Source organism: Streptopelia decaocto, assembly GCF_964273445.1.
Source record: "Streptopelia decaocto genome assembly, chromosome: 1".
NCBI classification, from domain to species: Eukaryota; Metazoa; Chordata; class Aves; order Columbiformes; family Columbidae; genus Streptopelia; species Streptopelia decaocto.
In genome coordinates, this window is record NC_138663.1 from 56122496 (window position 1) to 56246099 (window position 123604).

At 38.6% G+C, this 123604-nt stretch overlaps 1 protein-coding gene across 1 annotated transcript; it reads right to left on the reverse strand.

Annotated features, from left to right (window-relative positions):
- Positions 1-10842: 10842 nt before the first annotated feature.
- LGR5 (leucine rich repeat containing G protein-coupled receptor 5) lies at positions 10843-99544 on the reverse strand (the record flags this gene model as incomplete). Its single annotated transcript, XM_082072199.1, has 18 exons — positions 10843-11933; positions 13719-13802; positions 14804-14949; positions 19228-19353; positions 21150-21221; positions 22384-22455; positions 22668-22733; positions 25381-25452; positions 25596-25664; positions 25772-25843; positions 26650-26721; positions 29871-29939; positions 32460-32531; positions 35312-35527; positions 46410-46481; positions 48078-48149; positions 62414-62485; positions 99342-99544. The coding sequence occupies 18 exons, from the start codon at positions 99542-99544 to the stop codon at positions 10843-10845; spliced, it is 2718 nt and encodes a 905-aa protein (XP_081928325.1).
- Between the last annotated feature and the right edge of the window lie 24060 nt (positions 99545-123604).

Below are 123604 nucleotides of genomic sequence, written 5' to 3' on the forward strand. Positions count from 1 at the left end.
TATCGCATGGCAATGGCAAGACAAAGTAAGAAATCAAGGTTTCCCATCAGATGTCTGGGAATAGTCTCTTAGGAAGTGTCTTCCTTTGTCTGTCATCTGTTGTACGAACTCTGCTGCTGGTTGTATTACACCCTCCACCCCCTTGGGACAAGCTTTTCCTGTAACGCTTTCTCATGCCTCCCTTGCAAACAAACCCAGGTCACATTCCTGTTACCTTATTAAAAGATCTATGACATAGTTATCAAAAATCTTTCTCAGATTAATAAAAACCTATTAGTTTTTAAAAGGTGATGGCTTAATTTTAAGTCTAAGTCCTTCTTCAGAATCTTTTAATGGCTGGTTAACATCACATTGGCAGTCTAAACTTCTGAGCCAATAAAATGTGAAACTTTTAAATTTTTTCCTTATGACAGAGGTATTTGGGGTAGAAAATCTGAATGACACGAAAGGAGAAATTTGCCAGGGAGCTCTAAGGGGGAAATGGAGCTGAACAATCTTTTTCTAATTATCCTAATAGAGTGCCATTATCAGAAATGCTCTGTGCTCCATTGGGAAAGAAAGTTATGTTAATAGGAAACAAAGATATTTGATCCTTCGTAGATCAAAGCTCTTTTATGATGCTTCTGTCATTGTGAAAGGCTCTTGGTGTAAGAATGGTACTTAGTGGACAATGGCTCTATTGTTCGTCACTTATTTACCTTCTAAAAAAAAAAAAAAAAAAAATCAGACCTAGTGTATCATTTATGAGGTCCCAGATTTGATGAGAAGTGCTTCACTCTACCATAAAGCAATGGTTTTTAGGACTATGCTGTAGTTCTCTGCCTACAAATGTGAGAAGTTCTATTGTGTGAAAAGAACTATTTGGTATGGAAATAAAAACATTCTGAAATCCACTGAAGTGCAGAAGCTTCTTGCAAAGCCTCTGAATTCCAAGCTGGGAAGGCCTGTGGGCTTTCTTACCCATTTTTTCCCTTTCTCTTCATGCTTACTTGCATTCAGACACAGTTTAGCTCTGGGAGCTTCCAAGCAGCCTTTTTCCTTTTGTATTTATGCAGCGCTTAGAGCAGTGGGATGCTGGTCCACGACCAAAGTGCTCTCCTAACACAGATAATAATGAAAGTAGAGAGAGATCGATACTGAGAACAGTTCACCTGTGGCTCATGAAATAGATTTCTCACTACTGTAAAGCCCTCTGAGGAGAGAAAAATTGCTTAAAGACCTGGAAAGGCCTGTGTTCACCAGCAGTGTTGTGTGAAGAATAGTGTCAAGAGTACGGTAAAAGGAGAATGTTTGTTCAAGGGAGGGCCTAACAGTTCTTGTGGGCAGAAAAGCAGTATTGAAGGACAGAACTAAATAATTAACACTGGTCATTTACTTTGACCTGTATTTCAGTTCTGTACAAACTAGTGTCACTGATTCCTATTTAAGTGGAGTGAATAGAAGAAAAAAAAGTATTTGAATTTAGACTAGTTTTTCAGTTCACAAAACTTAACACTTGATGAAGCCAATAGAACACAATGATTTATTGTTTTTTGTTTCCTACTGACCTGTGTATAAAGGTGTTTTGTTTTGTTTTTCGTGGTACTGCTTTGTTTCTGCGTATCATTATCCTCTTTCTTTGACTGATGCTCCACAAACAGTCTCATAGTGTGGATAAACACACGTCTTTATTTAAGACTAGAGATCTTTCTTTCCCCTTTTGCAATTGCAATAACGGGCACTGTACCGCCCTCCCCTGTGCCCAGCACATGGGTGCACACACAGTTTACCCACTGCCATTTTCGTTTTTCTTTGCTGCTTTTTGGAATGAGGCACTTGGTGACTATAAGATTTTAAAAATACTTTTGCTCCAGTTTCTTCAAAGGTTATCTTTCCTTGTGTTCCTTCAAAATTCCACTCATCTGTGCAATCTCTCTGTGTTTGCTGTCTTAGAGATGGGCGATTTACGTTAAGTGCTCTGCTCGCAGTACTTTAAGCCTGGAGCAAGGAGGGCTAATGGAGGCTGCATCCAGTCCCAGAGGTGGCAATTCCTGCGGCAAAAGTTTTGGCACCAGTCACCGCACAGACAAAAGCCTCCAACACGAGGGCTCGGACTGGGGAGCCGGGAAATGTTCTATGAAGAATTCTATACCAAAATAATATTTGTCTGACCTGTAGTCTCCATTTCCCTAAGGTAATTTGTACAACCTTTCTGGCCCATGGTGATATTAGAGTTTCCAGTCTGTCCTGACTTTGCCTCCTTGCCCAACTACTATGGTGAAATTGTATTTTTCTCTCACAAAACACATTGAATCTTTTTCTTTGTGATACTGAATGCATGCCAAACTCTGCGGTTGGTGTTCTTAGCTTTGATTCCATCCTGTGTCCTTACTCCGAAGCAAGAATGTCACAGTCCCTTAGATAGATATCCTTTCCCAATGTCTCAGGGCTTGGTGTCTCTAGCTTCCCATGCCCTCTAGAATAGGATACGTTCCTCTGCCTTGAGAAGCCCACTTGGGTGACCAGGTTGAACAGTACTGAGTATCCAGAGGAGCAGATGCTTTGTGTCCATGTTAGACTTTCAAGCTGTTTGAACACTAGCAAATGTGGCAACTGCCTACAAAAGATGTGGTGAATGGAGTTAAACCCTGTTAGCTGCCAGACACAGTGGTGTTCCCCAGGGCTCAGTATTGGGGCCGGTTCTGTTTCATAACTTTATTGATGATCAAATGCACCCTCAGTAAGTTTGCAGACAACACCAAGTTGGGTGGGAGTGTTGATCTGCTGGAGGGTGGGAAGGCTCTACAGATGGATCTGGACTGGCTGGATCAGTGGGCTGAGGCCAGTTGTATGAGGTTCAACAAGGCCAAGTGCTGGGTCCTGCACTTGGGTCACAACAACCCCAGGCAGCGCTACAGGCTCAGGGAAGAGTGGCTGGAAAACTGACTGGAGGAAAAGGATCTGGGGCTGTTGATTGACAGCAGCTGAACATGAGCCAGCAGTGTGCCCAGGTGGCCAAAAAGGCCAACAGCATCCTGGCTTGTATCAGGAATAGTGTGACCAACAGCACTAGGGAAATTATTGTGCCACAGTACTCAGCACTGGTGAGGCCCCACCTTGAATCCTGTGTTCAGTTTTGGGCCCCTCGCTACAAGAAAGACATTGAGGTGCTGGAGAGAGTTCAGAAAAGGGCAATGAAGCTGGTGAGGGGTCTGGAGCACAAGTCTGATGAGGAGCAGCTGAGGGAACTGGGGCTGTTTAGCCTGGAGAAAAGGAGGCTGAGGGGAGACCTTATGCTGTCTACAACTACCTGAAACGAGGTTGTAGCATGGAGGGGATTGGTCTCTTCTCCCAAGTAGCAAGTGATAGGACAAGAGGAAATGGCCTCAAGCTGTGCCAGGAGAGGTTTAGATTGGATATTAGGAAAAATTTCTTCATGGAAAGGGTTGTCGTGCATTGGAACAGGCTGCCCAGGGAAGTGGTTGAGTCACCATTCCTGGAGATGTTTAAAAGATGCACAGATGAGGTTCTTAGGGACATGGTTTAGTGGTGGACTTGGTAGTGCTAGGTTAATGGTTGGACTCAACGATCTTAAAGTTCTTTTGAACAAAACAGTTTTATGACCCTGTGATTCTATGTCATCACCAAACAAAAGAGCAAATGTAGAACTGTGACTACCCTAGTGGCAAGCAAAGGCCAGTTTCCTTGAGGAATAGTCAGCTCAGATAAATCTGTGTATGAAATTTGTACACAGTTACACTTCAGTATTGAAGAATATGCTGAAACCTCACAAACTCCAGGATATTGCCAGTTGTTCAAACCTCCAAAAAAAAACCTCAAACCAAAACAACTCCCAGGAAAATCCAACAAGATGGAAGACTGTCTGTGTACTGGGACAAGTATATATCAAATAAAGCAAAACTCCCCATACTTTGCATTCATAATAGGGCACTCGACTAAGTCAGGGAACTATTTCCCTGCTTCATGAATTAAGATGCTGATGGCTGCCTCTTCCACTTGGCTGGTTTGCCATGGTTTAGACACCTTCTCATCAATCATCCGTTCTATGTACCTCCCTGGAACAATAATCCTGGCTCCTCTTTCATTTGCTGGCTGATGACGATGTTCAGGGAGAGAAATGCTGAGGCATTTGTTAACATTGCAGACTCGAGACTGATTTCAAATCCTCAAATTTATTCCCTGGCTACACAAAACTTCCTGGAGTTCATTTTCATAGTTAACCAGAAAAGGGGGCCAGGAGGATTTCACAGAAGGCTGTGGTACTTCCTACAGGAGAAGAAACCTCTGTTTCTGGTAGAACAATCTCCCCAATCACTTTTTTTTTTCTTAGAAGGCCAGAAGAGCTCCTTCCTCCAGGAAAAGGTCAGTTCATAAACTGGAAATACTGATAATAACTACAGTGACATCTATAGATAGCCCTGAGAAGCTCTTGTTATGCATGGAACCAAATTAATAACTGCAGACACCTGTCAAAACAGTGATTAGGTATCAAGAATCACACCAGATGCAAAAGGAGATGCTTGAAACTTCCTTCACAGATTAGTTTTGGAGTCCTGAGACTTTCAAGGCCAGTTGGAGAAGACTCTTGGTACATGCATGTGTAGTACTTAGTGGAAGTATTTAGATTCACAGATGGACAGTTTTTTCCCTAGTCGATGAAGCATATTTTTTGCTTGACAAGTGGAAAATGTTGCCACCTGTGAAAAGATTAAATAGGGATTTTTGAGTGGACTCTTTGTCTGTGACTGAGTTTTTCAGAAATCCTGGCTGTGGGCCAGCTCTCAAGAGGAATATTCTTAATGTTTGTTTTTTCCTATGACTGAGATTGGATCCTTAGATAATTTTGACAATGCCACAACAAATTGTTTTATGGAGGGAACATACTCAAATTTCCTATGTCTCCAGAGACACTGGAGCACAAGTCTGTGATTCTCATTATGTGAACAAGATGTTTTGATGTTGATACTGTCTTTTTGTTCCAGTAAGCTTGCAAGCATTAGGTATAACACATGGAATTCCTTCTACTTCATTTATTAGCACAGGTAAATTTGCATTTTTCTTTAAAATTTCTAATCTCACATGTCTGTGACTCTCTTCCAGCAAAGACAGACAAAGAGTTGAATCAAATTCCTAGGCTTAGATAACATACAACAATACCCACATTATTAACAATAACATTGTTGCAGAATGACAGATTTGTCCCTTGGTTGGCATGTTATTCAAAGAGAACATGAGGTGCTTATTGTGGTTGGTGGAGATGTTGGTCCATCCTTTGCTGGTGGAAGCCGTACAGGTCTACTGGAGTTCGAGAGCTATGTTCTCCTCCAGCACCTGAGGATCTGCACAACTCCTGTCCCTCATGGATCTGGAAAGGATTTTCTAACACTGCTGTGATCCTAGTTCTGATCTTTTATGGTTAGCTTTCCTGTATTCATGTTCTTACTCTTCCATCTCCACTTGTTCTTCCTTCAAGAAAGCATGGGAAGACATTAGTTTGCCACAAACATTTTTAATTATTTGAGCCTTTCTTAAGTGGCTGAGTAATGAGGTTTTTCAGCAAGACCTTAACTTTCATATAGCAACTTAAGCTGATGACAGAGAAATGTCTGATAATGAGATTATTTGTTTCATTTTTTCATACAGCAGTCAGAGGAAATAAGTGGTGCCTGATACTGTAAAGTTGAAATTCCTATTATAGATGATAGGACATAGTTTGATATTTTGTGTGGCAGCATCTTTCTTGCTGTCTAGTATATGTAGGCCACTAAGGCAGAAAGCAAACATGGAGCAGGAGCAACATCAAGGACTGTGCAAGTTGTTGGTCTCAATTCGAGATCAAGTATGACCACCAGATTACCCAGGGATGTTCTCCCCCATTTTGGGAACGAGGTCTGAAGCCGCATGCCCCGCTGGTGCAGCATTTCTCCTGCAGTGTCATTCTCTGTAATTCTCTGCTGGTGTCTGCTCAGGTTTGGCCTTTATCCTCATCCATTTTTATTACAGGTCATCCGTTTTCCTTATGGCTTTCACTTGCATCTCTGACAAGATTTTTTTCCTTGGCCATTCAGGTATCTGCAGCTTCCCTGAGGACCAAGTTCCCAGATAAAACTCAGTGATGTATCTGCTGTGCCAGAGCAGCAAGTGGGTGGCGTGCTCTGTCTGCTCTACCTAAATAACCCATTGCACGAGCCTGCAGGAAACTCTCCTTCAGTTGTTATTGCAGACAACGCTATGCATCAGTGGCATGAGTGCTTTAAGGGAGAAGTCACCTGTACTTATGTGTGATAGCACATTGCCTGGAACACTGATGTTGTGACCACAGGCACTACTGCTCACTATTTGGTACAAAAATAAAAATTTCCTTCCACGTACCAAGGTGTATAACCTTGATGCCTCTTTTTTTTTCCCTTTCTGCACTAAGGCTTTCACTAACCAGCCTGTCCTTCCTTCCTTTGCAGTTATTCTCTTTCCCTTCCATGTTCAAGCCACAGTATCCCCCTCCTCAAATAACACAATTTCATTCTTCTCCCTTATGGCTCCCAGCTCTAATATTACATATGCTGTCTGGTGCAAATAAACACATGTGAAAGCATCTTCACTGCTTCTTTACTCAACATTTCAATTTCCTCAGCCATCATACTGCTTCTATCCTTTTGTATCCACTCTGAGCTCTTCATCTTTCACAAAACTCCACCGCCCTTCTTAATATCTCATCAAACTCTGCCCCTGTTTGCTTTTTGTCTCTTGAAGCCCTCTCTGCTCCCTGGCTTATGCACTTCCCTGTGCTATCTATGCCATGCTTTGTTTTTTTTTTTCTTCCTAAACGTAATTAATGTCTTTCTAATCCCCATTCACTGCTGGTTCTGTCCCACCTGAATAAGATTAGTCTGAAACTAAAATTATTACTTCTCCACTGGCCCCATGGAGAAATGACCCCATCTGCTCTAGCCCCCTTATCTACGGTGAGAACCTGCACACCCCCTGCTAAAATCAATTTGCATCTAGGACATTTTTTAAAAAAATATTTTAAATTTGTTATTTACTATATGGAGTGAATTCCTGACAAAATGATTGCTTTCTCAGAGTTTTTACTTCATTGGTATTTTACCCCTTTCTTTCAGGTTCTTTCAGAAATGACCTACAATCACAATCTCTGAGAAACCAAACACATGCAACTGTACTGTGCTGCAGTCGTTCCTAAAGGGATTGCATCCCCTGTCTTGCTTTTCCTCAAAGCCCAGATGATGACATGACTGTGCTCATGCTGCCCGTCTTCTATTTAACTGAGCTGTAACTTCCCGTGCAGACTGAACAACCTGGTTCTTGCCAAGTCCCATGTTCTGGGCAACACCTTTCATTTGCCCTCAGCATCTGCATCCTCTGCATTTCACATGTGATGGTGCTATTGCCTCTCTGCTGTACATCAGATGAGCTTTGCCAGCTGTTTGGTAATCCCCTGACCCGCTCTGCCAGCCACATAAGGGACTGGAGAGAAAATAAGGAAGCACGTGGGAGAATTTGCTGTCTCACCAGAAGCAGCAGCCTAGCGCAGCAGAACCTCATCTCTCATGTGGTCCAGTGTGCTCTGCAGCTTGCTGGCAACTCACCCACATCCATTGCTTGACCTGCCGCTTGCCCTTGTCACACGGTTGGAGGTGCCAGTCTCACACGTGGCAAGTGTGAGAAGTTGTCACCGGGATACAGACAGCGAGCAGAATCTGTTCGTAAGGGTCTGCGAGCGAAGTTTTGGTAAAAGACAGTCTGTCTTCAGATGAAACACTATTCTTCATTTTATTTTTTCTCCCTGGGCACCTAATGAGAGCACACAACCTGTAATTTGTACTTGGCCAAGAGTTTCGGACATCTGGGGAGGTTAGTGTAAGTATTACAACAGCTTGGGAAGGATTAATTGAGGATGCACGCTATTTTGTGAGGTGTTAGGTCCTGATTAAATGCTCTTCACTGTGTAGTCACATTTTATTACAACTTAAGTATGTTTGGAACACTGATAGAAAAGAAAGCATGTAACCTATTTACAATCACTACACATTTACATTATATTATTTACAGATAATGAATTTAGTAATATATATGAGCAGAAAATATAGCAAATATCAATATGAAACTGTACAGGCCTTAATCTCATGTCCTTTACTGTGGTTGCATTTCACTGTAATAATAAATACAGTTCTATATTTACACATTTTACTTTAAAAATCTATTAAATGAATTTTAACAATTTCAAGTTTAAAATATCTGATCAAAATATTTCAAACATGCTTATAAAAATAAGACACAAGCCCTTAGGACTTTCTGCAAGCTAAAAAAGTTCTGATAAAAGAAGCTTTCTTTAACTAGTCTTTACATTTATAACATTATTTTGCTTCTCAAATCACTTTACAAACTTCTTAAATATAGCGAGCTGAAAGGAATTTCACTGACATTAAGCAGTGCAGCACAGATGGACCCCAGTTAAATTAAAGCTAAGTAAACATGGTAATAGGTATTGTGCAATGGCTGACTGATCCTCTGTTTAATCCAAAGTGGTTTCAGGCATCGTTCTCCAGCTGTATGCTGCACTGCTTCAAAAGCCACAAGAGATAAAGGATTAAGATAAGTACTCAGATGACTTTATCATACATAATTTCGGCATTGGTTGATTTTTTTTCCTGAAGGAAGAACGTGCCAGCCAAAGTCAACTGATGGCATCTGTAACTGCAAAACTAAAAATATGCCAGTGCGAATGGACAAGAAAATCAAGGCATATCTATTGTTGGCAACAAATTCTTCATTGTGAAAATCTGTCCCTTGAGTTCCAGGAAGTTTTATATACAGTAACAGATGAACAACAGAGATCATCTGTAACTGATTACCTTAATTACTGGGCTAGCCTAACCTTGGTAATGTTAAAAAATTAGTCTCATTCACCTGGAGGTTGAGTGGCCATTAACTGAGCAGTGTGTCCTGGGCTATTAAATGTTACTCCTCAGGGAGTTATTTTAACAATAACAAAAAGTACATTTCTGCACTTTTGTGTCTTAAATGATCAGCTCACTTGAACAAAAGGTGCCAGCTCCAAGAGGAGAATACTGGCATATCCTGTGATGGTTTGGCCAAGGTAAGAGACTCATTCTAGGCAAGTGAAGGTGGCTCTGTTGTCTGAGATATTTTGACAGTAGACTTGGCAAAGGCCTGAAGTCTTTCCTCTCTAACTGGGATGCTTCAGTTGTGTAAACATACCCGCCTTGATTCAGCAAGCTATTAACAGATTTAAAGACAGAGAGGAACTTCTGTGTTAATCTTTTCCTAAACTAAATGAATTCCATGAATTCCAATAGCTGCTCCAATACCTTTTTTGGCAATATACCCAATTTGAATGTAGAGATTCTTGGTGACAGAGAGCTCCACAAGCTGATGACCCTCACTGCCAACAATTTGCACCTTTATTTCTATGCTGCATATCCCTAATGTCAACTTCCAGTTGATCTTACCAGATTCCTCTTCTCTTGACTGAGTAGTTGTCTGCTCTCAAAATTCTGTTTCCCAGAAGTAGCTACTTAAAAACTGTGATCAAATTACTTCTTTCTTAAGCTGTTTTAAATTTATGATACTCATATCATTTTCAATTTCACAATGTTCTTTACAGCATACGAATGCAAGAACTGCTTGAAATATCCCAGTAGTGCTTGCATCAGTGCTAAGAACACAGATCATACAGCCTCTTCACTCTTACTTGATATTGCCTTGGCTGAGGATATTGGCTATCCAATATTGGCTATCATTAGCCAAAAGGACACAGTGACCTCTAAATCTTTAACTGACTTGTGACCATGAACTAGAAACACTTTTTTTTTTCACAGGATAGATACTATGCCATAAGCAGGACTACAGGTTTTGTTCCTAGACAAATTACCTTAATGTTTCTACGTGAGTGCCTTTGGTGTCCTTTAATTGCTCTCGGCATGCCAGTCTTTTTGTATTGATGACTTTCTATGTAGCGTTTTCCACCCTCAAATTCTATGAGTCATGTGCCACTTTCATCAGCAGCAATTCTGGGAGTAATTTCACTGGCATGGTAGCAATTTAGGACCAAACTGTCCAGAACCTCACTAGAAAAATACCCATGTGACAATGGCTTGCCACTTACATTTACACTTTAAGCACTTAACAGCATCTTGATTAACCTCTTTCACACCATGTTAATTTTGTAGGTTTAGCTGACAATTTAAAATGCTTTGTCAAGTCAGATGACTTCCAAAAACCAAGCCCAGTGCCAGTTAATCTATTAAATCAGCTTTATCGAACATGAAACTTCATCGAAGTCTACTTGGTGAAACCTTTAGGACTTGAACAAGACTACTCTTCCACTGAGATACCTTGCTGAATGAGGGCCATGCACAGATTCATATGAAAACAACCATGGCACTGAAAAACTATTATTAAAACCAAATTACAATAAACAGGAAGAAAAACCCCAACCCCTGAAAACAAACTGTATCAGGTGATGCTTTGAAAAAAAAAAAGCTTACCAATGTAATGTACTTTTTTGCTCTTGACTAACTGATGCCCTTTCTGAGTAGTGCTACTTTAAAAGAGAATAGCTGATACAGTTGCACAAACTGCAGCAGCTTTCAGTTTCTCTCTTCATCTCAGCGTTTCAGAAGCAGGCTGAGAAGGCTCAAGTATTGGATTTTCAGCCTGCTGCAAGTTTTGTCATTGTCTGTTTTCTGATGTGTGTAACAAGAATTCAGAGGCACTCTCTAGCTTGTGTGCACACACACGTACTTACTTTCGGCATTAAAAATTTTGTAAACACAGATATTTCCTGTACTGCCACCGAAACTAGCGACATGGAACAAATGGAACTGATGACAGATTGCAGCTCTCTGTCATTTGGTAAGATGATGGCATTAGTGAATTGCTGGTAGGCATATCATATGATATGCTGGCACTTGTGAAGGTTACCAATGCTTGTGTCGAGTCACAAGATTGTTTTTCTATGTCTTCTGAATTCACAGAGATCAGACTAGTGTGTTTTGATCTCCTCCACAACAAAGTTTGCTTTCGCAGACTTCCCAAGTCCTCCTTAAAGTGTGGATTGAAAAGGATATAAAGGAGTGGGTTTAGACATGCAGGCAGCGGGACAATCACTAGCAGTATTGATTTAATGACTTCTGGGCTGATAAAAGTGAGGTTTAGTAAGGACGAAAAAGATAAGAAGGCCACAGGGCAATAAAGAATGCAATTAGTAAAAAGTAGCAAGGCTATATGTTTGACCATAGAGCAATCCCAAATGTTGTCTAGTTCTCCCTTCTCTAAACTACAGTAGAGCTTAGTATAAGCAATAGTCATTACTAGAAAACAAAGGGAGTTCAGCAATACCAGTGCTACCATGTAGCCCACAGCAGTGGGTTCTCCAAATGGTAGTGGTAAACAAAGGGGAGAAACCCCATATTCACTCCCAGTGAGGAGCGGTATCACCGCAATGATTACTGCCAACATAAAGCAAAAGAAAATGGCAATTTTTACACCAGCAATGGAGGATTTTGTTTCAAACTTTGTAGCGTGCTTTACAGAGAACGCACGTTCAAGCGCGGCTAGGGTAAGGAGGAAAATGGAAGCCTCTGAAGCAAAAATGGAGAGAAGGCCAGTTATTTGGCAACCAATTCCACTTTCCCACTGTGCTCCATACTGAGCAAAGCTACCGAAAGTTGATGCATCTACACTAGCCAGTACTCCACTGGCCAGACCCATTAAGGCGTTTACAACAGCTATTAAACCGATCAAAAGTTTTATGGAGGACATATACAATGGAGGTCTGAAAACTGTAGCAGACACCAGTGCATTGCAAATGAAGGTCAGACACACTATGGTCCACACGCCAATTCTGATCAGCCAGCTACCAAATAGATGGTCACATGGTTTGAAGGGACCTGAAACGAGAAAACAAAAAGGGCAAGGGAAACCCATGTAAACTAAAAAATAGTTTTGTGTTTTCTAAGACATTAAATTTCACGCTTCTTGCAGGTTCTTAGCACAGCCAAGCAGTGAATTTCAAACCAAAGGGAAGGCTGGAAATTTGCTTTTCCTTTGAAGCCAAGACCTTGACAACGTGCTGCTAAATGCATATTGCATTACTGGTGAACAGGAGTCCTTCAAGTTTCCTTCAACTTGAACAGTCTAAGGGTCTGTTTTTGTGCCCAGCAGTTAAAGTGCAATGTGAATGTCAAGCCTATAGTTTCAAGAAATACTGTGATGTTTGTCAGTGAGTGAAAAAAAAAAACTGGAAAAGATACTTCTTACTAAACTAGGACAGGTTGCTAATGAGTCCTGGTGAAGTGTGATGTAATGGGTAAGGACAGATGCACTTTGGCTGCCTTATAACCTGTCATTACACAGACGAAGAAAATTGAGGCTGTCTTTCCATTTGGAAGTGCTGCCTTTTTGGAGGCACTTCTGATGACCTGTGGCTGAAGTCAGGTCATTACGAGTGAAGCTGCTGTGTATTTCCATAGAACTGAGGTGCATATCCTGTGTGGCTGAGGGCCAGCTATGCTTTCTCAAAGCAAGTCCTCCACAGTGGCCTGTGCTTCTCCATGAAGACATAAACGCTGCAGCTAAAATGTGCTCCACACGACTACAGCTGTTGCCATCAAGTAGGCATAAGCATTTACAGTGTCAGTTTGCAAGTTTTTCTAAGATACCATTTGAAAGATCAACATAGAAGTTAAATTTTCTCTTGGGTCTGATGATAACTTATCTTGAAGATAGCAATGTTTTTGTGAACTCAGTAGTTATATTTAGGCCATAGGAGAATATGTGATGGTCAAACGGTTCTAAATTATTTGGCTTTCTGCCTTTTCTATTCCCCTTTACGTAACTTTAAAAAAATTATTATTATTTGGTGTTACAGACAAGAATCTTGGCTTGTAATATATACTAAAGTCCTGGTTGTCACTTGGGGTTTTTTGTTCGTGTTTCACAATGAAAGAATTGCTAGAGAAAATGTTTCCTGAATCAAGCAAGCAAAACTTATGATCATGGCTGTTAAAGCCAGAAGCATCCTTCCAAAGACGCGTTTCTCTCCTTGCCTTAAGGGAAACTTTCACACAAATCACTGGCCTGTAGGTTTGCATTTCTATCAATGTATTTCTTTTTCCTTTCTGCCACATTGCGAAGCTGGGATGCACTATTCTGTAACGAAAATGCAAGTGCTGGGGGTCCTTTTGTGACCGACCGTGTACATGGATACAGTAGTGTTTGGTATTTCTTAGACATTGAACTAAACTGCGTGTTGTTCAAGAAGTTCAAGCACAAGAAAACTCAGTGAAGTTCAGAAGAATTACTTTATCTTTGCAAATGACTGAGCGAGCAAAGTTTCTGCTGCCTTTTGTCATCTATGTCTTGGTAGAACAGAGTCTTTGCTCTCTCATTCCCTTGATAAGGGGATCAGCTCCTGTGAAAAGGGTCCCAGAGTGAGGATCTGATTGAGGACTGGGTAAAACTTTTGTTACATTCATATATTAATTTAGTGGCTGAATAGTTTTCTGGACGTCAATGCAAAATTTTACATTATTGTGCAATGCATTTGTATTAATCTCATCAAACTGTTGCAAAACATCACATTACTGTCCTAGTATGAGATTCAGAGTTTGTTCTTCACCTAGAATATCTAGTAATACTGTGCTTGGATTCCTATCTGTCTGGCTGTTTCATACCTGGAGAAGGTGAGCATTGCACTGAATGATGAGCTTTCAAATCTTCTTCAAAGTCAAGAAAAAAATCTTCAAAGTCACGCTCATCTGTGGGGGAAAAAACACCCAGATTTGATACTACAGTTTTCAGAAAAACTTCTTTTAGTACAAATTGCAAAGGTGTCCATGGTATTTAAGGCCTGGTCTTGTCCTTTTGCCTGCCAAACTGTGAGCAGAAGCAGACATATGCCTGCTTGGTTTTGAATTACTGTACTCAGTATTATTTAAAAAGTTGGCACCATCACTTCTCTGAAGATAATAACTTACAGGTACATTCTCTATTACCTAATTTGCAGTGACAACTGCCTAGGAAGCAGTATAAACCATGAATTCTGCTGTTGTGACAGACTACTAAGAATTAACCTAAGTTTTTCCCTGTTTCTTGTGTCGTTGCTCTACCACATATTCTTGGCTCTGTTTTTGCTGGGGCTGGCCCTGAGATTTACTGGTTTGCAAAAGCGGAGATAGAACAAAAAGCAGGAGGATGGTACAACACGTATGGGTGCACCTATGTAACAAGTAACAGGTCAAGTAAAAGACCTTTTGCCAAAGGGGAAGAAAAATACAGTAGTTTTCTGTCCTGGGGATTAGTTTCACTGTCTGGTACCCAGGATGTGCTGGGAAAAAATATTGGCAGCTATGGCAAAGTAGCTACATAAGCTCTGTGATTCATCCTGAAGCACATGAGCAGCAGGAGAGCCAAGGATGTGTTGCTCCTTCCAAGGCTGGCAAGAAACTAGATCTTTGCTGGCCTGCTCCTGTATGGGATTACATACCAGCACCACTTCCTGGTCTCTCACGTAAAGGGAAGATTTCACTTCCCACATTATTATAGTTATTATTTGGACAGAAAGATGAGCGAGTGAGATTTTTGAAAGGCAGACCTGAAAAAATGAGTTTGCTAAGCACAGGAATGCTTGAAGAACATATTATCGGGCAAGAGAGAGGGAGAGGCTGCCTCTGTGACTGTAAAAAAGTGTTGGATTTCTTTAACATCACAGGCTGCTCACAGCCTTCAGGTCGATTTAAAAGCCAAAGATGACGATTACCTTGGATTTGTAACAACCCAGCATCCTTCCTGTGAAAATCGTCAATGCTGCTATTCTCGTCTTTGTTCCATTGGCTGGAGATTTTGTAGTGGCTCTCACAAGCTCCAAAGGCACAGCACTGATAGGCATAAGGCATTTCCATAACCCTGTAAAGAAGCATGACATGAGACTGGTTTAGCACCAGAGTTACTAGACTGTACTGCTAGCAAAAAGCAACTTGTTTAAATAACCATGACCGAAAGCAAAAATACCTATGGGTAAAAATCAGTCATGATAAGACAAAATGAGGACTCAAATAAAATTCTATATCAGAAATGCAGGTGATTTCTAGGCCAATTTTAGTAAAGGCACAATGAAGTTTTCTTGTGCATTTTCATGGGAGATATGAAAGTGGGAGATATGTGCCTTGCTCTTGAGTGGATATTACTCTTAAGATCTGTATTTCTATTTTATGATTTTGAATGTTTTTACACTGTAACACAATGGTTTCTCTATGTTACTTTCTTAATGGTTTATTTTAAAAAATCAGATCCAAAGATCACAACTGCATCTATCTGCCTAACAGGCAAATCCAAAACCTCGCTTCCCAGATGGAATTTCTCCACTTGGGGGAGAATGAGATCTTTTGAAATTCAAACTTTATTCACCTCTTTCTACATCCAACTCTTTTCACAGAAAGATGGTGAAAGGAGATTGTCTTTTGTGCACAGATCAAGAAAGGAGTGTTCTAAACCACAAGGTGAATGAATTAGAAAGGCACCTTGTGTAAAAACAGATGTCACTGAGGAAAAGGTTTTACTTTATTAATGGTCTTAGAAATGAGCATGGTCATTGGAAGACACTGGATGTTCATTCCAAACTCTTTTAACCTTATTGGTGTTCCTATCACAAAACTGAGTATAGGTCAGTGAGTTTCAATGGTCTGGGGGATTTCTTTTGTCAGAAAATTGCTCATTTCCAGTATGCTTTGAATTTAATTCCCCTGGGGATGTGCAAATTCTGGGGTAGCATGGAAGAACTTTATATATTCAAGTCTGTACTCTACTTCTTCTACTCCTTACATTTAGTTAGAGATATTTAATTTGCACAGTTTGCCAATAGTACATAGTGAAACCTAACAACTCACCTTAATTCCAAAAGCCTAATAAACCAAAAAATTAAAGACATGTTTAGAAGTTATTCTGACTTAACTTAAAAGGAATAAAATAGAACTAGATCCTCCTATAAGATTACTTTCAACAGGTTATTCATGTAAATTAACATAATGAGCATTCCAAGCAACCTCTAACCCCCTGGGAAATCTGCAATAAATCAGTCTGAATCAGGCCCAGTGCCAATAGGACTTAAACTTGTGCATCAGCCAAAAAGCTTGGTACAAAGGGGAAGAAATAGAGCCCTAAGCTCTAAGGTGATTTTTACATTACTTCATTTTGGGGAATTTAGATTCTATATACTTACATTTCTGCTGGGAATTAGCAATAACAATCTGTACCCTTGTATCCAATACAAAAAGCTACATAAGGTATTTTCAAGGTGCTCCAATAAAAATTCAAGATAACTAAGACCTAACTATCAAGCAACCTAATGCCAGCAGCTTTAAATATTTAATTTCTAACTCATTTGTGTGCATGACATCTTTTAAAATAAGGAGATTATCTCAATTAAGCATTTTTGAGCACATTTCCCAGAAGCCCTTCTTAAATAAGCTATTATTAAACCCATAGATTTCTATACTAACCCATAGCCAGTTGCCCGGGCTAAAAACAATACCAATCCCCAATTAGAAATTCCCCTTTTTCTGACAAAATCCCCACAAACAACAACAACAAATTATCAAAAGAAACACTGACAGTTTTGAGAGGTGATCACTGTGTCTTGTGGCTTTATACCTTTTGGAAGGCATTGATACAGCTGTGGAAATGAACAGCTAGTGGATATTTTAGGCTCAAGGGACTAACAGAAGTGTATTCTCTGGTTATTGAAACAGCTCTATGTGCTTAATAATGACAGATTTCCACATGCTGTTGGGCTTCTACCAGCCTGCTTGCCTGTCATACACTGGAAATGTGGACCTCTCACATTGTACTGGTCGGCTGTTTTGATGAAGTAGAAAAACACCCCTGCTCCCCCTCCCCCCAGTTTTAAATTATCTCCAGTTAAAGAGCAAAACTCCCATTTCTTATTCTCCCTGTAGGTCTTTCTAGCACCCTCTGTTAAACCTGAACATATTTGTTTTCCCCTGGGTTTCTAGGATATACATATAGGCCTCAAAATGGCAAACGCTTCTGAATCTGTGTGTAAAGCGTAATTGCACAGAATGACTGGGACCCAGAACACAGAGGACAAAAAAAGAAGCAGCTCTCGGCCATACAGTGCTGGAAGCAGTCCTTTTTATGGCTGGTGCTTATTTGATGTGGGTGATTAGATTTGGACTTCGTAAAATTAAACTCTTTTAGAAATATTGACTAAATTTATTTTTATATACTGCTTATCTTACTGATGATATCTGTATCCTCGATAATTTTTTTCCTGCAGCAAGGCATGCCTCTTTTTTCTGCTTTTAGCTTAAGCAGCAGAGAACACAAGGTCGTTTTCTGCCTCGCAAAGGTGTGGGGCTGATGGTGACTGGGAAGGCACAGTGACGATGGATGGAGCGAATGATGGAGTTGTTTAGAGTGCTGAATAAAAGCACCAGATAAAGATGGAAGGAGGTGCTGGCAGCCTGACTTCACTTCCTCAGAGCTTGCCATAGCGGGCTGGGCCCGGCTCTGTTGAGAGTTCTCGTGCCATTGCTGAAGGTGGGGCAGAGGATGCTGAGATCTTTGGTGTGTCTGTGTATTGAACAGCAATCACAGAATCACAGAATGTTAGGGATTGGAAGGGACCTCAAAAGATCATCTAGTCCAATCCCCTCACCGGAGCAGGAACACCTAGATGAGGTTACACAGGAAGGCGTCCAGGCAATGACCCATTTAGATGAGCAGGAAGCTTTTACATAGGAATTTGCCTTTAATGTTGCAACCAGTGTCTAGTTCCAACAATTACAAAGGGTGAAATTTCATTTTGTTTTACATCTCCTTTCAAGCTTGGTCCCTCATTCATTGTCTGTGCAATGATCCTGTGTGAAGTCCTGACCTCATTTTGATTTATGGTGAAAGTCCACAGACTGCAGGTCAGGATTTTACCTCATTCTCTACTGACTAGATATAATTTGTTCTTACAGATGTTAATCAACTATAGATATATTAGTCATACTTTTTATGCTCTTTTTAAAGACTTAAGCTACTATCTGACACACCTTTGTTAAATACTTATCCAGAATAAATACACTGCAGTTGCATTTGAGAAATGTACGTAATTTTACTGGGGGAAAATCATATAGAGTATAATTTCAATAAAAGAATTTAAAAATCATAGATGTACATAATTCAATTGAATACTGGATTATTGTAAGACTATTGCAGTACCTCTTGTGCCTCTAGGCCATGGTATATGCATTGGAATATATTTGCTAAGTTGAAAAAAATCAATTTTATTGTGTTTACATTCCCTTAAAGAATCTTCAGGTATTTTAGAATTGTCACGTGCCTCACCATGTGCGCAAAGTCAGTGAGAGAAGAAGAACTGTGGCAGAAGCTCAGCCTCAACCATTCATGATTTCTTACGGCACTTGTTTCTGGACCTCTGAGACCCATCTCAAGGTCTCCGATTTTATTATATCGAACCTTTTACAGTAAAACATGGAAAAATATTTGTTGCACTTGGCATCCTCTAATTGAAATATAAAAATCAAGGGAGAGTTAGGGGACACTCCCAAATATGCTGAAGTCAGAGGCAAAGCTTTCTTTAATATGATTTCTCTGTGGTCATCTAGTGACTGGCAAAGCTGCAAATGATCTCTAGAGAACATTTCCTTCCTGAGCATCCAGTAGAAAATGACTAGCATCAGAATGTTTTAGTAATAACGGCAAAGTATTATCCGAATCTTAATCAAAAGACTACAGAAAAAAAACATGTTCAAACAAAAGAGGTCAAATATTCTGGAACTTCAGGAGTGTATTCTTCCCTTGGTATTTGCTCTGCTCTCATTAAACATAATGAAAGGTCTGTAAGCACAGTCCAGCATAAGGACATATCACTAAGCTGCTAGCAATATTGTTTTAACAGCTTTTGAAACATATCACCAGGAAGCAGATGTGGCTTGTATTAAGCAAGTACTGGGGTTAATATTTCAAAACCCTTCATAGTTTCTTCAGTTAAAAGTGAGCATAATAAAAGAAGTCTATCATTTTTATCATATTTGCTTTAGTTTTAACAGCACAGATCAAAGACTCACAATACGAAGTAACATGCATTACACACTGACACACCTTCCATTGCACATGAACACGAATGTGGCTTATTAGTTTTAATGATATACTCACTTGAGTTCTGGAAAATTTTCAGACGATATCAAACTTTGTAGGGCACGATTTCCTGTTAATTTTAAATGAGTTAAACCATGTAGCCCCATCACAGGAAAAGAGGACAAAAGGTTGGATGACACATCCCTGCATAACAGCAAATAAAAATCAGCTTATGGGTTTTCATTTTTTTTTTCTTCAGCCCTAGAAGTGTCATGTTGGAAAAACAGGTTAGACTTTCCTAACTCAATCAACAATTACAGCATTAAAAAGAGGCCCCAGTCAGCAGAGCAAAGTTGCAGCACCACTCGGGAGTACGCACCTATGTGTCTAGCAGAAAGCTAACAGTAGCATCTAGACAAATTTTCACTCCAAATATTCATAATGCCAGTTTTGAGACTAGCAAATGAATTTAAAATTTGCTCATTAGATTGTTTGAATTAAAGAGAGCCAGTACCCGCACAGCTTCCCAGAGTTTAAAAGGTTCAGTGGGATGCTAGAGGGCACGGCTGCCCTGAAAGCTGCAGAGGGAGTAGGTCAGGGATACGGGGAAGATGTGTGTTTCAGGTTAGGACAGGTCTATGCTGGAGCAGATGGAGGTGACAGTTCTAAGCCGAGGTTTGTCTGAAGAGCTCAGGGAAGACAGTGCAGATGAACATGGATACGTAACTTGGGGAAAGCAAACCAGGTAAATGAAAAAGTGACAGCGGATGAAGGAGATATGATAAAGCAATCAAAGAGAGGGAAGTCCAGAAGTATTCTGTTCTCTATTTCTCCCTCTCCCATCTATTCTATGAGCCTTTTCAGTCCTCTTCACAATTATCTATGCTGCATTACTTAAGAAGGCCAACAGTCAAGGAGGAAGAAGTAGAGTGTGATGCTGCTGAAGTGCTTTTATGCCCTAGGCTGAACAGCAAAGTTTCTGTCTCTTGGACTAGCTACTGAAATCTAAAGGCTAGACATAAGATAAGATATGTTGATGGACTGGTCTTCGACCTATCTGGTTTAGTGTGTGTCCTCTTGCTCACAGCATATTTAAATACCAAAGATGAAATTCTGGTCCTACTGCAATGGTAAGAATGCCCCCTGACTTTAGTTAGACCATGGTTAGAAACTGGCATTTCAGGAAACACCAGTACACTTTGTCACTCTGTGTGTGCTATAGGGCTTTTTTCTTTAACCCCCTCTGGTTGTTCTATGATACTGACCAAAGCTACAATTCATTGCTCACCTCACAAAGTAGGAAAGCTCTGAGGAAGGCCCCAGAAGGGATGTCATAGACAATATTGTCTTTATGGACCTTGTTCAGTGCAGAGGGGAGGCTTTGCGCATCGACAGAAATGAATACCCCTTTCCAAATTTAGGTTTCCCAGTAGCTACTGGGTTATCTGTGAGCAACGAGGCACTACAGTGACAGTGGGAAGTAGGAAAAAGTTAGTAAGGACTGAGAAGTGCTTGTGAAAATGGCCTGCAAAATAGGCCTCTGATGTTTTGACCACTAACTACTCTGACTGAATTTGCTAAACAAGAAAAACTATTCCATCAAATGAGGAATGATGAAATAAAGACCCATACTGGAAAATTTTTCTTACTTAATTTTTAATCCAGTTCCTTAGTCCTGAAACACTACTAACAAGAAATATTCCCCATTGCTAGAAGAGACTAAACTGCTAACAAACTGAATGAAGACAGGCAGATACACTGATGTGCTTCATGGACCCCAAATCACTCTGATTACAGTGTTATATGGAGCTTTGCCATAATACCTATGGGAACTGGTGAAGTACAAGAAAGCAGACATTTAGATAAGGATTCAACAGACCAGAAGAAGATTAGAATAGAGAAAGCCTCAAGTTCTGCTGGGGCACAAAGTTACTAAATATGTTTATGCTTTTGCAAGAAAAATGTGAAAATTTGAATGTAAAATATATATAAATACTTACAGTTTGATCAGAGATGGTAAAGAGGAGAAGGCATTGGGGTGAATAATTTTAATTTTGTTCCAAGCTAAATCCCTACAAGAAAAGTGAGTGGAAAATTACATACCCACTGAGTGAATATGGAAGTTTTCATACACTTGATTAGGAGGCCTAAATATAAAAAAGGTATTAATTACATGCAAATATTTCAATAAGTTTCTGCATAACTCATAATGTAAAATCTTTTTTCAATTTTAAATCATTATATGTTAGTCAGTTAATCATGTTAGCTATTAACCTGACAACTTTCTTAAAACATCTTAATGCCTTCTACAGTCTAAGGCAGTTATGTTCAGTCTGCTTCACAGCTTGCTAAGGCAGCAGAAAGAAGGGTGGGGTATACAGACTGCTTCTAAGAAGTCCTCATGATGTGACTAAGAACAGCAAATCCATTGTCAATAAGCTTAACTTCCTAATCTTAGTCTTCACTGGCCCTGAAAAATCAAAAAGATTGAAAGCAACTCTTAAAAAATGGATGGGTTCGATACTGCAAAAACTTACAACCATGAGTAATTTCTCCACAAAATTACTCTGGTAGCATGTGCATTAGTGTGAAAACTAGAAACCCACACACGATTTGGCTCAGTTTCTTAAGACATTGTTTTCTGTAATAAGATTTTAGAATCATAGAATGTCCTGAGTTGGAAGGGACCCACAAGGATCATTGAGTCCAGCTCCTGTCCCTGCATATGACAATCCCACAGTTCACACGATGTGTCTGAGGGCTTGTCCAGTCTCTTCTTGGACACTGCCAGGCTTGGGGCCGTGACACCTCCCTGGGGAGCCTGGTCCAGTGCTCCAACACCCTCTGGGTGAAGAACCTTTTCCTAATGTCCAACCTAAACCTCTGTTGGCACATCTTCTGCCATTCCCTTGGGTTCTGTTTTATTCTTCACAGAGCTAATGATTACATGAACCTGCCAACAGATACCAGGCTTGGCCCATTATCTCTCTCCACATGCATCAGAAACATCTAGAAGTAATAGATTTTATAGCTATAAGTCTAAATCTTTGAATTCATTGCTGCATATCCTAAACTTCTCAGTTTTTGTTCTGCTTTCACAGTTACGACCTAATGGTTGAAAGATCAAGGTTAGGAAAAACAGAAACAAGGATGTTTGGGGGCATATAGCGAGCAGACAGTATATACCACATGCTCTTGAGAACCTGGGTGAAAGGCTGTTAGGGCTGTACTCACAGAGACCGAAGAGCAGCCAGCTGCCGAAATGTGTCCGCTTTGATTTCACTGATTTCATTGTGGTGCAAGTCACTGAAACAGCAATAAGAATCTCCTCAGTTTCAAAGGCACTTGGAGGATACTTCGGGGTGTTTTAGATTGTGTTTATGATCCATTTCAACATAATTTAAGGGTATGTATTTGGGATATGTCAAATCAGCCAGCAATAACCAACTTAATGATGTTCAAACACATTTGTATACAGATGCTTCTTTTTAGGCTTTTTAGGGTAGTTTGACACTTACATTTTTTGGAGCTTTTTACAGGCTGTAAAACAGGGTAAACCTTCCAGTAAGTTATAAGACAGATCCCTGTAATACACAAGGAAATACCAGCATCAAAGTAATGTTAAAACCAAAGGAACTTTCATTGTCTACTTTCACGCCCAATTTAAAATAAATTGTTTTTCGCTACACTCACAGAAGAACAGAAATGTGCAGACTCACTTATCATCTCTCATCTGTCAGATTTTGATTTCTAACTGAGGAGAAGAGAGGAGGAGAAAAGGCAAGATGCATTAACTCCACATCCTATGTTTGCAAATTCCTTGCATTGTCTGTAGATTTCCTGCAGAAGTGTAGACTTCTGCTGAGTGTTTTACAGTAACAATATTGGCCATCTGCTCAGAGAGAATATTGGATTTACATCACAGACTTCGTATTCATCATGTCTAAATTCTGACAAACACTTAAACCATTAAATAATCTGCTAAATATACATACTCATATGTTTTCAGAGAAGATCCTGTATTTTTTGGTAAAAATCACAAGGGACTGTAATCAGCTTTCCATTCTGCTTTTTTAATTAAGCACTATCGCCTCTGATCCTTAGACTGTTATATCTTATAGCTGAGGGAAGTGGTTAAAAAAATATTGGAACTAACTTTGAAATCAATCACTACATGGGGAAAAAAAAATCTTAAGAAGACTTGAGCCAAAACTCAACAAAATACAGAATAACTAAAACATCTGGACTGATTTATAGAATAATGCAACTAATCAAAACCAAGCCCAGGCAATTTGCAGAAATTGGAGGGGGAAGAAAAATAGGAACCAAACACCCACCCCCACTTCCCAACAGCCTCATCTTATATATACATGTTGGCCAGGGAAAACTGAATGGGAAATTTGCTGATAAAAAGAATATAGAAAAAAGCTTACGTCTATAATTAGGAAAAATGTCATTTTCCACAGTTATACAATATTATCATGTAAAAAAGTAATCTCTTTTCACTCCTGTTTCAAATTCTTTAAGACTTGTTCATCTCTACCCATTTACTTCCTTGGTAAAATTTTATTTTTCACTGTTACTATTTCAACAGGGGCATTTAGACTATACTATATTTGTTTTGTGGAAGTGGTGCAAGTAATGATAGTGTGTGTTTTTAAGGTATTCCACTCTGCTTTTACCACGCACAAAAGCTACCATATATATATATATATATATATATATATATAGTTACAGCATGGAAGATTTTTTTTTCCACAGGTGCTTTGTCGTCCAAATCAGACACGACAGAGAAGAATACAAGTGAGCTGGAGGCTTTTAGGCCAAGGTAAAGATATTTGGTATGTCTGGCAGACTGTGGTTATTCTATCATGCATGGATTTGTGACTTGGGTCTTCTTAAAAGTATGTTATCAGCCTCTGTGTACATTCATCCACATTTGGAAGTATTGGTGGCCACATAGGATGCAGAAATTGTCTTTCAAAGCAGTGTTTGTACCTGTAGTGTTTGTGCATGTATTTGAGCCAGGAAGCCCCTTCAAGATTGCAGTCTCCAAGCAACTTGTGGGGTTCAGTGCATTGTTATACCTCATAGCACAGGCAAAACTACTGTACAAACCTAAATTTGGGCTTGGCAGCCTTGTTCCAATCTGATGGCAATGGGGAGAGAGCAACTCCAAGTACACAAAAATTGCTGTTAAATTGGTTTCCCACCCTTTTAAATGTCACCCTTTTAAATATCGCCCTTTTAAATACTGGGTGATCTTAAAAATAAGAAATGTGAATTTCTAATGGACAGTCCTACTCTACTATGAACTCTAAAGTTATTAATTACTATAGTATTTACTTGCCTTCTGTTTTGAGATTATTTGTTATTTTTGAACAACACAGGACATATTTAAACTTAAGTCTGTGTGCAGACTTTCTTCTGGCAATAGACTGTGTTTCTGTCTTTTATCATTCTGGAAATAGTTACATAGAGTCCATCAACTAAAACTTATTTTTTTTCTGGAAATGTTCATGACATCTGCACTGGTATTCAAATAATGTGCTATAATTAGTGCTATTTCAATGTTGGCCAGAGAACTAATACCAAATACATTCCTAGTGATGTAATACATAGAGGAAAGTGCTGTTGGCTCATTCTCAAAGAAGCAGACACAAAGATTACTTTCATTAGTGATTAAGCAAACTCCAAGGAAATCTCCAAGCTAAAATAATATTGGATATTAAGTATAAAAACTATGCCCCAACTATGCCAAGGAATAGTCTATTAAAATTTCAGTCAACTACTTATGTCTGGTTGGAAAAGAAACTAAAAGAGGAGCACAATGAGGACTCAAAACTGCGCTACTTCCTCAGTTATATTTTCCATTTACTTCACTGAATTATCTGCATCAGTAAGAAAAAAAAAAACAGACTACTGTAGGAGAGACAGAATGAATGAAAATAAGGTAGTTCTATTGTTTTTTCAAACAAAATCAAGAACCATTTTAACCTTTCCTAAAAATATGCAAAGTAATTATCTTTTTCAGCAATGTATGGGAAATCCTGACTGATAACTTTGTGAACTTTTTGAGTAACATGGGGGCCCACTCCCTGAGCTGAATTCCTAAGAAGTAACATGATACACGGAAATAGCAGCAACTGGGTAATTTTGAAATCATAATGATTTCATTTGTCCATTAATCTCTTGTATTAATTTAATGTTAATAATCTTACTGAAACGTACAGCACTTGGAGATTAGGCAACTGGTCACAAGCCGATTTGGGGAGAGAGGTGATCTGTGCTCCTGTGAGTGTCCTGTTAAAAGTATTTATATGAAAAAAAAAAAAGAAAGATAACTTTTTAAAGATTGCAAACCAAATATTTTTTTAGGACATTCTTTGAAATAAGTCAGTATCCAAAAAAATAAAACAAAGCAAAAATAATTCTCTAGCACTTACAAACTCTCCAGACTAGTAGTCCCTGTCAGATCAGGAAACTCTGTTATCTGTGAAGCACCATTTAAAGTCCTAGAATTTAAAAACATCATTTCAATACAAATGTTGTGAGGGATGTGTGGGACACCTTTAATATTGCAATATATAAAGACAATTAAAATAAAAAAGTAAACACATACAGAGTTCTGAGTTCTGGTAAGTGTTGAAAAGCAGATTTTCCAACAAGCTGGATAGGATTATCATAAAAATGTCTGCAAAAAGAGGATGAAAAGACATTGTATGAAAAATATTTCAAAATATTCTAAATGTATTACACAATTATACTACAAACAAATAAGTAAACTGGTTGGTTGTAACAAAGGTGCACTTCTGGGCTTTTCTTATGCACTAGTCTATATTCATCAATCACATTTCACGTTTTGAATATTCAAGTAGTCATTATTTCTTGGTTTTAAAGCCAGAAGTCAGTCAATAAAATATACCCTCCTCCTGCCAGGTTTGCAAAAATGGAAATCCCAATAGGAAGAACTTTGTTATGACCTGAGACAAATTTAAGGTTAACAAGTGAAGAAGTCAGAACTTCACCTAGTCGGAAGAAGTTCCCTTGTACTTTTGAAGTCATACTGCTTTTGGTCATAGAATAATATTGCTCAAGATGAACCACTATATTTCTTACATTTGTTTTACAATTTCTTATCTTGAGGTTTGCCCATTAAATGCATTCTCATGTACAATGAGAACACAATGAGAACTCAGACTGGAATTCACCAAGAGTAATTTTTGCTAGCTTCTACATTGCCAGTAATGCTAAGAGACATAGAAGAAATAGTTCAAATAAAAGGTCAAAGGCCAGAGACCACTATTCACTTCCCTCAAACAGGCCATGCAAACTGTCATTCTTTCCACAAAGCTGGAAAGATATGGGCTCGTTTGCTTGTATATGATGCACTACACAGTATGCTCACAAGAAGAGCTATTTGACAATTAGCCACAAACATGGTACTTAGTTCCACAGTCTCTAATAGGAAAAGTTAATGAAAAGACTCTTATCACTTACATTGTAATAAGTGATGGATTCCCCACAAATGCACGTTCAGGTATTGACTTGATGTTATTGCTATGAAAGCCCCTACAAAAGGAAAAATGGTTTACACAGTAAGGAAAAAAAAAAAAGCAAATGCACAATCTGTATTCACAATGCACAAGAATTTTCTTTTGTTTGTAATAAGAAAAGTGTCTGCATGTCAAGGTATGTCCTTGTTTTCTGGAATAAGAACTAGAAAAAGCAAAAGAAAAGAAAAGCGATGGAATGGCTAGAATTCTGCACTTTTCTAAATGAACAAAAACATTCAGATGAAGTAAACTGCAAAATGGCATTTTAAAATTCAGATGCCCTCAGAAGGAAACTGCTTTGTAGCTGTATGCCATGTATCTATGAATATATGTGTGTATATAGAGATGTAATGTAAATAAACACACACATATGAACTAATAACATTAATAGCTAAGTATTAATACTTAAATAACAATAAAATAGTATATATATCTCCCCCTATACTTATTAAATTGCAACTATTTCTCTTGCTGGGATAGTAATGGATTACACAAGTTTATCAAGTAAATTATTTTATACATTGTATTGTAATATGCCGAGCCTTCCACAACCACCTTTTTGTTGAAATATTTTAAATGTGGACATGAGGAAACTATGCAATGTAGTTGTGTCTGCTGGATAGAGGGCCAAATCTTTGTCTCATCATTAATTACTGGATTTTATTCATATGAGTAATTCTCCATTGTGAAAAACAAAAGAAACAACTAAGATTTCAAAAGAACAATGATGATTTGTGTGGGAAAGTCCCATTAGTTCAGTCGGGTATGAAAAAGGCTTCCCAGCTTAAAGTTATGCATTTTGAACGCCTCAAATTGTTCACTGATGCAAGCACACTTGGCCATTACTTGAAGAGGTCCCACATTATTGGTTTTACTTGTTTAGGCATTTGTGCTACCGCTGATGAGCTACAGCGCAAAGCTCTAAATCCTTAGTTCTTTTGCATGCAATAAAAACTGCATCTTTGCAGATGCAGACTCTAAGCACTATGAGGATCCCATCTAATCTAGAACCAGTAAACAGACTGTTTTTGTGGCTCTTGATGAATGGGATTCCTTTCATGGCAGGAAAGCTAAGGAAATGGCACGACTACTTCCCAGAAAGTACTTCTGAGCGGGTCGGAAGAGAGCATGCTCACGACTGCAGGCTGTGCCCTAGGGCACTGCACCCAGGTGATGCTCCCTGTCTGAACAAAGGCACTTTATAGCCTGTCAGTTCATATACTGAGCAGTAAAATCTAGCTGCATCCCAGGGTCAAAAGATCATTGTAAGGCCACACTGAGAAAAATGTTTCTAGAAGTATTTTTCAAAATCCAGTCTGGAAAACGCTATGTATGCATTAACTTTGTGTAACAGCTATACCCACTTGCTTTGGAGACATAAGTACTACTACAGCTGAGACCCTGAAGTGCGGAGTATCCGGGACAATGGTGTCCCCATTACATCCAATAGATATGGCCCTGATTCATCGGCCACTTGCCAGCAGATCTCCACAGAATCACAGAGCAACAGAATCACAGAATGTTAGGGATTGGAAGGGACCTCAAAAGATCATCTAGTCCAATCCCCCCGCTGGAGCAGGAACACCTAGAGGAGGTTACACAGGAATGTGTCCAGGTGGGTTTTGAATGTCTCCAGAGAAGGAGACTCCACAACCCCCCTGGGCAGCCTGTTCCAGTGCTCTGTCACCCTCACTGTCAAGAAGTTTCTTCTCAAATTTAAGTGGAACCTCCTATGTTCCAGTTTGTACCCATTGCCCCTTGTCTTATCAATGGTTGTCACCAAGAAGAGCCTGGCTCCACCCTCGTGACACTCACCCTTTACATATTTATAAACATTAATGAGGTCACCCCTGTGATGGGCTGCCTTGAATGCCTCCAAGCTGTAGACAGAAATCCATAGTCTGTGTTTTCAGCCCAGGCACAAATTCTGAGAGAGAAATGAGGTCCCAGGCAGAAACACCCTTACTTAGGTGGCCCTACAATGAGCTGAACCTCTGTGGACCCAGGCTTCTGCTTGGGTGAGAACAGCAGGACACGCACAGCCTTCTGGGAGACACCTTGTGCTTCTAAGATTGGCTTCCAGGGCCCAAACAAAGTACTGAAACACATGGTCTTGTGGTTGCTTCTGAATTTGGGATGTCAGGTTGCAATTTCACACTCCAAAGATTTCTTGCACCTGGGAGCTTATCTGAAACTACAAGTTTGATACTTAGAGGTGAAGTCCTACGGGGGCCTGTAAGTTATCTCGAGCACGTCAGGCACTTTGCTGGACTGGGCAAAGTGCATTTACTGCAAACCTGGGTTATCCATGTTTGGCTACTGACTCCAGGGGTCAGCAAAAAGGCAATCCTTTGAGGCCACAGGATTCCATACCAACTATTTTAGCTGACAGATGACATAACAGCAGCTGAGGACGGTTAGGCTGAGAAACTCAGACCCCCTCTCCCTCCTCCAGAGCTGCACTGTGCCAACTGCTGAGCTGCAGTCACCACTGCCATTTACCATGTTACCAGTAACATGGTAAATAAATCAAACTGAAAGAATTCTGAACACATGCACCGATGTGTACGTTGTGTGCCTGATGTGTGAATATAATTTCATTCACCTTTTAATAATTCAGCTGTTTCTTACAACAAACTTGGCTGGTTTCTTCTCATTGTTTTTTGTTTTTTTTCTTTTAATACAAACTCTGTGCATTCAGAAGTGTTTTATTTACAGCGTTACAAATTTTTACAATTTTCTATTTAAAAGAAACTGCTTAAATATAATGGGAGGGAAGGAGGTAAAGACGTTTAAATCTGATGGACTAATAAGGGTGCCATACCTTCTTCTTTGACTAGAAGACAGTGATATATTGGATTGTTTGCAAAATAAGGCTGTTGTGTTTGGGACTCAAAGTGAATTAATTGTGTTTATTATTTATTGTATTCCAATAATTAAGTTCCTGGAAAAAATCACCACACGATACAGCATCAAAGTAAAAGTTGTCAGAACTTGAATGCTCTGAAGTGAATGTTGAAAATGATCTTTTATGCATGTTGGCATGTTTAATAGTTTTTCCTAGGATATCATTTTTTAAGGATTACTGATAAAATCAGCAGCACTGAAAAAAAATAATCACACTAGACAAAACATCCTCCTTCCTAATACGAACTCTGTACTTACAGTTCTTTTAGGTTTGTTAGTGTCCTGATAGCAGTGGGGAACTCGTCCAGACTGTTGTAATTTAAATCTCTGTGTAAAAATAGATTTTATTATTTACATTATGCACTGCATAATGGATAACATAAAATTGTTGGCATTTGTAATGAAATATCATCTCCCATGCATTGAATAAATACATACAGCCAAAAGCCAGGAAATCCTCAAAAGTGTATGGATGTTTTCCAACAAACACTATTTAAGGCACATTATCGTTGCTATTTTTAATCAGCATCCTATTTTTAGGTATATCATAGCTATTCTGCAATAAAAAAACATAAATGGATTCAGATGCTACTAAGGGATTTTCTGTTCTGTAAATTGCCCATCCTTTTCATTACTTGAAAGTATTAATGGGAAAAAAAAAGTCTTTCAAAGACAATATTCAACAACTTTGTATGGTGGGCAACATTTTACATGGATAATACTTATAACTGTAAAGGTTTAATTTGCCTTTTTTTTCCCTGCTGAAAAAAATATCTGAAGAGATTTTCTCCAATGGTTATTAAGTGATAAAAATAAGAGACACTGGAGTCTGCAGAGCATAAAAGATTGGAGGAAATCTTCCTGTGGCTAAAACAAGTGGGAAAACATACTGTAAGTTCAGCGTTACCATTAAGTGTGTCATTGCGATTTATCGATAAATATTTCCATGGAGAATGTATCTAACCACACAAATTGTAAAAATGGTAGTTTGGCTAGGGTAGTGACCTCTGCTTTAAGAACTGCTCACGCTGCAGCAGTAATTAGACTTTATTCTGGTAGGCTGAATGGACTATAAAGCTACTTCTGCCCTCAACGTGACATCAGCATCCTTTAGCATTCAGAAGACACCTGAAACTAAAACTGGGATATGCCAGTTTCCTGTGACGCTCTCTGGCACTGCTTTGTGAAGACTACAGTCTGAAAAACTTGAGCAAAAGCCTTTTTGAACAGGCAAAACACAAATCACAGTTTACAATAGATTGGAATTGAAATAGTATCAGGCTGAAGTAATGCAGGCAGGAAACTGCTGTCTGAACTCAACAAGGCTTTCCTTCCTGCTTGTAAATCTCTCTCTCCTGCTTATTGACAAAGAGATTACAGGCATGCACGGTTTGTTTTTGCCCTCCAGTGATATGTGATTTCCAGACCTATGCATTGATGCAAACAAATGATCTTAAAGCTGGCGTCCATCATTTATACAGAGATCTCTTTTGATTATCTTGAAACTACCTGGAAATGGGTCTATAGAGTGTGCAATTACTGTGCTTGAGGCAAGCGATACATTCTTCTATTGCAGTGAAGTGGCTGCACCTCCACTTATTCCCTGGTTCCTGAATGTTCTCTGTGTTTCCACCTCTCTCATGCCAGGTGGTTGGGACTGGGTTTGCAATTACTTATTCCATTGTTCTGTTTTTCCCCATTTTTGACCAAGTGCCATGTGAATCTCACTTAAAAAAACAAAACAAACTATTACATTTTCCTTCTCCCTTTGCCGTCCCCCTTTCCGGTGCTACACTAAGGGACTTCCTCTCGACTCACAGCCAGCTGAAAGTCGAAATTGTAAAATTGCTATTGACTGCCAAGGGATCAATGTAATTAAAACTAGGGATAAAAAAAAAATCCCCAAACTTCATGCTTTCTGATATTAATGAAGCAGGAGAGAGGGAAGTACATAGTTTTTTTGATGAGAAAGCAAATAGTCACCTTTACACTAGCATTATTCATATTTGACACTTTATCTGTTTTATCTACTTTTTCCTCACAACAGGCTTCTTAGCCTGTCCTGATTGGGTGGAAAGTTTTATTATCCCTGTAGCATTTCTGGGGTCTGGGATCTACTCTGGCAGACAACATCTTTAATTAGACTAAAGGTAGTGAAGCACTTCGTGCTAACTATCAGCACCGTGTTCCTCTTTGATATTCTTTTGTAGAATTTTTTTTTTTTCAGAAAACTTAATGAACGTTGCACTGGTCCGAACAGAACTATGGTGAAAACTTGAAGAAATTTCAGTCTTTACCAGTGTTATTCTTTACTAGAGCACTTTAAAGACATAAACTTGGATACAACTGAAACATTCTTCTTCCCCTCTTTTAAAACACGTGCATAATTTGGCTACCTGGAACTTTTGTTTTTTCCCAGGGATAAAAAATATAAACCCATCTAATTTTATAGCACTCCTCTATGGCGAGACAGTTTCTTAATGTTAAAGCTTTTCATTGTGACAACTTCCCAATCTAGCTACTAGCTTTATTAATTGAACAAGACATAAATAGCACTAAACTGGGCAAACATAACTGTTCATGAATAACCACTTCTTTCTCAAAGCTCAGTACAGTCTTCAGCTGTCCTTCAAACAATTTACCAATTGACAATGCTTATTAAAAAGGCAAACTAATTTTATAGTCAAAAATAGGATTTGCTACATAGAGTCATTGTAAACCATCACTTAGATCCTGTAGCGATTAGGCAAGCCAAAACCCACATTTGGCTTTTAGGCAATTTTTATTCTTTCAGAATATTAATGAAGACACTGAAAAAAAAAGGAAACAAATAAGAGGTCAACTCACAAAGTCTCTAGGCTGTGGAGCCCATCAAAGCATTTCTTTCCCAGGGAGTAGATTCTATTGTTATGGAGATGTCTGCAGGGGAACATTAAGCACACAGTCAGGAAAGCACATTGCACACAGTGGACTTAAGCAAAACATTTTGATGGTTAAATCAAAAGAAACTTATTTTCAGGCATGCACTGATTATATGCAAGTCATGCTTTTGCAAGAGCATGTATAGGAGGCACCTCCTCCACCCTCTCCCCTTTCTCCCAATATCTCACCAGCCACGCAGGCTGCCATTTGGTTTCATAGAAGGGATTTGTTTTAAAACCACCTAGATTGTGTAAAAAGGGTATATACTGGAGTTTCAGGTTGGGGTTTGTATATTGAATATTGGGAAATTGTAGATACATTCGCACTGGTGTTTAATTAACACATTGCCTTAAAAACTGTGTGTGGAGTGTGAGGTGCATATTTGGAAGATGTGCATTCAGAGAGTGTTAGAGGGTATGGCACAGAACAGGGGCAGGTGAACAAGTGGATAGTAAGGCAGACAGGACAGGGGTACTGGGCTTACAGAATGAGAGAAAACACGAAGCCACAGGACACAAAAAGTAGTAGCTTCACTGAGATGAGTAAACTAACTAATCTTAAAAATGCTGTAACTTGCTTTCCTTCGAAACAATGAAAATCAACAACTACTTTCTTGAATGTTTAGCAATTTAACATAATTTTGTTATATATTTCAACCACCCCCCCCGCACAAAGGCTGACAGTGCTGCCTATTTCTAAGTGTTTTAGACTGACATGGAAAAAACCCACTCTGTGAAGCTCATTAATGTGAGTAGATACAACTTGGAGCCACTTCATGTTGTTTTTTAAAAAAGGATGCCTTTTTCCCAGCAGATTTTTCCTTTTATTTTATTCTTGACACTCTACCCCTATAGTGGAGAGAAACTACAGGACTAGCACTTTAAAAGAAAAGAAGGGCTGTAAATGAGGGGCTGCCAGGCACCTTCCCTTCAAAGCTTCATTCTGCTCTGAAAATAATGTTAAAGATCACAGGCTTTCTGAATATTCTACAGAACCTACAGAAATTGAGTCTACCTGTCCAGAAAAGGCAGGTATTCTGATGGCAAAATGCAAATGTTCTGTGGGTTTTCCCTTTCCTAGGAAGAAACCTAATGAGCTTTTGTTTTTCAATGACTACATTGACCTTCAGTACTTTAGTTAGTATATCTCCAAATTCCAATTATGTTTGGATTTTTAACGATGGAACCACAAACCTGCTCTGACTGACCACACATTTTTGCACTAAGTTGAAAATTTGCCAGACTGAATCGAGTAGCAAACAAAAGAAAGCAGAGCCACACACAAAGATTTTTGATGAGCCAAAAATATCAGATGTTGTAGATCATGAAGAACGATTCAGTTTTTCATCAATATGAAGACCAGAAGATTAGAAATAAGCAAGGCAGATCTAAAATAAGGAAACCTAATTGAGCAGAAGCAATCAGGGTATAAAAAGAAATCATTTTCTTCTGCATTTCTGAGCTGTCATTTATCACTAGATTTCTTGTAGGGATCTAACTAGAGAATGTTATACAAGACAGTCCTTTGTTTTTAGCATTACTGACATAAATCTAGAAGCTCAGTCAAATGACAAGCCCATCCACTCTATAACTTGAATGGGGTTGATACTTAATGTAAACAGAAGGCAGAGATTTTGCAGAACAGGGCAGCTGTTACCCTCTGGTTTTGGTGCCCTGTATGCTTATATGAATGTACGAAGTGCTAGGCAGAAATGGTGATTATACCTGTCAATAGAGAATCCTGGCATGTGCCAGGTTCAGGGCTTACATTGGGGCTAGAATATGTTCAAATATGTTAAGTGTCTTACAGACTATGGTTTCAGACAGATTGTAAAGGTTGAATATATTGTTTTTTCTTTAATAATGCTAACATTTTCCAAAGTATACTGAAATAACTTCTCCACCTCATTTTCTCCAGCCAGTCTAGAATTTTTTCCACTTGGTACATTCCCAGAAGATAAAAGGCTGAAACCACGCTCCATAGTATTCTTTCCAGATTTTAGTGTGAGCTACGCATGTTTAATTTAGTTGAATTGATATGCAAACAAAACAAAATACAAAACTAAGTATACTTTCTATGAAGGGAAATGCGTACTTTTTCTACTGGGTGGCATTCCTTCCAAGTCACCCAAAAAGCTTTCAGTTCATTTCCCTTTTCTAATGTTCCTTCATTCAGTACACACTGCCTTAGAGGGCACACAATTCATCTCTTCCTGTTTGTTTTGCTGAACAGATAGGGTGATTTTTTTTAAAATTCCCTTGCATAGTTCTTTGCTGGAGATGAAACCTTTTAAGCTAAATAAAAAAAAAGTGATTTAGCAAATGCTAGTTTAACTGTAGGAAGATGTAAAAAATCTGTTTATCCAAGTTAATTTTTTAAAATTTAGATTTGTAATACATATACAATCCAGAAAACTTATTTTTCAAAAAGAACATTTTCTGCAACAAACAGAATTGACCTCTTAATAAAAGAGTATTGTTAAGTCTAGTGCAAATGTAGAAGGTAAACTGCAGATTTATAGCCTCAAGATATCAATTTAGTATTAAGACTGTAAGACAAAACAAATGTTTAATTAACCCATGTATATGCCTCTTTACCTATCATTTGCCAGATGGGAAGGGACCAGGGAAATATTTAATTATTAAAGGTTATCTCAAGCAACATCTAAATTAAACATTGCATCTTCAAGTAATTTATCACCAAATGGTGAAAGACCTGCAAAAAACCCCAGAGATTGTGGCTAAAAAAAAAAAAAAAAAAAAATCAATAAAACTTACAGAACTACCAAACTAGATAGGTTTCCAAAAGCATAGTCTGGTATGTAATGAATTTTATTCAGTGCCAATGTCATTGCCTGGAGCGCTGGTAAACTTCTAAAAGCTTGGACAGGAATTTCGGTCAAAGAATTATCGTCTAGCCACAGGTGTCTAAGGGAGACCAAACCATTGAAGCAGTTGGGGGGCACATAGTTGATGTGGTTGGCATCCAGACGTCTAGTAGAAAAAGAAACAGAGAAAATTGACTCTGAGAACAGTGGACTTACACAATGGATATCAGAAGTTATCACCAAGAACGCAACCCCAAGGATGGACACAGGCTCTCACATACATTTTTCATTTCCTGGAGATTCTGTGTTTCCATCTTGCTTGCAACCTCACCCCTGAGACCTCATATCATGTTTACAAGTGTCCTTGTCAGCTGGGTCTCTGCAGACAGCTCTCGTTCGGAGCCATCAACTCACTGACAGCACACGCTGATCACTTCTGAGCAGAGTCTCTCTACAGAACGGGCATGAATTTGTTTCCTTTCCCAATTATTTGAAGGTATGGAATAAAAAAAGTGTAAGAGATTCTACCAGAGATTTTCTTTCAGGATCTATAAATCATTAAATTGCAAGCTGATTTGGGTTTCCATATGCTAGACACCCATTCTAAGAATCAAAAATAAACCTCACTTCTAAGTCTGTTCCTGTTTTACTCTTTCTTATGTATTGTTTATTCCAACGATTCCAATGAGCACTGAAGTTCACATTTTTTAGCAGTGGAGCAAAATGTTTTTTTAAACATAGATCAGTGTTGCTAATGCAATGTATTTGTTTCAAAAAATAAGTTATTGAATACACTTCAGTTGCTGTAGAGCCAACAGAGGGAGCTCAACAGCACATGTACCTCTTCAGAGTCTGCAGGTGATATCTTGCTCTCACACTTGTGTAAATAAGGATTAAATCTACTGAATGTTTTGCAGTTGTGGCACTAGAACTTTTATGTCCTATATTCATTGGCTTTTGCTCTGTTTTGCTTTCCCATTTCGATGCTTTCAGGGAAATACTCAACAGTGCGCTTCAGATTTCTGGAACTTCATGAAACATCCAGATGGTGACCTGTACTCTTGACACACTGTTTCTGCTTTTAATGTGTCGTAGTGACTCGTACCTTGTTCAGAACATGAAAGCCACGCTCTAAAACTTTTCTTGAAGATGTCTGTACAGAGGAGTAATTAAGTGAATGGCGAAACAGAAATAAATTTAAATAGATGTTTGAAAACATTACAGAACAAACAGACACACCCAGGGTACAAAGAAGTAATTCTGCACAACCTAAATTTGTTCTGTTTGAGAGAAATGCAATAGACTTTGTGGTGGGCATGCTAATCTCTTTATTTAAAGCTGCTTCTTCATTTACAGTCATGTAAAATGTCAGGTCCATTCTATCTCCTGCTCCATGCTGCTCCTACCTACTGCACGAGAACAAATAATGATTGCTAAGGCTCCGTGCCAGGCTGGCAAATAGCTGAGACAAGGTCAGTTGGAACAAATTTATAAAGTTCAGTGTCAAAGCCCTTGTACAATTAAATTTTCAATATAATAACTGACATGGCAGGCAGCAGAGACAGAGCTTCCAAAATAACTCAAGGGTCTGTCAACAAATGGGTGAGGCTGGAAATGTTTAGAAATACTCATGCTGTACCTCCCCCACTCCCCAGGCAACAACCATGCTATGCCTGTGTTTTCAAATAAGGTATAATTTGAATGAGTAGATGAAGTTTCTTTGTGTTCAGTCAGAACTGAATTTCTTCCCTGGGTGATGCTGGTATGTAAACTAAGAAGTTACAGTTGCCTTAGTTTGGCAGTTACACTGATTAAAGAATGGAGGCTTTATTCAACCTAAATGCATTACTGTATTGCAGCTAACATCTCGTTCAATGTGAACGCTGGCCGGCGCAGCCCTGACGTCCCGGTGACTCCACAGGAGTTACTCACAGGACGCCTGCCTGTGCGGTGAAGCCAACACTCAACTACTTGTATGTGATCCCGTGGCTGAAATGGCAATATTTCCGCTGTTGTCAGTGAGAACAGGACTTTTATCTTAACAATATTTTGTTGCAAATCAAGGAACCGTTTTGTTTTTGTTTTTTTTTTTTTAGTAGCTGAAGTTTCCAAATATAAACCCACCACTGGCTACGTGAACTTAATACACAACACAGAACGAAAAACAGGACTGCTGTAATATAAATGAAACCCTAGGTAGCTGAATTATTGTTTAAATAAAGCTTGGAAGAAATCAAGAAGCTACAATGATTTGTGCTGCAGGTCCTATAACCAGATTATGTATCCTACAAGTGCTCATAAAAAGTACTACCTCAAGTGCTCTTTTCTTATCTAATCTTTTTAAAATTTCCAAGTACCGTTTTCCCTCTTGCAGTTATTAAAAGGTTTCAGCATTGGTTCTGTTTCCTGTCATACTGTAGGTAATGCACACTGATGTTTAAAGCATTGATCAAAATCACCGTTTTCAGCCAATTGTTTTACATGTGTTGATCAAAGTTTTGGCACTTCCAGAACTAAACCCATTAACTCACAAACATGACCCTATTTATAATAGAAAATATATAGATAACATGTGGTGAGTTTGAAAGCTGCTATTATATTCCAGAGAGAGCCCTTTTAAGGAAACAGAAATGCTTGATCTCTTCTGATAGGCAGCATGTAAATAAAGCAGCCAGTATGAAATTCACCATGAGCTCACTTAAAATGTCCAAACCTTTCAAAGCAAATCCTTGAGCTATATGGACTGTATCCCACTGGTGTATCCTGTAACACACTGTGAATACTATGACCATGTGCATGTTATGAAAAGGTATTATTCATACAGAATTGTAAACAGGATTCATTTATTAGTGCTCTAAAATGGGTGAAGGTACATATTTGAAAAATATGTGATTTGCATTTTTTGATGAATTCAATATGACTGGATACTTAATTTTACACCACTGGTAGGTTTCTAAGGGAACACATATATTTTTTTTCTGTTTTGAGTCTCTCAAGAGCAAGCCCAGCTACAATCTGGACGGACCTTGTGATCACAAAATTCCTTAATGCCTTTTTGGGATGTCTTGATTATTTGTTCTGGGTTGAATCAAATGCTAAATATGAGATCAGGAAGGAGATTTTTCCCAGGTCATTATCCCTTCTGAAATAAACAGCTATTACACGGATTGCCTCTTCTTGCAATGGATGAGGGCTTGAATACAATGAAGGGACCAGAGAAGAGGAGAGGCACAGAGGCAGATCAAAAAGTCAAGGACAAAACATTTCTTCTGACATTTAAATTCAAACTAGGAGAGGTAAAACCAAATTAAAAGGGGCTATATGTAACAGGTAGGGTAGGCAGCGAAGAGAGAGCACACAAGGACTGATTTTGGGCATGGCAGAGCACTCCTCCCTCTCCTATCACCTTTTTGTTCTGACCTGGCTCTGTTACACAGGGACGCTACAGCCAAGCCTTGCCACAAGGTCTGGGGCAATGATGGACAGGGGTTGGGGACAGGACCTGTCTGGGGAAGGTATAGCAGGTGGGACAGGGTTACCTGCAGTGCCACCATCTTTGCTAGCATGTGGTGACACAGACCCTCGCAAGGGTTTGTTCACAGGAATTTGCCTAAAGCCTCATTTAAGTAATGGCAAGTGACATTGAGACTGTCTCTGAAACGTGGATATAATGAAAATATAGCTGGCTATTGTAAGCCATGTTTTTCAAACATGGCCCTTTACGCAGGATATCCCCTTCAGTCCACAGGGGAAAATGCTCGGGCTATTGTAAAAGCTTAATTACAACACACCAGCACAGCAGCTCACACAGCTCACTTTCAGCTCTGCCCTGTATGGGGCTTCTGCACGACAGATACAAAGAACCCTGTGTGGAAACAGCAAGACCAAAAAAGAAAAGTCACAAGTTACAGTTTAGGAGCATTTGTTTCTGTCCCACTGCTCAGTGGGACAGGGGTCTCTGCAGCTCTGGGAGTTTCAATCCTTGGTGTTTCTCTCCATATCCAAACCTGCTGCTCAGCTGTTTTTGTAAACCTGTATTCAAGACAGTGGGCCAGGATGCTAGTGTACTCCATAAAGCACAGCCAACTGCAATGCTACGTATATGCAAAGACTGGCTCTGGTACTGGGTACCCTCAGTCCCCACAGGTGGGAAAAATGGTGGGCCAGCAGGAGTTGTTGGGTTATCCTGGGAATCAGGCCACAGACTGGGATCAGAAGTCCACAGCACCTTTGGTGTGGCTGAGAACGCTCCCAGGTCCTGCAGCCAACGGGCTTGCAGTGGCCCATGTTATGTGGCCACCTCTCCCAGCCTCCCAAGGAGGATGGTCCCAGGGGTGTGCAAACTGCCAGGTGGCCCCCAAGAATAGTTCAAGCCAATGTTAGTTGTCACAGGTCAAAATGTGCCAAGGACCCTGTGCACAGTGCAGCAGGACAGACAGTCATGGCCAGTGCCTGGGAGCACTCTGAAGCACTGTTTGCTTTGCTAGGCCAGCTGCAGCCACAGTCTGTCACTCTATGGTGGCCAGGAGGATCTCCTCGGAAATCCAGTGTGAGCCCCTGCACAGCTAACCACTCCAACAGCGGCTTCTTATCCTCCTCCCACATGTGGTGTATGTCCCAGGGGGCTTTAGCCATGCAGGATGAGTTTTGGCTAGCAGTTCGGAGGCTGAGAAATTTGTCTATCCATTACAAATGTGATTAAAAAACCCTCATCTTTTGAGGCTGCCCAGAAGACAGGAAAGAGTCAGATGCCTAGTAGCTTCTACTGGATGAAAGAAAACATCACCCACTGGCCTGGAACTGCTGTTCAGTCTATTTGCCGCCCACCTTGAAAGCAACTGGCCCTACCGCTGGTTGAGTTGGGGACTGCACTCAAATAAAACAGTAGCATGTGCATTTGAGGGAAATTTGCACCTCTATCTTCCTCTCAGCTGTGTAACAAGCTAGAAAAGTGTTTGTGGCTGAGAAGGCTGGTCCAATATTGTACTAGTTCTCCCTGCTTCTGTCACGCTTCTGTCACCTAGAGCACCCTAGGGCTCTAGTATAATATCTCAGATGGTTAAGAAGTGCAATAAACTGAGGAGACTGCAATGGTGAGTTTTGAGACATCTTTGCATATGTGTACAGACCTTGCATGGGTACACACGACCTTGATTTAAACTGTGGGAAATTCCTCCTCAGGGAGCTTGTGGGTACCTGCTGAGGTACTGAGTTTCCTAGGCAGGATAATGCCCTAAGTCAGCTTCATTATCATGGGGTGTGACATGGAAAACCACAACTAAAGCTCATGTCTTTTCATGAAAACAGTTCTCTTGGGAGAATGTGATTTCAAAGTTGTTCTGTGTTTTAACTAAAAAAAAATAAAATCAGGGTTATTAACATAAGCATCAAACCTGAAAAAAAAAAGTTTCAAGTGAACATTTCTGAAAAAAGGGCTTTTTGATTTCATGGCTGAACCGGAGGTATGTCAGAACTCTGTGCCCTCGAAGTCTTCAACTCTTTGTTTGAATAAACAATGGAAACTTGTCTTGAAACGTCAAATACTTGGAAGAGTAGGGAGAAGATGAAAAATCCATTTGCAGACCTGTTCCAGCCAGACCATTATTAAAAACACCTAAGATAATTTATAGATAATCTTTTATGTAAAACTCAGTGTCACCATCAGGTGCTCCACAAATACCGCAATATCTTAAACATAAAATTTAAGCAATTTACATTTTTTTTATTTTTAGGAAATTTTAAACAAACTTAATTGATACTATTTTCTTATCTTGTTACTTGTAAAGTCAAATTAATTTGCTTCAGTAAATTTCAACTTTGCAGGTTGCCAAAGGAGAAAATATGGTTTATTTTCACCCTCTATCAAGTGTTTCCAGTGCTTTGGAAGGTGGGATATCTTGTATTCTGCCCTATTTCCTACTACTAAAGTCCTGTTAAATTTTACAGCAATGAAAGTAGGGGATGCAGTAAATAAAGGTAGCTTTTAAATGTCCTTCATGATTGGTTAGGCATGGGCAGTGAGATAACACCTAATCTCTTCTTGATTTTGACTGTTTCTATGTCTGACAATGCTGCAGTAAAAGATGCTCATTAACCATCATGTCTAAACAAAAAAAATAAATAGGGAGTGAAGTTTCATCTGTAGTATTCACTGCAAATTATTGTATTACAACTGTTCCCATAAAAGAACACCAGAAGCTTTTCTTTTCCATCAGCAACATCAACTACGCTTTCCTCCTTTGTTTAGCAACATTTGCAAACGGAGATCTACGACTCATCAGTTGTTAGTAAAATAAGTTGCTAATAAAAAAATTGTGTTAAAATGTTCAGGGGGAAAAGAAAAAAAGAGGTTGGTTATTGGTATGTCATTGCGTGCTTTACTAAACTCTTCTTGCTCAAAAATACTTAAGTTATATGCCAATTCTGAAACATAAGGGATATCATTAGAAATTCCAAGACAATTACACTAGAGAAAAAAAGACGCGTGTTTAAACAAATACATACATGAACCAAAAAAAATTGGGCAGAAAACCTGTTATTTAATAGCAATATTTGAAAAACAAATCAAGGTACATATGTAAAAGGTTCTTGGACTTTACAGGTATATTAAAAAAAAAAAAAATCACTAAAATGCTTCTTGATTTAAAAGCAGAATGGGGAGATGCTTGGGAAACGCAAAATTCAGAGACTGTCTGTGTATAGTTAGTTTTAAAGAAACACATTTCCTCGAGCTGCATAAGAGGGAAGACAGCATTCAAGTGACAACTCAAACTCTGCTGCCAACATCTAAGTCGTGACACATTGGTGACTATGTGTTCATCCATTTCAGTCATGGTACCAGCAAACATATTTCCCTCTTTTCACCTTAACAGAGATAAATGCCATTTGAATTGTTAGGACTAGTAATCCACTAGATTTCAGAGGAAAATTATAGCCCATATGATTTGTTGAAGATATCCTTTTGCTGAACTCAGAGATCAAAACTATGTCTCAAAACCAACATGTTCTGCTCGCTACTTTAAATCCTACTGCCACAGAGGGAACTGGAGTCCTACACAATCATCATCCAAGCTTTGGTAGCCAAACTTATTTGCTAATCAAAGTATCATGTCACTGTTGTTGACTATTGAACTACAAAGATTTTATAAAAATAGAGAGGATTTTACTATTGTTTAATCTTAATTTTTGCTTCAGTGACAAAAAAACTTGTATTGTTTGTTTGTTGTGAGGGAACAGTATAAAGGTTCTCTCATAGATTTTTGCTGTTGTGGATGAAATTCAAAAATCTTATGTTTTTATGGTTAACTTTTTGTGCCTATTTTGCATTTTATAGTATTTCTAGAATGCCTGCAGTCTGAAGAAGATGGATTTTTCCAGAGGTAAGTCACATCTTAAGAAATTTATGAATATTTATCATTCAAACTTGTCACTCTATTCCCCATGCCAGCAATAACACAACTTGGACAAGAAAGCTGAAAAAATTGTTGCTCGTTCCTGTAATAAATCATTTCTTGTTCTGTGTGTCACAGACCAATGAACATAAACTATCTATCAATATTGATACCTATACTGTAATTTTTGAGTCTGGAACTAGATAACAAGGAGAGCACATCATCCAGAAATACTTTTTAGTGCAAATAAATGATGGTGAATTTGCATTACGAGTGAGCAAGAAAAACTTCTGTGTGCGTATAACCATATCTTGTGCATGTACCACATACAATTATAATTGTATACATACAAATGATTTTAACATAATCCTCTTTACATTGGTTAAGGTAGCAAGGCAGTTATTGTGGCTTGTCCCTCTACGTGAATGCCTTTCTTGAGTAAAACCATGAAAAGCAAAGATTTGAGTCCTATCATCAGTTTTCAGTTTTTCTCATTTATATTAACCTAAAGCAAAGGGTTAATGGGGCTTCCAGAAATCATGCCACCTGCATAGCTAAACATAATAAATACAAGAAGTTGTATAGGAATTGCCTTTGTGAAGGCTTTTAACCTCTTAATTACACTCTTGAAAAGACTCCTGCTATTTCAAAGGTTCAAAGAAATAATTCCTATTGTAAAAGTGAAACCAATGCAAGAATCACCTTGTGAACAGAAAATTCCTAGACTCTATGAAACAAGAAACTGAATCTGCACACACCTTTATCTGACAAGCACAACCCCGTTTAAGCAAACAAAAGAATAATAGTTTTCTTTTCCTCAAAGAGGTCTCCCTTGCTGGTGATCATCTTTCAGGTGATAGCTTTTCTGTACAAACCCATATCATTCCATCTTGGGTCTGCTACACAGCTGTTTAAAGGTTTCCACTGACCACTCCTATTCTCCCTCTGTTTTAATTCTGTCACAAAAATATCAGTCTTTTTCACAGACTGCACAAACTGTGTTTGGTTTCCTTCAACTTCTTCACCCAAGGCAAAAAATTTTTTGCAACAAAGCCTGAGTGAGACTGTCATTTTGTTTAGAAGTTGTGCTGAAAATTTAACAGTCTCTTTCCGAGCAACAAAGGAACTCTTGTTTGCTTCGCTTATCGTGTTTTGGTCCAGAATGTGTATAGAGTGATGTGATCTCAGCAAGATTTTTTTGTTTGTTTAGCAGAATGAAAATCTAATATAGTCACTGGACCAGCATTTTCTCATGACTTTTTCAAAGATCAAAGGAAAGAACTGTAACCTCAAAAGTATACAGCTGAGATATTTCAGTCTGTGTCTGGTCAATAAAGAAAAAAGGCATTGGCCAAATAACAATTATAAGATAATTAATTCTTAGGGCTGTTTCACCTTTAGAAACCTTAACAAATGCTTTGTATGTTAAGGCAGTAAATGTTGTTCGAGACGGATATAAGAACCTGGGAGCCAATACAGTATAATGTGTGTCTGTGTAGTGGTAATTTATTCACAGATTATATAACTTTGCTGAAAATCAATTAATTTCATTAATTCAGTTCTTCAGATTTTGGCCAAACTGAATGTATGGAAAAGATAACCTTCTGGTGGAACTTCTTTATACAGACAAAAAAGAAGAGCATGTTCAACAGAAGATTTCTCAACCAATACATCTGGACTCTAACTGGACGAGATGTGCAGTCTATCCTTGCCATTGTTAGACTTTAACCAGTGATACTGGTGATCAGTGCAACATTTTTTGGTGATAGTTATTTGAACTTCCAGATTGACTTCCACATTTGGATCTTATAACTTTTTAGGAAAATAATTTTATTTCAAAGTAACTTTGTGAAAATATAAGGTAGTCAACTAAAGCACAGAAAAGTCTCAGTTGACATTTTCCTCTGTCAAAGAACCTGCTTGCTTCTCTTCAATCATCTAGACATTTAATGCTGCACATTCAAAATCAGTAGACACTTCAGAAAATTTTATATATATATATATATATATATTTTTTTTTTTTTTTTAAATCAGATGACAATGGAATTCTGTGGATAAGTAAAAAACGTACTCTATTTACTGCATTCAGACAGCACAAGTGGCCCTGTGGTTGCAAAATGTGAACTGCAAGTACAGCAGAAGGAACTCATGATACTGAATTGTTTGAACAAAACCATGGTAGATGAATTTCAGTATAGACAGGTGTCAAGTGAAGCACTTGGGAAAAAGCAATTTAAACTCTTGTTGACAAACTCTTGAGTAGCTACTAACATGCTAAAATGAGGTCCTGCAGTTGTAATAAGCATGAAAGTAACAGGTCAGTGTTCAGTGAAGGTTAAAAAAATTAAGCAAAACAAAGTTTGGGGAGTTAGTAGGAAGCAAACAAAAACGCATCCAGAACTTCCCCTCTATAAATCCATGGCATGCAAACACTTTAAACATGCTGTGCTGGTCTGATCTCTCCTTGACATGTCTCAAATCAAATAGTTGAGAAGTGAAGAAAAGTTCAGTCAGAGTGACAAGGATGACTAGAGGAAGCGAATAGCTCCCATATGAGAAGCAATCCTAACAGGCTACATCTGACAAACATGACTAATGGAGATACAACAGAGGTCTACAAAATATGGTGTACATTAAAAAGGAACTGCTGTTTCTGCTTTCTCCTGATGCTGCACTTAGGGGACATCAAATACGGTGAGAAGTTCCAAATAAATAACAGGGGGTACTTCACCATGCTACACAGGGCTAGCTGGTCAGCAGATACGCTGCCACAAAAAAATCATGAGAGTTACATTAGCTCAAAAAGCAATTGTACAAACTCATAGCAGAAAATCATTTAAGAGCTATTAAATTCAAAGAAGTCACAATGTGCTCAGCGAGTTCATGAGCACAAACCTTTGGCATCTGGGACACTTCACCAAATGAGTATCATTCTAGCTTTCCTTAGGCATCTGCTGTTGAAGACTGGATTCCAGGCTAGGTCAGCTTTTAGCACAACCTAGTACAACCCACCTTATGTTATGTGGCAGAAACACATCAAAATAATTTCATTCATACCAACAAGGCAGCCAATCCTCACTCCTGCTCTAGCGGTTCTGGCAGGAGTTCTGTTAAAACTGAAGCTCATGAACTGAGTCAGCACAACACAGTCAAGAACTATAAATATGGAGACCTGCCTGAAGCACAGAATATAATTAAGCATCCTCTAGTACACCCTGTTTCATGAGTTAATAGAGTTTTCCATACTGTTTAAAAATAAAAATATTACACCAAATGAAAAAAAGCAAGGGAGTCATTTGGAATTCTTTCTTTTCTCCTGTAAAGAATCTTAAGAAGAAACCATGGGAAACACAAGTGCTCAAGGGACCGTATTCTTCTTCACAGACAGAAAGCCTTGCAGGGCAAGGAGTGTCTTCTCAGACGGTGAACCAGTTTATAACACCACAAAGAAGCTGCCGGTGTCATGAAATTACTGGAATGAAATCACTCACTTTTGATGTTTAATTGAGAATACAATTGTCTTGAAAAGCAGCTCAAAGAGAGTTAAAAGAAAAAGTTGATTCACCACATTGTTAAGTGACTTTAACGGGTAATTAATAGGTAATCATATATTATTGTTCATGCAAGGTTACAAGTTGATTTATCAAGTATACTTACAGAGACTGCAGGCTGCGCAAGTTCTGGAGTGCTTCAGTAGGAACCTGGCGTAGCTGGTTATTCTGCAGCATCCTACAATTTGAGTAGCACAAACCCCAGAAGGAACACAGTTAAAAAAAATTTCTTTCTATTGTAAATGTTCTTTCAAGCTTACCTCCTTTATACTGGTTTTACTTCACCATTACAAACAAAGGAAAGCTACAAAAATACCTCATTCCTCTGCCCCTGTCAAATACCAGTTCTCTTCAAACAAACACCTGTAGCATATTATTGTTAACAGCTACATATCAGATTTGAGAAAGATTTTCAAAGCAGCTGAGGAAGTTAAAAGAATACATCTGATGTGCTTTCCATAGGGCTTGAGCTCCTAATTGCTTCTAGTGATTCTGAAATGGTCATCCTCATGTATTGATTTTTTTTTTTCCTTCTGAAGTGCTGCAGTTTCTTATTCTGATAAAGCTGTGAAGAACTGACTCTTGAAGTCCTTACTTAGGAACAAGCTGCTATGGCAAGCAGAACTTTTAACTGTAGGAGAAGTTTATTATTTGAATAAAATTTTATCTCTAAAACATGCTGAATTTTTACTAATAAAATCATTTTTGTCAAATAGAGGGTTGCTAGCAGTGACCCGACAAATCTCTTTTCTCAAATATCATATCATTTAGCTTGCAAAGACTGAAAAATCACTTTCAATTCCAAAAGAAACTTTTCCTCTGTTTGAATACAGTTTCTTTCACACTGCCTAACATCCTTGTTTGGACCAACTCCTACAAATATAAAAGGACTCTCTGTGGAAAAAACTGTAGTACATGCTGCCTTCAAAATGAGACAGATTCGATGGGACCTTGTAAATTAAATCATTTTTGGCAGGCCTAAATCTCCTTAGGCCAACAACAGCCAACTTAAGAGTAGATGGAGTGGGAGCTCTTCACACTTCTTTCCGCTTATGTATTTTTTCAGTAGAGCTTTGTATACTCTTACAGTAGCATCTGGCTTGGCTTGACGCTGCCTAGGAGGTAGGCGTTCTTGCTAATAATACAGTTTCTGTGAATTTTACATAGGCAAAGATCCCCTCTTGTATAACTCTTGTGAGATGTGGTCTGCTGAAAATTTTAGTAATTATACGTACTGTCTTCTCCATATAATACATGGTTTTGTCATATTGTTTATAATTTATCTTATAGTAATTACATCACAAAGAACAAGATATGAAATACAAATTGCATTTTAAATTACACAGTGTTGTATAATAATGTTTTTCCCCACCCCCGGCTCTCAAGAAGAGGAAAAGGCTCTTTACCCCCAGTTTTTTGTGATCATGAAAAGTTCACCTAAGATTTTTAAACTCAAAATCAGAACTTTTGAGACAATTAAATAAACTATTAACCATGTCAATTTGTACCTTTGAGATTGTACAGAGACATCTACTTGAAAAGCAAATTGTTTTTAGAATTCCATTAATGTTTTCCAATCTGTGTGTTTAGGATATTTTCTATATGAAAAGACCAAAGATTTAATGATGTTCATATGTATCTTCACTTCAACTGAACTGTTCAAAATGACCTGATCAAAATATGTAATTTACTTGATCAAAACTTCACTGGTTAATTAGTTCCCTGGAGCATTTAGGAAATCAGAAATATATCAAACAACACACAGTTTACTTACAGCACTTTAAGACTGAAAAGGCCAGCAAATGCTCCCTTAGGAATGTATGTCAAGCCATTTCCTGCAAGACGTCTGCAAAGTTTGAAAAAGGAAGGGAAAAAGAGTGAATACTTTTTTTCTTCATGTGGAATTAATTTGGTTGTTAAAAAGTGCAACACTGCTATGTTTGAGCGACTGATGCCAGAGGCAGCAGTTTAAGAGCCTTGTTTTGTCATTAATACATATTTTTTTTTTTAAAAAAGGAAGTCTTTAACTGTACAGTTGATTTACTGACAGCTGGACTGCAGAGACAAAATGCAATTTCATTGAAAATCATACTTATGGTTTAGAATGCACAATTAATTCTTCCTATTCTTCTTTTTAAGGGCTAGAGCAATTTCAGCAACAGAAATACAGATATACTGACAACAATTAGCATCACTGGATTTACAGACATGCACTTTTGGAATTGTGCACATATGACATCTGTGAACATTTAACTCATTTGCACTAATATCAAAATATATCTGCATATTATATGTAAACCTGCTATACCGGTGGAATCATAATGTTCCATATGAACAGATGAGTAATAGCTTGGCATAAAGTATACTTGCTAAAAATTGTGGGCCTTTTTTCCCTACTTCTATTGCATTTTCCTCCTTAGAATGCCTGGTAGTATTATAGACCTAGGTAAGTACAATGAATACCTCTGTAAAGTGTGTTACTCTGACAAAAAAAGAGAGCCTGCATTCTGTCAGGTTTGTGTGTAGGAAAAAGATCACGTATTTGTTATGAACTAATAGCATTTCCATGTTCCCCAGCAGTGCAACTCCAGAGCATCTTGCATTTAACTTCCTGACATCTCAGTTCAGCATGAATGTGCTGCAATACCTGTACTTTAGCAGGAAAACTGATTGGCAGGGGTCAGGTTCCCTGTCAAGTTACTGTGTGTCTGCCCTTAGCTGGCAACAAAAGTGGGTTGATATGATCTAACTCTCTTCTATTCGGAGACCAAGTTAAGGCAAGTGGAATTGATATTTCCCATCAGCTAAGATATTGCACACCAAAATTGCAGAATTACCATAGACCAGTTGATGTGATGACACGGCTGACATTTGATTTGGCCTCTGGCCCCTTAGTAAAGACAGCAGGACTAGATCCAGAAAATGCCTTAGGTACCAAGCTGCCAAAGAGAAACCTATAGCACTGAAGTAGGCATCAGAGTTGCCAATACCATTCATGCAAAATTCCAGGTGCTTATGACTGCAGTTCCAAAGACCCAGCGTCGACTGGCCCTTAAATGTTGTCTTCATTTGGAGTTCAGTTGCCCCAAGCTAACTACAGGGCCCCAAGGACACCTCCTTAGACATCTCTTTCATACAGAAAACAAAAACAAAAATTAGGTCATAAAGAAAGACAATATGATTCTAAATCCCAGCTCCAAAGACTTTTCAGGCATTTTTGATTTGTCGAAAAGGCTCTTCCCTGTACACACACACATACCTGCTGATCGATGTGACCTGTAACTCTGAGCAAGTGGCTCTTTCTCTCTGTATTCACTGCATTTAGTTGTGCTCTGCAGAGGCACTTAGCTTCAGACAGAGCTGCTGAGCTTGTCTCTCACTTTGGAGTACACTGGAGTCTGCTGTTCAGACATCTGGCAATTGGGCATGTGCACCCGAATTCCTTCAGGTAGATGACTGAACCAAACCTGGCTCACTTTTGCTTCCAAGGTGAGGCACCCGCAGGTTGAGCCTATTTTTTTTTTTCAGATGTGAGGGTTTTCTCCAGCTTCAGCTTTCATTCTGAACAAAAAGGGCAATGACTTTTGGGTTGTTGCTGAATGAAGCAAATGCATGCTATGTTAGGCACACCAGACTGGGTCCCTGCAAGTAAATGCCATTTGTGGATCACTGACTAGTAGTGCCTCAGGACCTGTCTAATGCTGATCTCAGCATTGGAAAGACTGAAGACTGCTTTACCCTCACAGCACCCCTTAGATCAGTTATTTTAATGACATGACCCTGGCATAGCGAGTCTGCAAAACTTTACTGGAAAAAAGGTAGGTACAGGTATTGACGTTTTCACTTACAGCTAGAAGTTACTGCTTTGAGTGTCATATGGAAAGCTCAATAAAGAGCGGAGGACTAAGCCCACAAGTCTGGAGAGTCAAGTTTATGTTCTGTCAGGCCACCATCCCTTCTTAAGAGTGGCTGTGTTGGAGCAATTTTCCTAATTGTTACAGTGCAAACTGCCAAACATGCTATGTGTATATATCATCTGTTTGAACTGGAATACTCTTCATAAAATGGGCTGAGAAAATCAGACTTTAAATGAGGGCTCCTGGAGAAGGACTCTGGTAATTAGCAAGCATGGTCCGCCCTGTTCCAAATGCAGGACTGTGGCAATTTAATGGGGACACTATGCAGCTTTAAAGTTTTGTTTCAACGTGTAACATTCCCTTTCCCCAGCTTCAGAGCATCATCATACCTTTCTGTGGTAATCTTACTGTTTGGCATTTTTTGAAAATGGGCTGTCATAATTTTAAAGACATTCTTATGGTACCTGTAATGTATACCTAATAAATTTAGAAATAAATACCTAAGCACAGAGACGCATCTGTACATGTACATGCTGCACATCTCACATTCACATCAGTTTTAGTGAGACTGTACTGCACTGGGATGTATTTGGGCTCGTCTCTGATGGCTGAAACATTTCCATGTAACTTTTCTCCCTCTTTCCTTTGGTGGCCAGGTTTTCTGTCAAACTGTCATCAAGAGAAGTAAACTGTTGTCATTCTGACTGTAAAGTCCACTTAGATCATCTGGCCAACTACAATATACCACCCTAACAGCCTGACCCCTCTGCATGGCCCCAGTTCCAACACCTTTTAGAGGAATATCTGAAGCCGACAGACAGTTGTAAGCAAGGGATGCAGAGCCATGTTCCTGAGCTGTTCTGAGTGACAGGTACCTGCACTGTTAAACTGAAATGTATTTTTTCCTCCCCTTTTTTTTTTTTTTTCCAGATTCCAACCCTCATTTTATATTCTGCTTCTTTTCTTTTTTAGATCACAACTTCTCAATTATTAAATATGTATTTTACAAACACTTTAGATAGATGAGACCACATGTTAATCCCCTTTTTGGTTGACACAGCTTCTGCATTTACTCCTTATGAGTTTTTCAAACCTCAGGTCATTCTAGAAGTTCTGCTTTGAATATTTTTCACTTTGGAAAGAGCTCTCACTAATTTTGCATATGGTGACTAATACTATCTTACATGGTATTCCTCTGCTTGTGCAGCAGAACATCACACCCATCATTTATAGCCCTACACATTTCACTAGAGGGATACATCAAATGTATCAGAAATGCCAAAACATATGTATTTCTGTGTAGCTCTGTCACCAAGCAAACTGACAATGTCAGAAAAGGTAGACATCTGGCAACAATTATTTTCCATGTCATGGTGCTGTCTGACCTTCAGTCATCACATTAAATTCTTTGTCATGACGCCCTTTTAATGAGTTTCTGTGGAACTGACTTCAGGAAAAACACCTGTCTATTCCCAATATGTTCCATGAGACCACTTTTGAACACTTGCAGAACAGTAGTATCTTCGCAGCCCTTTGGAATTCCCCAGTATTGTGGTGTTTGGTAAAAATCAGCAGAAATGATTCATCAGGAGCAGTACCTAATTCTTTCAATATTCTTGGATGAAAGTTAACACATCAGTTCTTTAAGGTACGCTGCAAAGCTCAGTAAGTTTGGCTTATTTTTTCCCGACCATTTTTAATGCCTTCTTTGCGTGTTTTTCTTGCTATTACTGTGTTTCTATTCTCAGTCTTGGCTTAGGGAAAAATTAATCCTCTTGTTGACATTACAGTACCTGTCAAGTATCTATCAGGGTTTTCTCCACTTCAGGGATTTTTGGTTTTTATTACCCTAAATTATTTGAGGTAAGCTGCCCAGTATTTTACTGAACTTTGGATGGACTTTGGGTAGTGATTTCAGTTTGGATGGGTAAATATCGCTTTCCCTGAACAGATGAGGATGGACATACTATCTGTCTCTATACTTCAGCATTTAGTTAATGATTTCTGAGAACAGGAATGAAATAGCTTGTTTATAGTGCTTACATAACCAAATGGCTGGCTTCTATTGTTTGAACAACTTTGAATTTAAATTTTTAAAAGTTATTTCTTTTATTTTCAACATTTATGACATTATTTTAGAAATATCTCATTAAGCACATTCGGGCTCAAATGTATCACATCTCTTTAATGGAAAAGTAATCAAAAGTACACAGCATTACTGATTTTGGATAATTTTTTTTTTTTTTTGAGCTATATTATTTTAGAACTAGATTTTACTTATTGTGCTTCATACAATCTTGCAAATTAACAGAAGCTGGAAAAGTTTATGAGGAAGTGTTACCACATGCTTCCCTCAGTACCTGCTACTTGCCACTGCTAGAGTCAAGACACCAGGATAGTTTTGCCTTAAGCATAGGTTAAGTTTTTACACAACTACGTGTTTCTTTCTAAAATATGTAAAATAAATAGGCTGAGAAAAGCATGTTGTCGCCATGCTTTCAAATGGCAGCAATTTATATAGTAACTTTCAACACAGTTTTGCCCAGCTTACAATCTCTACTCACTGCTGGAATAGCTGCAACACTGCAGGTCAGGTTCATGACGTATGGTTAGAAAAGGCTTGACTGGGGTCATCTTTGACTGTTCCCCATCTGTTCACCCCTTTGGTGTATTCTGACCTCTGCTGCGGTGTCATAGTTCTGAGAAATGGTGGTCATCAAGGCAGGAGAACATTACCAAAGTCAACACAACTAATAAGACACCCACAAAAACCTCTGAAAATAATCAGATTTTTTTTTGTTTTCCTTCAATTGTTGCTCATGTCTGAAAAGAACAATTTCATTCCTCAAAAAGAAGCAAACAAACAGGATGTGTCTGAATACAGTCAACTATTTTGTTTACATGTCTAGTGAAATAATTCTTCATGAACTCAAAACTGCTTTGTGTGTGGATGTTACCTGCATCAGGACAAGCATTGCCTGACACCAGGCATCTCCTCATTATCTACTGGGCTAGAAAGGTGACCTTGAAACACTTAAAAGTCTTCTCTCTTTAGCTAACAAACTGTGGCATTTATTAAAAAAGCACCTCTCTACTAACTATGAAAGAAGCTGTGGCAAACCTAACCCAGCTACTCCTCATTGTCTGCAGCAGACAGTGACAGTATGATATGGGTAGTGGCTGCTTTTCTTCTTCACTTGGATAAGATCTAGTCCGGCAATTGCTGAACAAGCTCCTCTAAAGTGTATTTCAAAATCTAGTGCTATCAAACCCATAGGAAGGACATGAAAGGAAGATAATAGTCTTCTTGGGAAAAAGCCTACATTTACATTAATTAATATTCATGCCATGTTCTAACAGGATTAACACAATGGAATTTTGTGGATCAAGTTACTGATCAAATCTTGCAAGGTGCTGAAATGTAGGAGAATAGAGGGCACTCTGGACCTTGGTGTCGCTCAATATATGACAGGAATAAGCAGTTTAAAAAGCTTAAAAAGCTACATTATTGAGAAATGGAAATCCAGTGAAATCTGTTGGAATTCTATTTTAGAACAGATACAGTTAAGTAGAACTTCATTGCACTCAAATTTATGAAAAATATATTGGACTCTTATTATTACACCAGTAAACTACAATAGCAACACCAGACTAGTGCAAATGCATGCCCTTTAATACAGATTGTTATATATAATTGCGTGACTTGTGATGCATTACATTTGATCAGTCTACATGTACTTCAACATCCTATACCAAACATAATTGTGAGAGCAAACTGAATAATCCTTCAACTGTGCAAAGATATTGAGGGATTTCTACAAAAATAATCCCATGAACTACTATCTTGCCTTGAAGTCCCTTTGACTCTGCATTTTACTCCTCTTCACTAACTGGTTTGCTGGTTTTATTTAAGTAATGAGAGAAAAGACTGCACATGCTAAGAGAATGTATAATGAATTTGTTTATATATATATGTACGTCTAAGGAGGAGTAGGTCAATATCAATAATGTTGCAATACAGTCAGTTTTACCTTTGCCTGTTTCCTTCGAAAAAACAGATTTCATTCCTTATTTGCTACATTATATACTACAACTAACAAACTCTCCTGACAGAAAATTGAAAAGGAATCACACAGAAGAACATAGAGGCTGGCGAAGAAGTATTTGTTTTTGTGAATAAAAGGTACAGAAGCCCCTAGACGGTGAAAAACCCCAACAGTTGAGACAGTTCTGCTGCCATGTGGTACTAACCTTCCTGAATTTGGTGCTAAACCACTAGTATGCCATGTAGAAAATTCCATTAAAAATCAAGTAATTGTGGATTGTGTCTTTTAAACCTTGGGTATAGATAAAAAATTCTCTTTTGTAAGTTGAAACTTCTTAAAAGCCTGATTTGCCTCTCCAACTGCTATAATTGTTCTGAAAATCTGATAAAGATCCCTGGTGAAATCTTAGTCTGACTGATATCTGTGGAAAAATTTGTGCTGACACAAGTAGAAATAGGAGCCTCATTTGCATCCTACCTCAGTATCATATTTTCCAGTTTCAAGAACTTTCACTGCTAAATGACTTGTGATCCCTCAGGTAATTTCTTCTCTGAGGAGTTGTATCAGTAGCACTAGTATCAATCCTAAAACTATTATCTCAGTTTTCAATAAAGAAAATGGCTGTTTGTGGAGAAACAACGTGTAAGTATAACACGAAAACATAAATTTCTAAATCTTTTTCTAAAACAACTTGTTCTGGATATAAAAGTTGCCTCTGTCCAAGGAAGCATTACTGATTGTGAATCTTATCCTCAATTTTCTTTCCTGTCAAACTTAAAGAAAGATACACAAGCACATAACTACACATGTTTAGTCCAACTAGATAAATATATAGCCAATATATAATTTATATTTCTATGACCATAACTTTCTTCAGCTCACATTTACATCTATAAATAGGTAACACAAAGTGTTCTTGCTTCTTACATAAAAAAAACCAACCCTTTGACAACACAGGTACTCATCAAGCACCTATCCAAAGTCAACTAAAACTTCAAGATAAGAATTTAATTTGACATTAATTAGTGATTATTCTTAGGTAAATGCAATAGAAACATATGAATTAATGGAATAACTACGGTGTTAATTGTTCATCAATTAATGGGTAATATCAACATACATCTTTCAAAACATTTTTGAGGAATTACTTTTTAGACTAGGAATTGCAATGTTAAGCTATATTTTAATTACCTTTTTGTATTTCAGTCTGTCATGTTAATTAAAACTGTAAACATCACAGTAACTTTTTATATGAAAGAAATGTGGGTCAAATGACATATTCAAAAATCTGATGCTCAGAGAGATCAAAGAAGAAAATGTAAAGATATTCTCCTGTCTTTAAAAAAGGAGAGGGGAGTGTGCAAGTTGTAATTGTGCTGTATATTATATTTATTGCTACTTACAGTTTAGTTAGAAATTCAAATACAGCACAGTCTGCTCTTGCTTAAGGGCCTAATTGCCTTTTAAAATGCATGTGGTGAATTCTCAGAGGGTGTAAACTGGAGTAACTCCAACTGACCTCAAGCGGTTGGAATGAAATCTGTGTATATTTGATCATGAGCAGGCTTTGATAAAACAGATCATTGTCAGTTAAGGTCTAAATTGTGCTACTTCTTTCTCAACTTATAAAAGGCAGAGACCCCTTCTCCTGGCATGAGTGTGATCCAATAACTGCTAAAGACAAGTGATCTCTCTTTTTGTGAAGCTGTCCATGGCCAGCACTGAGAACATGTTGTGTCATTTACACTTGCGATGCTGGTTTTGGTTTTGGTTCTACCCCAGAAGTGCCAGTATCACCAGAAAGGGTAAGAACTAGTAATAAAGGTCATTAGTAACAGAAACTGGCTGAAGTGTACTGCAGTACAACACACCACGGTCAAACTGTCAATAATGAAAAATGTGTTAGCTGTTTTATTATTCCTATGTGATAGGCAAAGGAACAAATTGTGTAGATCCACGTTTCAAGGTTACTACCATTTTCTGAGTGTTACAATGAAAAAAAACCACCAAAGAATTAATGGAGAAATTACTGCTACTCCTGTTTGGAAACTGAAAAAAACCCACAAAACACCTAGGGAGAAGAAGTTGGTTTTACTGTGCTTGCATACCTATTAGATATAAATGTGATATTGGCTGAATTCATTACCCATAATCCTCAGCAAGTGAAAATTGAACAGTGTAGGTATCAGAAGTGTTCACTGCACTGAAATCGAGCAGTCTACAAACAGGTCGATCTTCCACCAAAAAGGAAAGAAACTATTTTTGTGTACTTGCAGTACACACAGAACGTGTAAGACTTAAATTAAAATCCTGCCTCAGGATCTACAGATATATAGCATGTTTAATACAGCAGATATATAACATGTTTAATACAGCATTGTTTCACTGTAGTTTAATTAAGTATAATTTCACTATCTGTATTGATCGCAAAAGCTCTTCCTGTCATTTTTTTTTTAAATATTCTAAACCAGTTCCTAGCAAATATTGCTGAATAATAAATTACAAGTTCCAGAAGGCATTCACAAGCTATAAGCCAAAAATAAACTTCAACGCACAGTCAATAAAAGCAACACAGCAGCATCGACAATGTTTCTTGGATATGGACCTAGAACACACATTGTTTCCACTTGCAGATACATCTTAATCTTTTCACATCTATTTTCTTCCTTCCTCCATCATCTCTCATTCTGCCCCTCTACAGCACAGATGCACCGCAGTTCCAAAGTCAAGATTACTCTGTACAATTTGCATTAACATTTCCAGAATAAGTGTGAGCACCAGCTATTCAACAAGCAATGCAAGTGGGTCTTCGTAAGGCCTTTCCTCTGCTGTTTCTCATTTTTTTGCTCCTCATCTTGTCATTCTTGATAAGACAGGAAAAAGGGCAGTGTGGAGGGTGCCAGGCTGACACATCCACATGGGAGAGTTCTTTATTGTTACTCTGGCAGCATTAAAGGGACAGCAACAAAGACAGTGACAGCTCCACAAAATAAGGGTCCTTGTTTCATGAATGTAAAGGTTACAAGTTGTTATCTCATATAGCAGGAATGATCTGTGTTCTTTTCTAGTAAATTTGTGTACGCAAAAATTAGGGGAGAAAATGACTGGAATTTCTTCCAGCTGATTAACTAGATAAATGTCTTCTCACTGTTTTTATCTATGGCCGGGGCACTTCCCTCTGTCAGGACATGAAGGGCCTCCCTGGCTGTATTAAAGCAAAGCTGGGGAGCCACAGCCCTAAGCTATCAACAAAATCTGTCTTATGGTGATAGAATTTACAATGTGCCATGGGCCACTTGCCGAGCTGATGACAGGTACCTCTCACTGACAAACACCGTGTATCGAATGCAGTGGCATAGTCTCAACAGATTGCCTCTACATGTGTGCATGTATGAACTGAAGAAACCAAATTAATAATTTATGTGAAGAAATCAAATTAACAACTTACATGCTAGATTGTGTGCAGCTCTGAAATTACCTGAGGGATCACAAGTCATTTAGCAGTGAAAGTTCTTGAAACTTTAGCTGACAGAGGTGACACAAGCCAATTTCCACCAGGAACAGCTCTACTAAAACCTGCTGTACAAGAACCATAAAACTGGTATTTAAGTGACATTGGAAGGAAATGTGTGAACAGTTTGAGACAACTAGGTGATACTCTGTTTTTACTTTTGTTGTGCATGTCAGCTGCAGGTTTTCTTTGTTTGCTTGTTTGTGTTTGTTTCTTTGTTTGTTTTCCTTGGAGGTTTAAAAATCTGTGCAGATTAGTCTTTGGGAAATATTTTAGTATTTAAGTATCCTGTCCAAAGATTGTTGGAGTAAATTACAAGATTCCCCCACTTTCTCTAAAATGTTTTGGACTATGGCTGCAGCACTTTCACATTTTCTACTAGCTTACGTAATAGTAAAAGGTACAGAATCAGTTTTTAGTGCTAGCCACAATGTGCCTGAACCAGCACAAAATTAAAGACCGTACAAGACCCCAGGAGCTAATGCTCTCAGTTTTCAAAGACATAAATGATGAGAGAGCTCAGTCCCACCACTCAAAGTCAGTGGGGAAAAGAACACCCAATTCCCATTAACAGCTTTGAAAACCTCTTTGTAGGAAGAAAGGGCAAACAGAGAGAGGAGTAAAGGGAAAACAATAAATAAGAACAGATGGTAATGGACTGTGCCTGGCAATTCAGGACTTCATTTTCAGGTATACAGTGGCCTCTTGACCACTTCTGCAGTGTAAAGGGATTTCCACACAAATCATGGAGACATTCGCATAATACGTCTGTTTCAGATTGCATTTGTAATTCTGTACTTCGGTATTGCAGCAAAATGCACTTTTAGAGGCACTTATGCCTGAGTAACCACTGTAATAGTACTGTGATCAGTCTGAAAAACTTTGTACATATATTTAAGTCACTTCAAAGTTACTTTAAGAAATAACATGGGTGTCAGTAAACTTCCTTGCACCTGCATGTAGGTTGCAATTAATTTAAGGCAGCTTTGTTGCTTATTTTGTGAAATGAGAAGTTGTTTGGAACTGTCTTACTCTGTAGGTAAAACGATTGTAATAAAGCAGTCCTTTGTTGCTATTTTGCTCAAATACCTATTTTAAGTTGCTGAAAAAATAGCAATGTACTAAAAATTACTTGGAGTTTTGCTTATCTGTGAAATGTTCCTGTGTTTACAATTAAAATAAAAGCCTTATATATGTGCATCGGCATGCGTGCATATATGTATGCATATTCTTATGTATGTAAGTGTAGAGATATATCTAGGTGGAGATATTTGTAGTTAGGTCTGATTCAAATAGTTCTAAATTCTTATTGACTTTCTTCTGCACTCTTCATAGAGACATTAACTTCTAAAATAGAACAGTTTCAGGCACTGCTTTGAAGTGTTAGTTATCAAAAACCAATTTGCCTACACTCAGATATAGTTGCCTCTTAAACTCTTAAGAGTCCCACCCTAGGTAATTCTTCACACTTTAAAAACCCACTTTTTTATGTACTACTGTCTTAATGCTGTATTAATATCAGCATTCAAGACACGTTGTAGAATGACTTATGTCTGGAAATACTCTACATGAGATCAAGTCTTGGACTCAGTCATAGTGATAAATATCTGCAGTTATTTTGAATTTATAATGAAGAATTTGACTTAATGGTGTTGTACAAGTTCATGCAGAGCAACTTGCTGACAATCAACCAGCTGAAGCATATTTGTTTCTTGGTGGGAGTTCCATGATATGCACTTTTAGAGAAAATTAAGCCTGAAAGGCCCATCTTTTTCACAAATAGGACCTACAACAGTTTTCAAAGTATCACAATGTATTCCAAAATTTTTAGAGGAACATGCACCTCAAAAATACAGCATGGTTTTGATATGTTCTACTCCAGTGATAAAAGTCTTTGGTGAAGGATAAATACCAGGTATGATCATCAGGACTGCAGGAAAGCTGCTTGCAGAGGTGTTTAACCTTGGCTGGAAGAGTGGATCAGATTCAGCCTAGAAGGATAGAACTGGCTGAACAGATCTGGATTATACATCCTTGCTTTGGAGTCAAAACAATTGGTTTAACTGTCTTAATAAATTCTCAGTTCTTTTGGGGTAATGACTTACCAGTATTGCCAAACCACACATCTAGGACATAACATCTAAACTAAAACTCAATGGATCGATTGTTAGCTTTTATCAGATTTTTGAACCAGCTCTCTAATAAAGAGACCAGTAACAGTTTTTTCAACACTAAAAAATCCTAAAAAAATGCATTTTATGCTCCTGCTGTTGTTGTATTTCAAAGAGCGGACAGACATTTCTAAGATGCATTTTAATTTCATGGAAACATTGCTTTGGTCTAAAGATCTCATAAAACCTTGTTTTTACAATGTCTGCATTATGGGCCAAGTTATATTTTGCAATAGTCCCCTTTAACTGACCCACATAAACAAAACACAGAATTCTCAGGTAAGCTGGGAATGAAAATCATGTTGTGATGACTGGATGGGCAAAATAATTTTCAAATGTACAATCAATGCTTAGAAATGAGCATAATGGGAGCATGGGAACTACAATGGCTGTTACCCATTAATTCAAAATCTAATAGCCAGTTGCCTTTCCATCGTATATACATTTTTCTGTGTAATACTAGACTGAATTGTATTACATGCCTCTGAACACTGAAGAATCTCTCAGCACGATGGGTTCTAATCTGCACTAAGAATAGGTAATCCATTGCCTCACCTCTTCAGAGGCTTCAGTTTTCTATGTTTATTTGAAAAGAGAACACAAACTGGAAGGGTTTCATGAAACAGCATCAGAATTAATGAGAAATTGAAATGATTGGCTTGTGTGAAACAAATGGAGGAGCTGACTCCATATATGTAAAGTAAAACATAATAAAGAAATAAATACTTTTTCTAGTATTACCAGCAATGAAGGACTGGAATTACTGAATTTAGAAGAGAGGGTTATAAGGATAATGGCTTAATGTTTCCAGTGGCAAGAAGAAGGTAAGAACACTTTCAAAGGTCTTGATCAGGAAGATGAAGGAGACTGCTGAACAGTTTCTCAAGCAGCAACATAAGTCTCACTATTTGGGTCATCTAGCTTTGGACCATAAAATGAAAGAGTGAAGGTAACTTGGCGTATTGCATTAGAATTTCCTTCCACGAAAAGCCCAAACTTTTGTTTTTCTTCTTTAATGGCTTAAGAGAAATCATTTGGTTGGAAGCTCTTAGTAGGGTTATTACGGTTGACAGGAGATTGGACAAGCAAACATGGACATAACGCAAAAATCCACACGCAAGGTCTTTGTGGCATGATTGACTTCATACGTGCCTGATACTGTTAACTCTTGGTTTGTGATATCTCCCCTTGTTATGTCCATATCTGCACATTATTTGAAAGTTGCACCAACAGCAATACAGATAATGATAATCAAAGAAAAGAAGTAAGTAAAGGAAGAAAAGGAATTAAAAGAAATAATGTTTTCTAAATACAAATGCTGACCAAAAAAAAAAAAAAAAAAAGGAATATCTGCTTGCAAATAAGGTATTGTCCAAAGTTACTGAGTTACCGTTATTAAAATTCTTTTAATTTTTTCTTTTTATAGATGCCGGCTGGAAAGATCAGGTAGTAAAATTAAAATGAGCGTTAGCAAGGACACCAAAAATTGTCAGTGCAATGGCCAGCTAAATTGCAGAGGACTATACGCATTTCATAGCTTCAAACAGATGATGTCTTTGCGAGAAGGGCAGTATCATGACTTTGCATATCTTATGTGGGTTTTATGGTATGTTAGCAGATAAACTTGCTCTAAAAAAGGGAGGCTTTCAGTTTTAAAAGCTTATAAACCACGTTTTGTAAGAGACTGGATGCCTGGACTATTCTTTAAATCAACTTTTAGAGGTACTCGTGCAAATGCAAGAGCCAGCTTTTTCCCACAAGATCTATGGTGCATCAGAGACTCCATCACTCCTCAGGAACCTACATTTTCTTTTAAGCCTGGGCCATTATAACTAGGGTCACTGCCAAATCCAGGTCTCATGAATGCACAATACTTTTCACTTTTGGTTAGTCACCATCACTTCAAACCAGCATTCCTCTTTTGATGTTGTGCTTGGTTAGCTAGGTTTCACAGTGTACTTTTTCCCCTCAGTGAACGTACTCGATAGCATAACTAAGCTCTTTGCAGCATTCTGCATTTTACAGTCAGCCTTCAAGGATGCTAAATTTAAGAGTAAGGAAACAGTAATTAAAAGTGATTAGGACAAGAAGCCTTGATACTGTGAAACGTGGACTCAATTGTCCTTGATACAGGCAGAACGAGGCAGCAGGTTTTGGTTTTGATTATAGCTTTACTTGCGATTTTAATAAACATGAGCCAGTATTCAAACTTTTAATATCCTGCTGCTTAACTATTTCCAAAAAGCAATCCAGCTCTTTTAAACAGCTCTTGTTTAAAAATTTTAATTTGTTTGGCTCTGTCTCTGCTTAGAGAAGTTGTAGCCTCGCGGTAAGTCTTTTATAAGTTCATTTCCAGGATCACGAGCAATTTTTTTTTTTTAGCTAAGTGTTTCTGCATGTGCCAAAAGTGTCAGGCTGACAGCTTTCCTGCACTGTTTTATCTGGTTCCCACAGTAAGTATGAGAGACAAACACAGGAATGTGCCTAGTGCTGACTATGCCCATCAAGGATACAATGATACTTACAGCTCTTCCAGGAAGCGGAGATTGTGCACGGGGTTTGAGGGCAGCTTAGTAATGTTGTTCATACTGAGATCACTGTAGGGGAAAACAGAGGGAGACTTAATATGGCATGCCACAAGTGTGGTATCCAGCTGTTCATTCCACACATTTTTAGGTACTACATTAACAGAAATTAGTTCCTCTGCCAGAATTGAGGAATCATTATCTACTTAGCACATTAAACATTTTTCTTTTGTACGAACGCGGCTTTATCAAACCAAACACAGGCTGTAGCATGTTCCTTGTTCCCAAAGATTTTGGAATGTTTGATCATGCTCTATAAATCAGCTGGAACACTAAGCAACCCTTTTAGTCTACATAATTTTAATAAACTGCCGTACTGTATTAAAATTTTCTTGGAGTAGTAAAGGAAAAATACTACGATTTTCACTGTTGTTGTAGCACTGTAGCACACTTGGTTTCCTAAGGTAGGCAGGCAAAACTGTACAGATATAAACTACCTGCATCATTCTTTACATTTCATGAATATGGAAACATTTTGCTTTTGCATACAACCTGCTGTGTGGTCATACTGAATTGCCTTGCCTTACACTAGGTACATTATGTGTTCCCAAAACACAACTTACTTGAATCAAAGAAATGACATATTTTCAAATAATAAACATCCCCTTTTTAGTTTTTTTTTTTTTTTTTTTTTTTTTTTTTTCGGGTTCTCAAATTGCATTAAATAAGTGAAATGAACCATAAAACAAGAGTGTAATGTGATCTTGCTCTGTGGCACACTTCCTGGTGGGGTTCCACAGTAGTTCCTGGCACAGGAAACAACCAGCCATATCAGCTCTGTCAGAGCTCATTCAAGCCATGTTTTAGACTAAATTTCATATAATACCTTTTTATTCTTAACATGTTTTTTCATTGTTTTCCCCATGCCCCACAGTACCATTATAATTGTTTTGCATTAAGTGTGAAAATTGTAAACAGACTGCATAATAAAATTTCTGTGTGGCAGATATGACTTACACAACTATATCAAAATTCCTGTAGACTATTAAAATAAAAATATCAGACCTGCATATTTTATGCAAACGCTATGTTGTAATTTAAAACTCCCCACTATTTGAGCATATATGTATTTCTAGCAGCGCTTATAGCTTCCAGCTACTTTGAGTAGTAATTAGATAACTTTATTTCTTCCAGCTGTTGGGAGCTTAAAAGGTAAAGAAGTTATCTCTGCTTTGGTCAGTAGACGTTCTATTCCTATTCCATCTAGTTCTTATTGCTCACAGTCTGTTTTACATTACAGAATATATGTTTTTAGTCAGCATAGTTAATTTTGATGTTTGATCTTTTGGTGAATTTTAAAATGTATCATTTAAAAACATATTTCACGTAGAGATTTTGAAATAAAGGAAATGTGTTAATACTTTACAACAATTATCAAATCACTGTTGGGTAAGGTCTCTCTGCATTCACTTCAAAATCCAGGTATAATTTGGGAACTGTGTAGTTATTAAATTCATTCTTTTCTGTGATACTTTATCATCTAATTCTCTCACACAGTTTAGCAGGTTATTACCCTTTCACTTTGATAAAGGCTCAAAGGATTTATTCTTGGCAAAGGAACAAACCCATGGATTTATTTGGCAAAAGAAAAACTCATCCAGGTAGTGAATCATATACTACTGAATATTAAGATAAACCCAATATTTTAACAATATAATTTTGATTGTGAGATTTTCAACATGTCTTGTAAACATACCAAATGACATTTTAGGCTTAAAAAGCTAGTTATGGTGGAAATTGGGAGTGACTGATCTTCAGATAGACACGTATTTAGGATATTCTACAAAACTAGCATTAAATAGTGCTCTGGCTGACCAGGGAAACCCGAGCCTGTTTTTCTATCATATTAATTTCTATTAGGAGTAGGCAGTACTTCTTTACATGTATCACCCACAAAACCCCATGATGACACTGGTCATAGGCAATCTGCAAACCAAACCCTATAATCTTAAGAGGATCAGAATAAGACAAGGTGGCTTTCATTACGTGCTTTGATGCACAATAAGAAAATCAACAATACATGGACTTTTCTTAGAAGCATCTAGACCCTAGAGGTGAATTTACCAACTGTGAACTCCAGTATCCGAGCCCTTTTTTTGGACTTCACTTGTGGTAAAGTATGTGCTCCACACCATATGATGAAGAAGAACCTCATCTTAGTCCCAGTCTACACTGCAGTAACTGCTAGCTCTTTTTAAACCTACCAGTGAAATTATCTCATTCTGTTAGATAGGTTCCTTTTTTCCCAGATTATTCTTTTCTTAGAACATAAAGTACAAAGATGTTTTGGTGCAGCAGAACTACTAAAAGTTACCTACACTTATTTCATAGAATCAATTAGGTTGGAAAAGACCCTTAAGATGATCGAATCCAACCATTAACGTAACACTGCCAAGTCCATCACTAAACCATGTCCCTAAATGCCACAACTACATGTCTTTTAAACACCTCGAGGGATGGTGGTGGTAGCAGAAATTGTTTCCAAATTTGCTCAATAACATCTTTCCAAACTAGTTTTTAACACGCTAGTAACTAATACACAGGCCATTCCAGTCTATGTTGGTGATATGTTATTGTTGTAGTCATAAGGGTTTAAGTATATAAGGGAAACTACTGTAGGGAGAGGCAATATATTTGATTAGGCTCTCTGATACAGCTGGAAAAACTGAGAAACTTTCAGGCACAAAAATAAAAAGTCTCTTTGTCTTCAAGCTGTACCTTTTGGCTAAACAGGTGACCCTGAAAACTTCACATCACTGAGGTTGGCAAAGCAGTAGTTCATGTGCACTTGCAGGTTTCAGATTCAGAATACTTTTTTTGGGTCATCCAATGTGAACAATACTGCAAAGTTTGGGCTGCTGAGTAGAAACTCCTCATAGAGGTCCAGAAACAAATAAAGGACGTTGTCAGCAAACTTGCCAGTCCTTAGACTATGTTGCCAAGAAGACATAGCTAGGATGATATTTATTGCCATTAACTAGATCAAGCCCAGCTAACAGCCAGAAAGAGCTAGTTGGTAAATTGTAGGCTTACATATTACTATGAAAATCAGTAACTACTGTAATGGGTATGTCTTATGTCCTGCACCTGCAATGACTTCTTTCCAAAAAGTGCATCAAATGGGATTTCTGATTTCTCCTTTGAGTAGGTTTTCTCTGAATTAATTGACATCAACCTGTATGAAAAGTAGCTGAAAGATCTTACAACATAGCTCAGCTGGGATTTTTAGGGGCAACATACCTGTGAACAAGGATCCCCTCCCTGAACAGCTGAGGAGCAAGCCTTATGTAATAGTGTTGAATTTCAGGATTTCACAGCAGTATAAAGATGTTCACATTCCTGTGTAGCTCAGGGGGAGCACTGGGGGCTCAGGGAGACAGAGGGACATGGTTCCTATGTAGCCTCATCTAAGTGTTTCTGCTCCAGCAGGGGGATTGGACTAGATGATCTTTTGAGGTCCCTTCCAATCCCTAACATTCTGTGATTCTGTGATTCTGTGATTCTTTCAGTGCTAGCCTGTCAAATTCAGCAATTCGCTCTCCCTAGCAAAGATAAGGGGATGAAAGATGGCTTGCATATCAGGATTTGTAGTGTGATGCTGAAAAATATTAAAAGCAAGGTACTAGATCTTTAACTATCCTCAGTGGAACAGTTCTGTATTTATATCAGATCCGTTCCCCAATTTCCTTTGTGTGCTTGTACATGTATACTCAGAACCAAACCAGATGAAACTGCAAAGATTTCTTGTTAAACTTGGTATACTCTTACAAGCTACAATGATGAAAAACTTACAACTAATAGAATATTGAAAATCTTTAAATAACTTAGTGTAACTGATCTACTCTTATATGTCACCACCAAAGCACGTGCAAACCCCACCGACGTCAGTAGGAGCTGCACTGTGAGTTTTGAAACACTCCTAACGTAAAGAGCAATAGTATCAGATCTACCTTTATGAAAACTACTTGCACCATGAGCTGACGTACCATACTGGAAAGGCGATAGGTTATTTTGGACAGCTAGATGAACGCATCGTCTGTTCTCCCATTAGCATTCCTGCAGCCTGTTTCTAACTGCTGACTATAAAAGCAACATACCAGCAAACTAAACTTTTATCTTTCAAAAGATAAGAAGATTGCTTCAATGAGTGCACTGGCAACACAGCTCACTATAATGATATCTTAGTTACACTCTGTGCCAATCAATCATCACACTGTGTCTCCGATGACTTGCAAAAGGAATCCTACCTGTGATGAAATCTTTGAAGAATGGAAAATACTGCAAACTGCACCATGCATCTATCTGTTTTTTTCTTGGTGACTATATGGGCAAATTCTGAGCATTTGCAAAACAGAGTCCAGGAAGGCAAATACAACAGGTCTTTCCACCCCCAGTTTTGTTGTCCATGCATATACATGCTGAAAAAAAAATCCAATTACCACCTTAAAAGTGGGCAGTTCACAATGAATTCCCAAAAGCCAGTAAAACAAGTTAAGTGAACTAGTTCTTAACATACAATAGATGAGTCCGGAGGCCAAGTTACTAACCTGTTATTACAAGAGATGTTTCAGTGACTCTTATTCACCTTGGAAGATCAGTTTTCCACATTATGCTAAGCTTCTACTATACTGAATGGTAGAAACTTGTCTACCCGTTGCAGGCTGATACAATAATCCAATATTTTCAGCCTTTTTTTTTTTTTTTTTTTTTTTCCAGTTGTAACCTGTTTGATTTTTAGAAAATTATCAAGACTTATTATTAGGACTGTTAATTATGTCTCCTCGGGGCCTGCCTTAGCCCAACAATAAATTCAGTATAAGATATATGAATGATTATTTTTATGGAAGTCTACTAAATCAAATGATTCAGTATGGATATTCAAAATAGCTTCATCTGTTGCAGCTACTTCAAGAAGATAAATCCATTTGCCAGCACTGTTGCAGTAGTTCCTTTAGCATGTTTTCCTGTTGCATGTTCTCAATAAATAAACAGAAAAACAATTACCATAATTTTACAGAAGGGAAACTAAGACATCCAAAGGAAAACTAACACACCCACAGTCACACAGCAGTTTACCCGCCATGGAGGAACCAAACACTGATGATAATTTGTCCAGTGCTCCTTTCGTTAGATCACACTGTCCACTCCGTGGCATTTATACCAGTTTTCTTAATGGTAATGCATAAGCTGCCAATAGCCTCAGAAATCAATGACCGTATTTTCATTTCTATGGTCCTAGATTGCATTATCTTCCAAAATCAACACAAAAATTGGTACTCTTGTATTTGCATGTTTAATTTACCCATGCAGAGCAGCACAGGGCAGAGCATGAGCGTGCACAAATAAGCATTTTAAGTGCTTCCTGACAATTAAATCATAGCATTTCTTCCCACAGCTAGCTTCAAACTTCATCTGTGGTTCTTTGAAGGACTCTGTAGTACACTATAATTAAGATGTGAATTTCCACTAAATGATTCACTTTTGAAGCAGTACATCTTTGTATTTGGAAAAATCCTCTACTAAAAATTGGTAGATTTGTAGGAAAAGGCAGTAAAGAGAAACATAATAGATATTACACAAAGCAGGCAATATCTCTGTCAAGGTATTCACAGTAACAAGTGGTAGTAGTGTGGATATTTCTGCTCTTCTGCCTGTTGAAAATGAAAATGCCAAAAATAAATATTTAAAAATTCATTGTCCCTTGTAATGTTACTTGTAATAGAAATTACCAGCAACTGATCCCATTCTATACTTTTAAAACTTATTACAGAATTATGCAAGGGTACACCAGGATTGCTTGGTATTCAATTTTACAGAAAATTTCTGTTACTTGATGTTGAAGTTCAAGTTCACTATTCCCAGAGACCAAACACCTTTGTATTAAAACACATCCTGCAAAAAGAATAGACACTGCAGTGAGAGTATGTGTGCCTGTGAGCCTCACAAAGAGCTTTATGCCAGAAAATGAACAGTAATTCCAATATCCCCCTTGCACTTCCCTTCCCTTCCTTGGCACGCCAGTGGTGCTTGTTCCAGCAGTGCATTTTGCTTACAGAAGATATAACCACTACGATTGTAAATAGATATCTATGGGAATTATCAGGCGCCTTCAGCTTAGGGAAGCCTCAAAGGTAATCCAACAAGGTCAGGAGGGATCTGTCTACACCTCTTCTCTGCTGTTGTGTATTGACCCATAACCCATTGGGTGAATATTAAACATTGGATCCCAGCAAACTAGGCTGATAGGACTCCATCCAAACTAACAAAATGCTTTGGCCAAAATTCTGCACTCTCAACACCCGTCAGTGGGTTCCTCTAATATCACAGGCAGCAAAATTTGGCTTGTTAGTGCAGAAGCTCTGTAACGCCCTCATTTTAAAAAAACATACATTATTCCTGAACATAGTAGGCAATTCTGTCATATAAACAGCCATCAAAGACTTACTTAAATCTAGACTGAAGAACATTTGTAAAGCAAACAGTACGTGGATGATTAATCTTTTCAGGAAACAATTTTGCCATTCAGTTTATCCAAGACTCCAGCAGAGGGAGCAGGGCAGAGCAAACAATTAAGGTCAAAAAGAAAGTAAAGATCAAAGATCAGATCAAACACACACAGTGTTGAATTAATCTGACAACTACCTGACATTTCATTTTAGGTACGAAGATTCTGTCTCTCTGCTTTTTTTTTTTGTGTGTGTGTGTATATCAAATTCATGATGCTCCCTAGATGAAATAATCCATTTACTTTCAAAGCTGATTAATGACTGTTCATTTGGCTCTGAAGACTAAGTTTGCTAAGTAATAATTACCAGTGTGAGTTACAAAAACATTCCAACATGTCAATCATTTACTGTACTTAAATCAGATCTTTTAAAGCTTAAATAACTAAAGGAATATATTATAATACAGAAGCTAGCAAAGGAGTTAAGAGGACTGAAATGGATTTCCTCTTCCTCCCATGTCCACAGATTGTATTAGTACTTTTTTACTTTGTGAGCTATTACTTGTTTCTCCTGCAGTAATTCAAATAGATTATACATATACTGCATACATGATTCATCCTGTTCAAATTCTGAAACAATACACAACAGGAAAATATATAAAATTTTGTTGTAATTTATGAAGACAACTATTAGAATATTTGTTCTGTTTTTCATCATTATCTGTTTGTTTATCAGGTACCATTGATCTTATTTGTAATGAAGAACTGTACAATTAAATTGAAAGAACTGTTAAATTGAGAAAAGAAATTTATTAGAAGTGACCAAGTCTGGGAAAACACCCCTTTGGTCTCTGTTAGTTTCAGAATATTTTCTGTAACTCTGGAAGTTGCTTATTTTTTACAACTATTTGTTACACATATGACAAAAATATAGGAGAACATCTTTTTTTTTTTTTTTTTTTTTTCTGAAAGAATGGTCATATTCATCCATTTTAGAAACTTGGGGTCTAATTTCCTTCTAATTCCAGGTCTATAATTTCATTCCTCTGAATTCAGTGTAGCTGTTTCTAAATTATGGTTATTTATATGAGAGAAAAGCATCTACAAAAGGCACAGCATAATTTGCTTATTGGTGTATTACACCTTGACTACAACACAAACTAACACAAAATATATTTGAGTGTAGACAAAGACTCAAAATACAAGCCTGAAGTCATAAAATCCCACTTTCATAAATCAAGTATTATGGGCCACACAGACAACTGGGCTGAATACCCAACTGGAAGTTATGCATGGCATGGACTGTGTGTTACAATCAAATTTTAAAACTCATCTTCACCGAAATATCCAATATTATTTCAGTGAGGCTGCTGAGGGTGGAAATGAATCAGGATTAGCCTGATTTTATTTTAACAAGATACACTGTAAATCATTTATTTTGCTGGTCTTAATTTGCCTCAACTCAATTCCACAGCATGGATTTGAAGATTAAAAAGCAAACATTTGAGAGCATCTGCTACAAACACATTATAACAGTGATGGTGTAAGTCTCAGTATCTGGAAATCTGCATCCAACCCACCTGCCTTTAGAGCAGGAAATTCATATCTTACATTGCACAGTGCAAAGGTCTCCAAGGTACAGATGACAGAGCTGTGTCCAGAGCTGGAAGTTACATTACCACATTAGGTGCCCTAAGAAAGTCAAATTACCCCAGGTACATCAGGATGCTGCTATTACTCTACTAATTTCACAATGCAGGGCATCTGCACAATGCTACTTGGTATGATATAATGTAGCAGTTGTTATATGTAAACTTGGAATTCCCAAAGGGGTTCACTGCAAAATACACATACTCTATTTGGGTGAAATTCTGGCTTGGTAAAGGAAATGGCAAAAGTGGCATTCCACAAAGATAAGAGTCCACCTCTTTGATTCCAACTCATCTTTTTATCTCAGAGGAGTTTTCGGTAAAATTCTCGTTAACTTCTTCCTGAGTCTTATTCTATAGGTGCCTGTTTTCCTATGCGTAGGTGCTCAATGATTGAACTTGTTTTAGCACAGCACTGTCGCTTCTGCCTTTATTATAGTTTAGACATACTTTGTGTTGTTGAAGAATAACTGAAAAATTTCAGAAGAGAAAATTACACTGCACTATATCACAACTACTATTGTTCTAATCTGAATTACTAATGTGATCATTTTTATGTTGTTGCTTAGCTGAAATAACCCTTTACAGAATCTTCTCTTCATTGCATGACAACCCAACTGATGTCATATTACCAGCACATTCGGTTTCATACCGCATCGCTACTAAAACAATTATTCGTGATCTCCCCCCAGAACAGCACTGCCCATTCCTTTTGAGGATGCTGTTGAACCAGACTTTGCAACTGATCTGTATTAAAACAAATCCAGCTGGATAAAATAGAAACAGTTTTAATCCAAATAAGTTCCCTGCACTGGTTCTTTGTGTTGCTCTTTGTGTCACCACAAGCTAAAGTATAGAGGAGAAATGAATAAGGAAGGTGAAGCAGAACTATTTTTTTTTGTTGTTGTGGGTTTGTTTTGTTTTGTTTTGTTTTTTCCAGTTGGCAGTGTTGGCTTAGGGTAATGCAGGGTGATCCTATACCTAGGATGTAAATATTTTAAATCATCTTCCAATATACAAAGTTGTGGATATATATTTTTTTTAATACACACATCTTCCCTATGTGTCTGTCAGAGCTTGTTCATTGCAATACAATGGGCCTCCAGATCTGCCAGCTCCTGGCTGGCTGACATCCTCTTCCAACACCTCCTACAGAGCTCAGAGGAATGACGGAGCTGTCAGATTTTTCACTGACACATGAACACCTGAACTTCTGCAATAGTAGGTGCCAGGAAATATGTATAGCTTGATGCTTGCAATGATAATGCACTTAAAACCACCGTATTTCTCCATCAGGTAGATTTTTTTTTTTTTGCTTAAGTGCTCAAAATTAATTTTCATCATGACATATTTTCATATGGGCTGGTATAAAATAGTCTGAATATACATAAACACCAGGTCCTTTTAGTGACATCGTGTATGCCTGGTGTCTGCACTTTGCTTGTAAGTGAACAGCTTCCCTTCAGGTAGGCAGCATACTGAAATACCTGAGATAGCTTTAAACAATTCAGATCAAGGAGCAAGGCTGAGATGCACCAACTTACCCCACCAAAGAGAAGTCTCCAGTAGAGATGTGATGCATTGGATCGGGCTGGCATGTATTTTTCATGTCGTTATACCAGCACAATCTTCAGGCAAAAGGGCTGTGCTCCTTCTAGGATAAAATTCCTTCTAGGATAAAATCGTCTTCACTTTGGATAAATTATTTCCCTTTCCAATAACTTAAATTACGAGGATCAGAGCTGTACAATTAATATGTGAAGACAAAATACTTCAAGTCTATTTCTACTGAGATCAGATGGGCTGTTCAGAGAATAAACTAGTTTTTAGAATGAGCAGAGGCACCAGATCCTGATCCAGCACAAACGATCCCTGTTTCCTTCCTTTTATTCATAGTGTTTACATAATCCACTGTTTGGCAACCTCATTTTGAGGCCAATGACCCACCACTTCTTGTGATTGTTATGATGATCAACAGAAAATCTCTTCAGGGTAAGCAATTAACTGGTGCTGTACAGTTAAATCCACTGCTGTGTCTCAGTCCAGGTTTCAAACATCAGATTTGGGTCTCCTTGGAGACAATATTGAGTAATCTTATAAAACATCAGTAGCTAAAACAAACCTTTAACATACGTACACTGTTGCTGCCAGGTCTATTGCACCTGTGTGCATACGTGAAATAACCGTGTCCCCTATACTGCACCTGTCTGCTCTGCTTTTTTTGCACATGAAATGAACTTTCCAAGATCTCTTTTCTCTGGTTATTCCAAATGCTATAAAAACGCTGGAAAGAATCAGTCGCCCTATTACTTACATGCCTTGAAACTTATAACACAGCAAGACAATGTCAGCACTAGAACAGTGCCTGGGGGTAAACACCTGGCTCCACTGATGCTGGCAGCAAAACTCCCATTGACTCCCATGGGAGGAGGACGTCATCCCCGGGCTCCCAGTGCCTGGTGCCAGGTTCTACTCAAGCAGCAGTATTGCGCAGTTGTGGAAATTGTGCACCAGCACAGCGCTTTGCCTGGGGTAGTGAAGGCAGTACCAATGGGTTTGCTGGGAAGATTTCCATGTATTTTTTCCAGCCCTTTTATCATTTCTAAAATCTGTTGAGTTAAAGGTGGTATGCCATTGGTTTGGGTCACTAAGGTGAGGAAAACATGAAGTTTTCTGCTGGCTAAATAATTCCTATACCTTTTTTTTTCCAAGTGATGAGGTTCAAAAATCTAAGGAAGTGGTTTATTTCAGTTTCTTTTATTTCCATATTGTTCATTGTCAAAGTTTTTATCTCTTTTCTGTTTGGTTGACATGTCTGCTCCAATTATTTGAATCCTTAACTTTTCAGTTGTGGTGGTCTACTTCCGAAGTGATGTGCTGATTCTGCTCATTGTTCCTTCGTCTTTTCCATTGCCTTTGCTCAATTTTTATTTGACATGAAGTTCAGCTTCCCAGTCAGCTCCATCAGGAAAACAGAAGGATTACTCAGAATAATCTGTATCGTGATGGTTGTTTCTGGGCCAAGATGAATCAGCTTTTTGGAACTAGTAGGCTTAAACTCTGGGACACTTTGGGAGATCTCTTAAAGTCTTAATTTGTCTTGTGATGAACAAGTACCACAAATGAACAGAGCAACACCCACCTCCTACATGACAGCAACTGCTGATGACCCCATGTCTCACCTTGCACAAGAGTGCACAAGACTATACCTGCTACATACTGCTGTTGCTGGTCTCCTCCTCCAAATCGTAACTAAAAAGATACCAGCTTGAAATGGTGCAGGCAGGAATTAAATATAGGACCGAAATAAACTCAAGGCACTCACAAAGCAGAAGCAGGTCTTCTGCTGAGAGAGGTTCTCCTGTTTTCTACACTTGGTGAAATCCAGTCAGCCTTGCTATCCCTTCATGAGGAGTTTGGAGTTGGTGGGATGCAGACTGATGCTCTTCTTCACACCACACACAGCATATAAAGAGACCATCTCAGGCTGCAGGCTGTCATAGTTCTCCCATCCTGCGTGGAGTATGGTGTGAAGATTAGAGATGTGAAGGACATCCCCCTCACTCATGATCTTGGCCTGCGGATCTCAACTTTCACATGCTTGCAGATGACTGAAGAAGGTGCCACTGCATAGCTCTACATGGATATTATCACTATTAAAAGGACCACAAAGGGGGTTTTGTGGGCATTAGTTTTGACTCAAAACCACAAATTCATTGGGAACTCCCTGCATAAAGCCCCAGTATATCCTGACATGATGCACCAGAGATTCCAGAGAGATCCTTTCTCCAGAACTGTCCAGCAGGTTCTGCCACTTTCTCGTTCGTGCAGTTTTATTTAAACTCTTCAGAATTTTCATCTTGAACCCTGTAGATTCAGCACAGCACAGGAAAAAACAGGGACTTCAAGCCATCCTGATCCTAAAATAAACCCCTTTAACAAAAAGGTCATCTAAGGTGTCTTCTTTTCTAACCTAATCCCATAATGGACATTTTTTAATAAAAGCATGTGGTTTGAAAATGAGCTTTTAAATAACCAGAGAAAAGAAAGAACAGAAACAGGTTTTAAAATGTCTGTAGAAAAAAGACAGGGCATTATTTTAAATAATTAAACTCAAAGCTCAGGTGATTTGTCTTATCACATGTATAATGTATGAAGTTACTTTTCTTTAAAAGCCAGTGTTAAAGAAGGAAATGGTAGCATTGTTAACAAATGCTATAGGGCAGAGAGCCTTTTCTGGGCAATTTTTCAATTCAATAAAATTTTCAAACTTGTATTTCGCCATTTCCAGCTCCCACATTAAAAATCTATTAGCAGAAAGCCTATTGAAAAGCTGACCATGGGCACAAGAGACTTTTTTGGGAACACTTCTATTCAGTTCTCATGTCCGAACAAAAGCAGATATGCACATTCAGTTATATACAAATGCCTTCGAAAGGGACCTCCCCCCCCTTTCCCATAGCCACGCGTTTCAGGGCTCTATATGCTGGAGGAAGCCAGTGAAAGGTTTGAAGGGGTGGGGAGACCAAGGGCTTCCACCAAGATCCTTCAAAGTCCTCATCTTCTATAGTGGGAGGATTTCCCTCTAAATCCCTTTCAATAGCATATTGATGGCTTTGAAAGCTTAAACGGCATTTGTCAACCATCAGTAAATCTTGAAAACTGTTTCTGCAAATAGCCCAACTCGGAGTCTCAGCTTTTCCCATTAATCTGTACGTAAGGCCACTGAAGACTTTTTCAGAGCCTAGATAATGCCTGGATTAAAAGGGCCATTCAGAAGGGAAAACTTTAGCATTCACCTTGTGTACATAGCCATTTCACCAGTGGTATTCATGGGTTGTTATTTCAACTCTGCATTTGTCCTGCAAACAAGACATTTTGCCACAAAGGCTTGGTAGAGACATTCTTCGGTGAATCAGTGAAACCTAGCCCTGCTATTTGTCATAGCTTGTTATTTTTATCAAGTGTAATCAGTTCAAATAGGAACCCTAGACTGACAACTTTACAATTACGTTACTAATTTAAGAGTGGAAGGTATGTTTCTTCTAATTCAACAACGAAATTGACTAAAGCACAATCTGATTGCTATATCGAATGAAACAGTCTCAAATTTCCCCTAATCAGAGGTCAGAAGTCTTTTCATTTGTTTTATATTAGAAATAGAGAGAAGAACATTATAAAAATCATTATTCACCATTTTTACTTTATGATATTATATAAAAAATTTATACATTTACGAGGCTTAACAAGTTACAATGTTGCATACTGCCTTGTGTTAGGATTTTAGGGCAATAATGGATTAATTTAGCTTTCTCCAAACGTATGAACCAACGTATGAGCTATTTTGAAGTGCACAAGGCGTTTTATTATTATTATTACTAAAATAATCAGGTCAAAATGTTTATGCATCACAGAAAAGAAGAAAAACAGAACAAGATCACACACTGAAGATTATAGGCAAATTTTGAGGTGCCAGTGATGCAATGTTAGGCAAATTTTTTTAATATAAAAAAAAAAAAAATCAGACCCCTGTCAAACTTTCCCCAATGGATAGATCTCATTGTTTGAACAAATTGACCTTTTCACCATACTGGACATTTTGCTGTGAACATCAAGAAGAACACAACCTGGGGATCAGTGAAGTTCACTGGACACCCCTCACAAGCATACACAAAGATTATCCTTCCCTCTTGTACTGTTGAAAGGGAGAAGCTTAAGTCAAGGATTTATATATGTTAAACTACATGAACTATGGCTAAAGGGCACATCTTGCATCTGCTTCTTTCATTTGCCTGATTGTCCACCTATGTGGACATCCCCTACATTTTTTGCTATCAGTGGAAGAAACCTCATAATTTCAATGTGAAAAATCTCTGCAGGTTGGATATGGCATAAAAGATCATTCACGCTCAGCCCAACTCACTGTAAAACTAATAGAAAGCCTATCACCTGAGTTTAAACAGGAGGGTTTTTCTACTCCAAACCTCCCCTTCAGCCCAAGTTACTGTGTTAATAGTTCGGCAGCTCTCCATGTGGCTTGAAGATTTCTAGAGGAAATATGTCATGGGTCTTAGCTGATTAAAAGTAAACTAGGCCAGGTTTTTTGGTCTGTGGGTTGCTTCTTGAGATGACTTGGGGTATCTTGCCTGGATCCCAACCAACACTCTGCACACAGTAGGGGATGCACTTCTTGTAGAGGCCATATCATATGTGCCCCATGTAGAAACCTCACATAACCTGGAGTACCTTAAATGACATAAGGTGGGTATGTCGGAGTACCTTAAATGACATAAAGTGGGTATGTCTGAGCACCTAAATGAAGCTCCAGCTGCATTAAAGGTGGAGTTTAGTTTGTTAAACATAGGCATTCAGAGGCATTTGAAACATCCTCAGTAACCTGAGACATCCACATGGGCCTGGCAAATATGGCGTTATGACCTATGACATGACCCATTGCCTTTTGAAGGGACAGCTGAAGACTACCTAAGATACCCTAAGGCAAATTGAGTGCACTACATAGATACCTATGCTTAGGCAATTTCATTGACCTCTGAGACTGGGATTCAGCTCCTAACACCCCTAAGTCAGCTGTCTGCGTGTGAAACAGGCTTCTGGGCTCCTCGCGTAGTCAATTAAATCTAGAAAGATTCCTCTCATCTTCAGATGAGTGACTTTCTTTGGTCAATGCTCTCCAATGACTAGGACTATGTTGACTGTTAGGAGGGTGAGACACTACTTACTTAGGCCACTGCATTTTAGATAAGTATGTGAATCTGGAGCTGAATACTAGTGAAGTTGTCTTCAGGAGCAACTAAATGACAACATAAAATTATACGAACAATATTTATACTAGTGGTGGTACAAGGAAATTAGATGAAGAAATATTCTTCCTTGATTCCTTCTCTGCACCAATAAAACTTAAGTTTTCTGGCATCTGAAACATACCATAACACCTGATTGCTTACTCAAGCTTTTCTTTTAATGAAAAAAACTAGTTCTTTATGTGGGAAAGTGGAAAGTTGTCTTTGCTTTTGTAAGTATATGTTAAGACTTGTGACTTGATTGCTGGGCTTTCTTTTATAAAAATATAAATAGGTAGGTCTTCCTAGAAATACAAAGTAATTAGTAAGGACGTTTCAATAAAAATTAGTAAAGCCCTAATGAATGTCAATGCAAGTTAGGCTGTAACAACACCTAAAGACTTTTGAAATCTTTCTTCCCTGTAACTCAGGACATGTTAGGGAGCCCAGCTTCACATGAGTTTCTGTCTGGTAGTCAGACTCCTCTAGGTGCAATGAGATGAGGCAGGTTTCTCTCCTGTGCCGATTCTTAGGTGTCTCTAGATAAAAACTATCATTTTCTGTAAGGTTAGTGCTCAGGCTCAGTGTTGTGCTGATGGTTTCCAGATGGCTCAGAACACAGGCAAAGCTCAAACACATCTTCCTAAAAATTCAACGTGGATGTGACTTTGTATGTGTGTTGAATCCTTTGGGACTAGAAATTAGTGATATCACAAAAGTGTGAAGCATCCCTTGTAAAACTCTTTTTCTGTACCATTCTGAGAGTTGTGTGTTTCCATATTATCACGAGAAATATATTTTAAAAACCCCTCTGCTGTGTAATGAACAGAATGCTGTGGAAGAAGGACAAATTTCATAATTAGCATCAGTGTTTTCCTCCTGTAAGAGTCTCAAATCCTCATATTTCCTTCTGGTTTTCATTCTGAAAAACTCTTATGGATTTAAGAAACTAATTTCTATGCAACTGAACAAGAGGAACAAAAGCAATCCCCTATACTTCCTCAGGTTTGTGAATAACAGCTGTAGAAATCTGCACTCTAGCTCACATCCTACAGAAAACATGATTTAATTCAAAGGTCTGAGACAGAATTGCTACTCTCCTCATGGGAGTGCCAGGGGAGCAACTTCTGCCCACTCATACCCAAGAACGATGTGTATTGGCAAGGGGAAGAGGGAGAATTTTCTTGGCTGAAGTAGTTATGTGCTTGCTGGATTTTTCCTCCTGCACTTCTTGTACAGAAATATTCAGTCATGCAACACTTCACAGAAAACAACATAAAGAGCTAACTGCTCTTTAGGAGTTGAGGAAACTGTAGAATGGGAGACAAACCAATTTTGCTGTGGCACTAAGCAATGCAATAAGGAAACGGAAGAAAATACAGGTCTGAATCTCAGATCAATGCTTTATCTATGAGGTGGTGCCTCCTTAAGCAAAACCAATAAATATTCCCAGGCTAACCACAACTCTCAGTGATATATGAACAAATGCTTCTACTTTATAACTCTTCCATCAATTTTTATTTTTGTGATCATGTTCTCACATTCAAACTAACATAGCTTTTGCAGCTGCTGACATCACATGGACTGGAATACAAATGCTGCAGATGTTCACAATGCCAATGTATTTTAGGACATAGAAAGACAACTGAAAAATCTGTTATCTACTTCACTTTAAGAGTGCTATCATACAGGAAAACCTCCCCCCCCCCGCCAATACTATTCAATGCTTCTTGCTAGCAGGGGAAATTAATTTTCCAAACTCAGTCTTTAAAGGATATTATTTTTTTAATAGGAGCGTCTTTGAGATAGAACATATGCCCCTGTTTCTCTATCCACTCCATAAAATGGTTTTCCCATTCACCACAAATAGCTGTTTTTTTTCCTATGAAAGCTTTTATAGACCTTGCCCCTCTATTTTAACTGTTCCTGGCACAGTGTATCCACAATCCCAATTATGGCTGCAGATTGCAATACAACCATAACACAAATAATAAATAAAGTCCTTAGGCTTATGTTACTTTTTAAACATAACTTTCAAAATACAAAGGGGTAGGTGGACAGAATTATTAAGCAAGCTGGCTGTAACTGCCTGCTGAACTACTCAATTCAAACAAAAGATGGGGAAACCTAGGGGAAGATGTAATGCTTAAACTTAATTTAGTACAGCCTAAAGTTACATGATTCTTCTCTTCATTATGCTTGTATAGCACAAAATTATGTACAAATGTGATGCCCTAATGCTTATCCAAGGTCTGTCTGGCCTCCACAAGTCGTGCATGTTTTAGGCCCATAATAGCCCCCCACAAAGTACCCACTATACTCTCGTAAGTCAATTTTGTGGTAGTGAGATAGCTAAAAGTTGAACAATGCAACCCAGCAATTTTTTCTAAGTCATCTGTAGTGAACAATTGAGAGATCTGTTTGCTTATGATAACAGGCATATTACTGACAGAACACCAGATTGCTGATTGGCAGCAGTCAAACAAAAAATTAGAGGAACACAGATTCTTTGAAAGATTCTTAGTTTAATACTTGTTAAGATGGCTAATAAATATTTCCACAACAATATTCATTTTAAAGGCAGGGATTAAAAATGGGGGATTCTGCAGTTTATGGACTTCAGTAAGATTATCCGAATGAGTACTGTTTGCCTAGTTAAAGATGGCAGTTCTGTGTCCTGACATTTCATTATGCCTGCATATTAAAGGTTTTATAGTGAAACTTAGTATCTTTCAAGGCATCTTGGTTTATACTTAAATGTAATGGCCAAAGCCAAGGAGGAGTAACAGCTCCTAGAAAACTTAGCTGAGGCCCGCTAAACCTTAGTGCTGTGTCAGGTTAACAGTCACAGTTTGGGCCCACAGAACCACACAGCTGTAACCTAACAGAACCAGGAGATAGGGAGATTCAATAATTTGGCTTTGGCTATGGCATTTTTTATTTCATTATGTGGCCTTAGAAACCCACATCTTAAAGCCTTATGGTAGCAGCTGATCCACTTTAATTATCCACTGAATTATTCTAATGTGATTGTGGAAAAAGATACCAAAACGCCTTGGGAAACCAAACAGCATCCTTGGAGAACAGCAGACATACTGTTTATATGGGATATGTTTTTTATATATACAAAAACTCCTGTGAAATTAATCATCAGAAATGTTCAGCTCCGTGGCATTATAGATCACGTTGTACAATGACATCCCAGCCCATAAAGCCACCTTAATCAGGGCCTCTCTTCTACAGCACTATCCTGTTTTCAACTAACAATGCTTTCAGATGAGCCGAAAAGGAGTACTGTGCTCCCACCATTACAATTTCTGCTCTTCTTTTCTTTACCCTTTTCAAAAACATGAAAGCATTGGATTGCTAATTACTTTTACCCAGCCTATAGGAAAATTAGTTTATCTTCCTGATCAAAGCAAATTAGGCAGATCATGGCTGATTAGAATGCAACAGTAAAATCTCCATACTTTCTATTCCACCCCCTTTTCTCTCAGAAACGGGGCCTGTGTCAAATACGTAGGTATTTCCCACGGCCGATCTGGACTCTGTTTCCAACGGGCTCTGGGGCTGGGACAATGGTTCTTACACACACACTGAAGTTCTTTAGTTCAGTCATTGTGCAAGGAAAGAACTGGTAACCCCTCAGCTAGCATTTGATGAAACATCTAGATTTACATATTTCCCTAATTGCATTTTTTGAATGTGAGTGAGATTTATCTGACCACAGTTAAATGCCTCCTTTATTCTTCTGCTCAAAATACAAACCTGTGCTTTCCAGGCAGAGTTGCATTTGGTTCTGATCCCAGCATTACAATTTTGGTTTTCACTACAGTGGGATAAAGCAATGTCTACCTTTACTTCTTTTGAGAAGCACGATCTAAAGAATGGCTTGGCTACTTGCTTCCAAGGTGGTTGCTGCATTACATTGCAAAACCGAATGCCATTACTAGTTCTAAGTAACTGCTTCAAGTAGCATTTTCTATCACTCTAGTATTTTACTATTCACTTTTTACCCTTCATAACTCATTTCCCTTCAATTTGTGTTCTATGGTTTTAATAGATAAAAGCCAAACTGTACTGCTACTTTATTTATAACCAATTACTATAAATTAACAGTAAATCTCACATTTAGCTCCATTTAAACTTCACTATGCAGCTGCCCATTTGAAAATAAAATGGTTGCCTTCTTTCACTTCAGTGGGCACAATACAAAACATCCATTGAGCTTTTCCTTTATTGCAGCTGCCAATGCCCAGTCGACTTTTAACAAACCAACCAAGCGGAATAACAATGCAGCTGCAACATTTTATGGTATTTCTGTTAGTTCTCCTTTCAGAGTGAAGGTGTTAATTAGGAATCAAAGAATACAACCCTGCCAGCTTTCTTTCACAAACTATACACTGGCCACTGCAGTTTTCAGAAGAAAAATAAATCTAATAAAGGGACAAAAATGTTGTTTGTCACACCAGTAACGTGTATTTAAGACCCTTTGATCGTGAGCTTTTTATGTAGTCTTGTCAGACAGGCTGAAAATATTTTTTCCTCTCTTTTCTCCTCTCTTTAGGCTTTTCTGAATACTGATTCTAGGGTTGTTTGGAAAGGTGAAAAACCCAATAGTAACTGGAATGCTTTACAGGTTAAAATGGCTTTGCTGAGCAAGCCAGCTTTAAATCAAATCAAATAATAATTGTTCACTTCTCTGATGCATGTGTAAGTTGTTTAGAAATACAAATGATCTGTTCCTGTTAGAGGGTTTGCTAATTCTGTGTCTTGTTTAATATTTCAAGCATTTAAATATATGAAGGTGCTTTAATATTAATACATCAATTGTTTTGTGGAATCTCATTTTAAACCATGAAAATGACAGCTTACAGGGTGTTGTAAAATGTCCCTTACATACATAGTTTCATATGTGTACCATACAATAGATACTCAATATTTTATTTACACTTATTAACCACAATCATATTAGAGTATCATATATTCAAAGGTAGCAACGTGAAGTCATTACTTTTAATCTTTAGTCAAAGTTAAAACCTTAAAATAGGTTTATGAAGTTAACACAACTGATAATTAGTCAAGCTTGCTGGCTTACACAGCAAGAGCTTTCACTGTTAAATGCACAAATCATGCCAAAATCCATTAATCCTGCCAGGGGATGGCAGAAAGAAGCTCTGGTTGTTGATTTAATGATAATGAATTGAACAGGCTCTTAAGCCTACCTGCCGAGTTTTCTAAACTGTAAAACAAATAACATCAATTTTAAGAAACAATTTTTTACAGAAGTATATATAACAGTTTTCTTTGCTTTAAACTTTATGTAGGAGAAAGAAGGTTTTAAAACAAAATTCTACTTATCTTGTTATATGCTTAATAGGATTCCTTATAACGTTATATATATAGAATATAATTATAAAATGTGTTTGAGGGATTTGCTCTTTGGTAATCAATATATACAGAACTGGCTTGAAAATATTTAAGTATGAATCTTAACAAAAAAAAGTTCTGATCAACGTTGTCTTATTGTATGTCTCATGTAAAGGGCAGTCTCTGGCTACTGTAACAGACACACAATGATGTGTGAGATGATTCATAGTTATAAAGGTACATAATTTTCTTTAGTGCCGCAAGTGTACCATTTCTTGTCACAGAATCACAGAATGTCAGGGATTGAAAGGGACCTTGAAAGATCATCTAGTCCAATCCCCCTGCCAGAGCAGGAACACCTAGATGAGGTTACATAGGAAGATGTCCAGGCAGGTCTTGAATGCCTCCAGAGTAGGAGACTCCACAACCTCCCTGGGCAGCCTGTTCCAGTGCTCTGTCACCCAATATATATCCCTGAATTTTCAAAAAGTGAAAAATAAAACCAGAGAATGGTGTAAGTTTTTTTAGAAACACAAACATGTCTACTTTTTCTTTTTTTTTTTTTGTGAAGTCGTATATGAAATGATAATCTATTAAATGTAACTGCTGTATTTTTATGTTTTACTTGTTGAGCATTGGTTGGGGATGCAGAATTTGGCTTAATTTTCAAAGCAAGAAATGGCACCTGGGAGGCAGAAAAGAATTTTCCCTTTCTGCACACGTGATAAGGTAAAACCTGCAAATATATTTGAAATTGGCTGCTGCCATCACTTCTTACAATGCTTTTTTTTTTTTTTTCTGTTATTGCATCATAATAGTGCCACAGTGTCTAAAAGAATGAAATTATTATTTTAGAAAGATGTCAAATATATACACACAAGCCATACTGCTCTTCATAGGGTTAATAAAAATTATTAGAGCCTTGTTGCTAATAACTTGAAGTTCTGCTCTGGATGATATATTTCATAGCTCTTTCAAAGTAAGGTGGCATTTTAAACTGTAATTTCATATCTGATGAATCTTCTTTCACTCTCTTAATTCCGGTCTTGTGTGGTCTATAGGCTAAGAATATGTATCTCTTAGTTGAAGTTTGCCATTAAGCAGACATACATTTTACTTGTGAGTACTTTGATATGGAGTGTGGGGATATATTTTTTCCAATTTTGGAAAAGTTTTTTACCCAGACATTATTTTGAAATTATAAATTTCATATTTATTTGACTCACAAATTCAAGAACTGCTCTGTGCAATTGTTTTTATAGACCTATGTCTGGGTGAACTTTTTTCTCTCAGTTGACTACTAAATTGAATCACTGTAAATTAACTCAAATTCTCCGAGAACGTTTACCTACTCAGTTTTGCCAAATTCTAGGCTCATCTGGAATAGTCTGAAGAATTTATGTTGTGCCTATTATAGCACCTCCAATGGAATTTTTACAAAACGCTCTGTTTATCAACTACACCCAATTAGTCAAGGCAAAAGACTTTTGCAAATGAGTACGGCTACAACTAAACCAAAGACAAAAGAAACCCATCCCTTATGGATAACTGCATGTTCATTTTTGCATTGGAAACTGCAGCGGTACAAGGGTACTTGAAAAGTTTTCCACTCCCCTTCAGCCGCACACTGTACTCCCGGTCCATTGTCCCTGTCCCTTCAGCTGCGTTGGTTTGGCTGTTTCTGTAGCTACATTCTCAAACAGATCAGCGTAATGAGATATAAGTTTTTCAAAGACCAGAAATGTGTTTCTTTTTAAACTGGATTATTTCACAGATCTGCTTAGAAGCACAGCCAAAAAAAAGAGCTGAGTCAGGATAGCCGAATAGATGAACCCTAGAGTAGGAGGGTGGGAACAACTGGGCTTCGAGAGAGGAAAAGCCAACATGAAAATCTTAAACTGTGTCACAGGAGGACTCTTAATATGGAAGCACATTTTTTTCTGAGTTTCCTATTCCAAATCCAACCTTCCAGAAAATTCTGAGTACTATCTTCTTCCAGTTCTTTGAATCCAGAATTTTCACTAGCAAAGACGAGCAGCTCCTACTCAAGGAATTCAGCTGCAGAAAGCAAGTTCTTTTCCCACTGCCCTGCCCTGCTAAGTGAAATCAGCAATTGTGCTTGAGCAGAGAGTGTCACAAGTCAGCACACATGCCGGCACCTTGTAAGTTCGCTTTTGGTGGTCTACTGCTCCTAGGTTGTTTCTCCTCATACATCTAGCAAGTCCTCAATCTGTTACCTTTCACAGCTTGGAGAGAAAGACCATTTTGGTTTCTTATTCTTTTGTATGAAGAGATTCTGCCCTGACAGGACCAGACAGAGTGTTTAGTTAAAACACACCAGAAAACAAAGCATATAAATCAAGCTTTTCCTGCCTTCTTTCTCATATTTTTCACTCAACCATCAATATAATAATATTTCATAACCTACTCTCAAGTACAATTTTTGGACCAAACCCAACATGCCCACTACATCCTCATTCTGTTGTCCTTTCAGGTACGGTTATTATAGCAAAGAACTAAACTGGCTCTCAAAGTTGGCCAACCCTGTTCATAATAAAGAGATACCTGCAATAATAAAGCTATCAATATTTAATACTTTAAAAAGCTCTCTGTGTATCTGTAAAGACTGTTGTCCTGGGGCAGCTGAAATTAGTATTTTGACAGCATTTAGAAATGGTCAGTGTGCTCTCAGGAGTAAGAACATTCACAGCTTTATTAAAATACCATGGAACACAGGGATTTGTTTTCACTTATAGGGAAGCAGTTAATTTGTAGTTTCAACAATTTGCTGCTACAGGGTGTTTCAAAAAGATGGACCTAATTTGAAATTATTATATCTTTGCAGCCACAAACCACTAATGAATGAAACTCTTACCACTTGAAAGGGCAGGGCATTGAGTTTCAAATGATTTCAACTTGATAACTCATTAAATCGTTTGTAAATTTTTGTGTGATTGTAACATGTTGCCATCATGAAATATACTGCTTTAAAATTAGGTCCATCTCTTTGAAACATCCTGTATTTTATCAGAGCTTACACAGTTCACTGTGATAACATGAGCACTCAGTTTTCAGATTTATTTGACAATAACTGCTTCCACAAAGAGGATGGACCTGGGAACACGACAGAAATCTAGTCAGTGATCTAAGGATCATACTTAGACAGCTGTCTTCCCTACTGCCTGTACACTTGCAGTCAGATTCTTGGTACCAGTGTAGTTGTATAGGTTTGGAGATTTTCAAAGTGGCTGCCAGGCACATTTAAATGATAGGCCATATAAAAATTAATGTAAAAATAGATACTCTAAGGCCCAAATATTTGCCAGAACCTCTTTTCCAGCCTATATACAGGCACACACAATATATATATAATGTGTTCTTCCAATGGCAACTTAGAAAGGAAATACTGATCTGTTAATGTCTTAAAAAGTAATTCAGACTCACTAGCTAGAAAAAATCTTATGAAAAACCTCTTCATAGAACTGGAATAATAAGCTGAGAAGCTTGGAAATGCTTTGTTTTCTGGTGTAAGGCATCTCTTTCCTACTTTAATAGCTTAAAGATGGTAAGGATAGAGGTCTTAAAAGCTTAGAGATGCAGATAGCAAACAGAGGCTTACTAGGAAAGGAGCAGGCACTGAGTAGATGATATGGAGGTAATAGTCCCCACAGTTGGATTGCATGGTGTCAAACCAGTCACACCATGATCTGTCTTTCTTTCCATGCACAAAACAGCTAGATCTGCTGCTGTATCCAAATGTATGGAACTGCCAAACTCCCATGAATATACAATACCTTGGTATCCAAGAAAAAATGTAATGTATAGCAGAACCTCAAAAGTATTTCAACTTCAGGAGAATGAGAGATTCAGGCTGCAGCTGCAATCATTAGCCTGAAGATGCATACATGTACATTAACCCACATTTGTTTATGTCTCTGGAAAATGTAATATGTATGGTAAATCCAGTAATTTAGCCAGAGAACTTCAACTAGAACTAGCAAAGCTTGTAGTTATATTGTCAGGTCTTCTAAATGTGAAAGTTTAAGCAGATAGGTGTAAGTTTTTTTAATACGCAGGAAAAGCTAATTATTTTGACAATTGAACTAAATTGATAATTCTGACAGATCTTCACAATTTTTCACAAAACTGGGGAGCACTCCAAATGGGGCTCACTTGCCTCTAAGTAGCCCTCTCAGGAAAAGGCAGATAATGGTACACAACAAACCTCCTCACATTCTTTGCTTGACTGTTCTGAACAGTTCCCAGTTTATCTACGAGTGGAGTGTTTTTCTAAAAAGCAGACTTAGGCCTTTTCTACTTTCTTTGTGAGCTGTGTTGCTGTCCTAAGTAACCTACAAAGGGTAGTATTTTAAAATGGCAAAAGGTGCCTCTGGCAACCGCTGCCAGGCCTGGATTTTAGAAGCAGCATGAGCTCTACTCCACATCCCTTACTGAATTCTGAAGCAGTATCTTTCAGAATCAGCAGCATCATGTGCTTTGTGAAATACTGGAGGAGTAGCATGAGGTACAAAACTGGTATTAAAATCAACCATTTATTCATTTTAATATCACTCAGTCTCATGTATTTACCTACATGGTGACATCTCAAATTTGTTTCTCTATAGCAGGAAGCTTGTGGGGTCTTATTTATTTATTTAGAGAAAATTGCTGGTTTGAAGACATTATTTCATGATCCAATGTGTACTTTCATTTGTCTAGTTTGATTTTTTATCCATCTATATTGTGTCTTACGTTAATACGTTAATACTCAATATATTACACTAACACAATCTGTGCTCCAAGTGCTTTACAACAATTTAAAAATTGGCTTATGATCTCATGCCATCAGTAAACCTAACCATCATCTTGCCTATCAGAACATTTAATTATTTATTTTTAATAAGTCTGGCAGTCAGAGACAACCCTGTCAACAAGAGTATTACAAATATGAATGAAATAAAAAATATAAATATTTTGATTTTACATGAGCTGCATGATCTGTTCTGGCGGGTGGTGACGTAAAAGGAAAGACAGATATCCGAAAGTTGTTGAGGTTTCTGTCTCCACATTAAAATCCCTGTGCACTGAGATCAATCTATGCGCACAGTAAATTCTTGCCCTGACACATGACAAAACATTCAAAACTCATCTTTTCTAACTAGAAATGAAAAACATACATATATTTCACCATTAAAACACTTCAGAATTACATGCTCGGAAACAGCACTGTAGAATAATCTCAGTATGCAACTTCAAAGCCTTTCTCATACTGTAACTACTGAGAAATTCCACCTCACGTTTCATCTTCATCAACAATGGTGCCATAGCGCATTAAGAAAAATGTTGAGCTCCCTTTGTTCTGTGTCATCCCTCCCACCTGCTGCAGCCCTGGGGCTGTTTCTTTCAGGTCAGCTTACATAGTCTTGAACCGTGTGTTCCCAAAGTGCACCCGAGGTCACTGCAGAAGCAACAGGCCTGCTCTAATTGCACCCAAGCGGACTGACTGGGGCATTTGCCTGTCACACTGAAGACCTCAGCTTGCCTAAAAAGCCAGGAGCTGCTCCATGAGTTGCACAGCACACAAATACACCAGTTGCTTTGTCAGCTCTTTAAACCCATCTTCCAAAGAGTCACATCAGCTAGTACCGGCCCAAGGCATTTCATTGTGAACAGACTTGATAGCACAAAGGAACACTCAGATTAATGTCTAAACCTGCTAACAGGTGTCAGATTAGCAAATGTTTTAATTGCTGGAGTTGCTTCTGATAAACAGCACCATTTTACAGGTAGAGAACAAACGTGAGGCTTATTTCAAGCCTGATTTTGTTTCACGTTGTTAAAGCTAGACATCTATTTCATTTATTTTTAATGCTAATAGTGATATTACTGACTGAAAGAGTATAGACAAAATGCTTTGCTGCTAAGGTGTATTTTTTTCCTTTCTGTTTTTCTGTTATTCTCGTGTGGTTAGGACATCCATCCATTTACCAAATTCATATTGTTACATGATGATACATACTCTGCTTATTTTCATTTGGTCTAATCTTGATCAGTACATATTTATTGAAAAAACATTCTAAAGCTGCCTTATAAAAGCTGTGAACACTTTAATGGAAGCTCTCCACACTGAGATAATCAAAACCACTAATGAACATAATTTACAATTAATTACTATAATTGTGTACTTAGGTATTATTCATTCACCAAATATGAAAAACAAATCTGTTTGCATACTCAGCATAGGGTGATACCTGGATAAAGAGTGATTTCCCTTAGATTATACTCATCATGACCCAACAGTACCCTCTACAATAAAACTAGCTGTGACATACCAGGAGCTCAATCCATATCATCAAAAGGAGCTTTAGTTCTAGCTCCACTGGGAACCAAATTGGCTTATAATTCGTTTTCACAAACCCTTATCAGAATAGATTAAACTAGCAGCATATTGAGATCATGCAGCATTTCCCTATATTCTTCCCACACAGAGACACAACACTCTAAATAATACCATCCAGTGAATCTGGATATTACAAATTCCTTGTGAAATCTGATGCTCTGACAGTGCTGCTCCATGGTCAGACAGGCAAGAACACAGAGCTATACAACTGCAAGATGCTGTATCCATGATTGATGATAAATGTAGAAAATGGACCACATCTGGCTTCAGGTTTATGGGATTCTTCACAGATTGACTGTAGACAGCTATTGAAGGCAGAACAGCTGAGGCACCAATATGTACAGAAATGTGATTTTGATAACTGTATTTGGTGTGACAGTTCTTTCTGTCTATGATAAATGGAATTAATGTATCACAACACTGTGTGAGCACCCTCCAAAAAATTCTGTTGCTCTTTTCACTGAATGCTATCAACAAGGGCAACAAAAAGACTGAAAAACAAAAGAAAATCCCTCCTTCATCAAACTCCTGTGAAGTCTGTACAGTTGACAACTCACTGGCACAACATAACTCTCCTACCAGAATCTACATCCTGACACAGACAAGGCAATTATGATCACTTGGTTTTATGCTTAAAGTCTTTTTTTTTCTAAAAACCCCCTGACTTTTATTTACTTCACAAAGACAGACACTTTGCTCAGTAATGGCATATTAGAAGCTTTTCGGTCAAGAGCTGGCATATTAAAACTGCAGTGAATAGTTTATTGTAGTTATATTAATTAATGCTTTTCAAAAATCTTCATTTTTTTCAGATTAAATTTATTTAAGTGGTACCAATTCCACAGAATTAAGTTAGTTCCATTAGTATAAACAGAGCAAAAATTACCTGAAGTCTTTCTTGATATAAGTCTATTGAATTACACACATGGAATGACAGGCAGAGTTGAATCTGGCACTGGGTTTTTTTTCTCCACTCCCTATAATGATTTATCTTAAATACTCCATCTAAATAACCTAAGAAATACTTCTGCTATAATATTCTTCCACAGATATCTTTTCTATTCCAGATGAAAGTTTTTCATCCTATCTGTATTCAGGAGGCATTTGTTTTATTCTAAAAAGTAAGTCAAGAATGTGTTCAGCTATGTTCTGTACTGTCTCTAGCCTTCAGGCAGAAAGGATGTTCCAAGATTCTTCTCCTGCCCTTTCTTCTCACATCTTCTGTCTTGGCCAGAAAGAAGTAAAGTTGTGGCACTTGGCAGTTCACACCACTCTACATACGTACAGGTAAGAGGCAATGTGCAGCCTCCATGTGCTGAGGAACTTCCAGCCTTCCCAGCTGCTGTCCTCAGGTCATGAGTTTTCACATAGTCCTCTTTTCAGTCCTTATTCTGCTACCAACTGCTCCTCTGCAGCACTCCACACTCAATTTTTAAAAACACCCAGCAGCAGTACTGCAAACTCTTACTCTTAACCCCACCACAACTATATACTAGGTGTTATCTCCACTAGGGCCAGTTAGTCACAAATGTTTCTGATAATAACTATGCCAAGGTAACTGTACCCTACAAAGTCTTATTGCAGACACATGGCACAATGTAAACCGTGATTTGCATCACTGCCATGTCTCCTGAGGGTTTATAATTGGGTGAGCTGCCTGATGAGAGACACATTTCACTATTCTGTAGCACTGATACAGATGGACTCCCAAACTACCTGCTGCCTCCTTCATAATGCACTTTTTGCTCCTCTGTCGATCTTTCTGTAATTGTGTGTGCCTGGTGCAGGTTAAAGTCAACATAGGGAGGCTTTATGCAGGGACACTGCAGGACTGGAATTTACTCCCCAAGACCCTTGTCAGGTCACAAGGTTGAATCTGCACTTCTTTTGGCCCTCTTCCAAATCCTTGTCTTTGCACAACTTCAGCACAAGTGCAGGCAATACTTTCATATTGCAACAAACATATGGATCCTGTATTTTCTTGTCAGCAGGTCAGGTATTGCTTTCAGACACCTGAATAGACTTCACTTGTTCCAATAAGAATCTTCTATATCACAGAGTTCAGACACATAGACAGTCATGAGCAGAACTGAAAGGCAGAGATACATGCTTATGAAGAGAAGAAAATCCTTCATGGTTTCACCTTATTTTACCATGTCATACTCATGATTAGCACCTTATTAAGTGTTTTTAATCTGCAGATCTCCAGCATTTATCAGCCACTACCGAATTAGTCCAACTCAGACGTAGGTATCTCTCCCAGCCATCACATATATAGATTAAGACTAGAGCAAAGCTTCATGATTTGCTTGAATTTGTAAACTACTTCATTACTGTATCCAGGAGCAGAACTCAATGGTCTTGCTACCTAGATCCCAGCTATAGCTACCTCACCAACCCCTGTTCCCAGAAGCAGCTCCTGTCCCTTCCTCATGCAACTGAAATGGCAATCTCTGTGAACCAGGCTGTTTTAGAAACTTTGGTTTCTCTGTCTTCATAAGGATGAATCTAATTACTGGACATGGGACAACTTGGTCTGCCCTCCACAACACGCATAATTGCAGCTTCATAACGCGTGAGACCAACAGGAGAAAGATTAAATTTCTGAGGCAGCCTCTATGCCAAACTGATCAAGGATAAAAGACCCAAAGGCAAGTTACTCAATGACTCAACAAGGTGGTTCAGAACAGGTAACTTTCAGTGATGGGTGAGAGAGAGCTTTGTCTTATCTTATTTGTTTCCTTTGCCAGCTATGACCTACTTCTCCCCTCAGGGTACACAGACACTCATTTACAAACTCAGTGAATGCCAAATCAGTGCAGTTACACTTCTCTTAATGCTGACATCATCTCACATCTGCTCTCTCATTCACTTAGGCTAGCATTTATATTATCACAGGATCCAGAAGACATCATATAACTGGCATCATAAGATGCCTATTGCTGCAGAAACAAGGGCTAGGCAAGTTTTATTTCTGTGGAATACCAGTTTTGTAACTATTCCATCCTCAAGCAGAGCAGACTGAACTGTTTGGTAAAGGAACTAACAGCGAAAAACCTGAAGAAAATAGAGTGGCAGCACTAAATATCAGCTTTACTTTTCTGCCTCCTACTTCTTCATAAATACCAACATCAAATTATTCTACACTTATAACGTGAAAAGTTGTATGACACAAGCACGAAAAAAATTTTAAGACTTACCTTTTAAGTTTATACCCAATCATTATACAAATAAGTTCCAATCCAGAAAATACTTCTGCATTACTTAAGTACTTATGTTTAAGTTTGGTAACATTAGTAAGCATGGTTACTCTCAATAAAAAAAAAGAGGGGAGAGATTTTGTCTTGTGGGAGCTACAGTTGTTTGTACCGCCTTAAGCTGATAGATAACTTCTTTTTGTAATTTGTCCAAAGCCTATCTATCCACACACATCTCCACACACACAATATCATAAATCCTGTACAAAAAGACCATACTTTTATACTATAATGCAAAAAGTTTTAGCATTTTTATCAAAATATGTCCTTAAAAATCACTTAATTGCAAATACATAATTCAACACTGTTGAAAGACAGTGCGTTCCAGATTAAACTAAATATTAATTTTACATAAGGTTTGGAAAAATTTTGAAAGAAAGGCTTTTAAATGATTTTTTGTATACCTAATGCTTTAGGCTGTGTTATGAGACAATGTAGCAGAATATGTTAGTGAAACTATTCTACACAAATGAGTTAATAATTGAGGAAGGGGATAATTGTTTTAGAATTATTCAAGGCCTTGATCCAACAAACATTTGCACATGTGATTTCAGTGGAACCATTCCTGTCACTAAAGTTAAGTCTCTGGATAAGTATTTGCAGGACTGGAGCCAAATCATACAAATGGGCCCAAACTGAGAGCCCATTTGTTACCAATAAAATCTTAATTTGCGAGTGACTGATTATTATAATTATCACTGTTGGATAACACCACACTTCAAAATATTTTTTTTTTTTTCAGCAGTGTCTAGCCATGAAAATACAACTTGTCCTTTCTGGGATGGACCTAAATGGTGTGGTCACTTCGCTCAAAACCTAAATCTCATAGCTAAACTTAGTAAAACATAACAAAATAACAAAACTGGAAGGTGATACAGAATGCACTGTCTTAGCAGAGGGCTTATCAAGCTGGGGGCATACTGTACCAGTTCCTGGGGATCTGCACTGCTGTCCCATTTCATTGCTGCTTGAAGTTCAAGGTATTGCTGGTACCCAGTGTAATATTAGCTGGCTTGTGCTCTCTCAGCTTGCAAAGACAGTCTAGAGTGGTATTTCTATTCGAGTGCTGCTGCTTTAATATCCATTCCAAGGTCTCTAATTCAAAAATTCCAAGCTATTGTCCATAGGCTTTGATTAAAAACCATGCTTCTTCAGACTACAAACAGGGGTACCAGGAGTTACTGTCACCTATAGTCGAAGTTGTTAATTGTCTTAGTTTTGTGCATTTTTCATTTAAACCTTGACTCAAAAGAGAGAAGAGGGTAGCACTCCTTCAACAAGTAACAGAAACATCATTTTGGGCTCTTCCCCTTCCCAACTAAATGTATTTCTTTTATAGTTCTCCAGCCATTACATTTCTGACACAATTGTACAAAAGTTTCTCATGTCTTCTCAGTAAACAGTACAGAGCATGTAGCACATGAATTCACCACATGAATTGCTCATTCTCAGAGGAGTAAGCATGCTTTGATCACATTTCATTCTTTTTAAAGATGTTAGGGTATTCTCATCTAACTGAAGTCTAAAGCAAAACAGGTATGTCAAAAACACCACATCATGTTCTGCCCTTAGTTTACTTTGAGCTAAAGGAACCGCACCTTATTTACCATGACCTTTGAAGGGAAAAGAGTCAGATCTGCTGGACAGTTCAAGGAAGGAAGTCAGGGAAAATGCCATAATCTGTATTTATAATAAAAGACCATTTAAATAACCAATGGAGAATGAAGAAAGCAGTGCATGGAGATGAAATATTAACTTGGCCAGCAAACAGAATAAAGGAAAGCAACCTGGGCTGCTGCAAAATTGCTAGCAATTTTAAGCGTTTCAAAGACAAATGACATCGGAGAAAAGACTGGGTTAACAAGGGAGCACTTGAGGAAAGTCTAATCTCCGCTGGCATGCTGACTGGGAAGGTCAGCCCAGTGCATGCGTTCTCAGCTGGAGTCAGGCTCCCTCTGCCCGGCCAATTGTCCTATACACTTCAGATACCAAACCAATTGAAGGTGCCTTCACCCTGCCAGCTCCTTGTATTCTAGCAGCTTAAAGACAGCTTCCTTTTCCCTGTCAATTTATGCAGTGTTTCCACAGAGCAAATGCTACAAAGGAGAGAGGTAGTGTGTGAGTGCCTTTTTCCCCTTTCTGAGCAGCACAAGGCTCTTCAGGAAGCAGCGCAAAGAGTTATTTTTAACACTGCATTCTCAACTGGGAAGAGTGACATTCTCTTCTCAAACACATTTTAAATCCAAAGGTTTCACAAGGAAACTAACTTTGAGTTGACACTTTATGTACTGAAATTTAAAACTAATCCCTTGAAAACTGGTAAACTTTAAATAGTTTGTTATTTCCTCAGTTTTATTGTACCTTTAATTTATCTATGTGTACATTTTACCTTTGCATACCTATTATTGCCATGAGTAGAAAGGAAAGGCCTTGATTTCTTTTCAAAAGTGGGATTTAACACTATAATAAATTCTAAATCCAGAACGTGGATTCACCTTCATCCTTCACTGGGACAGACTCAGATTATTAACTGAAACCACATGTCAACCATTTAATTTATTTCAACTAGAAAGGTGCAAAAATGCTTTATAAAGTTTGTAGCTATGTAAAGAAGTATTTTCTAAGAAAGTGCAGACATTTTACTAACTATCTTACATGCAAATCTTATCAGGGGATCTGGAAGTTGTAAGAGACTTTATAAAGCTCACTTCTTCATAAGAAGATACTTTGGTGTTTGATCTCTTTGAAAAACTATGGTCATTCCCATGATACCTTAGATGAAGATGCAGACAAGACTTGAGTTTGTACTGTGAGATCAGAATGACTAAAATAGTGCAAATTTACCCCAAAGGCCTGGTGTAAATGATTTTGGGTATTCCTGACACAGAAACAACTCTCTTTCTTATTTCAGAAGTATAGTTAATTTCTGGGCATATACTTTTTAACCTTCAAAAAGTGAATGATATTTTCTCTCCCAAATTCTTTGTAATTTCTTATTTTGTTTAGTAGTCTTAAACACTTTCAGAAACCCCGTAGAGTTTTGGCTATGCTCTACAGTAATATTTATCATCAAATACAATACCATGGCAATGAATGAAGCAGAAAGCAAGAATTTATTTGAAGACTAATACATTAGGAATCTTAAAACATGCCCTGATTTTTTCTTCACAGGTTTTAGTGTAATACTATTAGAGTAATCATAGTTTTAAAAAATATTATTTGTTAATAAATTCTTTCTATGAAGAGTTAAAAAATACATGAATCACATTTTCCCAAATGCTACAATGCATATTTACAATGTACTCAAAATTAAACTTTTCAGATGTTAATAACACATATCCCAAAATAACTCATTAAGTTATAATGTAAAAGGTAACGTACCTTATGCTGCAGTATTTATACATGTATGCATGCATGTCTATGTCAATCTAAGATGGTAACACTATGAGAACTCTCGACTGAATATTCGACTTAAAGTATTCTACTAAGTTTATTTTTGAGATTTTTTGATCACAAAGGACACAGCATCTGAACTGTTAAGACTGGCATCTATAATAAATTTACTTCCCTGTGCTATCCAGTTACATAACAGAAACTCTCAAAATCTTTGAGCTATCTTCTATATTGTCATTAATGAGAGATGAAAACTGTTTTATTTTTAATTGTTGTCATACTAAACATTCTTGAACAGGAGATGCCAGATTTTATACTACTTTTAGGGAGCAATTATTTAGGAGAAGTAGGGTGAGCCTGTGGTTAAAGAATGGAGTTAGGATAAGGCATCCTGGCCTTAATTTCTGGCTTTGTCTTAAACTTTACCTCTAACTTTGAGCAAGCTCTTCTTTGCCTCAGCTTTCCACATCACAGTAAATACTAGCAATATTTCACTAACTCACAAGCTTGGTTTGAGAATTAATGAGTGTCCCATGTGCAAATGATCTGTAGATCCGGGCTTCTTCTTTTCACTGTGTACTGATAGGAAAGTGACGTTCTTAATTTGAAACAGAGACTCGGTGCTGCCCTTCATCAGCACATGGAATTCACATTTATATCAACAGGAATATGCATTAAATACGCTGAGTACATACATTATTTAGCCCAGAAGTAGATGAAGAAAAATTAATGGAAAGAAACTCCTGGATTCTCCTTGTCTGCTCTTAAAACGTCTAACAGTTCATGGCAGCAGACACATAATCATAAATAAAAAGATTTTTTTTATGGGAGGCAAGAATTGCTGCCTGGGAATGTAAATGAGAAATGTATAGCAGGTCCATCTGTAGACTATATTTAGTTCTGCTGCAAGAGCACCATCAGAAAAAAACCCTGCAAAATTTGGTCACCATAATATAGCATGCGCTGTACACATTTGCCCAAACATAAACCAAGCCTTAATGGCCTTGGCATTTCAACTTTTCACACAATTTCCAGTGCACACCAAGAAAACATTCACCCTTTTTCGTGTGAATGTCCAGATAAAAATGACAGAAATTTGGAAAAAAGCCCAAACTTTAAAAGCCCAAACTTAATATGAGGTAGTACCACAGACCATTTTTAGCCTGATATGTCTACTGTGTAAGAACAGAATCAACTAGAGAAGAGGGATGCTTTTGCTGAAAAGAGAGTTAATGTGAGTACATAGTTTTAGTCTCATGCTTTGATCTTGAGTAAAAATTGTCACAGTGCAAGAAGACACTTCTGGGTTTGGTTTTTTTTTTTTGGAAAAAATATACAAAACCAAAAAAACAATCAAAGAGTATCTCATTGGCCACTACCAAGCTTAGGGAGGCAAACACCTCTATAACAAGCAGGCATGTTTTAAAATTTGCCATTGCTTAGCCATCTACAGAAAATGAGAGTTGACAGTTCTTTAGAGAAGGCAGGCAGGAACTACGACTCTGCATAATTAGGCAATAATTAATCAATCCAAGGAAAACAGCCTGGTAAAACTGGAAAAGGGTAAGTGTAGCTGCCCATGTGTATGAACCAGTCTTTTATACTGTTATACTGCCTGTATGCAGCCTTGGTCATTTGAAAGTCTGCCTGTCACACAGTGGAGTTTTTTTACTTCAGGGTGTACACTGCTGAACAGCACAGATTTCTTGACTGGAGAAAGACATTCCTCTGCTGAAGGACAAAAAAACAAAAGCACAAACCAGATCACAATCCTATGAAGAAGCAGGTTACTGGAGGTATCTTTCTTTTCAGCAGCAGATCACAACAACGGTATTTTGACATCCTAATACATATTTTTATCCTTGTTTTCTTAAAAAAACCCCTGTCAAACAGTGGGTTTTCTAAAGTTTTCTTTCCCGGTTTTATCATTTCTCCAAGCAACTAAGAACTTAGGGCATCTACTTCTTGACACAGGATATGTAAAGCTTAAGTATACCTTTATACTTTCATTACCTATATTTCTGCTTACGACTTTCCAAAGCACCGGAAAATATTGTCTTGCATATACACACAATCCTGACCTCCTACTTTTGAAATCAGTAGCAAACGTTGTATGTATCCTAAAGATTGTATCTTTATTACATATAGCCAAAGTTCTGCTCTACTGTAAATGGACCAATACTGACTCCTGCCTCTTGAAGTTACAAATAGCTTTGACTTTGAAATGTTGATAACAAAATAAGCTAAAACTGATCTTATTAAGTTAAATTTCAGAATAGTATTTTCATGCTTATTACTTAGAAGTCTTTCAGCTGCACATCCTCTTTCTAAATCAACACTGTTTTCACTAAACCAAGCTTTCTTGGATTTTATTGGTTGCACATGATTTGTACCTTGCCAATGTCGTATTTGTACTTCTCTTAGAAAGGCCATTTGTACTTTAGTTTCATCTACTTTCTCAGATGCAACATATGTTTTATGTCCTTTGAAGTATGGCATTAACCGAGAAGTGAGTTCAGAACTATCACTTTAGTGTCCTAGGCACACAATACTGGGAAAGCATCTTTACAGTAACCATAGTAGCAAGCATGTCAACAGCATGTCAAAATCTACAGATGGGCAAGCACATTCAGAAATTGACATACTGTATGCTGGGTACGGAGGATAAGTATTAAATCTACAAGCTACTGGCCATGCAGCCACAAAGAACCATATGAAACCTCTAAGGAGGATACTAAAATAACACTTTGAGTGCACCATCACTTTCAACACACAAAACCAAGAGAGGCTAAACGATGATGCTTCTGCCAAAAGAAAAACAGAACAAAACAACAAAAAAAACCCACCAAAAAACCCCCAAAAAACAAAAAAAAAAAAAAAAAAGAAGGAAACAAAGAAACAAAAAGTTTCCGCAACAGCTTTGAATGCTTTTAATAAAAACTTTCTCTGTTCTCGACGTCCCTGTCCCTACACACCGTAATGCAGCTCTCCCGGGATGCGGAACAGCTAACAAGCCCGGCCTGGCGGGGATGCCCCGTGAGGCGGGTACTTTGGGTACAGCGAGGGCTCCGGCGGGTTCGAGCGCGCCGGCCCGGGCCCGGCTCGGGGCACAGGCACCTGCCCGCCCCGGGGCCGCCCGGGCACCGCACCGGCTTCCGACCGCTGCCCGCCTCCGGGGAGCTCGCTTTATTTATTGCCTGCCCTCAACCCGAGGGGAGACCTGTTAAAGATTAAATCGGCAGCAACCGCAGTTCAAAGCACTGTCCCTGGAAGCAAAGGTGAAGATAACGTCCCTGCAGATCTAATCGGGTTTCTGCTGTTGCAATCCCTTTTAATTACCCTCTACACGGCACATCACACAGCGATCCTCCAGGCGCCGGACCGGGCACCGAGGTAGCGAGATACCCACCAAACGCTTTACAACCCGCCCGCTGATTAAAAACCGATTAGAAACCTACATGAAGTCGGGTGTTTTCTATCGACCTCCCGCGCCCCCTGTCACCTTCCGCCGGTGCCCGCTCCCCGGCCCGCCCGCGCGGGCTGCCCTCACTTACAGGTAGGACGTGAAGACGCTGAGGTTGGCGGGCACGGCCGTGAGCCCCAGGTCGGAGCAGTCGGCGCGGACGAGCATGCCGTCCTGCTCGCAGCGGCACGGTGCCGGACAGCCCCGCGGGCGCTGCCCGCCGCCCCGCGCCCCTCGCCGCAGCCCCGGCAGGCAGAAGAGGAGGAGAAGGAGGAGAGCGCGGGACGTCGCCATGGGGCCCGGGGGCTACTTAGAGCCGCGGGGCGGCCGCTCTCATGCCCCAGGGCGCGGCGGGGGCGAAAGGCGGGCGCCCGTCTGGGCTCGGGGAGCTGCTGCGGCCGCCGCCGCCGCGCCGCTGTCTGTGGTAGCATCTCAGCTTACACGCTGCTTTAAAGCCCTGGAGCCGGCACTGCGCGCCCGCTGACGCCGCCCCAGCCTTGCCCGCCGTAGCGCGGCGAGCCCTGCCCGCGCCGCCGTGCGAGCGGGCGGGCGGGGGCGGGCGCGGGCCCGGCGGGCGGGCGGGCGGGGAGGCGGGAGGCGCGGGGAGGAGGGGGGATTCCTCCGCCTCCCCGCCCGCCCGCCGGGCCCGCGGCCACCGCTCCTCGGGGCTGGCCTCAGGGGGGAGATCTCCCCTCAGGGCGGTGATGTCCCTCAGGGCAGTGATCTCCCCTCAGGGCAGTGATGTCCCCTCAGGGAGGAGATCTCCCCTCTCCTTGCCCCACTGCTCCTCCCCCCCCCCCCCCCCCAAATTACATTTCAAATCAGAGCATCGCTTGGAGCAGGTGGGGGAACGGTTGGGCAGGCGAGGATATGGTCCTGAGGCAGTGGGGTTAGCAGGGGGGGTCTCTGGGGCGGTGGGACAAAGGCATGGGTGCTCCTTTGGGCTGGGTCTAACCCAAGTCTTAATGATGGTCAGGAAACCCGCTCGTCGGTGAGTGGTCCTAAGGGCAGCCTGAGCGATGGTCCCATTCAGAGCTGGGGGATCCACTGGCTTCCCTGCTCTCACCAGGTTAAATCTCAGGTTTGCCAGCAGACAGCAGTTTTCCAAGGGAGACCAACTGCCAAGGGAAACTGACTTTGTGGCAAGTCTGGCGTTGAAAGCTCTGCAGTTGTCCCTCACCCGGCTTCTTGACAGATGTTTCCACCCCTTGGGTTGTGTGGAAAGTGGCCTTCATGCTACTCTGCTTGTGACTGAGCATGCTGAAGCCATTGGTGAGGGAAAGGTGAGGATGGCATTTTTCTAAACCTTTTTTTTCCTCACTCCAAATCAGTTTTCAGTGCAAACGCAGCTGACCACAAGCCCCAGATTTCAGACTAGCTAGCAGTTTAATAACTTAGTCCCAGTCCAATTCCTGTTTAGACAGGTGACTAAATTGCTGGTCAGGCTATTTGGTAAGCATTGAGAGCATTAGCTTAAGGTTTTCTGCTACAATGTCTTTGAATCTACAATTAAGTCTGAAGTGAGAGCCTAATGAAAAGGCCGACAAAAGACATGCTTTTATATTCTACCCAGTTTATAATCCCTATTCCCACCTCTGGATGATCATTTGATGTAATGTGAACTGCAGAAGGATCTTGTACTGGAGCTCAAGTCCTTTATTTAAAATAATAAAAAAGAAATCTGCTGTCTGGCTGGTTAGACAGGCCAGAATGTTTTGTAAATCCAGGCCTATGGGCTGCTGGGAAGCTTTTCCCCAAGCATCACCTTATCCTAAGCTAACAAAAGCAATGATTGAAAGTATCAATTGTCCAGGAGAAATGCCTGAGCAAAAAAATTCTGCAGGAAACAGTTTTCATTATACACCATAATATCTGTCCAGGAGACCAGTTCCCCCAAAACTGCGGTTTCTCACCCGTGTCTTGCATCACTGTGAAGCAGCAATATTTTTGTCACTGTATTTCACGAGTTTTAAGAAGTTTCATGCTGTGCTGAATAGGTACATGGTAATGGTTTGATAAATTATGAATACTGTCTTCTAGGGTGAAATAGTTTCTATTAGGCATCTGTACTGCATGATGCTGGATTCTTTAATGTGTGCTGCCAAAAGACATCAGGGTAGTTCTAATTAACGAATAAGCAAATATTTTGCATAACTGTAGTGAAACAGTATTTATATAACCTAAGGTTATTGCACACATATTTTGTTTGTTCTAGAAAGCAAAGTGTATACTGTTTGTTCATTTTCTGTTGAGAGTTTATCAGCTTGCACAAGATATCTGAAGTTAGACAGACATAGATTAATTAGTAGTGAGTGTTTAACTGTAAAAATCCTCTTTTGAGTGTTGTCTATTTAGCACGAATGCATTTGTTCAGCTAGTGACTTTCTTCGAAATATTGAATGTACTTCAGTTTTACTTAAAGAGTTTTCGAAAGAAGAGTAACTTGAAGATTAAAATAAGGATTTGATAGGAATGGATATGGATAATTCCTACCTTTGTACATTTAAATTGGGCTGTACAGTTATTTCCTTTTCATAGGTCTCAGGTTGTCCATAAAGAGAAAAGGAAAAACATCTGTCAGTTTGGTAATGTCTCTGGGAGGTGCTGTTACTGTTCCAAAAGGCTATTGGGACTGTAAGACTTTCCACAGGTTCTGACATCTCAGCATAGTGTCCTGGTCACTTGGAGTGACATCCATGGTACAGCCATCACTGGTCTTTGGCTTTCATCAAGGTAGTAAACAAATGCTTTAGGGATCTCAGCAGAGTGCCCTCTTGAATCTCTTCCTGTCCTCCTGATACTCAGGCAAAAAACCCTTCTCTCTTCTGAACGTGATGTATAATGTGACAAACCTTCAGCCTAACATTTATCAGTATAAATATGTCTTTATGGAATGTTGCATACAAATAAACAAAATGCTATGCTGTGTTATCACACCAAATCATACAAATCCATATGTCAAGAGTGTACAGCAGCTATATTTTTAACATGCATCTATTAGATTGTTGCTTACAGCGTGAAGGATTTTAAACCACATATCAAAAATATTCACTGCTATTTCTGTTTTGTAAGCTTAAAGTAGATGAATTGAATGGAAATTTATGCTTAATCCTAAAACGATCAGTTGTCCCAGTCAGAGTGTTAAAGCAGAAATGCTAACAAATCCTGCACTAGCGAAGGTAGCAGCTAGTGCATAAATATTAAGGCAAGTCCAATACAGTGTCAAGTTAAAAAGTACAGCAGCAAAGGACAAAGTAGTTTACAGTTGAATGTAGCTTGTTTTTCCCTTTCCTCTCTATGGATAAAGGGTAAACACCTAGAAGGCAGTACAACCATGTGGTTAGGCTTTGAAGAAAATAAAGCTCTTGCGCGGGGTAGGTTTTCTTCTTCTGTGAATTGGGAGAAGAAATTCTTCATTCCATGTGTTGAAGTCATTGCATTGAAAGGATTGATTAGGCAAGTGTGAAGCTCCACTAGCCCTTAGGCTGTGCTGCTGTAGAGCAGTACTGCAACTGCCCAGTGGTCTGTACAGAAAGATCCTCTCCTCTTTGCAGGACACCTGCTTTGTCCTTTTATTCTGACTAGCCCTGGAGAATGGTGCATGTCTTTTAAGATTTGTCACTATTTAGGGAATTTGTACATACAGCAGAAGGTTATTTACATACTGTGTTCACATAATTCCATATTTACCTGTTCATATATGTTCACATTCATTTGCATCATGTATCTATCATGTTTCACTGAAGATCTTAAGCTAACACATGCATTTACATCACTTTATTAAGCCATATGGTGTTTGTCAGAGCAGAATAGCACCATTTCTGTTTTACATAGTGATAAATGCTCGTACCCAAAATGTAGGATGGTTAGAGGAGAGTCACTCCTAGAATCAGGAAGAAAAACAGGAGTTTTAATCAATCTGGCTCAATATACCACATAGCTGCAACTTGTCAGTCACAATAACATTATGAATTATGTGACATCAACTTCTTTTTATTCAGGTTTTCATGCTATTTAAGGCATGCTATGTCATGCATGTTTAGAAACCGTCTTTTTATATAGATTCTTTTGTTTGGCACACTGCCACCTAGCTGCACTCTTCTCTCAACAGTTCTGTAGTTAGTGCGGTGGCATTTGATGGGTAAGATTTTCTTGGGTTCACCTGAAATATTCTTTGATAATCATGTTGCTGATAGGAAGAAGGCACAAAATTAGAAAAAGAGTGTTAGTGTTACAGTTCATACAGTGACAGTTGACTTATCCTTATAATTTTGAAGCAAATGCTGACATGAACATTATTTTTAGTCTGAAGATATCTGATAGTTAAGCTTGCAACATTAATGGAAAAGTCAGGATTGCCCGGGCACAATGTAGTGTCTAGGCATTTGGGAAAAGAAACAAGAAAAAATGTAAGTACATAGAATGCAGTTATACTGAATGTTTGTTTGGAGGCAATGAAAGCTGATCATTATGGTAATTCTCTCTTTAGGAAATAAAATCCATGTGTTAGAGTGAGGATGTGGATATAAGCTATATGAAGAGAACTGTCTATTATTTTGAGTTGAGGTGGATGTGACATCACTTGGGGAATTACAGAGAAGCTGCAAAAGCATTAAGTGGATATTTCACCAAGACAGGAACTATGTGCTTTAAACAATACTTTAAATGATGCTTTTTAACTGAAACATTTACTGGTCTCTTACCTTATCCTTGTAGAAAAAGAGTAGAACATGTAAGCTATGTCTTACATACATGAAGAATGAATTAGATGAGGAGTGATACCTTTTATCAGAACAGCTGACATTTGAAAACAGACAAGAACTCTCTTTTGGGCTCTTCAGTCTTTTTTCTCAGGCTGTATCTTGCTGCCCATTCAAAGCTTGTCTCCCTTGGAGCCCTAGAGAATCATATCAACAGCTACGATACTGTTTCTCAAGAACTGTGCCACATGAGAGTGTGGCAGCAAGGCAGATCAAATTGACGGTAGCTTTCCTCTAGTCAGGTGTTCACATTGTGGTCTTACCTGTGCCTTCTTATAGTCAGCATGTCATTGCAACAAGTCTCTGAACTGATTCGTCCTGTTTTTTACAGGCACAGAAAGATACACAGGAGGTTTGAACCCAAATGGCAAGTGGGCTCAAATGTTTCTCAGAAAGCATTGAAAGACGTGAATTTTGGAAGGATACGTTGTGATGCATGAATCCCTTTGACTGTTTCCTGAATTGCACAGTCTTGGACTTGCTTTCTCACCCCACCAAAGTAATCAATAGCTACTTGTTCCACATAATAGCAGACATCAGAGCCAAAGATTTAAAAATGCGTTATTGTTATAGTACAGTAGTAAGTGCAGAACATGCTTCATTCCATGGTCCTTGTCAATGGGACTTTGAGGAAGGTCTCCTAAATATATTCACTGAATGCAACAAAAATTCCGCACTCCCCTGGAAAGTCAATACCTCCACATCTGTGAGGAAGTTGACTCCAGTTCATAGAGGGCTGCAGGTTTTTTAGTTTTCTTTAACACTTGTAAAACATAAAGACTTGGAATATGTGTGCATGTGGAGATGCATGATGTATTTCTGCGTCCTCTATGTGCTGTGGTGACCCACATTCTTCTCTGGGTAAAAGACAAGAGCTGATACATACCATGTGCATGCATAGAGTCATTTCTTAATTTAGCAGCTCATACAGAAATTCTGTCCAATTCTTTCATCCTTCCTTCTCTCGCTGTGTCTGTGTGGCAAACGCCCTGGGGTTCCTGTGGTTTTTGAAGTGTATTTGCATGATATGGTATAATGAGCGATTACATTGTTTTGGAGTTGTTTGAAGGAGGTCACAGTCATATTTTTTCTTCTTCTTTTTATTTTTTTTTTTGTGTGGTGGTTGTAATAGTTCAGTCATTTTGGGATCAGCTGCCATGCAACAGGCAGAAAAATATTTAAGAAAGAAGGATCTAATTGTGACAAATTGTCAGAAGGCTTTAGATGTGGTGTGATACCTTGTTTTCCTGTAAATTCCTCTCTAGAAGAGGGAAGGGGTCTGCATTTTTATTTCTGCCTTTGTATGTTTGACTTCTGAGCTGTAAGCACAGAAATAGCAGTTTTGTTTGCAAAGAGAGAAGTCAAGATTTTTTCATTAGTAAGACCAAAAGATTTCAAATATCTCGATCATCTTGATAGCAGTGCTTTCCCCATTCTTGACTGGGACTTTGGAAAAATCAAACAGGAAATACCTTATAGGGCTTCATTTTTCAACGAATTTTTGAAAACTATTTGCACATTGCCCAGTGTAAAATTAATCAACAAAGCTTCCTAGTACATACTCAGTCAGAACAGATGTTGAAGTGTCCATGTTTCTTTGGCTCACATGCTTCATCCCCACTTTGTACCACTATGATAAACTGGCAGGATACATTACCCACCTCTGTTGTCCCTTTGAAGTTGATGTTGACCCATCTGCAGTAGTGTAAAATGACACAAACGGAGGAAAAGAGCAAAATGTAGGTCTGTGACCTTCAGCACATGCACAAAGCCTCCACCAGAGCCTGTCAGTGACACTGGTTATGTAGAATGCTTACATGGAAATACAAAATACAAGAAATTACATTTCTTCTGCGTGGCTGGTAATTGTTCAGGGCCTGTGCTGTAGGTGGGGGAAGGGAACTGTTGGAGAATTTGGACAGAGCAACCAGCAGGAAGGAAGAGCGGGATTGTGTGCCTCTGGCTGCCAAGGAGCTGAAGTTAGAAGGAACCTTGTGCAGAGGATCATGGAGCAAAGGGAGGAAGAATGACTGCAGCACCGTTGTTTATAGGAATATGAGAGTGGGTGAGTTTGAGGAGCCCTTCTATTTGAAAAAAGAGAACGGGGACACTCTGAACTAATAGCAGGTTTAGAGCAGAGGAATGACAGCAAAATTTTTACAGAGAAGAGGAGGGAAGGTGGCCCACAAAAAAATTGCAAGAGAAAGAGGCAAGAAGTCTTGGTACCTGCAATAAACTCAGCCAATTGAAATACACAACTCTGAAGTTTCTATGTACTTTCTTCTACAAACACTACCCCTGATAGAGTTAGTACTCTGTGAATCGCTGTGTGTTTGTGTTAAATGTTTTTGAAAGATATAGAGATGTATTTCTGGACTGAATGTCAGAACCAGGGCTCTATATATAACAACATTAACACGTTTATAACACACACTGGGTTGCTCTTTTGCTTCTTGGCAAGGCTGGTAGCTGGCTTTAGGGCAGGCATGTTTATTATGGGATGTCTTTGCCTTTGAGGCAAGCAACTTATGTGAAAGAGTTTTATATTTGTAAATCCCAACATAACAGAATGTCAGCAAAGACCCATGACATGTAACATCTTTACAGAAGCAGGGAGAAGGGAGCAGGCTGTTGCATCCTTTAGCTTCATCTGTCATCATTGAAGACAAAGAAGTACCTGCAGAAGGCACTTGCTGGCCCCTGGCTTCAAGCTGAGAGAACTCTTACCCCTGTCCATTGAGATCACCCAGGGAATGTCAGAGCCTCTTACAAGACTACTACAGTTGCCCATGCTGGACGGTTTGAATATCCCTCCAACGCTGTCATTAGCACTGAAATTTCCAAACGTGTGGTTGCTGCAGGACTTTCTTCTTAAAAGAGTGTCTGAGAGAAGTTCAAAGTCATAGTTTATAGACCTTGTTCAGATCTGTTAAACTCCTGTAAATCCAGAGTAAGAGTCATTTTGTTGTAGTGTCTGAAAAGGCAAGCTCTCCAGTGATACAAAATTAGTACAGTTTCACGGAAGCCAATATATTTATTTCTGTTAATAACTCAGGCCTCCGAGGGTTTGGCTACTTCTCTTTAGTAATTAATGGAGACAGTAGGAGATGAGGAGAGTGTTCATACCACCCAAATTTAATCTCCCAGGCATCTCTCTGAAGCTGATTTAAGAGGAATAGATTTCTCCAGAAGGTGGTTCAAAGCACCTATATTAATTATTTTATGTATTCAGAGATGGTTAAATCAAGGTTGCTATGCAAAAGTGTCTTTGCATTGATTAGAATTGCTGCTACAGTAGAGCAGAGACCTGAGAAGTAATATGCAGGAAAGAGGAAACTTTGGCAAACAAGGACTCATACGAAAAGTCCAGGCTTAGTATATTCTGTTTACGTACATCTTTTAGTTTGCATTTGGCTTAATATATAAGCCCCTGAGATAGGTGGAACAGAAGGTTGAAAGTAAATCAGTACTAATAATTTTGGTCTAATGCCACTTGAAATCTCTCAGAAGCAGCAGTGGTATAGAGAGCAACATTTGGTCAAGTTCAGTTTTTCTCTGAAATATTTCTGTGAACTATGGTAAAAACAGATGGGATTTAAAATATACAAAGAGAAAGAAAATGACAAAAGGAGAAAGCAATGCATTGTATTGAAAAATAATTACTTTTAAGTTTGACTACTTGGAATGGATTTCAAAAGCATCAAGTCAAAAGCAATGTATTGGTATTTTTTCACTTTCATTTCCATTATAAGTTTGCCTTTTCAGGGAACACATCTTCATCTGTAGAACAAATTGCACTTAATGCACTTAATAATCATTAATGCAGAGTTTTAGAAAATGTTATTGTGGAAAGAAGCAGCAAGTGTCACATCTGTTGGCTGATGATTTTAGGGAGTATTTCTTTGAACATGGGAACTTCACACAATTGAAACTGAGGAGAGAAGAAGACTTAAGGGAAGCCGTATTGCTCTTGGGTGGCCATGCAGAATTCAGCTGTCCTCTTATTTTGCTTCAGACTTCTGTCCTCTCAACAACTTGCAGCTTGAACCATTTGTAACAGAGATCAAAATCTGCCCCTTCCATATAGTGTCAGAGTTTCAGAATAAGTTGTCAGTTTATGCATTATGTTATGTGTGTATGCATTAGCATGGTATTCAACTCTTTTTAGGGCAGAAGCATTATTATTCATAGGCAGATTTTAGTCAAATCAGATACTACTCTTTAGTAATGCTCATTTGTGCCCCAAAATCTTCAGAATGTGGTATTTCTATTTAGTTCTATTTCAAAATGTAACTGATAATTTGGAGACACTAGTTTTTGCTGTCCTAACTTTGCACAACGTAATTACAAATTGAGAACTCAAAACCAGTTTGAAAAGTTATACTAAGTAAGCTATTTTGAAATCCTAAGTTCAGATTTACTGTGGTGAACAAAGACAATTATTTATGGTATATTTTACTAAGGAGCTTTAATGTTTAGAATTTCCTCCAGTTTTACAGTTGCCCAGCAGTATATCAGCAAAGCTTTCCCCATTGAATCTTTTAAGAGAACCTTTTTCAATGCAGTAAGAGCTCTTAATATTTCTTTAGAATATGTGTCTGAGAGACAATATTAAATTCTGTATTAAGTTAATTTTATAATTTAATGGTTTTGAGGTGTAGAAGTTTGGAGTGATCTGGTGAGTCTAAGTTATTTCATCTCTTACTATTGCTATGGGTTGATAAATACAATGTTTTATCAGGTACACAGATGTTTGTCAAATACATCTTATTATTTACTGTGGTCTGCCCAAATAATAGAGGCTTTTGTGGTAGTTCACTGCATTTAGCACGCAAGTCTATTCTTCCTATTTCTGTCTCAGTACCTTGCCAGAATAAACCCTACCAAGTTTAGAATTGTGTTCAGGTGAATTGCAGCCCTTCAGAGAAAGTTCTGTAAAAGTATACCTATAACATATGAAAAATACGGTACCTGTTATCAATGCTTTCACACAAAGAGTAATTAACATGAGTTGTGTCAGAGCTATTTGAAAAAGAACAAAACCAAAACAAAACCAACCCCAAACAACCCAAACAAGCAGATTTCAGTTAGACCTTAAAAAGACAAACTACTATTTATAAAGGCCACAGGTATATTTTTATAAATGTATTTCTTCTACGTTGCACAACTTCTTTGGGACTCTTCACATGGTCACAATAAGTGCATATATTTGTTTGCAAGGCTGCTGTCTAAAACAGTGGTTGAACTGAAGAAGGTGAGGTGAAGCAGTAGATGAAGGCATTATTTTGACTTTTGAAGAAGTAGTGACGGACAAAAAGGCATATGAGGCCAAGGACTAATTAAAAGATTCCAGCCGTATCTACAAGCTGATCTGTGAAGAAGTTGAACGGATTCCCATGCATTTGTGTATTCACACCACCTTTTTTTTTTTTTTTTTTAAACTGCCTATTATTGTAAGGTGTGGATTTTATTTATAGTGTTGCCAGAATCACTCACACCCAAGAGACAGATACTTCTGCTTGAGTTAAAATGTGACTTGGCTCCCATCCCTTCCCGGCGCTTGAGCTCATCTGTACAGAGCTGCGCGGTTGATGTTTGCTGCCTTTTGACGTTGCTCCAGCGGCTTCGGTCAGAGGAACCCATGGCAAAAGCGTGGGCCCCCTCTGCTGGCGGCTGGAATGGGGAAGACACGAGCTGCAGCTTATTTTACACTCTTGGACTGTGAGGTAAAAAAAAATGTAACCAAGTGGCTGTTAAAATAGATTTAATCTAGCCTTTAAAATACAGCAGCAATATAAAACTTGCGTTCGAAGTACCCAGACACTCTTCAGTAATAGTAGTTTTATGGTAAAAGAGCATCAGACAGACCAGAAAAGAAAACACTAGGCAGAAACAAGTTTTTACTTTCTGTGATTTCAGGTACTAAAAGAGATGGCGGAATGTAGAAGTGAGGGTGCAGTCTAACCAGTCCTAGCTCCTGTGTAAAGCTCAACAGAAAACTAATATCCCCTGTCTCATTTATTTTTAGCCATCCTCAGACTCTGGGGCATAATTCATTTCAAGATCCTTTGATTTCTTTTCAGATCTTGAATGGATAAGGCCTTGAGCCACCTGAACTGAATTTGGTCCTGCCTTGGGCTGGAGGTTGAACCAGATAACCTCTGTAAATTCCTTCCAGCACACATCATTCCATGTTTCTGTCCTAAATGTGAGAGAAAGGTCAAATTTATGAACAAGAGTTTGTATAAAACAGCCCTCAAGCACATATTAATATTGAAAAGCCTTTTAAATTCCAAAGTAGAAAATGGCATTTTACCTGTGTAAAGAGAGGGGCCTGGATCCACTTTCTGCACTTTTGCCTTCTGGACACCAGCAGGCCTTTGCAAGAGGAGAGGTGTAATACAGGTGCAAGAGTACAAGGCTGCAGATTAGGGAGCTCCTCAGGCATTAAGGAAAATGGCAGCATGTCCCCTGCACCAGCTAATAGCTGTAACAAAGCTCTGGAAACCCACATACAGCTCATTTCAAAAGGAATCCCCGACACCATCTCGACTGAGGGATCTGGTGACAGTGTCTCTGACATGCCCGTACAATGAGGGAACGAACCATTCACTGCATGGGAGAGAGACTGGATGAATAAGAACTCTCCATCCTTCCCCAAAGGACTGAACAGCAGTTCATAGGTTATATGAAAGAGAAGTTTACAGTGCCAGAGGAAAGTGGGGAAATGTACAATATCCACAAGATCTTGAGAGGCTTCTTTAGAAGATAGTTCAGACTTGAAGCCATAATCTAGGCATTCTTGATTTTTTCCGCAGTACAACTTATCTCCTATCAACAATGAAAGTAGCCTAGCAAGTCTGGTCTTTGAAGGCTAAATTTAGCTGTTGTGAACGCTTCCTTTCCCTCCCACACTCCAGTGTGATTTTCTCAGTTCTTTAGGCCATGGATGGTTATGGAGTTTGTTTTTTATCTGATGAGTTTGAATTATATGTGAAAAAGTGGAGAGATCAACTTGCCGCAACAGATTCCCATCATCCTGCCATGAACATGTCAGATGAAAGGTTGTTCAGACCTGTGTTTTGATTTCAGTTAAGGGTAACTGTCCAAAAAAAGGACTATGCTTTTTCTGCTAATCTTCTGGAAAACTGCCTTTATGGACATGATACCAGAGTTATTATGAGACATATTTCAGGATTGGCTTTTTTTTAATTACTAAAGCCCAGTATACAAAGGGCATTTCTGAAAGAACAGTCTGAAATTTTTAAGAAACAGAGTGACCAAATCAGTCACGTTATCAGTGACGAACTCTGCTACAACATAAGTAGATATGAGAAGGAAGGTTAAAAAACACCCTGGTAGTTCTATGATGATAGTCCTAATGAGGATATTGTGTCTCCAATTAGCCCTCCCAGATCAAAACACCCTTGATTTTCTAGACCGTTTTTCAGGAAATAGCAAACAATCGTAATCAGAAGCTACTGTGATAACCTGGAGAAGCCTCATGGGATTATTTTTACAAGCTGCTCCTCTATTTTACCAGGAGGAACTGGCACTGACAATGCCATTGGCAAAACTGGCTTTGAAGTCAGTGTATGTTACACAGGTTGTTTTGTTTGGTGATACTTGCTGAAAATGCCAAACCTACAACGTGGTCCAAGGGGTTCATGGTGACAATGACCTGGGCCTCTGACTGAGCCTATCAGAAAAGTGAAGAAAGGTGTGTAGCTGATATTGCCATTCTTTCCAGATGCTGTTGTAGTACCTGTCACAATCACTCTTAGTTTTACTTTGTAGCATGATGTACATTTACTTATAATAATTTTAATTATAATACTGTATCTGTAACTTTTTTGTCCTTTTGATGCTTAAATGGGTGTGATGGTAGTGGTACACAGAAACAGGACAATAATCCATCAGGTTTGTGAACCATCTGCATCTTCAGTGCTTCAGCAATCACTCAGACATTGCCAGGAGAGCAGAATGCAGTTATAGTTAGGCTTTGCATGATACCTATATAGATTTAATAAACTGGAGATTTTTAGAACTCACTGCTTATATATGATTACTTTAGAAGTGCCCCATGTAAATAGTATTCATTAGACAGCTCTGCACAATTCTCTTGCATTCAGTCCATGAAGGCCCGGTCAGTAGGCACCAGTTACCACTCTAAACTATGCAGATAAATGAAAGGAGCTCAAAACCTGCTTCGAAAGCATCGTCACATTAGGAACTTCTCTATCCTTTATATTTGGATTTGAGACACATAATAGACAATATTGAGATTTGAGGGGTGAGGTTTCAAGACCTTACCTATTAATTGAACTGGGATGTAGTTATGAATGGTAGAGGGGAAGCTCACATTGAGCCAAATGTAAAATCAGGGGCTCCTTCCCTTCCACAGTTAATTCTATGGCTGTAGGGGCCAATCTTTCAGTTCACGCTCCTTTTTGCTAATTTTAATTTCAGTCAGTGGAAATTTTGACTCACAAGGGCTATATCATGAACACGGAAGTGTTTACAGGCCTCTGTATATCTATATTGATATACCTGCACTGGCTTTGAGCAAGTGGATACACCTTTCAGGACCTGATTACTGTCTACAGCTACCTGAAAGGAGGTTGTAGCATGTAGGGTGTTGGTCTCTTGTCCCAAGTAACAAGTGATAGGGCAAGAGGAAATGGCCTCAAGTTGTGCCAGGGGAGGTTTAGATACTAGGAAAAAATTTATTCCCAAAAAGGGTTGTCAGGCATTGGAACAGGCTGCCCAGAGCACTGGTGTAGTCACCATCCCTGGGAATGTTTAAGAGATGTATAGACAAGGTTCTTAGGGACATGGTTTAGTGCCAGAGTTGGGTTAACGGTTGGACTTGATGATCTTGAGTGTGTCTTCCAACCAAAATGATTCTATGATTCTGTGAAGTTGTGTGAATAGCCAAGTGGCTGCATTAGATAGAAGTGCACAGCACAGATGCACTTGAAGAATCAAGGCCATTGCTAAATAGAAATTGCTTTCTGAAACCAAAAAAGAGGCACAGCTTTAGCCATTAGATTTATGCATACTCTTTATTTTATAGCACATTTTCAACGTATTGGAGAATAGATTATGTTGTTGATATGAATGCCTGGATTTTCAAGAAGTGATGCAAAAATATGAATATGATTACCATACTCTCATTTCTATCTGAGTTTTAGCTTATTTGACCCTATCACAAAATGCATGAGAAAAAAGTCTTCCATATGTTACCTAAAAAAATCCTGGGAGAAGCATGCACTGATCATCAAAATACAGTGTATATTCTATGATTTTTTTTTTTTCCCCTAACTTCATTTTGTATTAAGTGCATTTGCTTTACAAACGTAAATTCTTTTAAAACAATTTCTTCTACACATTATGTTTGTCTGCTGTAACAAGAAAGTGGGAGAATGTTTGCTGAAATGTTCTGAATCCCAGCCTGTGTCTTGTGCCCTTACAGCCGTCGAGTAGGTGTTCCAATTCATGAATAATAGGTTTTATGGAAGCAGGCAGGTGAACCAATACCACTGGCTTGCCTTAGTAACTTCAAAGGGAAACCTACTTTTTTTCAGAAGGGACAGAAAGATCCTATTTGGAGGTTGAAAGGGTGCACCACACCCTTCAGCCAAGACAAGGAGAACCAGCCAGCATCTGAGAGATCTCTTGGTCCAGTTATTCAAATAGAAATACAAAGAAAATATTCTTTAAGTTGTAAGTAGCATGGATAAAGTTACTTATAGACAAAGTGGCTTTATTATTGTTTCCAGATGTAAATTTTGAAATGCAGAAAGGGCAGTTAGCATCTGGGTCCATTAAAAGCTACATAGTTCAGGACTTGTTCAGCCTCATAGACTCTCTCTTGGATGAAGAAGGGAAGACAGGAATGAGAACCTAGTGCAGTCAAAGGCACTAGACATGGATGAAGCCATAATGTGGAGCTTGGGTAGGATGTGTTACTTGAAAAGCAGCATCTGGACACATACACACACTAACAGAAACAATTGACAGTTTTGTTCTATGGCCAAAAAGAAACTGGAAAAAAAAATTCTCTCAATCTGACCTGTTTTGTTTTTCTTGCAACATGAAAACTAGCATACAGGTAGCCATTGTCAAAGGAGGCATGCTGGTTCTGGCTGGGATAGGGTTAATTTTCTTCCTAGTAGCTAGTATGGGGCTTTGTTCCAGATTCATGCTGGAAACAGTGTAACAGATAACACAGGGCTGTTTAGTCCCTGCTGAGCAATGCTAACACAGAGTCAAGACCTTTTCTGCCTCTAGCATCACCCCATACAGCTGGGACAGCTGAGCCAGCTGACCAAAGGGATATTCCTCACCACATGGTGTTATGCTCAGCAATATAAAGCTGGGGGAAGAAGAAGGAAGGGGCGGTGTTCGGAGTGATGGCATTTGTCTTCCCAAGTAACCATTGTGCGTGATGGAGCCCAGCTTTCCTGGAGATGGCTGAACACCTGCTGTCCATGGGAAGTGGTGCAGGAATTCCTTGTTTTCCTTTGCTTGCACTTGTAGCTTTTGCTTTACCTATTGAACTGTCTTTATCTCAAACAGTGAGTTTTCTCACTTTTACTCTTCAGATTCTCTCCCCCTCCCACCAAGGGAGCAAGAGGCTGCATGGTACTTATTTGCTGGCTGGGGTTAAACCACAACAGAGGCGAAGGGAGATACAGCTTCCGATTTCCCACTGAAATTCAAAGAGGGCTACTCACATTGTAGGCAACTCTGAGGAAGATTACTGTGAATAAGTGAAAGTGCCCACTAAAAATGGTACGTTTTTCCTCCTATTCTTTGCGTCCGCTGTGTGCTGAGCTTTGCCAGCTTACTGTGCTGACTCGAAGGATGAGAATAGTCCCGAGACAGTAGTTCTCATGTAACCCAAAGGGCATAAGACTCGTGGTCTATAGTTATGGGCTACTTCAGGGTTCATGAAGGCGCTCAAGCGCAGGCTAAGGAACCCTGAAGCATAAAATCGAACAGAAAAACAGTGCAGGCCCAAATACAAACTGGCCCACCACCGGACAGGCCTTTAGTCAGCAGCCTGCAGCCTGTCCTTCAGCAGCCATGTGTGAGCAGCAGACGGAGAGGAGCTGGAGCTCACAGTGCTTACAGCTCTTCCAAAGGTGGCACAGCCCTTGCCGGGATGTTATAGCTGCTTTTCTCTTTCTGAAATACCAACAAATTTAGTGAGGGTGATTTTGTCTATTTTCAGTCTTGCACAATAGCATTTCTAATGGGGCTCCAGCTGTGGAGTATCTTTTACTGGTGATGCTGACAAGTATAAACTTGAGAAAACCTATCTTGTTGGCATTTACAAAAGGAAGCACAAGCATATTTTAACTTGTAAACTGAAAAAAATCTATACAAAAATTGATACAAAATCACTGTGAAATAAAAATACTGTCAGACCACAGGTTTACAGAGTATTTTAATATGCAACTGCATAGTGAGACGGGTTTTATTCTGTGAATTCCCTCAGGACACTGACTATTTATACCTTTCTCACTAAGGAAGATATGGGACCCAATTCTTCTGCGACTGTGTGCCCTTCATTGCTGTAGGTTTCAAGGGGGTGCCTCATGTGGAACTGAGTAACTCAAATTATAGGACTCTTGTAAAAAGACCTCTACTGAAGTGTTCCAGCTTTTAAAGTTTGTCCCTCGTTTCTGTACATAAATTTCTATGAAGGCAGATTATGTGTGTAAATGAGTGCAGCCGAATGTGTAGGCAATGCATATACATTACTTAACCAAAATAAAATTTTCGTAAGTAGAATTTATTTTGGCTTTTCTTTATCCTGACAGCATTACTGTTTTAAAAATATTTAACCAAAACCCACAAACTGCACTCCATGTGAAACCCTCAGGAAGTTCAATAATGCACCACAAGAGAAGATAATAAAAATAATGAATTAATAATTCATAGCATTTCAGTAGCTACAGTAATAACTGCTACTAAATTAATAGAACAAGCAACTTTAAAAAAGCATACCAAAAAGATTATATGAGCACTGGCTTTCCTGAAATCATTCTTTCTTGGATGACCTTCAGTGTGGGGTTTTTACAAAGCAAGCCAGAGGTCAGGACATACCTGACTCTATCCTTTTCCTGTTTGTTTTTTGCACCTATCTACAAAAGTCTTTCATTTCTTAGTAAAAATTGAATTATCCTGTTTAAATAAATCCCACTGAAGTTGATGGAAAAGTTCACACTGAATTCAGTAAGACCTCACTGGTCCCTCTGTTTATCCAAATATCCTTCTGTTTTCTCAAAAGAAAACTGTGTTTGAGGATGTAATTGTGGCACTTGCTGGTGCAAAAGTTAGGCTTGTAAAATATGTGACTGTCAGGCTTCACCTTATGAAAATCTGGCTTACAATGTAAAGCAATAGGGAAACTTAAAGGACTTAATATTTTCTGATTTAAAGATGATCATGCCTAACTCATTTGTGGCTTTACTTCAGTCGACACCCTGCACTTTTGTGCATAAAGTCATCCAAGAGTCACAACTAAAAGGGGCATATTCTAGGGGGCCACAATTCCTTTGACGCCTTTTTAAAATTAAATGATAAGTATAAATCACAACTGAGATAATCCGGTAAACCTGATGCAAAAATATCTAGATTGCCATACTCCACTAAGTACCTTCAGATGGCAATAGGCATTTCTGGAATGAAATCTTTCTAAACTGAGCTATATTGCATTACCACCACTTAGCTCCCTAAGCTGAAGTTGAAAATTGCTGAAAGGGCATTGAAATGAGGTACCAACTTCCCGAAGAAGCAATCAAAAAAGCTATTTTCCACAATTACCTACACCTGGTGCTGCCTAAAATTTCCCTTGGCATGACCTTGATTGCTCTTGAAGTTGCCCCCAGGCCCATGCAGAATTGTCCCCAGGGTGAACACACTCCTGGGTTGCAGGAGTTTGGAATGCCTCCGCCACCCAAAGCCAACCTCAGATGTGCACTCAGTGGTCAGGTCCTGACTGCTCTTCTTCTAGAGCAGTGCCAGGGCTACTGTCACATTTGCACCACAGTATTCAGGCAGGACGTGAGAGGGAGAAACTCCAGGCTCTCTGGAGTCACTGGCTGTCAGTTCCACCAGCTACAGCTGCAGTGTGTGCTGAGAAGTGAGTCTTTTTGTTAAATCCAGATCACTGTGCTGCTGGGAATGCAAGACATGGCTGTCAAATTGAAACCCTAAAGTCTGACTTCACACAGAATCACACAGAATGTCAGGGATTGGAAGGGACCTCCAAAGATCATCTAGTCCAATCCCCCTGCCAGAGCACAGGAAGGCGTCCAGGTGGGTTTTGAATGTGTCCAGAGAAGGAGACTCCAGAACCTCCCTGAGCAGCCTATTCCAGTGTTCTGTTACCCTCACTGAGAAAAAGTTTCTTCTCAAATTTAAGTGGAACCTCTTGTGTTCCAGTTTGAACCCATTGCCCCTTGTCCTATCATTGGTTGTCACTGAGAAGAGCCTGGCTCCATCCTCGTGACACTCACCCTTTACATATTTATAAACATTAATGAGGTCATCCCTCAGTCTCCTCTTCTCCAAGCTAAAGAGACCCAGCTCCCTCAGCCTTTCCTCATAAGGGAGATGCTTCACTCCCTTCATCATCCTTGTTGCCCTGTGCTGGACTGTCTCCAGCAGTTCCCTGTCCTTCTGGAACTGAGGGGCCCAGAACTGGACACAATATTCCAGATGCGGTCTCACCAGGGCAGAGTAGAGGGGCAGGAGAACCTCTCTGACCTACTAACCACCCCCCCTTCTAATACACCCCAACTTCGCAGCTGACCAAGTCAGGGAGACCAGGGCTCCTGCATCAGGAAAGAACACACCTCTGGCTATTAATGCTAGCTACAGACCTAGCCTCGGAATAACTGCTTTGTCTGATGGAAGCAGAAAATCATCAAATTGAAGAAGTCATGTATCCTTTGTTTGGCAAAGTGCAGGTGCCCTATGAGCAGAAGTGTTTGGTAAGGGAAATAAGAATACTTCTGTCAATATACTTCAAAATATTCAATTAATTCAAATACTGTTTGGATTTAAGAGAACAAGTGACTACAGGGCTGGTTGTATATAGACAGGATTTTCTTCTAAAGAATTAAATTGCGTGTAAATTAACTTCCTTAATGGTTTCATATAGTTTAAAATTATATTCCTTCCTGGGAAAACTGTCAAGATTTTGATGATTCTACCCGTTCCTCATCAGAGCAATATGTTGAAATCTGAAAATGGTTATGAACTTAACTATTACTTTGACATGAATTGTTCTTTTTGATTTTTTCTAAATATGTAATTCCATTTTAAGACATACTATTTGTGCTATTACTACACTACATTCTTGAGATCAAAGCTTTGAAAGGAAGTCTGATCAAGCAGAAAATTAGATAGAAAATCGTCTAAATAACTCTTCTCAATACTTTTGAAATGTGTTGCCTTTTTTTTTTTTTTCTTTTTTTTTAATAAGAAATTCAGTGCAGCTGGCTCATCTCCCCCAAACAGTTTCAGTTTAAATCATTTTGTGTCTTGTGGTAAAAGTAGATTTCTTAAAATTTTCCGTTCAGCAGCATTAATAATCCTGGAGGAGTGGGGACTCATTATTTCTTTCAATGTGATGATGGATAGGCAGTCTATTTTTTTACTTTTAAAGCGTTATCTGATGGTTAGAAACACAAACATAACACAATGTCTTAAACCCCACAGATGTCTCAGTTATTTAATAGAAGAATGAAACAAAATATCATTATGCTTTTTTTTTTCCAGCATCGAGACCATGCAGTCACATTATAATGATTATATAGGATTTACACTGATGGCATCGCATAAGTATTTTATTATATGTATCAATATTAGTTTCCAAATAGGCTGATTTTTGGGGTTTCCTTTTAAAAATCAGAGGTCTGTTAGTGTGAGTACTCTAACAGAGGATGTAAATGAATTAGCTAGGTGAAAAAAGAGGCTTAGAATGAGATGAAACATGTTCAGTTTTAGCTTTGCAGAGAACGCTTCGAGCATTTTATATTTTAAAAATATTGTTAAAATCCCATCTGGTGTTTGCAAAGTATTTTACTATCTCCTGCTGGGCCAGGCAGACTTCAGTTTTTGTGTCTGTGTGTTTCCAAAACATTAGGAAAAAAATTGAATGGACCTGGACCAAGTGCAGCAAAATGATAGAATAACATATTTCCATTCTTCTGCATTCAGGAATGGAGACAAATGTCCCTGATTCCAGAAAAGATCCATCAGTTCCCATAATGGAACTTCTTGTGAAAAATACAAAGTAGTAAATTTCTCTAAGTAGTTCAACATTCAACATCTTGTGCATGATAGATTTCTATGAGCAATAAACATATAATTTCTGTTTCAATTATATACTTCATTTTCAAGGGAATTCATTCAGAAAATATAAATGCCAGATGAAAATGCTTTCCATTTTGATATATGCATTTTTCCCTTTATGCATTTGACTTATTAACTGGACGTGAAAAAAACAAATAAACATAAAACCAGAAATTGCAAAGTCCTACTAATATTGTACTCCTGGAGCCATTATGCATACTAATAACCCATTTTCTCTGAAGACAATGGCAACAGACCCATTTCTGGTCCTACACCACATCTACAATCGGTATAACTTTTAATTATTTTGATTTGGTTACTGAAGCAATAAGAAAGGAGAAAAGAGAACCATTTCAGAAGGAGGAAGAGTCAATGGGTATTCATTAGCTGTTGCTTGTGGGAGATAATTATCTAAAATGACCCAACAGTGATACCATAGCTACTGCATACAATTGCATTTTAATGTCTTAAGAAGGAAAAGTATTTTCAAACAAACTCATTTGTTGCACTGAAGATCCTAGAAAGCCATTCCTGTGTTCACTGATAATTAATAGAAAATGTAGATACATTGCCAAAGCAAATAAAAAAAACCCCTTTGAGGAACAGAATTATAAAAACAGACTGATTGCTTTTTAAGATACAGTGGTCATACCAGTGGAATACCAGATGGATTTTTCTGTAGACAGTTTTGTGCTTTTACCTGATAAATGGCTGGGTTTATCTCAGAAAACCTTTTCTTTGTGTGCTTTTGATTGTGTATTTACTGTTTTCTTAAAGCACTGACTTCTGTTGGGAGTGTAATTCCTGCTGCATTTTCTTCTCTTTTCCCATCGTTCGCCCTTCATCCCCCTACACACCCAGGGCCCATCTTCATAGCAGCGCAGGTGAGGAGCAGGTATACATGCAGACACGCATTTCATGTAAACTTCATGTGTGAGCAACCCAAGGGACAGATTGTGTGTGCAGATGGTGAATAGCTGCATCCCAACTTCCACACTGTCCTGGCTCTTGTACAACACATTGCTCCTCTCATTCCAAGCCCTCAGTTCTCTCTTTTTGCAAGTACCATCCCCACTCTTGGAGCTAAAGAACAAACTTGAGAATGTGAGGTCAACAGTTCACTGATACATGTGTAAAAAACATGGAAATGAGATTGCTTTCTGCTTCTCACTTTGTCTGACCAGTGTAAAAAACCACTTCATTTGCTATTTAAAATGGTGTTTTCAAATATTGCCCTAAGTAAACATTTTTACAGCAATCTTAAACAGCGTGATAATTGGCATCCTGCATAAATGGCATTTATTTCTATTTGAGGCACCTTGCTGAGTCTGTATACACTGAGTTTGATAACAGCTTTATAGGTAGCAGCAAATGTGAACTGTTAACTTTCTGGGGAACAGGACAGAGGGATGGAGAAGCTCAGTCAAGCTAATTTCCATCTCTTCCATAAGGCAGATGTGTAATACAGGTATTTGTTCCATGAAGATCTGAATGTCTGATGAGCTGGAACTGGAGCCGGACTTAGAGAAAGGCAAGAGGCTGGGGGGAGTAGGAATTGCTAAATTCTGTAACAGTGAGGACACAATTGCCTCTTCCATCCTCTTTAGAGTTTTTTAGGAGATATGGTGGTCAGTAGTGAGCTGGTGACCAGCTGTGGAGGTGTGTGGGGGAGAAAGGGAGGAGTGATGGGAGAAAGGAAGCCAACTGCACCTCTCCAGCAGGTGGGAATGATTATGGGAAGAATGACGACCTGTACTGTACAAGTTATTGATGGTAGTTCCCAGAGGAGTTAATAAAGCTCCAGCCAAAATAAACCACATCCCTTGCATCTTGTCTTTCTTCCTGCATGCCCGGAACAACGCAATGAATGTCTATTGCCTCCCCTTTCCCCCATGCCTCCCACAACATGCTGAAGTTTTCTCCTGCTCCGTTCTACACAGCTGTGCCATGGAAGGAATCAACTTTTGTGGGTTTTTTTTGTTAAAAGTACAAAAACATGAATATTGAGTAGATCCTGATTCTACTTTTCTTTAAAGAGGGATAGACTCAAAGTAAGAAAAGGATTGGAAAACAATTGAGCAGAAATATTACCTGCTTGATGTAACAGTATGTTGGTTTTGCCTTTAGCATCTCTTCCTAGATCTGTGCTAAGCTACATTTGTCTAGGCTGGGAAGAAATGACTGTGTTTGCATTATATGATCCATGAGGGGAGCTAATACCTAGCAATCAGGTGGTGGTCTTTTGAAGTTATTGTTCTTTTTAATAATATGGACTTGTAGAAAAGGAGTTGTTCTGAACAAGAATAATTGTAGAATGGAACTCATCTAAGGGTTGAATGTCTAGAATCCAAATTCCATTCTTCTCGGTAATTCCTGTTGATCTAGAACTATTATATTATATTATGTGTCTCTAATAAATGTGTATATATATTTTTTTTCATTTTATAGACAAAGTCGCTTTCTAGGTATTTTGCACAACAAACAGCATGTGGCAACCCTGATCCTACACCATGCTTTTCTATTTGCTTTTACAGCTCCAATTTAATTTTTCATTATTTTCATCGTTGACACTAAATGGCATTCTTTTGTATGACTTGGGCTCCAAGCCCTGTCAGTATGGAAGAACATTTGCAACAGTGGGGACTGAATGACTGGCTTCAACACCATGTCTATTCTTTAATAGCTTTGGCTCACTATGTCTTTGAAAATCGGTTTCTCTGCTTCCAAGTCTATCATAGGAGCAATGTATGCCAGAATACTGCTTTATGTAGACATCAAACCTTGATGCTGTTGCCCTGGATATGATTCTTTGCACAATATTTGTACGGTCCATCTAGGAAATGGTCCATTACAGAAGTGTCAAAGTTATTCCTGAGTATTTTAAAGTAGAAATATCTGTAACAATATAAGCTTCTCTTTTTTCCTTTTTCCTTGTCCAATGTTTAGGAAAATATCTTCATTAGTTTATAGCTTGCCTGGCTGTGTACCTTTGTATGTGATTGAGTGTGTCTCTGTTTATACTGAGAACTCATAGTGAAAGTTATATTGACTGTACATTTGTTTCTGAAGGTGGTGACATTTCTGCTCATTGTCCTGTGAGTCCTACTATCAAGGTCAGTGTTTCCCAGACAAGGGAACTGTAGCATTCATGGGGAGGTCATCAGCCAGAAGTGGGGTTGCCATCCTGAAACTAGGTGTGCTGATATAAAAGCTTGGGAGCAGCTCATTTGGGTCAAACTATTGTTAAATATAATTTGAAAGGAAGTATAGGTAAGCTTATTAGTCTGTTAGTGAAGAATCCTATTTTAAGCCCAGGAGGCAAGGAATTGGTAATTGAAAATTTAGAATGATAGGCATGGGCTGCACAGTGTTTACCAGCAAGTCAGGCATTTTGTGTGCAGTGGTTTGTTGCTATTTGGGTATCTGCTGTTATTGTAAAATCATAACGTCTTCCTGTAACAGTACTTCTCAGTCTTTTAAAAGCTGAGCTCACCTTCAAAATTAAATCAATCAAACCCACTGCTTTGCTATGAGCTTTTAAAGTCAAACACCTTAGCATATTAATTAATATATTTATTCAATTTATTTTATTTATATGAAAATATTTATTCAAGTTTATCCTTATCATGTGCCGTATTTTACTGCTTATTCTCAGAAACACTGAAGTGAGGATTTGTACTAACATACTTTTTCCTTTGTACCTGCATCAGTTCTGAAATAGTGAGCAGTATTGGCATTAGCTCCTCTTGTAAGTGGTGGATTTAGCACATGCCTACCAGTAAAAGCTGCAGACAGACCCTTCTGAACCAATTCCTCCATTTTTTTGCAGGCACCTTTCCCAAAAACAAGACTTCGAGTTTTAATTTTTTATTGCGGCAGCTCAGCCTCTCTTAATAGAGTTGCCCACCAAAGTTAGTCCATATCCCAAAGAATGTTGTACATTTTGAGAAATGTTATTCTATAATTACAAGCAGACAAGTGGAAAACTCTTTTCACATGTAAAGACTTGACCTTTTATGAAGATAAAACGTTTTGCAGACTGCAGAAATTTTGCAGGGTTGGTGATGATCTTGGATAAAGTTAAAATGAGGGTATTTGCTTCTGTTGACTGAATTCCAACATTAATTTAGACCTAATCATACTTAGCTCTAATCATCTTGATCGCTATTTCCCAATGAGGAGTAAAAAATTTCCTTAAAATCCCTTTTCTTACCCTGAG